This window comes from Filicampus tigris, chromosome 11, assembly GCF_054856515.1.
Source record: "Filicampus tigris isolate MCC_2025a chromosome 11, RoL_Ftig_1.0, whole genome shotgun sequence".
Classification (NCBI taxonomy): Eukaryota; Metazoa; Chordata; class Actinopteri; order Syngnathiformes; family Syngnathidae; genus Filicampus; species Filicampus tigris.
The window spans coordinates 3,409,018-3,530,000 of record NC_141227.1 but is presented as its reverse complement, the minus strand read 5'-3'; the positions used below and the strand labels follow the sequence as shown (position 1 = coordinate 3,530,000).

General features: G+C 39.6%; 3 protein-coding genes across 14 annotated transcripts; all 3 read left to right on the top strand.

Moving 5' to 3' along the window:
• The first annotated feature begins 643 nt into the window (after positions 1–643).
• vax1 (ventral anterior homeobox 1) lies at positions 644–19,175 on the top strand. Of its 11 annotated transcripts, none has more exons than XM_086046150.1 (6): positions 644–668; positions 971–1,048; positions 2,374–2,490; positions 9,192–9,451; positions 10,703–10,890; positions 17,174–19,175. In XM_086046150.1, exons 3-6 carry the CDS (start codon positions 2,387–2,389, stop codon positions 17,702–17,704), a joined length of 1,083 nt encoding a protein of 360 aa, XP_085902276.1. In that variant the 5' UTR covers positions 644–668; positions 971–1,048; positions 2,374–2,386; the 3' UTR covers positions 17,705–19,175. The 11 variants fall into 11 exon arrangements, with proteins under 11 accessions (XP_085902276.1, XP_085902281.1, XP_085902278.1 ...); XM_086046151.1 differs by having other exon boundaries at positions 651–668; positions 949–1,048; XM_086046154.1 differs by having other exon boundaries at positions 651–668; positions 949–1,048; positions 8,243–9,451.
• A 17,289-nt stretch (positions 19,176–36,464) lies between these two features.
• Positions 36,465–78,817, top strand: atp6v1ba (ATPase, H+ transporting, lysosomal, V1 subunit B, member a). The gene is made up of 14 exons (XM_086045455.1): positions 36,465–36,690; positions 57,090–57,145; positions 57,471–57,569; positions 58,429–58,522; positions 59,044–59,121; positions 59,610–59,749; positions 61,789–61,890; positions 65,166–65,263; positions 65,394–65,517; positions 72,042–72,192; positions 74,038–74,120; positions 74,213–74,317; positions 75,775–75,904; positions 77,834–78,817. The coding sequence occupies exons 1-14, from the start codon at positions 36,585–36,587 to the stop codon at positions 77,974–77,976; spliced, it is 1,509 nt and encodes a 502-aa protein (XP_085901581.1). The 5' UTR covers positions 36,465–36,584; the 3' UTR covers positions 77,977–78,817.
• A 748-nt stretch (positions 78,818–79,565) lies between these two features.
• On the top strand, positions 79,566–114,968 carry shtn1 (shootin 1). 2 transcript variants are annotated; one of them, XM_086045026.1, is made up of 15 exons: positions 79,566–79,705; positions 81,194–81,246; positions 82,284–82,344; positions 87,318–87,412; positions 95,209–95,314; positions 96,069–96,166; positions 100,814–100,895; positions 101,076–101,170; positions 101,281–101,427; positions 103,661–103,814; positions 105,703–105,823; positions 107,651–107,730; positions 110,395–110,495; positions 114,083–114,133; positions 114,739–114,968. In XM_086045026.1, exons 1-15 carry the CDS (start codon positions 79,567–79,569, stop codon positions 114,862–114,864), a joined length of 1,509 nt encoding a protein of 502 aa, XP_085901152.1. In that variant the 5' UTR covers position 79,566; the 3' UTR covers positions 114,865–114,968. The 2 variants fall into 2 exon arrangements, with proteins under 2 accessions (XP_085901152.1, XP_085901151.1); XM_086045025.1 differs by having other exon boundaries at positions 95,209–95,371.
• Positions 114,969–120,983: the final 6,015 nt, after the last annotated feature.

Genomic DNA, 120,983 nt, shown 5'->3' with positions numbered 1-120,983 from the left:
CAAATTAAGGTTAATAATTACTCATTTATTTTTTTGTTGTATGTTTCCTTTGTTGACTTGTTTTTTTTATTTATTAGTGTGTTATTTGTAATCACTGCCTTTTACACTTGTTCTTGACAAGATACAGTGATGGGCAATAGTCTAAGTCTAAGGCCATACCTGTTTTTGGAGGGACAAAACACTTCACTTTGCACAAAAGTTTCTAGAGTGGCGGTGCATGGGCCATAGAATAACCGACAAACCGATAAACAAGCCACCTATATAGGGTATTTATTGTCCTACATTAGCTACGAATATAGCTGATAACTAATAAATAATCGAAAACCAAAAAATTACACACCTATGTATGTACACTAGTTTACAAAAATATTTAGGTCCATGCAATTTATAATAAGTTGTTATAAGCTAGAAAGCAGTAGGTGATTTTTTTATTTTTTATTTTTTTATTAAAGGGACACTTGGGTGACCTGAACATTGGCACTTATATATTAGGTTTGTATGTAAAAATGACATTAGTACTAAAATGCCCACCTCAAAAGACTCTGTAGTGATTTAAGGTCTTTTTTTGTGATTAGGTTTACGACAAATTTCCATGCCCCAAAAAGGGGCGTGGCTTATGATATGTTTTTGGTCTCAGCGGTCTACGTCACGCGAGGAAGGCATGCGTGGTAATATTGCTCACTTTGTCAGTTATGTTGTCTAAAACGGTGACCGATCGCCACCGAAAATGTAGATGCACATTACTACTCTTGCCCACTTCAACCTGTGGAAGTATAAAAGTGTTCTGCACAATAGTTTGGATTTATTGACATAAAACGTGATCTCATCATGATCACCTCCACAAAATCAAAAATACCGTGGCGATTGCTCCTCCACTTTCACAAGCTGAATCGGACAAGAGCATGAATGCGCACACAAACGCCGACTGGTTATATTTCGGACATTTAGCGACGCTAAACTCGTGTCTCAGGAGGGAGACAGACGGCGGCTTGCAGCAGCAGCAGGCAGATTGGAGCTTTACGTCCCCTTCTTCCCTCCCCGGCTAAAGGTAGGATAATGGGACGGCTAATAGCAGCAACTAGCTTCAGGCCGTTAAAACAAAAGGTGTTAGCACAACAACATTAGCTCCTTACTGTCCGCCTAGCGTGTGGAGGTGAAAACGAGCCTGTGTCTTCATGTCGCCTCGCAAACAGTCGCGCGCGGTGTCCCTGCTTTTTGCTTGAAGCCGCCACCTCCTGATTGAGTGAAGCGGCGTGAGAGTGACAAAAGCCCTCATCAAACAGCGAAACAGCGAACGAAAAGTTCCAGCGAGGCTGACTACACAGCCGAGTGTGGCCGCATTGTAACGTGCCATTTTGGCTGTTACCTTCCAAATTGGACGGCGCGTTGTCCGTCGAAAAACTGAGGCCATTCCTTATCCAAATAAATGTGCACGTCTACTCATTCCCACTTCAGTCTCTGTAAATATCCTGACTGGTGTTTAATGCCTCGCGTCCTAACCGTGATCAGCAAAGAGGCAGTTTATTATTATTTTTTTTAATTTTAAGTAAAGAAGCAGTGTGCGCTCGTCCCAGCCTAAATCTACGTAGCTCTGCTGACTTCCACAATTCCTCATCCTCATATAAATCAGCCACGGAGAGGTTAATCCTTTTGATATATTGAAGTGGGCATTCGTAGAGATGTCCACATAAATGTTGGTGCCAATTGATCGCCGTTTACAAGCAATAAAAGTACAATGATTTCCAATGGAGGGTTTGGAATCGGTTCCTCGTGTGACTCCGGCCAAACAAGGATCGAACGGTAGGGGGCGCGGCCATTGTGCTCATTATCAAGGGGCGTTATTCACGGAGTCACTTATTTCCTAATTTCTCCTTTCAAAGTGAATGGATAGCCTAGAGTATGGCAACTCTTTTCATTTTCCTGATCAAAAAATATATAAAATGAACTTGTTAGTGAAAACATGGCCACCGTCCCTTTAATAAAGCACACCAGGCTGATGTGTTGGTTGATATGTGACCCTCATGAGTGGTAGGTTCCCACCATTTTTTTCTTAATAATACAAGAACTAAACAATTGCAAAGTACTTATTAATTTTCCAACAGCATACATTTTAAATGTACATCCATCACTAAGTGGCGGCTGATTAACAGAGGTTAATAGAGCATGCTGCGACAGTGCCACTACACATGGTCACCACACAATATTAATAATTCAATAATATACATACACATGTTTTGATGTATATGGTTATCTATTATTATTATTATCATCATATTGTTGGTTATTTTCCGTTATTTGATTTCATGATGTATTTCCGGACTGGGGCGCTCAAATCTTTATCTATTGGCTCTTGCTAAAATGTGACATTCACAGCAGCGCCTCTTCAATGCGATCGACAGGACCAAGGTGGGGCACTACACTACAGTGCCCTGAGCTGGCTGACGTCAAACCCGCCAGACGCGGATCGGTCTCTGTCTCCTCGACACGTAGGTACTGTCTGCCTTACCTCAGCAAAATTATACTGTTTGTAACACACAAATATGAAATATTTTTGCCTAATCAGAATACATATTAAAAGTGTCTGAAAACATTACATTGGAGACATAGAAAGACAGAAGCCATCCCTTGCCAATAACAAGCTTCCTCAAAAACTAAATGCGGGATCTGAGGTGAGTTATGTACAGTATTTTAGGGGTGTAACAGTCCACTTATTAGCGCGATCTTACGCACGGATGCTGACTGTTTGCATGCGGGAGATGAGAGTGGCGGCACAACAGTGAGAGCCAGAGCTCGAAGGTTCCCGCGTACACTGCGGTCTCCTGTTTGGGAACATTCTGGCTTTCCTGTTCCCCATCGCCGATGGGGAAAGGTGCATGGATAAGTCCGAAAGTTGCCGACATTGCTACATGAAATCGGCGGCTATGTTGCGGGCCAGCACGTCTAACATGCACAGCGTCATCCGACTGTGAATGTTTATTACACGAGGAAGCAAGCAGTCTTTTTAGTCCAAAACGTCAAACTTAAATAGCGAGATTTATCATATTGTAGCGTCTTCCAGGAATACACCGTCAGACGTAGTTTAATTATCACGTTTTTATCAATCCAACTTCAACTGCTCGCATCTCCACTGCTCCACTCGAATGCCGTACGATGCATTCATGAACCTCGGAAACATAACTTAGCAACACACAGATCCGAACCCAATTCGTTACAATATGCTGTTGAACATTCAAAGATAAATGCCTAAAAAGTGTATACAATTTCATCAAGACTTTTTAAAGTTACTGTATTTTTTTCATTACAAAAAGAGTTTTAATATAGTTAGCAATAATTGTTACTGTTATTGTATGTATTTTTTTTATCACAAAAAGTGTATACATGTATACATAATGACAACTTGTCTTTAATTTGAATAATTAGGTGTGTCATAGGCTATTGCTGCTGAGTGTTTAAAGATTTCAGTGTCTTAATAATTTACAAAAATAAGAGATCTTTATTGTTAGTGTATTTTTTATTCTGGTGTAATTTCTTCAAATATCACCCGAATCGTTCGCTTTTATTTATTTATTTCTAAAAAATGTACCATTTACTTGTCATCTTTTCAAAATAAACATTTTTTTTTTAAATCTGTTTTTTTTGTACCGAAAATACACCGAACCGAAGTTTCCAAGAAACCGTACCGAACCGAAATGTGATTTAGCGTACCGTTACACCCCTACAGTATTTATACAGCATCTACACAAATTCATCTTGTTTTTGTAAAATCATGCACATTATTAGATTCCCCCCCCAAAAAACATTTAAAAGAACACACTCGAGAACTAAAACTGTAAATAATTTTTATTAAACATGATGGATAAATTGTTTATTTTTTTCCTCTACATGATTCAGGCGAGGCTCTGCATACTGTTCACATACAGTACATATTTTATGTTTTGTTTTAAATTTCATTGTACATGTTACAAAGAGGACGGCCAACTGGTTAACACATCGGCCTCACAGTCCAGGGGTCCAGGGTTTGATCCCGGGCTGTGGTCTTCCTGTGTGGAGTTTGCATGTTCTCCCCGTGCCTGCGTGGGTTTTCTCCGGGTACTCCGGTTTCCTCCCTCATTCCAAAGCCGTGCATGGTAGGTTGATTGGACACTCTAAATTAGGGGTGGAGCCAGAACGTGGCTAATGGGTGGGCCTGGAAAAATCTGGATGGGCCTGAATATTTCTCTCACTGAGCACAATCTTCCTGTCCTGACACATCGTATATTCAAATAAAATGACAAAGTGAATAATATGAAGTTCAAATCTTCCTTAAAGAACCACAATTATGCCATTCTTATTCAATACAATAAAAAACAGAACAAAACACAAATTAAATAATAATGTTATGATAATTTACAAAAAATGCAAAAGTATATTTCTTTACATGAATCTCACTGGGTGGGCAGTCTGTCAATCTGGGTGGGCCAGTCGCCCATCCAGGCCCACCCATGGCTCCTCCCCTGCTCTAAATTGTCCCTAAGTGTGATTGTGAGTGTGAATGGTTGTTCGTTCATGTGTGCCCTGCGAATAGCTGGCAACCATTTCTAGGTGTACTCCACCTACTGCCCAAAGATTGCTAGGATGGGCTCCAGCACGCCCGCGACCCTCGTGAGGATAAGCGGATTGTAGATGGGTGTTACAATGTTACAATGTTACAATGACAAAGCTATTCTTTTCCACCCTAGCTTCTGACTTGGATTTGTACTTAATTTGTTGCACATAGGGGGCGAGGTATCCTCATTAACATCAAGCTGAGTAAGTGGTCGTAATCACAATGGTTTCTTTAATGAGCACAGTTTTACTGCAATCTTTTTTTTTTTTTGTGGAAAACTCATGCAAACACTGCTATATGGTCTTGATAATGAATAATGGAACTTGCACAGTGGCTCTAGCAAATGTTTCTGTTGGTTACAGTGACCTTTCTCCATTTAAACACAACTAACATTTTGCTGGGTTGACTACAACCTCTGGCTGGTTTCTTTGAATAGTGTTATTGTGCAAACATGTTTTACATGAGAAGCGAGTAAAAATGGGAGTTTGGTTTCTTTGCGTTTTTTTAATAACTTTGCATACGGACAGCAACATTTTTATAAGAATTCCCATTCACACGAGGGTGCAAAATCACTGTCATTTTCATACCGTGTCAGTACTGTGCGCGTGCACACAACTGCATGTACACTCTAAAGACTTTCACTCTAAAATAAGAGTAAAATACTGGCAGTAGAGACGCCATTGCATGTACTGCTATTTATTTTAACAGTATAGCGCTGTATTTTGAATTACAGTATATTACCATAGGATAATAGAGGGTGCTGTGGTACTTTTATCGCAGATCTACTCTTATTTATGTTAGCAGTAAACACCTGTATTTTGGATTACAGTACATGCACTGGCGGGGAGTTCAGTTGGACGGAGGGTGGTGGTCAATTTGAAATGCGCTTGACTTTTTCCTTAATCGGTGGCTCCGGTAGGACGCAACTATTTCTCCTTGAAAGGAGGCGGGGTCGGAATGCGAGTAAATTTCAAACACTTTTTACACACTCTGGAGACAATATAAGGAACATTTATAATAAAAAGTTTAATTTAGCATTGACTGATTTATTAACCAGAAACCCACTTGAAGCATACACAATGGATACATATTTTTCATGCACTTGCACATTCATACTCTGGTGACGGTAAACTATGTATAGCTACAGCCAGAGCTGGGCATCTTATAACCGTCACCGCGTTCCGTCCTCCATATTTTATCAACAACCCACGTGGTCCCAGTTGGTCAAAGTCAGCCAAAGGTTGTCGAGAACGGATTTTACGAGTACCACGTCAACGCGCAGGTGCTGCATTCCTGACACGCGGCCTAGAAAGTAAAAAATAAATATATAAATCAGTGCTGTGTACCTTGCGGTCTGACAGAGGCATGTGCCGCATATTGTTTTGAATTCACCGATCACCACGACGATGCCCAGCTTTGGTTACAGCTGCCCTGACGGAAGTGTGGCTGCCAGTGTGCGCCTACGCGCCACTCCACTCCCACCCCCCGAACCCCCGAAACCCCCCCCCCCCCTGACCACCACCAAACATTCACACCAGTATTAGTGGCACTGGTTGCAAGGCAGATGAAGTATCTTGGCAAAGCAATCAAAACATGACTCATGTACAGCAGGATTCTAACTGCAGCCTCTTTGGTTAGTGGACGCCCCACTCTACCTCCTAAGCCACGGCCACCCCATATTTTGTATTTAATTTGTAACATCCATAAGTCCTATTAACATGCAAGACAACGTATTTTACTCACGCAAACTCATACAGCAACATGCATGCACCACAATTGCACCTGTCTGTGCCAATTGAAAAAAAAAGTAGCAGGTACCTCTGACAGCCCATTTTGAGGTATTGATGGTGAAATAGAGCTATGTTGTAAAATTTGAGAAATATCTTGTGTTCCCATCTTTATGTCTAGTCTTGTATTGGCCAAAACCGCGCACCTGCAATTCCCGTGGTTAATTTCAATGCAAGGCAATGAATAAAGAAGTGGAATGTATTTTCTGTCAAGCGGTGGAGATAGGAATGTGTTGCCTCTCATCCCCGCTTAACAGAAAATACTGCTTTATACTGTTAAATTACAGTTTGTAATTCTTAACCAAGCATAAATGTTAATTTACCTGTGGCGAGAAAAATGTAATGGTATTTTGCAGTTTAAAAAAAAAAAAAGTAAATTTACAACAATCCACAGTTTTATGCTGTTAAATGAGTTATCTACATACTGTTCTTGTTAACTGTTACTATACATGCTATGGAGGAATATTTAGCAGTAATTTGAAATTATAAAAAAAAATAGTAGGATATGTTGGAAATTCACGGTAAATTTGAAGAAATTTGTTACATGCACAATCCCCGGAAAAAAGCTATGTCAAACTCATAATCTTGAGCAGCCCTCTGTTACCTAATCACATATGCGCACATTCTTTATTTTAGAAAATATGTGCTTTGCACTGTTTAGGTGTAAATGAGAATGATTTTGAGACCTGTTTTCAAAAGATGACTGCCCCAAGAGTTTTAACTTGGCTGTTTTAAATTTATACCTCACCAAACTTCCTCAGTTGGTTGAACTACATTATAACAGTAGTCATCTTGAGCACATTCTGTACCTACATTTTCAACAATGCTTCCCCCCCCCCCCCCCCCCGCAAAAAAAAAACCTGCTGTATTTCTAGGCTTAGTCTTTTAATTTCTTGATCTTGTAGGCTTGATGGACTGAATATTAGAATTAAGAAGAAAAGCATGCACGCTCTTCAAGTACAGTTTTGGAAATCTCTAGCAAAGGCCTTCAATGAGCAAAGTGTATATTCTCAAACTGTAATCATTACGTGTCGACTGGTGTATATTAGTAAATCCAATTTGACATTGTTGCCCTATGTGGTTAATTGCCATCGGAATATGTTCCCAAGCTGCCGAATGCTCTCCATAATGCTCTGCTGAGCGTGTGATTTTTTGTTTGTTTTTTTGTTAATGCAGAAGCTGAACAGGAGTCTTTGGCCCTCCTCAGTTATTGTGTGTCGCTGAGAGGCCAAGACGCTGTATCCTCCATCTATTTCCCAGGCTGAGCCTGTGCCCTGCAGCTTGAGAAGCCTCAGTTCCCCCTTAGTTGCGGCCTTTTCGCCTCCTTTTTACCTTTCTCAAACAATGGATCCTGCCCTACTCCAAGCAGAAGACCCCCAAACATTGAGTGAATAAAGTTAGTTCAACATGCAGCCCTTAAAGCCACCCTGAGACTGCTGGCGGGCAGGCACACTCACAGAATTGTCTGTTAATAGTCCAATTAGATAATTGCCATCTTTCACTCCTGTCCCTCTCTGTTTCTCATAAAGACATGAATGGCACTCAGGGAGGGGGGCAGCTTGAAGGGGGCTTCTGGCCAGCTAAGGTGACAAGAAGGACCAGAGAATGTTCCTTGCACTAGGCCACTGGATTGAATTGAATCTTTGTAGCCTAATCAATGGTCTTATTGGATTACTGACCACTGCTGTGTTCAGAGATATTGTTGCACTGACAATTAAAATAGCTAAGAGTTGGTGCTGGGGTGGGTGGTTAGTGGGCTGGAAGGCGAACGGTGCAGAGGGGTAGGGGCCATTCCAGGGGTATGCATGTGTGAGAAAGTGAGCACCAATGACAAGTTTTGTTCCCTTTTTTGCATCTTGCAAATGCGCAGGTTAAGATCATGAGAGCTGAAGTCGCTGTCTGGGGTTCGGGACCTTGCTGGGTCGTCCTGCATGGCTGGCTGAAAAAAAAAAATCCCGACCAAAAAAAACTGGACAACATGGGAAACTTTAACTAAAAGCGCTTAAGAGAAATCTTGCCGTCTTCACACATCCGAAGTAAGATGGATTTCATCCGAAAGCGTTTCTCTCTCTCTTCCTTTTCTCTGTCTCTCCTTTAGCGCTGGCTAATTCCAAGTGTCTCTTGCCCACAATAGCGGTAGACGTGAGCATTACAGGACAACGTTGAACGGCAGCAGAGCCGTAGAGAAATGGGATCAAAGTTCGCTGACATCGGACGGCAATCAGATGCGCAGCGAAAAGTCGAGGAGAGAATGCCTGCTGGGTTTTGACCGATGAAAGAATGAAACAACTTTTGCAGGGTCTGGAGGAGTCACATCCCTGTGAGCCACTATGTTCATGTGAGGGCTCAGGGAGGCTTGGTTGCAAGGCAAGACCAATCATTTCTCTTGATTCCCCGAGCTGTCAACAAACGGACGAGAACCATCAAGACTTGGTCGATTTCCCCTAACAATTTAGAGAATTCACGAGGTTACGCAAATGTGGAGGCAGCAAAATTACCGCAATCAGTTGAAACAGCGAGGGCTCATCCATGGCTCTGATTATGTGTAGCTCATCTATCAGCCTGATGTCTTTGTAACAAGGAAAGGGGGGCATTGAATTATCATCGAGTTTCACGGAGACGTCCAAGATCATTGGGCAAGGGAGTTGGTCAGTGATAACAGGGTTTCCTTGCTTGGGTGGCGGAAGTCTTTCACCATTAGATAGCTGCCGCTACCTACCTTGCTGAAAGGTGCTGTTTTGAAACTAAAGCCACACTGGTCGGATGATCTGTTGCGCTGTGCTCTCTTGAAATTCCTTTTTGTTTTAAACGGGACAAAGGAAGAAGGAAAAAGAGGCGGCCGAGCTTCAAGTCCACGTACTGAGAATGGAGGTCAGGTACAACCAAGAGACAGAAGGATTGGCGCTGAAGAATGGACTTAAGGAGGGCAAAGACGCAAAGGACTCACAGGGCAGTTTGTCCAAAAGCTTTCTAAAGGAGCAACACAGCTCTTTTTCCTCCTCTGGGACTGTGGAAAACTGCGAGAAAAACAGGGGCACCACCGCAGACCCGGACTACTGTCGGAGAATACTTGTGCGAGGTAAATCTTGTGCTCTTTCCTCAACGATGATCCAATGGAACTCGGAAATGTACAAACTATTGCTAGACAACAAATCCTGCCAGATTTGATTTTTTTTTAACAATGTACTTCTCTTTCTTTTTTGTTGAATTCAAATTTTTCTGTAATTACAATAAGGTAGCCTTATCAGGTGAAATACAATTTTTTTTTCTCCTATTGTAAATACTTTCTAATGGCACGGTAATGCAATCGTTGTAGTGAATTTTAACAGTTACTATAAAAGTAATAAGGACAAAGATTAAAGTTACAATTATTCAAAAACAAGAAACGGTTACTTAAATGGATGTATTCTTCATTGCAGTCACTACAATTTTGAGCAAAACTGCAACAATACCTTACTCTGTATCTTAACAATTGTTGCTTGAATCTTCAGAGGAGGATGGAACAATCAAACACAATTTGTTAATAATACAATTTTAAACATCTTTTTTGCCAAAGTAAGTAAATATGAAAGAATTGTTGTTTGTGTTGTTGCTGTTAAATTACAAAGTTTATATTCTTGTATTCTATTTTACATTTGTCAGGATAATATTATGTATTGATACAAATGATTATTATTACATGATTGTATTATTATATAAGTGAATGTGATTATATTAATATATTGTTTTGTTATCTAATTTTATTATAGATAACCAGTTCAGCCGAATTCAGTCAATTCACTTTCTGTGCTTGAAAATTAAATAATAATAATGAAAACAACATCATCTAAATTCAGCAAGAGAAAGGGACAACTTTGTTGTACATTTCAAAAATATTTATCAATTTAGAGTATTTACTAGGCAACATTACAAATAAAAATGAGGGGGTATTAAATGAAACCGAAGATTTGAATAATTTGCACACAGTGAAGTTGATTTATCAATCAATAATTTCATCAATCAATTTATTCAACACGGCATAACCTCTCAATTTATTTGAACAGTTTTTGGTCATTTGTTATCATCTTAGTTTGCCACTTAGCCATTCTATACAGTGCGATATTAGGTGCTTATTGATTATAAATGTCTTTGATTTTGAAGTAAATGAATTGACAAATTTTACTCAGGATAAGGGCAATTAACATTGACAATAGTAATGAATTTACCCAATGTAGCAACGATAGTGAAGATTTGATAATAATGCTACTACGGTATTACTCTGAGCTGTGCTTCTCTTGATGTCACACTATGCAGTGCACTGTGTGAGTCAGCTCCGTTGTCATTGTTGCAGATGCAAAAGGCTCCATCAGAGAGATTATCCTACCAAAGGGTTTGGATTTGGACCGGCCCAAAAGAACCCGCACCTCTTTCACTGCAGAGCAACTCTACAGGTTAGAGATGGAGTTTCAGAGGTGTCAGTATGTTGTGGGAAGGGAGCGAACTGAACTGGCCCGTCAGCTCAATCTGTCCGAAACTCAGGTAGGTGCCCATTTGAACTGTCTTTCTCCATTCTTCAACATGATTCATTAGCCTTGCATTCCTTTTTTAGTTATTTATTAAAATAATAGCCATGGAGTATGAATTGTTTTAATTATTGTTTCAAGTCAAATGAATTTAAATAAATGTGGGGGGTCTCCACTCGTGGGTTTTGATAGGAATAACTTCTTTTTTTTTTTTTTTTAACAATACAATGCTCAATTTAAAAAGCAAGATAAATTGTCATATATTTCTCGATAAATACATCCATTCATCCATTATCGATACCGCTTATCCTCACAAGTGAGGGGCTTTAATATGAGGAAAAAAATGAGATACAAGATTGAAGCTGCTTGACGTTTTTTTCCTGTTTGTGTTGAATGTACACATTCGATCACTTAGCTCAAAATAGATCAACACAGTAATAAATAAATAAAGAGAAAGGTGACATATTAATCCTTTAATAGGCACTATATTTATGTATTAAGCTTCATTAACACACTCATTGAAATGTTTGGAGATTCAGAATTTGCATACCAGAAAAACTCATACTTTGCCATACTTTTCAAAGATAAAGCAAGAGGTTTTAATCGTTGATTATATATAATAATGTTAAATACACTAAACTTTATTTTCATGATATTGCAGTACAATGTCTCATGTTATCTATGATTAGTGTTTTTTTATTGCTGTTGTTAAAATTAGAGGATTACTGCCTTTATAGTGAGAGTGTGGCCTTAATTTCAATTTAATTTACCTTGTCCAGTGAAGAACTACAAGGTCTACAGAGTATTTTCATACTTCTTTGGGTACAAGGTGTTTTATGTGATCTATTTTTCAAATTTGACATACTCTGGAAACAGTATTTCACGAAAAAACTTTGACTTAGCTTGTATTACTACTTACGTAAATATAAGTGTCCTTCAATTCTGACTCAAGGATTGTGCCTATGAGTGCAATGGCCCTCATGGATGAAGCACTTTTAAAAAGTACGCTTGGAGCAATTTTTTTTAAGAAGAATGTAATATTCCACTATGATTTTATTTTTCTCAAAAACAGTCTAGATGGAAAAAATAATTTTAGATTGCATGTCTTTGGTTCTATGTGTGCATAATGTTATACAATATAAATGTATAATTTCAAGATGGACTTCAAAAAACCTTTGTAATAAAAAATACATCGGAAAAAATGGTTAGGAACAAACATCCGCATACACAATGTGTGTGACGGTTAGACATTTGACCACTTAATGTGCATCATATAAAGATTACCTTAAGATTAATGTGCTTTGATTACGACTAGAGGCAGCAATGAAACATATCGTGCCGTCCTCACTTATATGTGCGAGGGGTCAGCTAGAGTTCACGCGCCATGGATGAACTGCATTTGCACTCTTGAATTTGACATCATATTTTAAAGCAGGTCAACCCGTAACACTGTAGGATTTGGACTTGAAGGAATCATGCCAGTCTGTTTCTGGCTTCGGCAACTTTCAGGCTAAAGTCTTGTTTGAGTTATCATCTTCATCCTTGTTGCTAATTAAATTGTGTAATGAATAAATTGCAGTTTTCAGCATGGCTGAAGGTGGTTGCATTTCTGCAGAGGTCTGCAGGTCAACCTTTTTGCGCAAAGTGAATTCAAGGCCAAAAACAAGATTTCTTTTAGAAGGAGAAAGCTCATGTTCTCAGCTTGTAGGAGGGATAAGACTGCAACTCTTTCTCAGTGTCAGTTCTCAGGAACTAAATCACATGATTAGATTAACATTCGGTCCATTGGGGTCACACGCTGCTACAATAATCAATCACTTTCATTCCCAGCTTCTTCTTGGTGTTTGCCCTCTATACCGGACAAAAACATCCTTTGCTCTATTGGTAGGGTCTTTAATTGATAAGAGAGTGTTGTTTACATCAAATGGTTCAAATAATTTGGTCATTGCAATGTGATGGTGATATATATTTGGCTTTTTTATGAGTAAGCAGTTACGAAAAGTGAAACATGAACTTTGTCAGAATCACAAATAAAGGACCGACTGAGTCATTAGAATTGTTTTTTTTTTTTCTCTGCAACCTTCTTGGATTCATTTGCATTGAATTTGTACTGTAGCTTGCAATTATTGTGCAAAAATGACTGGTGAGCCTTATACACCAACCCCCCCAATAAAAAGATTTATTACTGCAGTTAATTTATATTGAGATTTTGAAACATTAGGTATTCACAAATGAACATGATATGATACACAACAGTGAATGGGATTTAAGGCATAACAAATGGGAAATAATGCAATCTAATTTTTCTTCATTGACATACAATTTACATTACAAATGTACATATATTATAAGGACCTACCTTCCAGTTTCAGTTGACCAATGATTTTTGAGTTACTTTTACAAAATCATAAATTTCCATGATAATATTTCACATTTTCAATCACATTTCATTTATACAGCACTTTTCATACATAAAAATGCAACTCAAAGTGCTTTAAAACATTCAAAGCAAAACATAGATAATTAGAAAAAAAAAAAATTCTCGATATTACATTTATGTAAATTATTATATGATCTCAGTTTGCAATACGACTAACAAAAAATCAAGTGTCTACAATTCTGTATAAGTCAAAAGAAAATAAATGGCTTTAAAACAGTGCATCTACAAATTAAATATAAACTCACCTGCCCAACCAGACTTGTATGCATAAAAAAATGTAGTTTATTTCTCTAGAAGGTTTACACAATACCTAAAAATGTCAAAAAGCGACTCTCTCGGATCCCCCAAAAAATTAAATGGTGGCCAAGTGAGTTCCAGTGTGCGTACTTCTCGACACATTTGTAACAATATTGCATTCAACAAACTGGACCAGAGAACACTTTTACAGATTATCAGGCTATTCCTGACTAAATCCTCAAACAAATCGAATGCCAAATATCTAATCACAACCTGGAGAATTATCTTCAGGTGCAGTTATTTTAGATTTCAGTTTTGGTATTTGAATGTATTGACATATTGATTTACGTAAATATGAATGCGGGGCTAGTAGAGCTGTCTTGTCTGAGATTTCATTTATTAATGGACAAACCATTTTCAGGTATTTAGGAAATAACTATGACTATTATACAGTGTGTGTATATAGACCTTTCTTGCATGTTTTCTGTGCTGGCATACTGAACGTCCACTTGTATGTGCATTACACTACCTGATTAATGCGACCTTGAAATATAACTCCATTGAGTGTAACCCGGGATTTTGCTGATCACTGGCAAAAATGCTTTGCGTCGCATTGAGAAACAAATTAATTAGCAACGCTCTGGAAAACACCTTTCATGATCAACACAACACGCAAGTTAATTTGGTATTTAATCAGCATGGTGTGGAGCAACTGCAGTGAGTTGTGCATCACTCTGTTGTGTGTTTCAAAGGAGTAGGAATGACCCAAAGGTTAGTTAATAGCTGAATCAAAAATAATGAGCTCCAATGGCCCCTAATATATTCTACTCAATAAATATTTACTGTATCTCCCATAATACTCAACCCGAAATGGACGTTTCATTTTCCATCGCTTTACAGTTCACTCAAATTAATTTAATGTCATCCTCATTTCAATATGTTTCATAAATATTATTTTACTCTGCGTACATATCATCAGCAAATAAGTTGCTCACCAATAAAATCATGATGAAAAAGCACATCATGAAGTAACTGCCCATCAATGTCTCTCCTTGCTTGCTTGCATATGTGTGATCTATTTCTCTTTGTGGTGTGAAACCAAAACTCTAAATACTTAATAATTTCTATGTGGTGAAAACTAATACATTTTTTAAAAACAACACCACCACCTCCGGATGATGAGCCTTTCTTAAATTTGTGTCAGTTACTCAAAAGGTCATTTTCATTATGATTGTTTAGAATAATCTACAGTACAACAGTAATGCATTGTTTAAATTGTTTTTAAGTACTGTAGTTACTTTTTTTTTCAAGCATTATCATTTTCCTTTAGTCATTGCTTATCTGTGGAAAATGACCATGCTCTACTGGCGTTGTAGTGAGATGTGTGGAAACATATTTATCAACATAAAGGACCAAAACTTGAGTCTCTTAAAATAATGGCCTATGTCATATTTTGACAAAATCCTCATGCTGGCCACTGATGCTAAAATCAGCTTCATCCTCAGTTAAACAGATCATGTATTTCTACCCCTGAAATGAAATTATTAGTAAATATAACGCAATCAGAATTTGGTTCAGTTTTGTGTTTTCTGAAAAAATGACTTGGGCCATTATTTTAGGAGGGTGACATTATACATCTGGTGTGGTATCACGCCGTCCTTCACAACAATTCCAGAATATAATTGGCCTTTCACCAAAATCATCTGGTATTACTTCCGTGACCCTGAACCACTCTTTAAACTGTAAAAAGTGGATGGATATATGGAAGGATGGATGGATATTAGGCTTCCCTTGAAGGACTATGTACATGGACTAATGGGCTATGGCACCGGCCCACTAGAGAGTCCCATCCAGTCCGCAGTATGAATTTTTTAAGTTAGAAAAATGCATGAAAAATGAAAATTTGATTTGATTAGATTTTTTTTAAAATAAAATGTCATTCCTAAATTATCCACTAGGGGCACAGTGTGTTAGTCCGAGTAGAGGGGCGCACTGTTATCGGAGTTGAAGCGGGACCGAACAGCAGATAAAATCGGATAATAGCAGTGTGTCCTCTGCTAATTACGGCGTAGTATACTCTTATTAGCCTAAATGTCTTTGTCAAAAAAGAGAAAAGTGGATGCTGAGTGTAGAGTTTTCCAAGAATGGACCGCTTCCTACTTATTCACAGAGGTGAATGGGAAACCTGTGTGCTTGGTGTGTAATCAACAAGTGGCAAAAGAAATATAATATGCGATGCCACTAAGGGACTCATCATGGGGATAAATATGACAATAGGACAACTGAGAAGAGAAAAGATAAATGAATTGCTTGTGGGTCTGAGGAAACAACATTCCGTTTTCACCCGGAGCCAAGAGATTAGTGCAGCAGTAAAAGCCGGCTATCTGATTGCTAAAGAAATGGCATCAGCATCAAAGCCGTATTCCGATGCTGCGTGCGTTAAAATAATGCATGCTGAAAGATGCAGAACTTGTGTCCCGTGAAGCGACACGTTTTTACCAACATTAGTGAGATGAGGAATACTGCGGCAGATTCGGACAGTTTGGCCAGTTGACAAACAAAGTCAAGTCATTTCTGGCATTTTCTGTTGCAACTGACAACTGAGCAATGACACATTTGTAAAAATAGGGGAGCGCTGACATTACTGACATTGCTCAAGTGGCCATATTCATGGACATACTGACTGTGCATCATTCAGGAGTTCCTTGTGTTGTCAAAGAAAGGGAGGAGGAAGGAAAGAAAGAAGGGAGGAAATAAAATGAAGGAGAGGATGAAAAGCGGGAGGGAGGAAGGTGGGAGGTAGTAAATAAGGAAGAAAAGGAAAGAGGATGTAGGAATGAAAAGACAGAAAGGAGATAGAGAAGAAGGAAGAAACAGGCCAAAAAGATTGGGAGAATATGAGCCTGGAAGACAACAGGAGGACTCAAAATGTATTTATTTTGAGTGGGTTTTTTTCATATTTTTTTTTCATGTTGTATTTGTACAAACGCTGATCAAATGTAAATGATAATCACAAGCAAGTTGCACGTGTTTGTCTTTAGAAATGTGAGGTTATTTATGATATATTTTGTCAAAGGATATTTAAATAAATATGAATATTTTCTTTTATTGAGCCAAGGCACATATTTTAAATTTGAAAAATCTCATGGCACACCAGCCCAAAATTTTTTTTACAAAAAGTAAATACGTATGTCCATCATATACTTTTTATGATTTAATAGAAGATAATTTATTTATTGTGTCTGTAACTTTAAGTCACGAGATAGAGGAACAAAGATACATCATTTGTGATAAATACTGTACATTTCTTTTCAGCAAATTAAGTGAAATTTGATAACACCTAAAGAGTTCTCACGGCAGACTAATGTGCCCCGGCACACTGGTTGAAAATGACTGTTCTAATGTACTTGTACTTCTTTGCACGAAAACAAAGGGGGAAACATGGATTTATTGTTAATTACAGGTAATTATGCGATGATTTTACTGATCTGGCCCGCTCGACATCTAATTAGGAACTATGTGATTCCTGAACTCTAATGAGTTTGACACCGCTGGACTCTTTTGTGTTTTGCGTATTTGAAAAATCCCCCTTTTTTTTTCCTCCACGTGTCTTTGTCTACAGGTAAAAGTTTGGTTCCAGAACCGGCGCACAAAGCAGAAAAAAGACCAGGGGAAAGACTCAGAGCTGCGCTCAGTGGTTTCGGAGACCGCGGCAACCTGCAGTGTCCTCAGACTGCTGGAGCAAGGTCGGCTGCTCACACCCTCAGGCCTACCGGGCATCTTGCCCCACTGCGGTAGTAGCAATTTGGGCTCGGCCCTGCGGCCCCCCTCCATTAGCATGGGCAGCAATAGCGGCAGCATCGGAGGTAGCAGTGGAGCCGCTGGTGGCAGCCCAACTCTACCCGCTGTCACCAGCTCCGGGACGGTGCCAGGCCTGCAGAGCTCTGCGGCAGCTCACAGCTTATTTAGCTTCCCCATGCCCTCTTTACTTAGCGGTGTCGCTAGCCGCATGTCGTCGAACCCGCTGACCATGGCCAGTTCATTAGCCGGCAATCTGCAAGAACTCTCCGCCCGCTATCTGAGCTCTTCTGCTTTTGAGCCTTACTCGCGGACCAATGGCAAAGAATCCATGGACAAGAAGATTTTGGACTGATGCTGTTTTCATGTGGAAGTATGCTTGTTTGTTTCCTCTGGAATGTTTTGGTTGTTATCTGGCTTAACCTGTCTTTGTTTTAGTTGCCGTCTCATCTGTTTGTGTCATCATGTTCTGTGACTGTCTGGTAATCTAGATGCATATCAAAACCTCCACACACTCATCTCATATAGACAGATTTGGCTGTGGAAATGTGTGTGAAATGTTAATGAAGGGGTGATTTAGAGGGGCAATTCTTAAAGGATTATTTTAAAATCTTTCAGATCCAGAAAACGCTCAGGGGTAATCAGAAATGTTAACGATGGGGTGATTTAGAGAGGCAATTCTTAAAGGGATTACTTAAAAATTTTTCAGATTCAGAAATCACTCAATGGGAATCAAAAATGTTATTGCGGGGGTGATTTAGAGAGGCAATTCTTAAAGGGATTACTTTAAAATCTTTCAGATTCAGAAATCACTCAGCAGTGATCCAAAATGTAAACTGCTAATGAAGGGGTGATTTAGAGGGGCAATTCTAAAAGGGGTCATTTCAAAATCTTTCAGATTCAGAAAACGCTCAACAGTAATCAACTTCGACTGTTCATTCAACAAGGCAAAAAATCAAATTGTAGGACTGCACACGGTGCATAGGGTTGCACACGACAAAAGGAGGCCAGCATAAAAGACATTTCTTTACTGTGTAATATTATTCAATTGTATTGGGTAGGTCAAACAAGACACAACACGTGAGTAGTTGTAGAGAAAGAAGCCGTTTTGTGAAGCAATACTGTATGTCAGATGAAGCAAATCACAAAGTCACCTGGTCTTGTATATTCATTTGTGAGAAATCTGGCTTCAACAAAAACGTTCAAGAGATGTAGTTGTCATTCAGCAGAATCGCTCATTGTCTTCTCAATGGTTTATTGACGACTGGATTTTTTTTTTTTCTACATGTCTGTGCCGTTTTTGTCCTCAAGTTGCAGTACCTAACCTTTACTTTTGATCATTTTTCTTGTCTGTGATTTTGGTACCATTGTGCGTTTTGCTGTATAGTCCTTTAGAAAAGCTTTGCTTTTCACCATCAGTGTGCTGCTTGCTGTGATGATCACCAAATTGGGCAAAGGTTTATCAGCCTTGAAGAAATCCCTTTAGCTCCTTTGTGAAATCAGCGGCTATTAAGGCGTAGACACATTTGGAGAGAGGGTGAAATGATTGTGCTATCAAAGTACTGCAAATGAGAGATGTGTATGTGTCAAATTGTTATTTTATTGTAAATTATTCAATTTTGTAATTATTACATTATTAGTATATCTGGTAAATCAAGGATGAATGAATGGATTGAGTTACCAGTTAAAAGCTATTTGGTGCTGTATTGTGAGATTTGTCAAATGTGTGGTCCATATGTGTATATATATACTGTATATCATGTATACTGTTTGGCTACAAGCTTTGCCTTGTTTCTTTAATTCATCTTTCTATGAATCAAGTTAATTGATACATTCCGTACATATATATATATATATATATATATATATATATATATATATATATATATATATATATATATATATATATATATATATATATATGTATATATATATGAAAATATTGTAGTTCTTGTGACTAAGGTCCCTAAACATGGCATTCTTTCTGACAAACCTTACTGTGTGTTTAATCAATTGACCGAGTTGGGGAAACATGTCAGTTCTCTGTGAACTACCAGGATGCTTGCTGAGTCAACCAGCTACATTGTGACCACAGTGTCCAGCATGGAATCCATTAGCTCTCCTAAATTATACGAAAAGGTCAACGAGTATCAAGCATTCAAGCAAGTGATCAACATCATTTAATAGTGGGACATATTCTACACTCTATATTGCAACTTTTTAATACATTCATTTGCCACTCTAACATTCAGTAAAATACATACACATTTTCTTTGCAGGAACATACATTGATTTACAGTGAACTAAGCTTTAAATTTTATAGGCATTAAAATATGCCAATGAATCAGGTGAATTGGATTTGTATAATAGGCTATAGAAACATAGCTGAGGAGTCCTGGAAAAAAGATAGCACTTTTGTGAGGCGGAAACTATTAAGGCTCACACTTCTGGGTTTAGAAAAAAGAAACATTTTCTTTCTACAGCATCTGTCTTGGGAATCCCCCCTGGAGGAGAACGGGGGAATGGAGGTCGCATTTATGCTTCCTAACACCCCTCCAACGACACTCCAAAGCCGACCCCCCCGCCACCCCCCACTAACCCCCACCATCTATTCTCTTCCTTCACCCTAAGTCCAATTAGGATGAAGATATGTGTTTTTTTTCTAAGAGTGTGTGCATGTGCGCGTGTGTGTGTGTGTTTGGGGTGGGGGTCCTGCAGGCTGTCATAGGAGCGGACCACCAACACATTTTCTCTCGTCACATGGTCCTCAGAGTATTCAAGCTCAGGTCTGAGGAAAGAAAGGTCACATCCTGTCTTGGTTTTTGTGGCTGCTTTTTTTTTTTTTTTTTGCTTGGTCGCGCCCGGAGTTTCAGTGCTAACGACCTAACACATCTCTTGCAACAGCAATCCTGAGGTCATTGCACTGCAAAATATTTCAAGGAAGCTCCTTTTGTCTTTGTGTATAGGGAAACACATGCTGCATGGCTTTGTTGCCCGGCTTCTTCCAAAATAATGAATCGCGTTAAGTAATCAAACAAGGGGAAATGCTCAAGAGATTGTTCAACTTTTGGATCTGTAAAACAGAAAGCCAATATGAAGTATTGCTTTGATAACCTGAGCTTTGTGGGGTGGCCTCTAAAATTATAGGCAGAGATTGGAAAAGTACTGACATTCTGTACTTGAGTACAATTACTTGTATCAAAAATTACTTTGGTAAAAGTGAAAGTACTCATTCACTTTAGTTTAGTCAGACTCGTCGATGGACGGCCGTTTAAAATGAGAGGCGGACCGGCCTATAGACGATTACTATTTTTTCCCCCCCAGAAAAAAAGGCGAATGAGGGACGACGGAAGGGTACCCACTAGAAGTGAGAACAATAATCGTTTTCATGATGCATCGTCCACTTTATCAAAAAGATTCTGCATTGATTCAGAGGTATTAATAATTAATGTCTACAGTATGATTTTTTTTAAAAACTAAAAAGATGTGCGAGCAATTACGTGCGTTAGTACGTCAGATGTCTGTGTCGAGGCTTACGTGACAAGATGGCAAAACTAGCAAAACATCACACGATCGGCGCAATCCTCATTAAAAGCATCGGTTTGAAGACATTTAGGTTCTTTATGAAGTGTGAGACGAGGATACAAATATTTTGGGAACCCAATAAACATGACACTACCACCCAGAGTGCGGCGAAAGGCAGACCTGTCGGAGATGATAAACAACCGACCGACTTTGCCAGGTGCTCCAGCAACTCTTCCACCAAACTCCGAAAGAGCAAGAAATATTACAAAATCCATTACAGAGTACATTGCAGCAGATTTGCGCCCTTAATTGGTTGTGGAAGGAAGGGGCTTTCGTGGCATGATGCAGACAGTGACACTGTATCCACGATAGAATATTCCCACCACTTACAGTACAATTACACCAGAGCATGTAGATTATTTTATCACACAAAAACCTAGAATATGCACACCTCTGCACGCTTAGCAGTTAAAAGTATGTTATTTATTGTTACGAAATGTGCTGTTGGTTTATATTTTGAATAATAAAGCTGTTCTGTTTGATGACAATTTCTCAAGCTTTAATGTTATAACATCGTTAGTGTTACACCACTCACAGTAAAGGTGTGGAACGAGCTTGAACCTTTATTGCTCTTACCAGAGGAAATACACAGTACTTCTACCAGTCATCGCTTTTTTCTCCACCCAGGGAGATTCTTGCTCTCTGGTTCACTTGCCAACTTTCCTTTTTCCACACAATGTTTAACACTGCCCTCTACAGTACTGTAAAATATCACATGCTAACATAAACAACATGTGAAATAAAGGTCACCAATTAATTGCAATATCATCCATCCATCCATCGATAATCCATACTGCTTTATCCTCACGAGGGTTGTGGGGGTGTTGAAGCCTATCCCAGCTGTCTTGGGGCAGTAGGCGGGGTACACCCTGAACTGGTTGCCAGCCAATCGCAGGGCACATTGCGATATCATTTCAAAGAAAATATACTACATCACGTGCTACATTAGGTTAAATAAAAGCAGAAGTCATTGCTAAATTACACAGTAATGTCAATCAGTTTAAATATATATTTATAATTTTTTTGTTATAGGAGAAGTTACAGACATTTGTTACAACAAACGCTGCCATTGGCACTTTTTAAAATTTGTATTAACACAAGACAAAATGTGAAATATAAATCCTTGCTCTTCCTTGAGTTCTGCAATTGTTTTTAAAAAAGGTACCGGTGTTTTAGATGGACTATAAAATGTAAGCCATTGTAGTGATGCATCGGAATCGGAAATCAATCGAATCGTGGGCTTCGGAATCGGATCGAATCGTGAGATACCCATAGATTCGCATCCCTAGTACCCATGCTGCAGACGGATGATGAATAACTGACGCTCAATTTTTAGTAAAATGCCCAGCTCCGGGCACCATGGTCTGCCATGCAAATACAGCATTTTATGCTAAATTTATGTGGCATTTTACAAAAAATTTGCGGCCCATTTATTGCCTACCGCCTACAGATGGGGTATCCTTCCGCTGTCCGTCTATTCGCCTTTTTGTTTGGCCTGAAATAAAAGTAATTGCCTATGGGCCGGTCCACCTATGATTTTAAACGGGGTTCCGGTAGCGTTTTCGACTGCCCACTTCGACAAACTACCACTCATGCAAGCTAACAAAAGGGTAATGATTTAGCTTTACTTCGACATGTTTTCTCAGATTGGACGGGGAATTCTTGTAGGTGGCAAGCTCGTGGACTTTAGGTTTACACGGAAAAACACCAACAATTGTTCATCGACACACCATATCGTCGTCATCATCATTTTATTTCTTCCAATTAAGTTATCTTCTTATCTTCTTCTTAAAATTTCTACCTTCAAGTATACAGGTAGGTTTGGGTTTTTTTTTTACATTATTTTTCACGGGTCGGAAGTACAGTAATGCACCAAAATTTGTTTGTTAATCACCAAAAGAAAGTAGAAGAAGTTGTTGTTTGTTTATTTACACTGCCTCAGCTATGACAAGACAATGGCACAGTTAAAAGGAAATACATTCTGGACAGAAGCTAACATCCCAAAGGTAGGCTTTAAATCTTCAAATGAAAATTGTGACATCAATGTGTTTATCCATCCATCCATTATCGATACCGCTTATCCTCACAAGGGTCGCGGGGCGTGCTGGAGATTATATCAGCTGTCTTCGGGCAGTAGGCGGGGGACACCCTGAATCGGTTGCCAGCCAATCGCAGGGCACACAGAGACAAACATCCGCACTCGCAATCACACCTAGGGGCAATTTAGAGAGTCCAATCAACTTACCATGCATGTTTTTGGAATGTGGGAGGAAACCGGAGTACCCGGAGAAAACCCACGCAGGCACGGGGAGAACATGCAAACTCCACACAGGGAGGCCGGGATCGAACTCACACCCTTTGAACTGTGAGGCAGACGTGCTAACCAGTCGATCACCGTGCCACCTCTTAATATTCAATAAAATAAAAAACAAAACAAAACACAAATTGAAAAATAATTTAATAATTTACAAAAAATGTAAAGGTAGATATTTTTTCATGACTTTCACTGGGTGGGCAGTCTGTCAATCTGGGTGGGTCCGTGCACATCCATGGCTCCGCCCCTGGGACTGATTTGCTATTTCAGGATCAGGACGATTTGCTGTGAATAATGGAATTATTCATTCTTTACCAGCAAACCTGAAGGAGAATTTTCGACCATCAATTCATGACCTCAATTTGAAGCGCACTTGGGTTGTGCAGCATAGCAACAATCCAAAACACTATCAAGTAAATTTCTAAATGGCTTTATAGAATGCTTATGGGGTGGCCTAGTCAGAATCTGGACTTGTATCAGATTGAAATGCTGTGGCATGAATTTAACCCTTTCATGCACGAATTATGATAACCTATGTCAGGATTTTTAAGTTTTTTTTTCCCGAATATTTATACATATAGGTGAAAGAAACTTTTGAATATATGTCCACTGTAGTGACCAACTGACCACTGTCCCGGAAAGTGTTAAAAAAATTCTGGACAACCCTAAGCCTTGAGAAAACCCTCTAGTTTTACTAAATTAAAACAATTCTGCGTGGAAAAACTTGCCAAAATATCTTCACAGAGATGTGAAAGACTCATTGCCATTCATAGAAAATGCTGAACTTCAGTTGCGACTGATGGTAGCCCAACCAGTTATAAGGTTTAGGGGGCATTTATTGATTCACATATTGAGTAGGTTTGTTACCTCAATAAATAAAATCATGTAAAAACTACATTTTATATACTGTATACTTGTTTGATGAACTTAAACATTTAAATGGGAAAACTCTGCAAAAAATAAAAAAGAAATAAGAATTTGAGGTGGGAAAATACTTTTTCACAGCACTGTATATATATATATATATATATATATACATATATATATATATACATACATACATACATACGTAGAGTACATACATACACACCAGGGATGTATGTCCGACCATGTGTTTTTTAGTCGACTGGGACAAAAGGAATGTCTTTCTTAATTTTCTGAAATTTTAGAGGCCACAAAGTGACCAAATAATCCAAAGGTATTGTCAAATGGATCAGTAACATCTTAATTTTATATTACGCAATACGCAACATTTATTGTTGTTTATTTGTTGTTGTTTTTGTTGTTGCTTTGTGTGGGAGGGCGAGTGGACGCAGCAGTCAGTGGCAGAAAGTGCCACACACACGCACGCACATGCACAGAGCCTGCCTGTGCTCAGCGCTAGGGCCCTGCGCCCTGCAGCAGAACGCAAATTGTTCGGAGCAACAAGGACACACAAACGATGTGAAAACAATCAGGGTAAGCAACACAACACTGTGTGTTTATTTGTTTTTTCCTCGTATCTGCATGTCCTTCGCCAGCAAATGACGTAGTAAGTACGTCCTGGTCGCCGATTGGCTGTCGCTGATGACAACGAATGGATTGAGCCGGCCTGAAATAATGACAGAATAATGACTGATGAAATGACGTGAAATAAGATCTTGAAAGACTCCTGCACATTTTATCCAGGGCTGCACTGACTTTACTGGACTGAGCCATTGAGAAAGCCAAAGGACCCACAAAGGATCTATGAGAAAATATATCAAAATATTCATAAAATTATATAAATTTGATTTGAAGATGCCAATCATTCATGTTCAGAGCTTCAGATTGATAAAGAAGTGGGAAATAGTGGCTCAGTTGATACCATGTCACATACATGTAGACCAACACATGTCAATGACAACCGCTCGGACGATTGTTTGGGGTGCCAAAATAAATAAATAACTCAATCAGCTTCAGCTGAAATGCAGGTTTCTCTACAAAAAAAATGATGTGGCTGTGTTTCTAGCTGTTCTGTAAGGAGGTGGTTGAACAAAAATGGGTTACAAGGTCAAGTTGCCAATGCAAAGCCATGACTGCACACTCACAAAACAGCCCACTGTAATGACAAACAGCACAAAGACAAGCCTCAAAACTTGTAGACTAAAGTCATTTGGAGTCATAAGACCGGAACTGAGCTTTATGATCATAAATCTATGTTTGGAGAGGAATCAACAAGGCTTATGACAAAAAGTCCCTACTGTGAAAAATGGAGGTGGATAACTGATGATTTGGTTGTGTGTGAGCAACTAAGGCACTGGAATGTAGTCAACATGACAATGGTGCAAGGCTCAAGGCCAAGTTGACCCTTCAGTGGCTACAGCAGAAAAAAAGTGATTGTTCTGGAGTGGCCATCATAGTCACCTGACCTCAATAACATTGAGTCACTCTGGGTAAGTAACTAAGTAAGACAACCCATGCCATAGCACAGACGAGCTGTCGCCTGTGTTTTCGCCACGTGAGCCGTTTTTGTACAGCGAACGTGGTGTTTTACTAAATTTGATTGTTGGTGTTTCATAGCTCAGCTTCAGAAAACAGGTGAGCCGTGATTGGTCGTTATCTGAGCCCTGAAGGTCTGTGATGTCATTTTCAGTCGACAGAAGTGAGAAAATGGCCGCCCCCAGCAAAGGCTAAAAACTGGTGGATTTTGCTGCTTAACTCCTATTTCATATTAATCACATTGCCTTGTTTCAACTAGTGGGCCTACATAGAACATATTCTTGAAAAAAATATGTTTGGGTTGACTTCCCCTTTAAGCCCTGAAGATGTTTTCACTCATCAATTTAGTTGATAGAACAATGTACAGGCATTATTGTATTCAATCACAGTGCAACTAGTGCCTACTAGTGTTACAGTACTTTTCTCAGCTTGATTGTTGAACTATCCGGAACTTGATAAAATATTGTTGTTTTGTTACTGTTTCAGGCTGCCAAATCAGACCTGTATTCCAAGCCAGGTGGGGACCGGACCTTTAAAGAATACAAGAAAACATACTGCCTTTCTGATAGCACAAGAAGAAAGGTGCTGAATGTACTTGTGGCAGACATGGTGGAGAGTCATGGGTGTGTGAATCTGTACTATGAATGCATTGTTTTTAATACTTTCAATGAAAGGGTTATTCCTCCTTTTCACGACAATGTTATACAGTTAAAATCCTCAGATGTTTCAGATGTGGTGTCTCATTCACAGAAATGCTTCAAATAAAACAATAGCTGGGTTTACATGGAGCCATGTATTCCGATTAGAAAGGATCCGAATGACCAATCGGAATGAAAATGCGTCATGGAAACACCCCAACCGGAATAAAATGGCCCAATCCGAATGCAATTTCATTATGGTTCACAGGGGTGGTGTATTCCTTTTGCCAATCCGAACGAGCGACATGTAAACAGTTCAATCGGAATGGCCAGGCTGCGTCTGGTCTGCGCATGCTCTGTCTTGACGTAAATGCGTAGTGACGTCGTTGTAAACGCACTTTAGAATTGCAGCGACTTACCAGAGCCTGTATGCGGCACGAGAACTTGTTTTAAAGTACTGGTAACTTGTTTTTATCAAGATGCTGTTTGAATAAAAGTGTTAAAACAATTGCGACTACTGTGCTAAATAGATGAATGAACTCCATCTTGATAGATCACATGATGTTTATCGATCGCCGCGTGTCACACGGCTGTAACACGGCTGATCTGACTAACAGGGTGGAGCAAATAAACGGCCGATTGGAATAGATCACGTCACATGTAAACACGTGACCATAGAGATTCATTCCGGATGATTTATATATATATATATATATATATATATATATATATACATACATACACACACTGTATTTCAGTTGTACCACGAAAATAAAGGTTTTGTCTGTAAATGTCATTGGTTAATTTTGAGTATTTTTTCTATCATTACTTTTGGAAGTTTAAAGTTGTTCCATTGACCATAGCGGGTTTTTCTCTTGCAGAAACGGGACAAACCATTTTGTCCATGTGTCTATTTCTGTTGCACACGACATAATCGAGCAGATCACAAACATGCAGGCATCATGCAAGAACACAGTGATGAGGCAGGCAAACTCCCCTGAACTGAATGCCTTGGTCAAGGGCACTTTGACAGTAGTCAGTCTGCAGAATAGTAATATGTAGATGAGCTACTGCTCCATAGATATGACACAGAATGTTTTCAAACCAACACCAAAGGTAAACATTTTTGGAAGGGACTACTTTTCACCAAATTATAATCCCGATTTGGTAGGTGAAATCCATTTGTCGTGCCAAGGTATTTATTATTCATGTTTTAGTATTTCAAATCTGTTTTAGTTCAAGGTGGGATTTGTTTTCATGGAAATATCAGCAGTATCATACAAATGTATCTCTTTAATCTGAATCATTTTTGATTTATAGCATACAGATGAATTGAATTTGACTTATCAAGGAAGCTTGGAGTTAAATATGAGGCTGAGCAATTATATTCATTCGCAAACATATCAGTCATTGTAGAAGATAAACTGTTCATTGTTAAACTGTTTAAATAAATTGATCATACGATTCAAGCACTGCAATTTGTTAGTCCTTTGTTTGATATGCCTTGCCAGGTGTGTTCTGTGACCCGCAGGATCTTCTGTTGTTATTCATTAGTGGACCCGGGATATGACGTTTTCAAACATGTCAAAGACCATCTACTCAGTCAAGTGACCGTATATGTGTGGAATGGATCCTTGCAGCTGCCGGAGTGAAAGAGACCAATAATCAGATTGCAGGGTGTCATTCCTATGACAGTCCTTTTGTTCTCCCCTACCTAATTGTTTGGTATTGGTATTTAATGAAGCACGGATTCAGAAGTGTAAAGTGTTTGAGTTAGAGGGGTCTGAAGCAGTCTTTTGGAAAGTTTTGAAGATTACTCATTTTTGTTTAAATATGTCAGTTATAAAAAAATAACATCATAAATATTCAGCTAAACTATTTTTTTTTCAGTGGATTAAAGAATCTGTATCTAGCAAAAATAAACTTTTTGGAGCTTTTAGCCATGTTCAAATGCTAATTCCACACCAACATGTGACACGTGTTATTTGCCTGCCATGTACAAAGGTACTTCTTCTTACCTTCTACACTAAGTGGCAAGGCAAGAGAACAGAACAAGTTTGTTCTCATCTCTAACTTCCTTGTTTTCAAACAATCAGCATTTGATAGGGCCACACCCAAATCTTGAGTAATAATTAATGTTTTTGCTTTATTACCCAGCTGTTTTTTCCCAACTATACAGTATATATAAAATAATATACTGTAGCTTCACATCTTTACCTACACAGATGAATTGCTTCAGTATTAAATAAAAGATGTCGACGCAGCACTGCAAAGAAGGCTTTTATGCAACGATGGACTACAGTTTCGCCATGCAACCCAGTTAAGATGTACAATAGAAACAACTCTACTTCAGACGTGGAGTTCTGGCCCGTCACTTCTACTTGCCTAGATGACACCCAATTCTACCCACAAATTCTGCTGCCACGCAAGCTACAATCCAAAGTGATGAGACAGATGCATGACGGTGCCATGGGCAGACATTTTGGTGTAGAACGGACCATGGCCAGAATACAAACCCGATACTACTAGTACCACAGAAAAGGGGATGCTGCTTTCTGTTGCCAGACCTGTACCAGGTGTGCATCCAGGGCCCGCCCCCTCAAGAGACCTCGAGCTCCATGGGGAATTGTCCAGGTGAGGGTCCCAATAGAGTGCAATGCCTTGGACATTACGGGACCACTCAACGAGACTGAGTGTAAAAACAGCTATGTGCTTGTGAAACAAGATTATTTCACGAAATGAATGGAGGCATTTCCAATCCCTGATGAGAGAGCTGTGACTGTAACTGAGGTCGTTTGCATCCGAGTGGGTGTGGCGCAACGCCATACCTCACGCACTGCACAGTGATTAGGGCAGGGGCGGCGCTATGGGTGGGCCTGGGTGTGCACAGGCCCACCCAGATTGACACACTGCCCACCCAGTGACAATCATGAAATATATACTTTAAAATTTTTAGTAAATTATTATTAATCTCCTAAGGCCCAAGCTGTTTTTTATATGCATTTTTCTATTTCTTTTTGCTATTTGGGCTTATTGGAACCTAATTAAATGAAAAACTAAGCATCATCTTTATTGTATTGTATTATACCGTATTTTGTATACTGTATTTTGACTGTAGTATGTCATTCTCTTCTGGGACCACAAGATGGCAGTGTAAGTGCCCACATAGTATATGTCCAAAACACCCACAGTTCCACAGTACACACACTTGTGGACACAAGAGCTAGAAAGTGCTGTCCACATATGTGGACACTAAGCCTGAGGAGGTTAAATCATTTTTGAATTTGTGTTTCCTTGTGTGTGTGGGGGGGGGGGGGGGGGTGCGTGTGTGTGTGTGTGTGTGTGTGTGTGTGTGTTTTTATTTTATCGAATATTAAGAATGGCATAATTGTGGTTGTCTAAGGAAGATCTGAACTTCATATTATTCAGTTTGTCATTTTATTTAAATATACGATGTGTCGGGACAGGAGGATTGTGCTCAGTGAGAGAAATATTCAGGTCTAGCCTGATTTTTCCAGGCCCACCCATTAGCCACGTTCTGGCTGACGGTCTGGCTGACGGTCCCTTACACTGTCATGGCCTGACCAAGCACAGTGCCACTGGATTCACGCCAAACCTCATGATGTTTGGCCGAGAAGTGAGTGATCCGGCGGGGCTGCCTCCCGACCCGGACAAGCAACCGTTGGGCCCAGAGTATGTCCAACAGATGTGCGGAAGGCTGGTGCTGGCCCACTTAGTCACCAGAGAAGCTCTGGCTGAGTCAGGTACACGCACAAAGAGACAGTATGCCAATAAATGTTGCCACACGCAGTAAACATTGGAGATCCTGTGTTGCATCTCATGAAAGGTACTCGCCCTGTCAAGAACCAAATAAAAAGATCCAAGGTGAGGGTTTTTAACCATGATCAACTTAAACATCGTCGCAGCCGTGAGCCCCTGGACAACAGGTGTGTCCTGGACCAAGCTCAAAGGTGGACACCTACAGAGGTCCCACCACTAACTGTCAGGATGACCAAGCAAACAGTGATTTAGATTTACGTAGTTTGTTCTCAACCACGACTGACTGACCATGAGAATGGTGGCGGTGCGGTGGGTGAGTCACACCAACTGGGCTTGCCAGTTCAACGACTGGGACGTCCACGCAAGGCATCCGACCGTTATGGTGCCTGGCTCACTTAGGTGATGAAAGGGACAATTGAATGTTCTAGTCAGAAGGGCTTGTCTGAATTTCATACCTTTTTCTAGTCTTTCTTCGTTTCAGCTGAAGTTGTTTACAAAGCTGCAACTTTGTAACAGAGCGGCCAACATCATCGCTACATAGCCGGGTGTCGAACACGGACAGAGGGAGTGAGAAAGAGGGCAGCTCCGCTAAGAACCAGTCTGTGGCAGAAAAAAGGTTTGGTACCACTGGTGGATGACATTGACAGTTAAACTGCAATATCTCCCTTGGATGCTGTATTGGCCTTTGCACGTTATATGGGCAATTGAAAACTGCCTTGCACTCCCAATAGTGCGCCAGAGTGTGACACCCCACCTCCCAATATACCTGCTTTTTGCGAGTCTAAGGCTAGGTTCACACCGCAGGCAAATGCGATCCAGATGAGATTTTTTTTGCTCATATGCGACCTGGATCTGATTTTTTTCATGACTGTCTGAACGCCTTGATTCCGATTTTTTCAAATGATGACCTGGGCCACTTTCATATGTGGTCCTAGATCGGATACGTGTCTGATTTTTTGCAATGCGACCACAGTCTGAACCGCCAGGTCGCATACATCCAACATTGACATCATCTGCAGCCCAAAATGCGCTCCGAGCGGTCGGAGGGAAACTGCTGGCAGCTGGGGAGATTGAATCTGCAAAGTTGTTTTGGGCAACAGTATTGACTTTATATTTGACTTTGATTTAAGCCCACTTCAAATATGAAGCATAAAGCAAACATTTATGGTGATAGTAGTTATTCAGCCACGGTTCAGATCGAAGTTTTTACGCACGGTTATGACGTGACATAAATCGTTAGTGATGTCTCCATGAAATGCGATCGAAAAGCCTCGCCTCATAATTCCCCCCAAATACTGTATTTCTACCTTCGACCGAAACGCTTCACTGTAGAAATGCCCCGACACATTTACTTACGTAAACACTGCGTCGTGAGTGACGTCATCTCTTCTTCTGCGCATGTGGGTCACTTTGGAGACGCATGTCTTCACAACACGAGAGAGACCTAGGACGCATTTATAATGTAATAAGAATGCTTACACCAAAAAATCGTTTTGTTTTTTTTTCCCCCAAACATCTGAATTGAGCATTAAGACCTGCGGTGTGAAACCTAGCCCAAAATGTTGTCTACTTTTTGTAACTAAATTTGCAGATGCACTGGAGGGGCAAGCAGGAATGCCCAGTGAGGCGTATTTAACCAGGTCTTCCCCGAAACATAATGGGCTCTGCACCATTCCACAAACTTTTAGGACAATCCTAAAAGGACAATTTCTAAAACTGAAATGCATTGTCATTAAAACAATGACATTATTATTAACTTAAGCCAGTTCCTCTCTTCAGGTCACAATGATGAGGTTCGCTGTATTCCTGTCTCCACTTTGCTCGACCCAGCGTTCAGAGCCAATGTTCTCAGCCATAACCGAGGCCATGCTTCCTCCCGACTACGACAACAACCCCACACAACTCAACTAGCCGTCACCGATGTGGATGGGTGCGGAGACCTTGAGGTGTTTGTTGCAGGGTAAGACGGTGAAAATTAGTGGCGTACTTTGTGAAACGATTCCAGCCTCGATGCCTCTCTCACAGTGGTGCCAACATTGTTTAAACATTATAGATCTTTAGCCTCTAATGTGCAGTTTACAAAAACAACAACAACAACACCGTCATTCGGACTAAGGTACGTGTTGTGGGTTTGCTTGTGAACTGTCCACTTAAGCTACACAAACAAACATACTTATTTCCTTTTTAACAGCGAATGTTATCGTCGATCATTCCTTCTTTCCTTTTACCTCACTCAGTGGGTGCATGCACATGTGACCGAAGGAGAGAAAGCAAGACGATTCAAAACTTTATTTTAAAGTTGCTGCTATGAAAATGTACGGAGCATTGTTGAGTGTTATTGTATGACTGCTTCTAACTGTATTGCGCTTATTTGTCATAAGAGGGCTGTCGCTGACAGATGACGTCAACATTGGCTTAGAGGCGGGAGTGTTCGCGCCCGATATGTTCTCTCTGTACTTGGCTCTCGAGGAGAGCAGTTCGTGTGTTTTGAGTTGAATGTTTATTTCTTTATTGGGCAAAAGTGGTTAATAAAATAAAGACAAAGTTCTGTTTGTTTGTTTTTTTGTTTCTTCTTTGCTGATTTGAAAAATGATCCGATCTGTGATTCGATCCAAACCGTGTGTTTTTTTTTAATCCGTTGAACACTGAGCACGAACTGAACACAGAGTTGTTCTTTACTCAGTGTGGATGTGGGGTTTCCTCCTCTCTTGGATGCCTCCCTGGTGAGGTGTTCTGGGTATATCCCAGCAGCAAGAGGTTCCAAGAACGGCCAAGGACATGCTGGAGAGATCATGTCTCCCGTCTGGTCAGGGAACACCTTGGGAAGTGTGGGCATCCTTGCTAATGCTGCTGCACCCACTACGCAACACCGGATAAGCGGTACAAAAGGGACTGATGGATGGATGTGAGATTAGTTCAAAAGGAAATTAATTGCTCAGCAGCGCTAATTTAAGCCGTTTGTGTAAGAACAGCACTGAACTGCTGAAGTGCGAATGTAAAATATAGTTTACACATAAGCGGTGACCAAATCCCTTTGAACTCATCATAAAAGAGTGGAGACAACAGGTATTTATAAAAATGAGGGCAAAGCTTGTGTAGGCAGATGTCCTTCAGTTGCATTAATTTTCTATTTTTTGTATGCAACCTGAAACGTTTGAATGAGCTCTCAAGGGACTACCATCAGCCTCAACCTAGCAGTGCTTACCTCTTCAGTTTTCTAGTGCTTTTTTTCCCACCACCATCAAATCTATGCATGTCTGTATGCAATGTGTGACTGCAGATGTGCTAGTTGGGTAGGGGCCGTGGTTCAAATATCATTTTCAAACACACACTTACAAGCTATTGTACAGGCAGAGAATGTTAAATGTGCCTAAAATTACATGAAGTGACACATGCAGCATAAAAGAATTTAAAACAAAGTCATTAAAGAAAGGCCATCAGTACACAAGTTAAGATACTGTATGCCATAACATGATGCCGTATAACAAATTGTGGGAAAGCAAAGGAAATAAACTCAAGGGATATCATATATTATACAGCAATGTAAATGTAAATTGCAAAGTTGTAAAAATGTGATCTTATACAGTGTATACAGTATATTTACTCTTATTAAATGGTAGCACGGCAGTAGTTAGTATGTCTGCCTCACAGATGAGAGGTACCGGTTCAAATCCCAGCACGTTCTCTGGGAACTATTTTAGAGAAAGTTTTGGTATTTTCGCAGATGCATGTAGCTTGGCAGAGTTAAAAACGGGTGTTTTGCGCCGTTGTTGGTGTGAACACAGCCGGTTTGATTCACCGTCAATCAAAGCGGCTCCTCTCAATCCCTTTAAAATTTTCGTGCGAGAGGTGCAGTCCTTGACATGTCGGAAGAAGAAACTAGCTTGCTGGTGTCAATGCAGGAGGTCGAAGTGCACAAAATATTTTTAAAAGGAACTGCAAGTAGACCTCTATGGTCTGATGATGTAAAGTTGGCCAGGGAGATCATAGACCTGTGAAGTGGTTACTTGGAGACCGCCACAATCGTTCGTGTTTCTGTGTCCCTGTGCCTGTGTGGGTTTTCTGCATATATTGCAGTTTCTTCCCGCATTCCAAAACAAACATCTTCCCAGAGCTGGGTATTCGTCCAAGCTTTCGTCCAGGGGTCACCAACTCCGTTCCTCGAGGGCAAGTGTCCTGCATGTTTTCCATCTCTCCTTGCTGCAACACACCTGATTCAAATGACCAGGATCATTATCAGGCTTCTGAAGAGCATGCTGATGAGCTGATCATTTGAATCAGGTATGTTGCAGCAGGGAGAGATGAAAAACATGCAGGACAGGTGCCTCCGAGGATCACCGTTGGTGACAACTGCTTTAGTCAGTCTATGAGTTCCCGTCTATATTTCAGACACGCCCGCTCCTGACACACAGCCAAACAAATAAAAAATAAAACAGTTTTGTATACCTTTCAGTCCCATAGATGCAATGACGTGCCCCATTTTGTTTTTATTTCACCGATCACCACGCTGCACGTGTGTGTTTGTTGTTTTTATTTGATATTATGTGGCGGCGTGTCTGCTTGTGCGGCGCCTGCGTGTGACGTGAAATTATGTTCTTGACGTCGATTGGCTGTCGCCGACGAGGGATGGACTGGGACCACATGGGTCAGCTGGAAATACCGCCCAGACGTCATAGCCGGATAGATGATGCCCAGCTCTGCCTCTTACATCCATTGGTGTGAATAGCAGTTTGTTTTTATGTATGTTTTTTTTTTTTAAGCTTTCTTTCGAAGTACAAATAATTATACAAAAACAACAGCCAGGGGGAAACAAACTAAGCTAAGAAACCAAGAAAACTACACAACGAAAACATTAAAAAGAACACATAAACACAGAGTCTTCTGTCGATTGTTCAATAATAGGAATATATTGTTTGACTTCATTTCCAAACACATAAAAATTTGGTCCCTGATTAATATATCTACATTTATGTATATGAAAGTTTAGCCAACAGTATGGTAACATTAACAATGTAAAAAGTTTTTTTTATTCACAGATTGGTAGTCATTGTAGTCATATATTTTCAAAACAAACTACTGTAAGAAAATTGCATGGATAACATCTGTGGATTATTTTGAATGATACTTCTTTTATCTTGTTGTTAATCAAATATTCAGATGGCAGATTCCATATTTTTTCCAATTAAGATTATTGACAAGATTATTCCAATAAAAAACAACATATGGAACAGAGGCAACATCTTTCTGAAGTCTTCGTAAATTATAGTTGTTCCGTTTAGGATAAAAACAAATCCCTTCTATTTCAGTTTTTGTTGGATAGTGGGTAGTAAATTCAAGCTGTAACGAGCCAAATTTCTAAATAACATAATAACACAAGCAGAAATAGCATTTATATCAGAAATAAATTCAGAAACAGAAATCATTACCATCATCATCATTATCATCACCACATTTTGAAACAAACTCTTGTTGTGTCAAAAGCGATAAATTCAGCTGGGAATGACTCCAACTAATCCTTGAAAGCAAAGCACTATGTAAAATGGATTCCGTTTTTAAAATGTATTTATTTTGTGTATTGTTGAACTGTGTTTGCCGCTGTCTGTTTAAAAATAAAAACTTGCATAGTGTGAATAAAAAGGAGGCTCTTGAACCACTCGAAGCATTGAATTAAAGGAGTGTCAATATCAGAACTAGAAGTAAGGGCGACAAAGGGAGGGAGGCAAGATCGAGAGAGCCATTTTCTTTTTTTTAAATCAACTTTATGAGGCATTCACACAATTGGAAAAAAGATAATTACCTATTAAATAATCTTAAAGGGAAACAAAACTAAATTAATTCATTTGAACATTACAAAAGGAAGTCTGCATTACATCCTGCTTTGGTAAGACCACATGTTTTTAGAAAAAAATCCTGATCATCACTTGCTGCTTTATGACTACTGAAATCAACCAGCATTTGTATTTGACCGGATTTTTAGAGAGAGAGAGAAAGAGAGAGAGAGAGAGAAAGAGAGAGAGAGAGAGAGAGAGAGAGAGAGAGAGAGAGAGAGAGAGAGGTTACCATGTGATTGTAACACTGTACTAGTCATACTTTACCCCCAGTACTGTATACCAATTTCCCTGAGTTTCAGCTTGTAGTCCAGATGACAGCTAAAAGAAGTCAGTTCTTATGTTAAAAAGAGAGAGAAAAAAGATCATGATAGTTTGTTTAGAAATTGCCGAATTATGCATTTTATGATTAATTTAGGTTGTATAGTAATAAACACATGAAGAAACAAACCGCACACTAAATTCTCATTCAGAGACTCGGCGACGCGCATAAACAGTGACTGCTCACTCGTCACCGGCTTAGTCAGTCATATGACCAGCACTGCGCTGTCATCTGTGTTGTGCAGCACCAGTTAGCTAAGCTCACCGAAGAACGTTTCTTTTCTCAACTTGCCGTACATTTATTCACAAATGGCAACATTGGTGGCAAACAGGGCGATGGACAACGGCCTGTCAGCAGCAGCGAGGACGCACACTCAAGCTGTGACCAGAAATTACATTTCTCAACCAAGGCTAAGTACGTACACTGACTACTTCAAGATGCTACTTAGCTGCTATCGCAGGTATAAGCTAACGCTGATGCCACGCTACATTTGCAAATGTACTGAAGAAAGTAAAAATATGATCATCTCTCCATAAGTTGTTTCAATATTGACGTTAAAAGTACATAACAACGATCTCTATGTGTTGCAACTAAAGAGGACGTCCTTCTGCAATATCGTATGTGCAGTTTGAAATGATTAAATGAATTAAAAAATGACAGGTGTTAATTTGCCGGCAACAAAACGAAGGGCTAAATAATGAGTGACTGTTTTGGGTATATTTGCTTCGTGCCTATGTGTGTTTGTTTTTGACAACGTTCCGATTCGTGTCATTCATATCAAGTAGCATATTGGCTAAGCTACATTGCAAGCCATTCCTTAGAGTGGCTAACGAGGCTTATTTTGGCGAGATGTATTCGCCGTGGCTACTATTCAACGAATTGATGTTGTTCACTCAACTCACTGTGTTCACATTCGTTATTGTAGTTTTAATATTTAGTGTTAATGATTTCGGGACCAGTGCACTGTAGTCTTGGGCCTGCGAGTTAAGCTGTTAACCTGCGGTGTTGCGGTTAAGCCACCGTTGAGAAGATTTATTTAGATATTGCGATGGATGGTGTTACAATGCTGCTTGTGTTGTACCTTCCTTATCAAGATGTTACAACAGTCGCATCAGACACTCGGGATAACGTTGTTAGCATGGTGAAGACTGATGACGATGTTTGTCATGTGACAGGATCACGAGTGTTGCAGCGTTCAGAGCGCAAGGTCACGTGACTTACTGTTTCAATAATTTGAGGAAGCCGCTACAATGCGAATCTTATTAAAACGTATTCTACTCCTTAATGTCTAATATTTCGTGTGGATGGGATAAACAAAAGAAACCGCAAATGGACAAATATTGAGCCTAGGTGAACGTTGGTAAATAGGGCTTAACCTAAATGTGCTTTATGAAGTTAGGTGACTAGATGAGGTCAAATTCACATTCGGATTAATAATGCTTAAATCATGTATACAGTAGGAATCAGCACGTACCTACCACCATTTAAATGGCCTCTGATTAACCTCAAATACATTTCAGGGATTCTAATAGGCTTTTTTTTGCCATTGTTGCAGTCATATTATCATGTGCCATATGCTGCTGAGAGCATCCACAAGTATAAGGGGAATCTCGTCATTCAATGGTATCAGTCAGATGGGTACAGCAGCTAATAAAGTTAATTAAGAAATAAATATCTAGTAGATAATAACTATACATTGACCTATGTTCTGCATAAAACTGGAAAAATTGGTATTTCATGGCAAGTGACCATTAACCCATTAAAGCCTGTAGCCCTTGTGAGACACCTCTCTAAAGGCCCTGATACACCAAACTGACGTCGGAGGTCGTGAAGCGTCGCAGCGTCTGTAAGCGCCGTCTGATTGGTGTAGTGACCACCGCCGTAGTGTCTTAACCCGTCTCTAAGCGTCTGGGGGGCGTTTACGCAGGTTGAATCGGCGTTGCCAGTCGTGACATTTGGTCACTCTGATTGGCTGTTAGCTAGCAAATCAGCGCTCAGAGCACCAACGGGACGTGACAAATGCGGATAAACAGTGAGCCCGCCTTTGCTGCCTTAATCTTCTCACAAGTACAAGAGCGAGGGTAGACAATGTAAGTATTTCACAATACAGTGTCAAGAACGTGAGGGTTTACTTCGCGTGGGAGTTCATCGTGAACGAAGAATATAGCTGAATGCATTGTTTACATTGTTATAATCCGCCCCTGGCCAACAGCTTTCTGGTTGGATTTTTCTAACAATGAGAAATAGTGACTACTGCCGCAGATGGTATGGAAGGGTATTACATCTTATGCATGCGCAGAAGGTACATTAATGGTCAGCGTGGCTGTCTATTGTTGCGGTGTGTTTTTCCAGAGTGACGTGCCGACAGCCGGCCGGACGCCACGGGGGGCTAAGCGTCTGTCACTGTTGGCCAACGTCGTTTTGGTCTATCTAGGCCTTAAAAACTACGGTCGTCTTTGGAGTCACCCTTGAAAACCTGGCATTTTTGCCCCTACAATATAATCAATATCTCAGCCCCTATAGCAGATAAAAACATAATTCCAGAAGAATTTGAGTTTAGACATGTGGCTATCACACAGGCCCGAGTTTATTCACCTTTAGTGTTTTTTTCCGAAAATGCAAGTGAAGCACTATTTTTAATTAAAACAAAAATCGAGTGGTAATTACCATGCTGTATTCTCTTACAAAGACGTTAAAATCGACATTGTCTACGAACATATATCTTAACCACTAGGGATGGGACGAGATGTCGTGCTACGAGATCTCGCGGTATTAGAACGCCACGAGATTTCTCATCCCTGCACAGCACGAGATATATTTTCTTTTGACGGTGTTTTGGAGTCCGGGTGACTATAGCAGATGTCCTAAAAGGAGCTGTCACCGAATGGGAACTTCCGAGGCCAAATCACGGAGTTGCTGTTGTGACCGACAACGCTCGCAACATGGATGTGGCGATACGCGAGGCTGGCTTTGAGCCACACATTAAATGCTTATCATGCAGGCAATGAACGCAACGCTAGTGCAGCTGGTCCGAAGTTGGCCACGTATCATGTTTGTTTAGACGTGTCAAGCGTTAAGTTTCTTTTTTCATCGATGCTCAACAGCAGCAGCACTTTTGACGTCTAAATAAAGACAGCCCGAGCTGCCCACGCACAAACTAATTATGGACGTAATCACGCGCTAGAACAACTCTTTGGACAGGATGACTCACGATCTAGAGCAGCGGGGTGCCCTATCTGCAGCTCTGAGGAAACCAGAACTACGATGAATTGCAGAAATCTTGACACAGACGCAGTGACATTCCTCTTGTTGAAGATTGACTGAGAAACAAGTTGAACTCTACAATACAATACAATTTTATTTATATAGCGCATTTCATAACAGCTAGAGCTGTAACAAAGCACTTTAAAAACAATACAATAAACAAAAAAAACAAGAAGAGGCAGTGATACATCTATTAATAAATAATAGATAATAAAATATAAATCAAAATATAAATAAATAAAGCCAAAAAATTAACATAAAACACTAGATACAATTGAGTTACTGCCCCACGAGCACAGTTGGATTTTGTCAAAGTATTCAGTAAGAGGAAAGATCTCAGCTTTAGCTGTTATTGCAGCAATATTTGAGAGCATGTAACGAAGGTGACTCTTGTTTGCATTTGCACTTTAGAGCTAAATGATTAATTTTCTTGCAGTCTGTTCGATAAAAAACATTTTGAAAACTGAAAAAATTACATTAGGTAATTTTTTATATTCAAAATTTAGCAAAAATCTCGTCTCGTCTCGCTCTCCCGAACTCAATCTCGTGAGACATCTGGTCTCGTCCCATCCCTATTAACCACACATCACGTTTGGATGGTTTCGTGGCTTTAAAGTCCGTGAGTCTGTCATCTATCTCACTGCCGTGACTTACATCAGAGCTCCCGCCGTTACTCCTCGAAAAAATTCTGCATATCCTCTGACAACCCACAACATCGTCACATGTATAATCTGATGCATTTCATTGGCTAAGAGACAGAGGATTGGATTAAAAAAAAGAAAATGACGTAGACGCTCTCCCCGCTTTAAAGGGAGAAACACGCAACAGCGCTCCCGTCTTAAGTGGTAGAAACGCGGTCATGCACTCCTTTCCTTCATGGGTTAAATATTTTTTACGCAAAATAATTTTACAGGGCTTTTTCGAGAGAGAAACAGCAGCAAATATATATATATATATATATATATGTATATATATAAGTAAACGACACGCCCACTATTAAAATTAACTGTAGACGATTTTGATAAAGTTGTCGCGTTAGGAATCTCATCTTGGCAGTTCTACTGTCAAGTACTTTACCCAATGTGCGTATGCAGTTTGTTTACTGCAGATACATGAGAAAGCGGCTATGGTTAACATGGCATGGCATTGTGAATTGATTTTTTTATTTATTTTTTTACATTGATGCATATTTTAAGTATAGCGATATAAAATCGATTTTCGATAATTCGTTACATCCCTTGTCTTTACCTTACATCATAATGTTGAACATGTTATTTAAAAAGTATTTTAATCGAATAAATTCAAAATATGCACATTTTTGTGTCGACATTTGGGACATCCTGTGGGGTGGGTGATATGGGCTCAATTTAAGACAAAAAACAAAAACATAACGATAATTTGACGATATTCTAATTTATTGTAATTTGTGGACGGTCTTATCTCATTCTTTGCCATTGACATATTTATTTGTCTTTTCACAGTCCATCCATTCAGGAATTTATTTATATTTCTTTCAAATTTTGTCAAACGTTAGGGTAAAAGACGGTCTGAAAATGTCTGGCAGTGAATACGATAACACAGTCTGTAAGAGAAATACAGCGACTAATGTTGTTATTGCAATACCTTTGTTGTGACAACAAATTCAGCCACAATCTTTTGACAGACTGTTTCCGAAATTGTCCTACACATACTACACGTGATAAACAGTAGTCGCAAATCTAATTAATGATGCGGATTATGAGCATGTTAACTGAATGTTAAGTGATTATCAAACATTCGGTCAAGCTTTTCTTGCTCGCGTATTGTTACGGTGACGTCACATTGTTTACTTGCTTTGTCTGTGATTCAGTCATCAGTTTGTGTTTGCTCAACTCGGCCAGGGTTTTCTGAGTGTGTTGCGCAGCTTTACTCAGCTTTTCTTTAGCGTGCTTGTGGACTCGCAAAGTTTTCCTCGTAATCCATATAGTGCGTGGTGGAACAGATTTGATTTGCTCTTCACGTTTTGGCACATTTTCCGACCGACGTCAGTCTTGTCAACCCCAAATCTATTCCAGGCTAGGGATGTGGACTTGGGTCTTCCTATTAAATACTCGCTTAAATGAGAGACTCCAATTCTCCATTTCCTGTGGCCTCTTCTTGATTAAGGGCTATGTTAAATAAACTTGACCTGACTATTCTTTTTGCGACAGCATTCATACTTTTTAATGTAAATTTGCACATCGTGAAAGCAACGTTGACAATCATATTGATGACAATGTATATCACCCGCCCCTACCCTGTTGTATAGTGGGATAGAACGTCATTGTGTCACATTGTGGGATTCCTAATATTTGAAATTCGTCCTGTAACTAGATGAGGTAACCAAAATTTGAAATTTTCTAAAGGGGTACTTCACTGTTGCTGTGGTTAGTATGCTCATCCATTTGTTCCGTGGCTCTTGACAATGGTGTTGGAGGGGTGTCACGCAAACTGATTTGAATCATAAATATCGTTTTTGTTTTAAAAGATGTGGGTGCATCGCTACACAAACTAATGAATCAGTCTCGGTGTAGATTGAACTAGCTGATGGGCCGATTTTATTTAAAAAAAAAAAACAAAACAAATAAAAAATTCTAAATCAGTTTGATGTTCCCTAACATTGATTTCTCTTGTTGAACAGAACACCAAAAACATGTTTTTTTGTACATTGATGCAAGTGTCAGAGAGGCAAGTATGGACTAAAAGCCTCTTCGAGAACAAAAAGAAAATTACTTAATGGACCTTGGCCCATCTTACTGTCAGGGCAAGGGTATTTGGTGATGTAGCCCTTGTGCGTAGACCTAACCATCCTACTTCTGAAATGCTGTAATTCTGCTGGCAAGCCTTTTTTCCCTGAAGCATATTTATAAATTATTTGGCCTTGAGCTGAAGATGGGTAGATGATGTTAAAGGCTCCATTTACAGTTCTAAGACACCTGTTCCAATTTACTTCCCTGTATATATATATTTTATATATATATATATTTTTTTGGGTGGCGTGAGTCAATTTCAGATATATGGTATGAATGCTTTCTTTTTCGATTGTAGTGACAGCATTTGTAACAGTTATCAGTATCCAAGTATGGGTTAAAAACACACACACACACACACGTGATGTCAGCAGTCCAATGACACAACATTGATAGTGATCACAAAGATTTGACGTTTTGATAAACACTGTTGTAACGATAATTCAGTCTGAAACAGTCATACTGTTTTCAAGTGACCAAAATCTGATATCAGTGAACGGTATACCATTACAATTGCAAACATCCGACACGTACATATTCCCTTATTGCAGAAATGGAAGTATGCAGTAAGGGAATGTAAGTGTCAACACCGGACTGTGACAACACTAAAGTAAACAAATATAAATAAAGCCAATATATTAAACAACTAAAAGTAGGACTGGATTAACTTTCTTCCCCCAATATCGGCATATACAGTCCCCGCTAAAAGTATTGGCAAGGTCAATTTATTCATTCAAGACATTTAGCTTCAGCTTGAAAGATGAATATGACACAAAAGTTCAGAAATACAGCTTTTATTTCATGGCATTTACACCTAGATGTTTTAAACAACTCACGACAAAGCACCTTTTGTTTGAAGCCGCCCACTTTTCAAATGAGCAAAAGTATTGGAACAGATATTATTAAATGAAGTCTTAGTGAATAACATTTAATATTTGGTGGGATGAACCTTCCTTGCAATAACTGCATCAAAGCCTCTAAACTAGGGGTGCACCAATCCCAATTTTCTGCCTAATCACTCATCCCGATCTATAAACTCCATACTCGTTTGATGTTCCAATTTTGTCTTATCCTAAAACTTTTACAAATACCTGTGAAACAATACAAACGGTTGCATGTGAAGTAGTTCTCTCTAATAAAATTGAAAAACTGGCTTGAAATGAAAAGGCTGATGACTTTTTCATATCTCTGCAGAGGGTGATGAGATTGGTGGAGAAGATTGGTTTTATTTTAAGTGATTGGACGATCAGCGATTCCCCAAAATGAAGGAAATCTGTGCCGGTACAGATCCCGGCCGATCGATCAGTGCACCCCTGCCTGCGACCCATTGACTTCACCAGACTGTTGCATTATCAATTGAAATGCTTTTTACTGCAGCTTCTTGCAGTTCTTGTTTGTTTCTGGGATTTCTTCCCTCATTATCCTCTACAGGAGGTAAAATGTATGCTCTATTAGGTTCCGGTCCGGTGATTGACTTGGTCTCAGACTTTCCACTTTTTCCCCCTGACGAAGTCTTTTGTTGTGTTGGCATTCGGGGTGTGCAATATATATTTTGCGTGCAGGAGCCGGCTTTAGGACGACGTCATGAAAGGTGTGCGGCAGCGTCATAAAAGGGGTGCAGCAGCCACATGGGGAAAGTTGTTTTTTTGGGTTTTTTTTTTTTGGAGCTAAGCGTCCTACGTCTGTGTTAGAAAAATAGCCACCAAAATGCCATAAACCAGTGGTCTCCAAACTTTTTTCTGCCATGGACCGGTTCATACAAGTCTATACCCTTCGCAGCCCAGGTGGGGCGGTGTTCGCAATTCCGCAGTTTTTTTTTTTTTTTTTTTTTTTTCCATCAATATTGAATGACTTTTTAGCCTTAGCGAAGTGGTTAGCCACCAAGTATGACACTCTCAAGGCACTTACATTTGTTGACAAATGAGTTTTGAAGCCTGCATGGACTCACTTGTCGTCGTAAATCCATGTCAAGTAGGCCTTCCGGTATTGTGTGTGAAATGTACCTTTCTTTTTCTTCTTGGGTGCAGACTCTCAGATTCTCACTGGGCCTTTTCCCATTGCAAATAAACTTTCCTTCTTTTACTCATTTGTCAGCCTGTGCATTTAATATTAGCGTTACGCGATGGAGACAACATGACATGCGTTGAGTCATTCATAGGTGGATGTAATGGAGAGAATCCAGTCACTTTGTAAAATAAAACATTTTTCAGCCTCGGATAAAAAAATAAACCGGAAGTACTGTAGTTTTTTTTTTTTTTTTTTTCTTTCGACGTTCATCTGTGCAGACTGCCGCGGCCTGGTACAAAGTGGCCTGCGGTCCAGTACCGGTCCGCGGCCCGGTGGTTGGGGACCCCTGCCCTAAACAACCAAAGCCATCAAAACTCATATTTCATAAGAAATTACACCGCCATTGTGCCAAAGGTAATATGTAATCATATACTGAATATCTTAATTTGTGTGGACAGGGTCTGGGAGAATGTGTTAAGGTTTGTTTTTCACAAGCCAAATATAAAACATCTCTTCTGTCACGATTTCAACCCACTTGTTCATCAGTCATTTTCATTGAAAACTAAAAATACCAGAGATACAAGAACTTGTAGACCAAATACAATGTTTGAATTAATGGCAGTGCATTTGTTGTGTTGGACAGCCACAAGTAATACATGGATCAGCGTGCTATTATTAAGCAAATCATGTCAATGTTGAATGAAGAAAACGTTTTAACGTTTCCAAATTGACATGTGGGCATATATCAAACAGTTCAAAAGATCAACGTTAACATGCTTTTTGTGACATTTTTCTTGACTTATCGGAGCTCTCTGAGATGCAAAGGTTTCAACTCATTCTGAGAAAGAACAACAAAGTAAATGAAGACATTTTTCATCATACCACATCTTTTCTTTCTGGAGGCCTTTGTCTCTCTTGTGTCAAACAAGACAAAAGCTATTAGTCCATGAAATGGTGGCCTTTGTTTTAGTGGTGCATTCTGACATGAAGTGCAATGAAAAGACATAGCGCAAGGCACAGTACGGCTTTTGTGAAGATTTAATTAGTGGTAATAATGTCGTTGTGATTATTTAAAGCCTCATCTGTCACTACCAAAGTCATTTCTATAAAATCTGTAATTCTATAAAAGTTACCTAATTTGTATTCTAATTAGCCTAAAGCAACGCGCTTTTCAGTAACAAGGAAAAAGGCCTCTTTCGTAGGCATACATCTGTCTTATTTCTGTCAGCAAGAACAGGAAGCAATCCCCACAGTCTACTTGTTACTTGTCTACAGAAATCCCCTATTCCATTGCTCAACTTCCTTCCAGTTGTTTTTTAGTCACTTTTGACAGTGGTGATTATAAATGTTCTTGTTTCAACTGGGGGTTAGTACCGGTAGTTGCTTTTGTGAAAGCATTAAATTGTGTGTTTCCAGGATGATAATTGTAGTGAAACCTGAGTTTGTAGAATTCAGAGCCGAACCAAAATCTTTGTTAAAAATGATGCTCTAAATAAAGAAGGGATTGACGAATTATTGGCCGGGCTGATTGTCAACACGGATATTCGGCATTTTGATTCATATCGGCATCTGCCTTAAAAAAATGTTTTTAAAAATCTGACTGCCGACAAGGGATCAATTTAAAACTATGTTAACTTTAGGGAACAATGTTATTCAAATTTTCATTTAATTGTATAACATATGCCGCTGACCCGTGTGTTCATTTATTTAATTGTACTTGTAAATCATAAGATTGTAATCTTGAAATATATACTGTATCATCGCTGTCGGCCGAAAATCCCGGAAGTTCAACTATGGTCAAATTCATTTTTTTCCCGCAAATCAATTCGAATCGTACGTCCCTACTTCATCTGTAATTTTTATACAATTCTAGGCAATTATAAAGCGGTGAAAATAGCAAATACTCAAAGCACAATTTCACGACCGTACTTGACTGTTATGCGTTTGTGTTCCGGAGGTGTGTGCGACACAATGACGTGTTCTCTGTCTGTGGAATGCGGTAGCCGTGCGATGTAATGGCCAGCCCCATTTACTGTCGTGTAGTGTTTTGTTTTCACTTTTTTTGGGGTTATGGAGACCACTGGGTTTTGGTGGCTAAAAATTATCGCCCCCCCTGTTCATCCCTGTCCTTTTAAAGCGCTTCCGTCCTTGCATTCGTCGGTCCGCCTCTACCCAACCCAAAAGAATTTGAGACTTTAGAAATGTGGCTTTCACACAGGCCCGAGTATATTAATCTTTATTGTTTCAATCGAAATCGAAGATGTAAAAATAAAGTGTCAGTGCAAGAGAAGCACTATTTTTAATTTAAAAATCGAGTGGTGATTACCATCCTCTATTCTTTTCCAAAGACGTCGGTATTGTCATTGTCTACTAACATATACTGTATCTTAACCATATATCACGTTTGACTGGTTCCACTGGTTCAAAGTCCACAAGCGTGTCATCCATATCACTGCCGTTACTCATTTGAGAGCTCCCGCGACCGACGGCGTCCGCCATTATGACTCGAAAGAATTCCGGAACATCCTCCACAATCTCACGACACCGTCACGTGTATATTCTGATGCATTTAATTGGCTAAGAGACCGAGAATTGGATTTAAAAAAAAAAAAAAAAAAAGAAAAATGACATTTACGCTCTCCAGGCTTTAACAGGTAGAAAGGCGCAATAGCGCTCATAGCTCTAGTGATAGAAACGCACTTATGCGCTCCCGGCCTTAATAGGTTAAAGCAGAAGTCAACCCAAATATATATTTTTTCCAGAATATGTTCTATGCAGGTCCACTAGTTGAAATACGGCATTCTGATTAATATTGCGTTTGGGGGATATAAGTTAAGCAGCATAATGCACCCACTTTTAGCCATCTCAGTGAGCGGCCATTTTGTCACTTCTGTCGACTGAAGATGACATCGAAGTTGCTCAGGGCTTAGATAACGACCAATCAAGGCTCACCAGTTTTCTGAAGCTGAGCCATGATTGACAAAATGGCCGCCCCCTGAGCTAGCTAAAAACTGGTGGATTTCTCATATTCCACAAACGCACTATTAATCAGAATGCCGTGTTTAGACTAGTGGACCTGCATAGAACATATTCATATTTTGTGTTGACTTTCACTTTAATGAAGCCCCTGACCATGTATTTAATCATTTTTTTCAGCGGAAAGTTACTCTGTTTTTGGGTGCAAAAGAAGCGGACCACTGTCATCCATCACCCCTTAGCATTCAAGTCCGACTGTGGATATTACAGACCCAGAGCAGCCCGATTCAAATTCTCTATCACCTAACTCCGGTTCGTATGATCTGTGGTTACACATAGGTAATTCAGTTGAAAACTACAGCTGCAAGCAGTGATAAAGGGCCCTAATAGACCTGGCCACGTTAGGGTACTGGCATGATGGGATATTGGCACATTGGGATCTTGGTAAAATGAAATTAGATTTTTATTATTTTTTATAAATGGCACAATTTAAAATATGGATTTTTTTTCCCTTTTTTTTTTTTTTTGCCCGTTTTAGACCATTTTCTTGGCAAACACTGTGTTGCCACAGCAACAGCAGTTGATGAAATAAAACTCTTTTCTGTACCTTAGATCTTAACTCATTCAATACCAGCCATTTGCACTGATCACATCACTTATTTTCACTCAAGATCCACAAAATATTGTCCGATGATTGTTTCTACATCCTATCTACCAAATGAAAGAGTAAATTCTCCTCTGTCACCAGGAAAAAAAGGTTTGATTCTACCTTTTTTTTATTCTCTAGTAAGCAGTAGAATATAGGTAACGTTTAAGAAATTCATCCACTTTGCCCAAAATCTGGAGAAAAGTAGATTTTTGTATAAACAAACATATCAAGCAAAACAGTGACTTTGATGCTAATATTTTTGCTTTGATGACAACAGTGGTTTCATTCTACATAATCATTTATGAATGGCTTGTAAAAGATGGGAAAACATTTTGAAATTATTGATCGCTATCGATCGCAAATCTATTTAGTGAAATACAAGCACCTTAGTGACGCCAAATTACTGTTAGTGGCTGTTCACGTGTTGACCTTGTCAACCGCTTCATATTTCCAAGATTGTTGTTGTACTGTTTTCATTTATGACACACATACTTGCTTGCATGAAATCATTCGTGGACATAAAAACAATGTGGCAAATGAGCCAAAGGACGCAGACTGAACGTCACGATAATGTTTAATGCGTGGTGGGGGATAAGGTGTGGACAAGTGCTGGTTTTTGAGGCAATTAGCATTCCCACTTTCAGTGGGGCTGTGGGAATCCCTTGTAGTTGAGGCGAAGATGTGAATTTGTAGCTGCACATCACAGCAGCCACTGCTTTGTTGCACTCATTTATTGTTAGAACAGTGGCGCCCCATCTCCATCCCAGCTCCAACCTTGCCCCCCCAACCCAATTCCCCTTTTTAGCTGGAAATTTGAATTGTGTTGGAATGCTATGTGCCTCTTTTCTCTGGCACTTGAATGGCCTCTTCAGTATTTCACACCAAGGTGTCCTTCAGGGTGCAAGGTCAGGCTACCAAAACAGCCTCTAGTGGCAGATTAGGACCAATTAACATCTTTGTTCACAAAGGGCTTGGCAGTTGAACAGGCTGCAGGGTGACCCACACTGTGGTTGCATGCCATGCCAAGAGACCGCCGCACTTGAGCTGAAGTAGAAAAGAGGGGTGGAGAAAGTTTTCCAAACCTAATGGGAATTGTTGCTACTTCACGACTCATGAACATATAGTCGATTGATTGTTATGAGGTGACAGCAAACTACCTTCACTTTTTTACTGCAGTGGCACATAATGGCCTACAAAGAAGCGCCATGGTTATGTTTTTATTATATGGGAAAAGTGCACCTACATATTTAAAAGTTATGCACTCTTGCACACGGGCTTAGTGCCACCAGCCACACCGCGAGGAATCAAAAGAAATCAATCTTAAAAACACTTGAACAACCTCAGATTTTGTTTCTCCCCCCCACAAGGATAAGAAGCTATTTAAGATTTTTGGCAGACTACAACAAACTAGCTGTTTTACTGGTTTACCTAAACACTCATATTTCAATGAAGGAATCATTTGATAATCAAAACTAAAAATGATTTGTAAAAAAAAAAAAAGGCAGATAAAAGAAGATGCTTCACCAAAGCTGGTGTGAGGGAGGGGCGGACAGGGATCTATTTGTAATGTTGCTGAAACCAATGTCATACTCTACTGCAACCTTGGCTGTGCAATACTGTCACTGTGATGAACTGCAGATCACATGCACATGTTGGTTAAACAACACTTAATGATAGATTGAGCTTCTTGCCACAACACCTGCTAACAAGATCAAGGCTAGGACTGCCACACAAACAATTATTTTGCGGGTCGACTAATCACCAACAGTAGTCGCGATGGGTCGACTAATCGGATCCTATGTAAATCGCAGCATGTCGCACCAGAAGCAGCTGCTTCACATATAACCATCATTAGCTTACAGCTTGAATTCTTTAAGGTATGTGCACATTAATATTAGAGACAATTAGAATGATGATTCAACTTTAATCAAACTTTGCAGCTTGTGTCAGCATTTCTGACATAAATAAACATATAAATGTTGGAGCAACTTCAATTGAAGGCGATTGTGTGGCCTTACAATTTTTAGCTATAAATGTTTAGTGTATTTTTCCCCCCAACGTTGTATTTATTGAACTTTTCCACAAAATTTTCAACTTCTAACAACAAAGTTGTTCTCATAACAAAGAAAATGTCCAAGATATCTAAATAATTGACCGACATTCATATTTCTCTTGATTGGGCATATACACACAAGAGCTCAGCAAATGACAAACACCACCTGAATACAAAAGTACATGGAAACAAAACAAACAACCAAAATAATGAAATAATAATAAAACAAATACAACAAGTCTCTAACGTAGCAAGTTTCAGCCCAAATTCTGTCAACATTGTGTCAAATTCAAATGTACTACGCACGACACGCCAATGCAAATGAAATATCAACAGAATATTAGTTTAGTTAGTTTAGTTTAGTTTATCCAACTGCAAAGGACCACCGACATGTATGCCGCATCTATCTTATTCACTTTGATAAGATCCACACTTTCCAAATAATGTATAAATGGACCCCAAATAATTAATACATAATGACAGTTTCTTCTCCATAGGTAAAGTTTGAACAGTTTAATCCAATTGATGAGTTTAGGTTTACTCATCTCCTCCATGAAAGTATTATGACCCTTTTTTGCAAGCAAAAGACACAAATCCAGGGCAGTTATCATACTTCCAGGCAGAGCTGGGCATCGTCTGTCCGTCTACAATTTCTGGGCGGTATGTCCGGGACGACACCACGTGGTCCCAGTCCGAAAACATGCAGGCGCTGCACAAGCAGACACGCCGCCAAATAAAGATAAAATATCAAATAAAAACAACAGATACACACACACACAGCAGGGTGATCGGTGAAGTAAAAATAAAATGGAGCACATGTCAATGCATCTGTGGGACTAAAAGGTATAGAACACTGTTTTATTTCCCGTATTTTCCGGGCTATAAGCCGCACCGTTATATAAGCCGCACTCACTCTATTTTTTTTTTTTTAGAACATTTGCGGGAAAAACCTTAAACAAGCCGCACGTTTATATAAGCCGCACCTATCTATGTTGAAAACTTTTATATTTACTGCATTTACAGAACGATTATGAACTGTAAATGTACATGTGTACCTGAGCAGATTCTTTCCTAACAGTGCCTTTTAACACTGCAGCAACGTTGCTGATTTAAACAGAAGAGAACCAGGAGAAAACAAACAGTACTTATCTTCATTTCACTGCCGACTGCTGCTCCAGTTTGTCAGCTAATGTCCACCAGACTGCACCATTTATTGTTCTACTACATTCTACATGTGCACCTGTCTTGTTTTATGTTAATAAAGTCAGCCAATCTAACACACGACGTGCTAAATAGCATTTCACATCGAAGCAACAGAACAGACGTAACATCAGCCAATCGCATTCATGTGCACTTCAGGGGCCTCTAGGAAAACATAAAATGAAAGCATAACAGCACCTAATACAATGACCTAGTGCATGCCGCCCTCTCCTGTTGAACTCCTCCACCTGCAGTCACATCCAGTCAATGGGAAATGTATTGTACTGTCCTTCCGGTTAAAGCGCCCCGAGCGGTGGAAGAAAAATCCGCAGAATAGCCGCACCAGACCATAAGCCGCAGGGCAAGAAATCTAGGAAAAAAAGTCGCGGCTTATAGTCCGAAAAACACGGTATTTACTTTTTCTTTGGTTGACTGCATGTCAGGAGTGGGACACCTGTGTGTGTGACGTGGTACCGGTAAAGTCAGTTCCCGATGCTGTTTGGCTGACTCGGACTGGGCAGGTCTGAAATATAACCATGAACGCATAGACGTATGCCAACCTCTTCTTCCAGACATATCATTAGCCAATTATATTGAAGTAATTTAAGTCTAGTGTTGGCAGACTTTGTGCTTTAGTACATGCCTTTTCACAATCCTCTGAGGAAAAATCCTCCTTTAGATTTTCCCTGCAGACATTTAGTTTCTGTACAGAAGACCCTGCTTCTAACATACTATACAATCTGGATTAGGCTTGTCACGATACTAGAATTTCAACTTCGATACCGATATCCAGTTCAGTATCGATACTCGATACCATTTCGATACCACACCGAACAAATTAAAGCACAGGCTTCTTTTTTTTTTTTTTTTTTTAACTGTAAAACTTTTTTATCGCCAAAAACCTAAATTATCATTAATACAATAGTTTTTTTAAGAGGTAGTGCAAAAACATAGTACAACTTCAGTATTTAACTTCGACAACCCTCTGTAGCCAACGCCTGGAACCAATGACACATTTTAAGTTGTCTGAGCCTGGGGTAGTGCAAAACAAAAGAAGAAGTAGTGCAAAGAACAAAACACAAAAAAAACAATTATTCATCTGTAAATTGTCTGAACAAGTGGAAAGAAATAACCATAGTGTGCAACACCAATGGCACATCGTTTTCAAGTAGTTTTAGGTAATGAAAAAGAATAACACCCACCACTTACAGTAACATAAATTGACAACAAAACTCACAGATACAACACAGATAATAATAATAGTAAAAATAAAATTAAAAAAATTAAAATACTTTCAGTTATTGGCTATCCAGAACAGTAGCAGGTAGGGTTGGGCATCGTTTGAATTTAGACGATGTTTTGATTCGATTCTGGTTCCTAGCGATTCACAATTCCGATTCTTAACCAAAAAAAAAAATATATATTTTTGGACAAATCACATGAACTTCTCTGTTCTTCAATTTCATTAACTTTTTACTATTTGTGAACTTTACCATGGATTACTCAAAGGGCTGTTTTTGACCAGTATTTATTTTAATACATTTTTTTTGCATTATTATCTAGTATTATTTTTCACAAGAGCTTTATTTTTGAGAAGTTCAAGACAATACAATAATGCAGCCGTTACTGAAAACATGCTACTGAACACTTGGCTAACCTTGTCTTGCTTTAGAAAGAAAATATATATGACAAACACAACGCTGCATTTTATGGGCAAGCAAGGAAGTCTATATAATCTAAGCAGTCTGTGTAAACATATGATGCATATGTATGTACAGTGTTTCTGTGTATGCTGCAGCTGCGTATGCTATAAACTAAATATGTGCATTTGAGTTTTGAACTTGTTGGTTCAATGTTGCCATTAGACGTACTTAGCCGATTCTGACTTTGGGTCATGAGCCGCAACGCGTCATTCTGTGGCTCGGCGTCGGCCAAATGAGCCAGCCGGGCCGGCGATGGGCGACCGCTGCCACCGTGGCGGCTGCTGGGGAGATCCGTGGGAAGGGCCGGGCGCACGCTCGGAGAAGCCGACGCCGCAGCCTGCGCTTGCCAGCCGGTATGAAGTGAGCGGAGGGGCTGACCGAAAGGACCACGGCAGCTCGAGTGGGGGCGAGCCCGGGGCGCACACTTTTTTTTTTAATCGGTTGTACTTTGTAGCCCATGCGCACGGCTAACTAGGGAGTCGACGAGCAGTCTGCACTTGGCAGAGCAGGGAGGGAGGGGCGCACGGGGCAGCCTTCGGCAGTGTATGCGGGAGCAGTAGACCATTAGGAGCAGACGTTGGCAAAGCGCTGTTGGTATCGAAGTCAGTGGTTTGGTATCGGTAATATCGATACCACAGCAAGCTAGTATTGTATCTGTTCAAAATGTTTAGTACCGAAGTATTGATATTTTTGACAAGCCTAATCTTTATACAATTCCCTTCCCATAGCAATCCCTTTTCAATGCATTGAAAAGTGGACAACATGTGGACAACATGGAAATCAAAATACATCGATTTTGAGCTGATTTAATAAAAGTTTCTCACCTGAAGATACCATATTTAAATAAATGTTGTTTAGCACATTTTAAAATGAAACCAAAATCTATACACTAGACAGAGTTGAACTAATACTGTGAAACTGTAAATATGAAAACAAATACTTGGAAATAGATTTCACTCTTCTTGGACACCAAGCCTTTTTTTTTAATTTCTCAAATGTAGAAAGTAGTGAAATCAGATGAGTAACAATCCTTAAAAAACAAATTTGAAATGATTTCAGAAAATTTCAAATGAAATCTAAGTAATTAAACATTATACAAAAAATGAAGCATGAAAAGAAAATTGTATTTCATATATATTTGACAAGGTAAACTTTTTTCCGAAGTGAGAGGCTGGCAGCGATGAAACCGGAAGTGCGACGTCATCGGATGAACAACCAAAAATATGTTTGGGGTGATTTCCCCTTTAAAATATCAAATCAAATCAAATCAAATGTATTTATACAGCTATCAAAATAGTTTTAGCCGTTAGTATTACTCAAAAGATGGTTGGCCAGGTTTACTTCACACTTGGTCTTTCCAATTAGGAGGAAGGTATTTTGTTTTTAGCACAATAAATTTGTATTTTGTAACGAACTATGTTACCTTTTTGTTTTATTGTTATGTGTTGGGGGCTTTTGGAAATATATCACATTCTGTTAATTTGAGTGCTTCCATGTCCGAGTTCATAAACGCAACACTGCGGGTGGTTGCCAGACAGTGGCAGAAGCGCGACAACAGGCAGTTTTGAAAGAAAAACTGTGCCAAATAAATAAATAAATAAATAGACTAATCATCTATTAAATTGTCGACGATTGTGATCGTTGCCATGACTAGACGCTTAATCTTGGCAGCACTAATCAAGACCTCGACAAATCAAAACATTATTAAGCCTTATAATGTGACAACACTCAGCCCTTAAAGCATGTCCAAAGTCCGGCCTAGGGGCCAAATGCGGCCCGCAGTCAAATTTTATCCGGCCCGCAGTCTCTGTCATAAAATTAATATCAATCAATCAATCACATTTTATTTATATCGCACTTTTCATACATAAAAATGCAACTCAAAGTGCTTTAAAACATTCAAAGCAAAACATAGAATTACATCTGGACCGTCTGACAAGAATTTAAAATACACTCTAAATGCATTTTCACATTTACACACAACAGGGCGGCCGCACTCTGTCCAACTTAATAACCCTGTGTGACCCTTTCCAGGCAGTTTCTAAAATGCCGCCCAACATTGAATAAAAAAAGAAAGTTGACAGTGAGGGCCGACAATTTAAGGAAAGGTGGAAATTGTACTATTTTTTTTGCTGAAATACGCAACAACCGTGTCTGCCTTATTTGCAAGGAGACTGTTACATATTTGCATCCATCCATTATCCTAACCGCTTGTCCTCACGAGGGTCGCGGGTGTGCTGAAGCCTATCCCAGCTGTCATCGGGCAGTAGGCGTGGTACACCCTGAACTGGTTGCCAGCCATTCGCAGGGCACACAGAGACAAACAAACATACACGCTCACAATCACACCTTGGGGCAATTTAGAGAGTTCAATTTACCTAGCATGCATGTTTTTGGAATGTGGGAGGAAACCGGAGTACCCGGAGAAAACTCACGCAGGCATGGGGAGAACATGCGAACTCCACATAGGAAGGCTCTGAACTCTGAACTCTGAACTATGAGGCGGACATGCTAACCAGTCGACAACCGTGCCGCCCGGTTACTTATTTTCCTGTTTTTAAACCTAAAAGTTCAGTGAACATATATTTTCAACATGCCATGTTTCAAATTAACCCTGGCCTGTACTGATGAATATGATACATTCATATTCATATTTTTACATATTTCCCTGTTATTGAATTAAAAAGTGCAGAGAACATTTAATTGCCAGAATATTTTCTATGCAGGCTCACAATTTGAAACACGGCATTCTGTTGAATATTGTGTTTGTGGAATATGAATTAAGCAAGCAAAATCAACCCATTTTTAGCCATCTGTGGGGGCGGCCATTTTGTCACTTCTGTAGACTGAAAATGACATCTCAGGGCTCAGGTGACGACCATTTACAGCTCACCTCTTTACTGAACCTGAGCCATGATTGAGAGCTTATACATGTGGCTTTCACACAGGCCCGAGTTTATTATTATTTACTGTTTGAATCGAAGATGTAAAAATAAAGTGTCAGTGCAAAAGAAGCACTATTTTAAATTTTTTAAAAAATCTAGTGGTAGGAATTACCATCCTTTATTCTGTTACAAGGACATTGATATAGTCATTGTCTTAAACATATATCACGTTCGACTGGATCAACTGGTTCAAAGTCCACAAGGGTGTCATCGCTATCACTGCCATTACTTATTTCAGAGCTCCTGTGATCGACGGCCATTACAGCTCGAAAAAATTCTGGGACATCCGCCCCAGTCTCGCAACACAGCCATGTGTATATTCTGATGCATTAAATTGGTTAAGAGACAGAGAATTGGATTAAAAAAATGAAAAGACGAATCCGCTCTCCCGGCTTTAAAGGTAGAAAGACGCAACAGCGCTCCCGGCTCTAGTGGTAGAAACGCGGTAATGCGTTCCTGTCCTTAATGGGTAAATAAAAAAAACAACAACATAATTTGTCAGTCAGTTTTAATTTTGCTGCTTTTGCTGATTTTAGATTTTTGGCGAGGTACCATTTCGGTATCGAAGTATATGCTGTTATATTATCGAAGTCAAAATGTTGGTATCGTGACAATACTAATACAGGGTACAAAAATGTGTACTTTGGACACCAAAAATGGACTCCTACAGTACGCCTTTTTTTTCTGAGAGTGTACAGCTCTGATGCTACCTTCAAAGACAGAATGATCTTGTCAGTGGCATTTATACAAAACAGCGACACGGAGAAAAAAGCTGCAAATGCTCACCTACAGTCAGTCTAGGAGCGTTGATTCTGATCCGTAAAATGCAAAAATTGACAACAAAGCTGTAGTTGATCGATGGGGCATCATTTATTTTCCCCAATCGTATTCTTTTTCTGTTAGATCTTATTTATACTTGTGGTTGTATAATTTACCTGCAATTTTCTGCAACCTTCTTTACTGATGACCCATTATTTAGAGTAATTTAAGCTTGCCTTGTGTCAATGTAATTGTCCAAGCCCTTAGTGGGCAAGTGAATTGTATACATTTTTACGACATTTGCTTGCCTTTTGACATTTGGACCGAGAGCATGTAGTGCAGAAAGTATGAATCTTACAGCTAAAGGTCAGCTTGTGGTTATTCACCGCAATTATTGCAAGGAAGTACACTGTTTCTAAGCCGATTGGTAGCTTTCAACCACGAATGAACATTTGAATAGATCTATTTTGAAACTATCTTGTCTTTCAGCTTATTCTACAGTGTCAGGAGTGAATGGACCCTTAGTGATCCTGGATAATGTTAAGGTGAGGCAACTACTACTGTTCTGTATGTTTGTTTGTTTCGGATAAGATTTTAATTTATTTATTTATTTTTTTACTTCTCTTTTTCCTCTGCACTTTTTATGGCTCATTCTGCAGTATTGTGTTGAGACTCAGAATTTGTTACCACATGACAACAGTACTGATTCATTTACATTCTATGTTTAATTTGGTATAAAACTTGTTTCTAAAACTTTCAAATGTTTAGATATTGCAGCAGCATATTTAACAGCATATGTAATAATTCTGTGTGTTTATTTAATAGAAAGAATTCAATTTATTTGGTAACTATTTAATCCGTTTGAACTAGTTCCCCAGATATGCTGAAATTGTTCATCTGACCTTGCCTGATGGCACAAAAAGAAGTGGTCAAGTCCTGGAGGTGATTGGTAGCAAGGCAGTTGTTCAGGTGAGACGCAACCATCCGTAATAGCTGATTTGCCTGCCACACTTTGCAAGATTGTAATCTAGCAACATTTGAGAGCAGGTGTTTTGAGTTTTCTTTTGGCCCATGTTAGGCTTTTCTTTAACACGTTCAGTTCAGTTACCTTTACTATTAATCTGCATTATTGCCAAAATTTGGTTGCTATTTTGGGTATTTAATAATTTAACTTAATCTGTCTCATCCACGGTAGGTGGCCTTCTGCTTGTTTTCTCTTGTTCTAGCTTTGTCAGCGTCAGACCTCACAGTGGAGAGACAAGCAAAAATTATATATCAAATGCTATACAGTGCTTGTAAGGCTGAACAAAAGTCAACTTTAAAAGCATGTTTTTTTCTCATTTTGATCAAAATCGGACTTGTATTACATCAGAAACGTTCTACTAGAATTTGGGTTTGTTCGGCCAACTTTTAGCAATAGTTTATTTTTCCCAAAAATGCATTGGTTCACTATTTATTCTACTGGAGTGTCATGAGGTGGCACCATCAATGCAATTTCTTTCATTTGAAAACCAAATCACCACCTACCCAAAAAAACGGCATTTACTTCAATCAGAAAACCTTTTCTCCAAGGACATTTTTGACATAGCTTAGTTAATGAAAACTTTCCAAAAAGTTTTCACCACTGCCATATTGATTTTCTTTGAAACGTTTCTCTAACCTACTTCAGGAGATGTTAAAAAAATATATACTGTATATTATTGGACAGAGAGCAAGATGTGTGCAGAAATCAATAAACAACAACAAAAATATTTGGAAACTTCTGTTAGACACATTTATGTATACATCTCAAAGTATCTTAATGAAGTTTGATGTTGCGTCTGTTCAGGTGTTTGAGGGAACTTCAGGTATTGACGCCAAGAAGACAGCCTGCGAGTTTACTGGCGATATCCTGCGTACACCAGTTTCTGAGGATATGCTTGGTATGACGAACATGGTATAATGTGGTCACACTTCACCCTTCAGGTTGCCAATTCAATTAGTCTATTATTTTAAACTGTGATCGCTCCACCAATCAGACGGCGCAATCACACGCCACGACCTCCGACGTCGGTTTGGTCTATCTAGGCCTTTATTCTTTTGCATTATGCATTTCACATATCCTTGTAAAACTGATGCAAAATAACAGTCGAACTTTTAAGCCCTTTCGTTCTAATTATCCTTTATTCTTGAGTCTCAATAAATGTGATTATCTCATAATTATCACAAGGTAACATATTTGAATTACAGTAAAAAAAGAAAAGGAAGCCTACTTTTGTTTTTCAAGTATCAATCATGTCCATGAAGTTAGACTTTCTATGCTTATTACTCATAGACTCCTTAAAAGCCACTCTCAATTATTTAGCGACTAATATGAAAGTAAAATATGCCAATAAATGCATTAGCTAATATTACTAAGTCTCAATTTCCCATTTGGCTGAACGGCGAACCCCTTCTCTTTCAGGGCGGGTGTTCAATGGCTCAGGCAAACCTATCGACCGTGGACCTAGTGTTCTGGCTGAGGACTATTTGGACATTATGGGTACCTACTCTTTTTATCTGTTTTTAGTTGGTGTTGTTATTTTGTACCAACTCTCTCTTCAATCAATGGACAGTACCATGTCTAGCTCCACTCGACACAAGTACATTGTATTAAACATATTTTGGGAAGCTTGACATTACAAACACTGAGAAATTCACAAACTATATCAAACTGAACATTACAGCATGTTAATGGCATCACGTTTTTTTTTATTTTTTATAATTGTTCTTGAACCCGGAAGTACTTGTTCAACTTAGAAAAAGATGAGAAAGGAACACTGCGCATCACAATTTTTTTTCCTGTTTTGTTCAGTTTGCCCATGGCTGATATCCAGAGTCACATTCTAGTTGTAGGTAGTCTTATTCCTAAAACAACAAATCTGTTAATCCCTTAAGACTTTAGCACAGTACTGTATACTGTGTACCATGTGATCGACCATGCATCTGTGATGAACCAACTTAAAGAAAAGCTGTGTCTTTACTGTCCAGGTCAGCCTATCAATCCTCAGTGCCGCATCTACCCAGAGGAAATGATCCAGACTGGCATCTCTGCTATTGATGGCATGAACAGTATTGCCAGAGGACAGAAGATCCCCATTTTCTCCGCTGCTGGGTTGCCACACAATGAAGTGAGACCACATGAACACTTAAAGCAGTGCTTCTCACTTGTATTCTGTTACGCCATCCCCCCTCGGAAGAAGAAAATATTTCATTAACTTCTCCCCCATCCCCAGAGTGACTATAAATAGTATAATTTGTGTATATAATTGTTATAAGTACACTACAATTTTTAATTTTAAAACTCAACAGAATAGCTGCACCTTTATATAAGCCACATGGTTCAAAACCTAGGAAAAAAGTAGCGTAGAAGTAGAAGTAAATACGGTACTTCTTTTTCTTCTTTGTAAATGGGGTGTCATTTGTATAGCGCTTTTCTACCTTCAGTACGCAAAAGCGCTTCACACTGTACTACTTCAGCATCAACGGCAATTCAGTATCTTTGCTCAAGGATATGGTAACGATGACCGGGGATCGATCCCACAACCTCTGGGCTGGGAGACGACCATTCTACCAGTGATCCATGCCGCCCCGCTCTTAAAAAAACGTTTTTCTTCTTTTGCTTCATTTTCCTCTTTCTTCATCCTCGATTTCTTCTTCACTTCTAGTGAATGTTTCTTCTTCCACATTCTTTTGGCAGTTGGCAAATGCTTTTGATGCATTATTTCCAGAAGGTGGAAGAATGTACCAAAAGTATTTGCCAACCCCCAAAAGAAAGTCAACTCGATTAGGGAACAGGGATTTTGGGTGTCAGTCCAAGCTACAAGTCGCACCTGAGTGTCGCAGTCGCAGGACCAGGCAAACTATGAAAAAAAGTGACTTCTTGTCCGAAAAATACACTACTTATATTTGCATTCCAATGCATTTGTGAGATCAGTACTATTCTGTCAAATTTAAAAGTACAGAAAACTGAAGAATTGTAGGTTAAAACAAACAAGAAATTTGCAATAACGGTAACACAATAGCATCAGTTTCTTTAATTATTATTGTATTATAAGCACCAATGCAGCTGTCATCCCTAATCTCATTCACACTTCATAATTGTCTGATCAAAGGGGTCCTACTGTAGAATTGGTCAAACAAACACGGCTTGTGTAGCCCTTCTAATGATGACCCACTTGTCGTGCCATCTGGATGGTGTGAAAACCTGGCTGGTTATTTAATTAAGTACATGTCACATAGGTCATTCATGTGGGGGTTTGCTCTATGGACCAGGTGCCTACTCCCAGGGTGCATAGAGGGGTCGGGCCGGATCAACACACATCAAGTGAAAAGCATGAAATTCCTCTTCACTCGTGCAACACTCCCTCTACAAAGGAGTGGCAGGCTGCTTACTCTTGACTTTCTTCTCCAGTGGTCTCAAACGCCACACCTGCCTTACAAGACAAACGCACACAGGGTTCGTTCGTAAGGATGGAAAACTATGGAATTGGATTTCATACATTTCCAGCTCTGGAAAACTATGGAAAGTAGTTATAGCAGCTCTTTTTTTCTAAAACAAAACAAAACATTATTAATATATTTAAAAAAAACTAACTAAAGTTATCATGGATGAATGGACGTCGCAGAGGTGACAGTTCTCGGCTGCGCACCTCCACGTCGTCCATTAATATGATAGCCAATTGTACACCTCATCGGACATTAACTCTGACATTTACAATTATTTAGCGACATGATGGTATATTGAGAATCAGAATGATGCACATCTATTTACTTAAATGTCACAAATTATTACCTTTTTTTTGTAGAAATTCCTGCCTGGAAATGTGTGAAATCCAGCAAGTAAATCTATTCTTTTATTTTACATTGCTCTATCGTATTTTGGTTTTACATTCCCCAACCCACATAATTATTATTAGATTTTGTGTAATGTGATAAAAAAAAAAAACTCATCTTATTGTTCAACTGGTAAAAGAGGAAATGGAAAGTGTCATATTCTCCCCAAATGTATTAGTGAACATCCGGTCACCATCTATTATTCAGGTAATCTATACACAATGTCAGAGAATTGTGACTCATCTTTGTACACTAGTTGTACATTTTTTATTTTTTTAGAAATAATTGTTTTATTATTTGTTTGCTATAAACACAATATTTACTCTCTCTTAAGATTGCAGCCCAGATCTGTCGACAAGCCGGCTTGGTGCAGAAGTCCAAGGATGTGATGGACTACAGCTCCGAAAACTTTGCCATTGTATTTGCAGCCATGGGGGTAAGCAGGAAAATGAACGCATCCAGCCAACATGTTTTCTATCGTGCACATCTGTGGTGCTAATCCACCTCTTAACCCTGAAATGACAGCCAACCTCCTTTCTCCCACCCTGCTTTCAGTCTTTTATTCATTAGGTGATTTAACCTTTAAGTCGGTCTTGTTACTTCTGCGCCTCTGAGCATATCCTCCTTCCATGTAGAGGTTACTAATTCAAGAGACCCTTAACACTGTCATCCTGGCAGTATCAAATTCTCTCCCCTTCAGCTGCCCCTCCTGCCTGCCTTTTGTGACAGGTTGACCTTTACCAAACTCCCAATTTGCTTCACTTGTTGAATACTTCCAACCCCCACTTGACTAAGTCACATCCTACTGGGATTATGTCACCACAAGAGTTTGCAAATAACATCACAAGTTGAAGAGGTTACAGTTACACTTCTTTTAGGGTGGGGAATCCAAAGAGATGCTACATTGACTGCAGAACTTCTTATTTAATCTCATTCTGAAAAGATTTCCATGTTGCCTAAAATGTGATATGTCACATTTTTTCTTACCTAACGCATTTGATGGACGAATTATGGTTTAAAACAAAATACTGTCTAGTCATAATCCACCTAAAAATGTCATTGTCAAATGTGCCGCATACTGTTAACTTCTTATGTTATCTCTTTATAATCTGATTATGTGTTTATATTGGTATTCTGGAGTGAATCCAGTTTTATGAGACATTAGGTCACATTATCTGAGTGTTTACTGTTACTTTCTAAAATATAACTACAACTAACTACAAATAATAAAACAACATTTTCTCAATTTTGGTGTAAATTTTGCATTGCTGTCAGTTGATGCTTTTCAAACGGGAATGAGGGATTTCATTTTTCATCAGTTTAAATCGGTGGTGTCCAAACTGTGGCTCGGAGGCTTGCCTGTTTTCTAAAGCTCTGACTGGTTGTTACCTGAGCCCTAAGCAACTGTGATGCCATCTTCAGTTGGCAACAAGTGGCAAAATGACCGCCCCCTGAGATGGACAAAAAAGGGTGGATTTTGCTCATATTCCACAAACAAAATGTTAATCAGAATGCTGTGTTTGCCATGTTTAAACTAGTGGGGCTTTTTCTTGTAAAGAACATTTTTAGGTTAACCCACTATAAGGATCGGAGTGCATAACCGTCTTTCTACCCTTAAAGCCTGGAGAGCGTATACATCATTTTTAGTTTTTATCAAATTTTTGTTCTCTTAACCAATGAAACGCATCAGAATATATACGTGACGGTCTTTCGAGTCATAATGGCGGACGCCATAGATCGCGGAAGCTTTAAAATGAGTAACAGCGCTGATATAGACGATGCACTTGTGGACTTTGAACCAGTAGAACCAGTCGAACGCGATATATAGTTAAGATATATGTTTGTAGACAATGGCAATATCGACGTCTTTGTAACAAAATAGAGGATGGTAATTACCACTCGATTTTTAAAATTAAAAATAGTGCTTCTCTTACAATGACACTTTATTTTTACATCTTTGATTGAAACAGTAAAGATGAATAAACTCGGGCCTGTGTGCAAGGCACTTGTCTAAGGTCTCATAATCTTTTGGAATTATGTTTGTTTCTGCTACAGGGGCTGAGATATTATTTTGTAGGTGTTGAATTTCTGGGAAAACTTCAGGTTTTCAAAGGTAATTCCAAAGACGACCTTAGGTTTTGGCTAGCTGTTTAGCCAGGCCCTTTAGACCTTAAGGGGTAAACAGTTTGATTCTATGCACTCGTGTATTTAAAAAAAAAAAAAAAAATTCCGATTGAGATAATTTTTGTCTACACCCTATCACTAGCTTCAGGCAGAATCCTTGTACCTCCAAAATCAGCACTTTTCATGAGACCCCAAAAATGTTTGTTTGTTCAACTATTAACATTGCATCATCAAAGAGAGTCCCTAAATGTATTTTTGATGCTGATTTAAAAACAAAACAATGTCTTTACTGTATTCGTAGCACATCAAGTTTTTGAGATTTTCATTTTTTGTTTTTAAATTTGACCTATAAAACCTTGCACAAAACAGATTTTACAATTCATTGTAATTTAGAGTTAGGACCTTTCAGAAAAAAAAAATCACCTATTGTGGAACCTAACTCTTAATACATAAATAAAATGAAATATGTTACTTTTTAAATTATTATTATTATTATTACTATTATCGGGAGGTCGACTGGTTAGCACATCCGACTCACAGTGCAGAGGTCGTGGGATTCGATTCCGGCTCCGGCCTTGGGTTTTCTCCGGGTACTCTGGTTTCCTCCCACATTCCAAAAACATGCATGGTAGTTTCATTGAACTCTCTAAATTGCCCCTAGGTGTGATTGTGTGTGTGTATGTTTGTTTGTCTGTGTGTGCCCTGCTACCGGCTGGTATGGATAATGGATGGGTGGATATATTATTATTGAGGGCAGATTTGGAAACAGGTGCAAAAAATCATTTAGAAAAGTTACCTTTTAATGTAGTTAAGTTTCTTTGATTAAAAAGAATTTATATATTGTAAAAAATGTGTTGGTCAGTGTAATTTGTAAAAAAATAACACCCACAAATCCATACTATTGGTCTGTGTGGGCAGACCAATAGTATAGATTTGTGAAAAAATATGAAATTGACCAAATTGTGAAATTCCGGCCGAACACCAGCAATATAAACAAAAACAATAGCCAGAGCATTTCATATACCGGTACATGTACATATATTTACAACAACAACAAAAAAAAAAATTTGAAATTAGAATTTAGGGAAAATAGTGACTATAAAATATTTAAGTACACTACTATTGTTCAGTTTATGTGAAGAAGAGATTTGATGGGATGAAAAGTGAAGAAATATTTTGGTATAGATTTTCTGCAAAAATGAAAAGAACGAATCCATTTAGCCCAAAAAAAAGTGAACACATTACCGGTACTTGCTTTAGCGCGTCTGAAAGGTATCGCTGGCTTCGGCCTCCTATGTCACAATTTGATAGATTTAATATTTTTTCACAAATCTATTATTGGTCAGTCTACACGATAAGGTGTTATTTTTTTAATGTATTTTATTTTTTCATAAATTATTGACCAATCTAAAATATTGAAAATGGCTTGGTCCCTTTGATGATGCTATGCTAATGATCAAACTAACATGATGCTTTTGGGGTCTCCTGAAAAGTGATGATATTGGAGTACAATGATTTCACCCAACGCCAGAGATTCAGTCAGTTATGGTGTGTCACTGGCATAATGATTATACATCTCTTCTCCAGGTCAACATGGAAACTGCTCGTTTCTTCAAGTCTGATTTTGAGGAAAATGGCTCAATGGACAATGTTTGCCTTTTCTTGAACCTGGCCAACGATCCCACGTAAGATTCAGTCAGATTTGGATTTTATTTGCCATCTTCACATTACATCTGTATTATATTAGTGGTTCCTATAATGAAATGCAGTACTGGCTCTTTAAGTTTCTGTTTTCTCCTTCCTGTTACCGATTAGCATTGAACGTATCATCACTCCTCGCCTGGCATTGACTACGGCAGAATATCTGGCCTACCAGTGTGAGAAACACGTCCTGGTTATCCTCACCGATATGAGTTCCTATGCTGAGGCTCTCAGAGAGGTAAACACATCTACACCAGCTGGCTGATAACTTATCATTTATACTGGCAACAAGTTCAGGATGTACACTGCCTACTGCCCGAAGATAGCTGGAATAGTCTCCAGCATGCCTGTTGTGAGCGGTTCAGAAATCGGATTGATGGATATTGCTGAATTTGGCATCTCAATTCATTCTTTAATATAGAGCCATTAAAGACACTGTAAAGCAACCTGCCAAATGTGGATGAAAATAATCCCTAAGTATATAAAATGAGGCATGAAAATCATGAAAAATCAAGCCTTTGTCTCCGTTCATAAACGCTCAGGGCGTGTCCGCTGAATATGTTGAAATCATGCCCCCGCTCAACCGTTAACTGTCAATCAAATGCCACTACTGTAGGTAGCCTTGTATACTTGGACTATAAAAACTAAGTTAGCTTCATGATGTGAAATCACTTCAGGAGGCTCACCTTCAAATTTGAGCAGCTGTAGACTAGAATCCGAAAATAAGCGCACAAGCCAATCTACATTCATTGGGCGGGGGGACATAATCTGACTGCCGACCTTTTGCCCAACTACGTCACTGGGCAGACTAATGCTGCGGTCAGACTGAACGAGAGTTCAGCACTTCTGGCAGTGAGATTCCATATATAGTCCATGCAGTTCGCGTGGGAATGCATACCGGGATGCACGGATGAAGTGACATGTTTGCTTATTCGACCATATCGCTGGGTTTGCAAATGTAAACTCAAAGCAGCATTGTGTTGCCGACGACCAATCGGCGTCAAGAATGTATTTACTATGTCACATGCAGCACAAGAACACACTTGGAATAAAAACCAAGTAGGACAATATCATTTCGGTCTCTGGGCACCAAGAGGTATACTACACAGTTAGCTTCCAATATCGACTGTAACCGAGCCAAAAATGAGCCGGCCACCTGATTGACTAGCATTGTTTAAACTTTTTTGTTTTCTGTCCGAGGAGAAGGAAAAACGTCCTCTTTCCTGCTTGAAGCAACCCCCATATAGTTCCCTCGCAAACAAACCCATGTCAGACACGCAGGGCGATGCAATATTTTGTGTTTCGATCTGAATCTCAGGTCAACACGACACACACAATGGGCGTAAATTCACCACATACACATGACAACGCCGTGCTGCAAGTTCAGAGCGAATAGGGCTTTAGGAGCCGCCTGTCTGCCAGTGAATGAGTTAATGGTATCTGCATCTTTATTTTTGACTATTTTTTTTTGTCACCAGGCTGTTAAAGAAGCATCTCCACTATGTAACGCCACTGCACTTTATGCACTTTCCTATAACTACATTCTGTCGTTCACTTTCTGTGTATTTGTGGTAGGATGCTAAAATTTCAAACTCTATCGATACCCAGCAATGCCAGCATACTTCTCGATATTTGATACCGTTTGGATACCGCGGGGATAAAAAACGTACAAAGACTTTTTAAAAAGGCATGAAAAATATTTTTATTAACATGAAAAGACTGGCTGGTTGGCCCTCCTTCCACTGATGCACTGGCTATATTTAGCAGCAGTAAAACATAGAACTGCAAGTGGGGTCAATGTGAGTGCTCTCCTGCAGGGCTGCCACAAACCAAATCATTTTACTAGTCGACTAATCGCCAACAGTAGTCGCGATTAGTCGACTTATGGGATCACATGTTAATCGCAGCATAATTGCACCAGCAAGCAGGTGCTCTTATGTGACCATCGGTAGTTTACAGCTTGAATTCTTTAAGGTATGTACAAATGATTAATACAGACGATTAAGATGATAGTCCATTCAACTTGTATTAAACTTTGCAGCTTGTACCAGCATTCCTGACATGTTTTTAAACGGAGTAAAGACAGGGAGCTCCTTTACGTGTATACCATGTCTCCATCGGAAAATGTTTAATCGGGTTGTCATGCAAAATATCATTTTATTGTAAGAGTTGTACTGAGTCGACCGGTCATTTATTTGAACGAAGTTACGGCTGGCCGGTCAGCACGCATGCTCCGTCGGGTTAGCTGCTTCTTCTTCGTTGGTTTAAATGCTTCTTATTTGTCGGTTTAGCGGCTTCTTCTTCGTTGGTTTAACTTCTACGTGTTTGGAGGCAGATGCGCGCCGCCTACATCACGCACCATGCTGCAATCAAGTTTGTTTTCTAAATTTGTTTTCTCAAACGTTTTATTGAAGACATTTTCTATTTATCGTGCACGTGTCAATCGCGATACATATTGATATTGAATTATCGGTCCAGCCCTAGGAGGAACACACACACACACACACACACATATATATATATATATTTTTTTTAAGCACTGTAAATTAAAAGACCTAGTTATGTAGTTATGTCTTACTCTTTTATGGTTAAGTGTTGCCCTTCAGTGTTTGTGGCAAAATTGCCATGTTACTTTGAGTGCTGAGATGTCCGAGTTCATAAACGCAATACTGTGCGTAGTCGCAAGTGATTGTGTGGTAGCACGTTGCCTTGGTGTTCGATGTGAACCGCGGGTATCAAAAAAGTGTGTTTTGGTTTTAATAATAAACGTGAGTTTGCTGACTAATCCACAGTAGACGCTACAATATGTCCATCAGACGCACCCGTTGTCTGTGTGTGCTATCTGCAGCTGGCTGGCAGACACGACTGTGCTTATGTCAGAAATGAAAGCGGGGACCAGCCACAACGTGCTTCCTTTTTCGCTACTCGTTTGTCACCGCCGTACTGCTATGAAAGGGAGGTTTACATAAACTATTAAAATGAATTGTTAATGGATACTGGAGGGATGGATGGATGATTTTGATCGTCGTCATGATTAGTCGGCTAATAATGGCAGCTCTACTCTCCTGACTGCCGGAGGCTGTCTGCCGAATAGGCTGCTCTGCTTGCAGTGTGCGCGGTGGATGCTGCGGGCACGCGCACTGGAGTAACAATACCATAACATATTAATATCGGATTTGGATACGGCGTGTAGGTATCAATACTTTTGACAACATTAGTGAGTGTTCTTTCGGTAACTTGAGATAATTTTTTTCCGCACAGCAATTAATTTGGTTGCAAATATGTAATGTAGAATTAGATAATCAATCCCAGTTCTATATTTGTCTCCTCTGAGCTTCTTCTTACAATAATCCTTTATACCAACAAGCAGCACAGTACACATTTATTTTTTTACCACGTTGCTTGCGGTCACACTTTTTGCAGCCTTTTGTTTGGCACAATAACGTTGAGCAACCTGACGGAGCCATTGCCACCCACCTTTTAGTATGCCTCCATCTCTGCACTTCTTTGTTTTTGATGTTTTACCGTAGTGGGAAACGTGGGTTACTAGTTAAAATGTTACTTTAATCATTGTGTACAGATGTAAAGGCTTAATCACGGTCACATGTTAAATGAGTAAATGCAGTATTATTCAAATAAGCTCAAGCATATCCGTGACCCTGATGAGGATAAGCGGTGTAAACAATGGATGAATGGATCCATCCATCCATTATCGATACCGCTTATCCTCACAAGGGTCGCGGGCGTGCTGGCGCCTATCCCAGCTGTCTTTGGGCAGTAGGAGGGGGACACTCCGAATTGGTTGCCAGCCAATCGCCGGGCATATAAGAGGCAAACAAACATCCACACTCACAATCACACCCAGGGGCAATTTAGAGTGTCCAATCAACTTACCATGCGTGTTTTTGGAATGTGGGAGGAAATCTGAGTTCCCGGAGAAAACCCACGCAGGCATGGGGAGAACATGCAAACTCCACACAGGGAGGCCGAAGCCGGGATGGAACCAACGACCTCTGAACTGTGAGGCGGACGCGCTAACCAGTCGACCACCGCGCCACCCTGAATGCATACAAATACTGTGAATGGAAGATATTGTTTTGAATTCAGAAAAAAACGTAAACATAAGTGTTATTCGTAGAAAATCATTTGCCGTTAACGAGTGACTGAAGTCAAGCAAAATGTTCTTGAATTAAAGCTAAGACTTACTATTGCAGAGTCAAGCGATGCCAATTTTTTAAAGTGGCACATAACGGGAGGGGGCGCGGGGAACGTATGCCATTCTGTTTGAAGACCTCGGAAAAAAATGACCAAATAAAAAATAGACTTTTTTTTGTTGTTGTTGTTCCAAAGTCAAGTGAATTCAGAGCAAAGGGAAAACTAGTAAATTCAAGCCATTTATCCTTGGAGTCACAGGTTGATGTTGGGGATGAGGGCTAAATACATGTCAATTGAAGATTCAACCTTTACATGCCTGAATAGGAATATGCTATGTTATTTCCCTCAAGGCTCTTTGTATGTGCTGAACTACACACCAAGCAATTCGACTCTTAGCTGCGTACACACGACACAGGTCAAGGTTGAGGTAATCACAAATGCACCGTTAAAACCTGGAATTGTGCTGCCAGTGTATTGACAAGCAAACTGCACAACATAAAAGGATTATGACTGGGATACAAAAGGGTGAGTAGCAGGGATCTGACTTCCCAGAACAAGCAAAGGAAAGAAAAGAGAAGGGTTAACAGGGGAAGCGGTAAGTAGCAGTAGTTTTCCTTGTAAAGCTCGGCGGTTGATGAGGTCAGATGTTTCCAACTAAAAAGAGAGACTTTACTTATTTATTTATTTATACTCTCTGGGTTTTTGTTTTATTTGGTGTCAGACATCGACTGTGTCCCCACCTCTATATTAAGTCTCAACTTAATTAAGTCAACGCAAACATTTTATTTTCAAGAATATGTTCTATGCAAGCCCACTAGTTGAAACGGGCATTCTGATAAATATTGCGTTTGCGGAATAAGTGTTAATCCACTCGTTTTTAGCCATCTCTGGGGGCGGCCATTTTGTCTTCTGTCGACTGACAATGACATCACAACTGCACACAACGACCAATCACGGCTCAGATTCAGAAAACAGGTCAGCCGTGATTGGTCGCTGTGAGCAGTTGTGATGTCATTTTCAGTTGACAGAAGACAAAATGGCCTCCCCCAGAGATGGCTAAAAATGAGTGCATTTTGCTGCTTAATTTATATTCCACAAACGCAAAATTAATCAGAACGCCATGTTTCAACTAGTGGGCCTGCCGGGAACATATTCTTGAGAAAAATAAGTTTAGGTTTAGGACTTCCACTTTAAGATGAACATTTTAAAAAGAATGAAAATATAGAACACTTCAAATTTATATCTAATTTCCATTAGTGGATGTGTCATTCCACCCAGCTGTTAATGCATACTTGTCAATTAAGTCAACAAAGAAGGGGAGGGCAACGCGATACTGCGTTTTAAGCTACTGTATGTTAGCAGTCAACAAGAAACAAACAACTTGGGGTACTTTTTCTAGCAATTCTGTTGTTGTAAAGGACTGATGATTCTGTTGACAAATCAACAAGAAAGAAATGTGTCCAACACCATACAAAACTGTGCCCACATAACTAGTGCAAGTCAGCGTATATTAGTAATGGTTTGTCATTTGAATGGTTCTCTGCCAAGGCAAGGCAGTTCTATTCATATAGCACCTTTCACACACAAGGCAACTCAATGTGCGCCACACAAGCAAAGACACAACACCTACAAGCATTTACAAAGACAGCAGTTAACAACATTCAAAAGCAAAGCAGAGAAAACAAGACTAGTTCACAAAAATGAATCGAATGTATGTTGACAAATTTTTAACACATTAACAGCAAACTTTGAAAACATTTAAAACTAAGAAGTAAAACTGGCTTTCTAAAATATATAAAAGGGAAAAAAATGATTTTAAATTGTTTAGAGGACTTTAATCAAATGTTTGAGGGGGGGGGGGGAAGTTTTTAAACTGCATTTGACAGCATTTACACTCGGGGCTGATTTTTGTGCAGCATAACAGCTAAATGCAGCGTCACCGTGTCTACTTTGGTCACCGGGTTCCACTACTTGACCCAAGGTGGCAGACTACAGGGTTTATATTCAATCAGCATTTATTTAATATAGTCAGGACCCAGACCATTCAGTGATTTATAGAGCAGTAGCAGAATATTAAAATGGGAGCCAGTGTAAAGCCGTTAGGACAGGAGTAATATTTTCTGATCTCTTTGTTGTGGTTAGAACCTGAGCTGCAGCTTTTTGAATGAACCGCAGCTGTTTGATGCTCTTTTAAGATAGTCCAGTAAGAAAACCGCTAATGTAATCAAGTCTACTACTCTGGTCATTTTCATGCTCATTTTAACCATTATAATTTCAGCTACGTGTTTATTGCGTTTGCATCTGCTGATGAAATGTATTTGTGTATGCAAGTGATTGTGCTTTTATGGAGTAGCCAAGCATGGAGAAATGTAGCACTTCCTAACATCTGGCAGCTGTTATAAAATGCGCTGTATAAATACATTTGTATTGTATTGTATTGTAACTCATCCTGGAGCCTTGCTGGCTCTATAGACATCTTGAGAATTTCTTATTACATTTCATTTTGTTTTTCTGTCCTTGTGACTACAATCCAGTGGTCTGAGATTGAAAATTGTTTTCATGTGGCCCTCACACTTACCTCCTACCCGTCTATCATCCACCCTTTAGGTGTCTGCTGCCAGAGAAGAGGTGCCTGGACGTCGAGGCTTCCCTGGTTACATGTACACTGACTTGGCCACCATCTATGAACGTGCTGGACGAGTAGAGGGCAGGAATGGCTCCATCACCCAGATCCCCATTCTCACAATGCCTAATGACGGTAAGACTTAAACAGAAGCGTATGTATATTCTTTATTGACAAAATTACTGGGACACTGCTTCCTGTTCTTTGATGAAAACAGAGCTGCCAAACTACAGAACTTAACTTCCATAACAATGTGTCTTTATTTCCTTCTTTTTTTTTTACATTTTGTCAAGAACATTACCATGTGCCGGTTATTGCAGTGTATTATGTACAGTAATAGGATAAAAAATAATATACTGTTCAAATGCACAACACAATCATTCCTTTGTCATAATTGTTAATAAATTATGGCTTCAGTATTTGTCATTTTAATGTATTTATTGCAACAACCTTGTAATGGTGCACAAAGATACAGCCCGACTCAAAGTAGATGACCATCATCAAAAATATCTGTATACATGGATGAATTGGCTTTTTACCAATTCCATTTTCAAATGTAGTAAATGAAGCAAGTCTGTTAAATCACATTAATTAGATCTCAAAAGTCAAAACCTAAAGTGTACTCTATTTTACAAATAACATTGTTCATAGATTGGATTAAATAGTTTAAGCATGGACACATTTTAAGTGCAGAGTAATTATTGTACTAAAAACGTTTAAAAATGTTTATTTTTTATAACGATGTAGTGTTAATTTCATCGCATTCATTTACAGAGGTGGGCAAATCCGTCCGATCGACAGACCGGTCAGTCTGTCCTTCATTGACGGACGCCCGTTTTGCTTACATTGGATGACTGGAAACTATTAAAAAAAAATTTAAAAAGACTAAGCACAGACGGAAGCAAGCCGACACATTACGATGTACATAGTGCGCTCCATTTGCCATTTTAATCAAATCGGTTCAGATAATGAATGGATGGATTTTTCGTCTGTTGAACATTTTGATTTTCCTGGATTGAGGGATTGGCGGACCTTTGACGTTTACTGACGGAAGCGTGATTAAAGTAACATGACGGACAGACAATTACGATTGTTGAATGATGTATCACGGACCGGCAAAATTTTGTAAAAAGCCTTTATATTTGTGAAAGGTGGACTAACCAGTGTCTTGGTGGCCTGGCATGGTGCCCTACTGGTGATAATGTTGGATGCTGATTTTCTATTAAACATCCGGAACAATCAGCATCACGGTTGGAAAAAGTTGGAATTATTCTTTTCCCTAGCAAAATACGGACAATCCATAACATTTGGCAGTTCTGTGAAAATGTAATACTACATGGTGGTGTCCCCCTTTTATAGCTATTATAGGTTTCACTCTTCTGGGACTAATTTGTACAAGGTTCTGGTGGGGTGTGTCTGTGGACATCTTTGTCCATTCATTTTTCATACAAGGATCTTGACGGTCACAATAATTTCCTCTATAAAGAATATGTCATGTGGGTTACTCATTTTTGGAATTGAACCAATGGTCTATCATCAAGCAAAAAATTGTAAGCATCAGAAATGGGCTTACAAAAGACATTTTTGATGCCTGAAGTTACCATAGCAACCGCGGTATGTAGTGCACACTCATACCCCATTACAGCATTGCAGGTGGGTGAGTGTGTTAACCTTTACTTGAACACCGCTGGTTTCCTAGTGATTCTCTGCGCTTGATTTAGAGTGAAGGTGTTAGAAATGGGTACTCGAAAGGTGAAGTATGCATTTTTATGTTCTATATTTGGCTTTGTTGAAATGCTTGCTCTGAACTGATTTTATCACTGATTTTTAAGTCTTCGTTTCACTATGAACATGAAATTGTACAAATAAAAATAGCTAGTTTGATCATATATTCCATCGTTGAAACAAATAAGACGTTGGGGTTTTTTTTTTCTTTTTTTTTTTTTTTCTGACATTCCACATTTTTCCTTCCTCTCAAAGACATCACCCATCCAATTCCTGATCTGACGGGATACATTACTGAAGGTCAGGTTTATGTCGACAGGCAGCTGCACAACCGACAGGTAGGTTGGCCAGATGCCCTTAAAAAAATATCTGATGTCGGTCAATTTAAAGTTTTTCTTTAATTCATATTCCAAATATGTTTGTCTTGCAGATTTACCCACCCATCAATGTTTTACCCTCTTTGTCCCGTTTGATGAAGTCAGCCATTGGCGAGGGTATGACCAGGAAGGACCATGCTGATGTCTCAAACCAGCTGGTAAAATGTTCTATTGTAGTCTCTTTTACAGTATTATACAGTTTACAGTAAGACTAAGGTTCACTTCAGGGAAAAGCAGCAACTTGAGGAAAATAGAGTTGTTTTCTGTATTGTGCGTTTTCTTACACACTTCAGCCTTGAAAAACAACTCTTGCTCTATTTTATTACAACAATGTAATTGCATTGCTATTTCTTGGTTCTTTCTAGTCCCTATAAACAGTTTTAAAGAGTGTGCTAAAGCTTTGATTGAAAACATCAGAAGGAACTGACAGCAAATTTTATTTGCGACTAGTTAATAAGTAAGAAAACTTGAAATTGAATACATTGAATTCAAAGTTTAAAATGCAAATGTTTTGTGTATTTACAGTAGGGGCTATTTTAGCCCAAACATCCAGGACAGTTTGTTAATTTAAATTCTATTGATGTAACAACAACTGACTGAATAAAAGTGAACAATTGAAAGAGAAATACATTTCTGATACATTTGCCAATGCAATGCATGGCATTTATGATCTCATTCGCCAGCACCATGTTAGCGCCATTACCATGCACACAGGCGATGACTTTATTTTCTAGTGCCCACGTACCAATCACACTCCGCAGGAGAGCAGCCAAGTTTTCAGCTGCGTGCCTTTCCTCCAAGGCGCATGACGCACACAGCTGCGGAGATGTCCTTCGTCCACATACGTTATACACGTCATAGTCATGTAAGATTCGGTGGCTATGGACGCCCATCCGTCTGTAGTTAAGGCATTGGCCACATAGCTGACCCGCTCAAACGCTCGTAGTATCTCGATCCTCTTTCATTTGGTTATGGCTACTCTCGAAAACATTTTTTTTTTTTTAGAATTTTTCGTTTGCCCTCAACAAAAGAAAGCGGCAGCATATCGCGTCATTTTACAAATGAGTTGGGTAATCTTTGCTGTGCGGTGAGCATCGCAGCGCCAGGCTGGAACAAACGCTCTCATGCTCGTCTGACTGGCCCCGCCGCCATCGACCTGCTGGTTCACATCGAGATTTACTTTAGATGTGGTTTCTCATCGTTCGGGGAGAGTGGTTGTAAGCGAGTTCATGCTTACAAAGCCTACAGACGACCTTGTTGTCATCTGCTGCATCAAAATACTTGATGTACTTTTCTTCCCCAAACTTAGTGTCCCCGCCCCCTACTATGTGTGCGTGTAGGCGGGGGGGAGGGGAGCAATTCTCTCTCTTGGTGCTCAGCTTGTTTACAGAGGCCAAGGCAGAGGCTTGAGGAACAATTTGCACTAATGCAGCATTTAAGCGACTAGTAAAATACTAAACGTTGAATAAATCTTAGACGGTTAAACGACTAGTCGCGCACATCCCGACTGACAGCATTCTGGTGTTTTTTGTGGTTTGTTTGTTTTTCATTGCAACATTCTGACCTTTTTTTTAAACGCCATTAATTTTCTTTTAATATACTCTGCCATTTTTAGTATGCCTGCTATGCTATTGGCAAGGATGTTCAGGCCATGAAGGCTGTTGTGGGAGAAGAAGCCCTCACTTCTGATGATCTGCTCTACCTTGAATTCCTACAGAAATTTGAAAAGAACTTCATTGCCCAGGGTGAGTGGATTCGAAACAAATGAAATCCCCACTTAATTTGTTGTATTCATGCGTTAACAACAGTGGTGTTGCTAGCTATAAATGTTGAGATACCATGTCATTTTTTCCTGACATGTTTTTAAAATCGGTAAAGTCTGCAAAAAACGTGTTCTTTAAATGTCACTGTTAATTACCTTCAGTTATGAAGCCTGACAATATCCAGTCTGGAAAACGTACATCTCATTATTGCTCCAAATATTTCTCCACATCGACGTACATTTCTATACCATGCATATAATAAGCAAATAATTTCTGCATTTCTGCAAAATTGAACTGGGAGAAATGTCTGAAATAGGTCTCGCGCTATAAGTATTTCATATCAGTCGCTATTGATAATTATTGAATTTTATTTTACCTAATCAAAATAAGTTCAAGTGTGTCAGTAAACCAGTCAGCTCTCCTAGAAACTGAAGACCACCGACAAGGCCTCCATCTGCAATATTGTGTCCAATTTTGGGTAAAGAAAAACTACAGTAAAAAACACATATCCAGAGAAAAAATAGAATTCCAAATATCTCGTAGAAAAAAATATTTTCAAACAATGTACACTAATGAAGTGTACATTGTAATGTAATGTTTACATCCATACTCCCAATAATGTAAAGATGTTACCCCAAAGCAGTAGCGTTGATTCCATTACGTTAATCTTCATTCACGGTTGACACCATCCAAGTGATAAAAAAAAAAAAAGAAAAGAAAAAAAAAACATGAAATATTGCTCCGTTGGAGCGGATTAAATTCAACTGACCCATCGTCTCAGGTTAAATTGAACTTGTCAGGGGGCTTGTCTTTAGTCATTTGAGTTGGCACATTCTAATCTAAAGTTAAGCCACACTTGCTATCACCGCACGTACTCCACACACACGAAGTGCGTGCAATGCGCGCGTACATGTCTTCACTGGTTCGGCAGCTTCTTCGGGTTAGCACACGAGCACCCGGTGCACTAGGCTCATGGAAAACGTTTCTTGTGCACTTGCGCTCCAAATGTACTTTTACATGCTTGTAATTGTAGCACAAATCTAACACCATACTGTAGCCTCTGCATGTACCCCACAGAATGCCTTGAGATCGGGGTCTTCTTGTGTACTCTTCAACACTGACATAATGAAGTAAAGACACATGCAATCTCATAGGCAGGCAAAAGCAAAAACATCCTCTCTATTTCACCGTTTTTTAAACATTTGTGCTTTTACTGTATTTAATAGTGATTTTCGATACCACTTTTTTTTTTCAGACCGATACCAGTACAATACTCAATCTTGAGTTGTAACCAAAAACTGTCTAGATCACAGCCCTAATTTATTTTGCATTTATTTTATACAAGTTCAGTACATTCTCGTGTTTGAGGTTGAATTTATGGAACCCAAATATTTGGAATAAATGGCTCATATTTTCTCATACCTAACCGTTGCTGTTATTTGTATTAATAGCGTAAATTGATCTGCTCTCTTCGAACAATACATACTAAAAAAAAAAAAGTAAACCATGTATCATTCCTGCTGATATCGTATTGGACGATGCCGCAATATCGGTATTGTGTTGGAAGTGAAAAAAGCTCATATCGGGACACCCCGGTCCCGAATTTAGCGATTTCCCGTTAGTTGTTGTTCCAGATCACCCGTTTGGTGTTTTACGGATCTGGCGCCAGACGTAGAGAGGCTCGGCAGCGGCGTTTGAGTGGTTAGCATTTACCTTAGCCTAGCCATACCCCATCGCTGCAGAACCCTCTATTCTTTCCGTTGCCTTGGCCACCTACGGCGCCTGCCCGACACCAATCCATGCAGGTCTTGCAGCTGTCTCGTCCGGGATGTTGAAAGTGCGGCAAAAGGAATGTTTTGATGAACTAAGGCTGTACAGTTTGAATGTATAGCATTTTGCTGTGTCCCTCAGGCCCATACGACAACAGGACGGTGTATGAAACTTTGGACATCGGCTGGCAGCTGCTCCGAATCTTCCCCAAGGAGATGTTGAAGAGGATTCCTCAGAGCACTTTGGCCGAGTTTTATCCCAGGGAGTCTGCTCCTCGCCACTGAGGCGCCAAAAGAAATTTTGTGGTTCTTTGTCATCTCATCTTCTTACAACATCCTCCTCCCTCTATGATGACAGCAGTCTTCCGCCCTCTTACCTTGTGGCATGGAGATGAATGTTGTTGAGCACACCTGATCTCAAAGCTTACTTCCTTTCCCCAAGGTCATCTCCCATGATATCCACGTACCTAAAATACTCTTCTCTTGCACCACAAGATCACAGTAGTAAATTTATGTCGGTGTACTGTAGTATTTCTCTGTCCAAAGTATGTGGTGTATGAAAAGTATCTGTGGTTGTATTGTTCTTTATTGCAAAGAAATGTGATCATATCTGTAACCTTGCTGGATTCTCCTTAAAAAAAAAAAATATATATATATATATATATATATATATATATATATATATATATATATATATATATATACATATATACATATATATACATATATACATATATATACATATATACATGTACACACACACACACTATTTTTTTGACCCAATGTCACAAAGCATTTCACAGTGAAGAATGTTCGGTTCCATGTATGTTGTATAAACTGAATGGTATCCTTGCGCTCAGATTCATCAATCACATGAACACTCAAAGCCGTCAGTGTGAACCATGTTCATGTAAGGCAGGTGGCGATCATGCTGTACGTAATTTTTCGGCCCTCATACTAACTATATCATGGATGTTTACATTATTAGTGCTTTGTTGTTTAGTTTGTGTTGTAAAAGTATAGGATTATATTGAACATTCCCATTAGTCAGCAAAAACAAATTTGTTGTGTAATCATAATTGTTTCTTGAGTTTTGTGAACAGAAATAAACTAACTTAAATTATGAGTACTATTTATTACCGACCTTTGCTATGGAACCTCTTCAGCACATTCATGTCGGCCATCTTTCACATTCGCGCTTCATTCTGTGACATCTGTTGTTTTTTATTTATAGGTTTTTTTCTTTTTCTCTCAGGAAAAATATTTAACTCAATACATCCAATTGTCTGTTAAAGAACCAATTTAAATGCATACATGCATTCAGGGCAAACATGTCACATAGACAAAAAACAATTGGGTGTTTGTTTTAGCAAGTATATATCAGTATTAGTTTGAATTAAAGCTACGAAAAGCACAAGAAATGACCTTGGGGGACTAAGTAAAGAGGGGCATCTCAAATTACAATAGACAACACCTCTCATTACAAGTAATTTCAATAGATTAAACTCAGACAATGAAACTGATTATCTACAGTTCTTTTTAACATGAACATACGTTTGACTCATTCACCGCCTGCCCTCCCAGTTAACATGCATTGTTGACAAGTACAGTACTGTATCACTGTCCATGGCAGTGAATTAAGGCAAATTCCTACTTAATTTCTGTCTAAAAAATCATTTTCATGTAATATATCTCAAGGTGGTGGATTAGTTTTTTATTTATTTACTCTGTGCAGCTAATCGTATGAATTAATATTTCTTCACATTTATTGAGATGTGCACGTAAATGAATATAACATTTTCTTTCAAATAAATAACTGCGTTACGTTGATATAGCCTACTGTAGTTGTGTCGCGCGAGCGTGCGTGACGTTAATATGAAGCGCTGCGTTCGTGCGTGGACTAGAAAGTGTACAGGTGTGTCACTACGTTCACTTCCTGCTCTAAATAAAAAAAGACGTATGGCTTCCGAAGAGTCTGAAAAAAAGAAATTAATTGCTGAATTGGCAAACAAAGGTAGGCCTGTTGTGAGACGACCAGCTCGTTACGTGTAAAGTAGTTTGTTCTTAAAAGAAGAAATTTGATTTATTTCATACGTAGCACCTACTGGACTCATTGCTGCAAGGTGTATTGTTAAATTACATCCTAGTTTAGTTTATTATACAGTACAAGCTACTTTATCCTATACACTTGTGTGCATACATCGTTATATGATATGCATTCGTTTTACATGCCAAAAAGGAGAACCGGCTTGAGGGGTTTTTCTGCAACATACTGTACTTTGGAATGAGAGTCCAGCTTGTGACATTCAGCATACAGGATATGTTAGGCCTTTGAAAATAATTTACAAGCCTGTAGCTCAGCGAGAAGACTTTTTTTTTTTAAATAAATGACAATGTGGTTACATACAATTCTATTAAACACCAGTAGTAGAAGCGGATCTTGGCTTACGACATACGGTCTCGAGGTTACGAACGACACGCAATGATTCACTTAAAGTATGTTATTGTTATTTTGATTAGTGGCGTAGGAGTGTTTTATTTATCTATTTTAAAAATATGTACCTTACTTTGACTCTGATTAGCAAAGATTAGTAGCGTGTCAATTGTGATTTACATACTGTACGAATTCGGGTTACGTCCCCTTGCTTAGTAACGGAGCTACTCATAACCCGAGGAATCAAAATCACTACGGCACTGTAAGACAATTTATGCCTCTTCCGTCCTGATGTAGAAAGCCTTATGTTTGCCTTTTTTTGCCCCCCAATGCTAATAATAATGATACTACACAGACCACCCTACACTAAAGATTTAAGTGGAAGTAAACTCAAACATTTTTTTCAAGAATATATTCTATGCAGCGCAGCACGGCGGGCGACTAGCTAGAATGTCTGCCTCACAGTTTAAAGGTCGTGAGTTCGATTCCGGCCCCTTCATGTGTGGAGTTTGCATGTTCTCCCTGTGCCTGCATGGGTTTTCTCCAAGTACTCCGGTTTCCTCCCACTTTCCAAAAACATGCATGGTAGGTTAATTGGTCACCTTAAATTGCCCCTTGGTGTGATTGTGAGTGTGGTTGTTTGTTTGTCTCTGTGTGCCCGGCGATTGGCTGGCAATCAATTCAGGGTGTTCCCTGTAATAATTTTTAATAAGGCTGGAAAGGTACCCATGGGGTGGACAGAGGACAGACCGGCAAAAAAGGGCCAGTTCCAAATTGTTATAAAGGAGATTTCAGTCCAATGCCAGATTTGTTCCATGCAATTCAGCAAGTGTAAAACATTGACATCGTCATGTATTTATATTATGGGGAAATGGATTTCTTAAGGTTTTTTTTTCCAGCCGCTGCACTCAGGTGACACAAGAGGAATTAGTCAGTGTGTGAGAAGTTATCACATGCTTGAGAAGTTCCCATGTGTTCAATATAATAATAGGAAAGTGAGGAAGCTTTGACTGTTTTGTGTGGATTTTGTTTTGATGATGGATGACTGGCATCCTTTGCTTCCCACAGCTTTTCAGGAATATGAAGGCCTGCAAAGAAGACATGAAGCAGCAACTAAGGAGGTAAATATCTGTTCCAGTATTCCACAATATATGCCAATACCAGCTCCTTTTTACACAGTCGTAGCTAGAGAAGCGGATCATCTTATTAGTTGACATTTTCTTTGCCTGTGGATATTCTCATTCATCCAGGTTGCTTCATTCTCGGGGCCTTGAATCAATGTTTCTTTGAGATACCCTATAAAGAGATGTTGTTATACGTTAGGACATTTAAACAAAATGCAATGTCTGTTTGTTCAAATGTATTGACATAATGTGCTGAGTTTGTGTACAACCATAAAAGGAAAAGACTTTCTTTTAAAACAATTCTGCCATGAACAGGAAATAAGAGCAAAACTATTGTTAAGGTTCATCTTTTCAGGGTAAATGCAGCACATTGCAGTAAATAAGACACATTTTGCTCATAGATTCATTGTGATTTGTTGACTGCTTTGATCATTCTCTCTGTAGTATGGTAATGACAATGCTTTGGTCTGAGATTTTAATTTAAATATAGTGTATTCCAAAGTCCCTGTCACTGGAATACTGCTGTCACCTCTTTGTTGTCTGTACAGATAAGTTATGTTCACCAAACTGGGAATCATGCTCATGTACAAATATTTAAATATATAAGCGGCTACACTCTCATAACCCATGAATCAAATTAGGCAAGAAAACATTCTAGAATGATAGTGAAAATGTAAAAGAAACAGAAGAGAAAACTCTATGATGAAGTATAACACAGCGTTAAGTATCAGTATTCGTAATAATCATCATACTTATTATCAGAGCTGGGCACTTGACCCTTTTTTGCCGCGACCCTCCACCCTTGACCTGTGTACCCTTCCGGACGCGAACCCCCGCCCTTATTTATAAAAATTATAAATGGGCATCCGGCCGGGCCGGAGGTTCCAACCGGTCCGGACCAGGGTCGGACTGCCCAGCTCTGCTTATTATTTATATATAGACACAAGAGTTAAAAAACAAATTGCATGTACTAAACAAAAAAGCTAGCTCAAAGAAACAAAAATGCATTAAAACGGTGTGTCTGCCTCCCCTAGTGTAAGATACTGGAAGAGGAACGAGATGAGGCAATTAAGAGGCTCAATGAGTTTCAACAAGGTAAGTTGTTTTCAATATATATCCGCAGCTTCTTTTATAAAAGTAAATTCACTTTGCCTGATTGAGAAAATATATCAGGGCTAGGAAATTAATTGAAATTTAATTGTGATTTCCATTTTGTCTTCTCATAATCATATAAAAACATTAGAATTGAAGAAAAACAATGCATGTCGCCCTGTGAGTATTCAAATTATTGCATTGTGAAAGCACCCAGAATGCCGCTGTGCTGTTTGCAGCAAGCGCGTGACAGGTTATTCTGCCTTCCCTGAGCGTGCTTTAAGATACTGGCGTCCACACTGTTTTTTTACACGGTACTCGACCTACTCCGTTTCGACTTTATCAGATGACACGAGTCTCATCCGCCCTTTTGTCTGCAGCCCCATAGTGTGTGTGTAAATAAGAAAGCTAGATCTTCTAGCTAAGCTGCTCCAGCAAAGAGGAAAACGATTATGATGGAAATTTAGAGATTTCGGGGTATTAAAACATTAATTCTGATTTAGGCAGAAATTTGGGTCGCCAGCGTAGGAGATATATATATAAAAAACGAACCGAACCAAAATGTGATTTAGCGTACCGTTACACCCCTAATATATTTTCGGTACAAAAAACAGATTTTTTTTTTTTTTAATATGTTTATTTTGAAAAGATGACAAGTAAATGGACCATGTTTTAGAGAAAATACATAAAAGGGAACCATTCGGGTGATATTCTAAGAAATTACACCAGAATAAAACATACATAAACAATAAAGATCTCTTAATTTTGCAAATTATTAAGACACTGAAATCTTTAAAGGGACGGTGCGGCCATGTTTTCACTAACAAGTTCATTTTATATATCTTTTGATCAGGAAAATGAAAAGAGTTGTCATTTTCTATTTTATCCATTCATTTTGGAGAAATTAGGAAATAAGTGACTCCATGAATAACACCTCTTTTTAATGAGGACATTGGCCGCGGCCCCTACCGTTCTATCCCTGTTCAGCTGGAGTCACGGGAGTAACCGATTTAATTTGCTTATAATGTCCAAAAACGGCGATCAATTGGCGCCAAAATTTATGTGGACATCTCTACTAATGCCCACTTCAACATATCAAAAGGATTAATCTCGCCCTGTCTGATTTATATAAAAATGAGGAAAAGTGGAAGTGAGCAGAGCTACATAGACTGGGACCAGCGCACACTGCTTCTTTGCTTAAAAAAAATAAAAAATAAAAAAAACACAGTTTCTTTGCTGATCATGGTTAGGACGAGCGAGGCATTAAACACCAGTCAGGATATTTACAGAAACTAAAGTGGAAATGAGTAGACATGCACATTTATTTGGATGAGGAATGGCCCCATTTTCCCGGATGTGGAATGGCCCCATTTTCCCGACCGACAACACGCCGTCCAATTTGGAACGTAAACAGCCGAAAAGGTATGTTCCAATGCGGCCACACTCGGTTGTGGAGTCAGCCTCGCTGGAACTTTTTGTTCGCTGAACATTGACGCTTGTTCGATGAGAGCTTACCACGAGAGCGGCCAGAAAGCGGTCATTTGACTACTTATGCTTTACATTTGACAATGTCACTCCACCATATCGCCTGCTATTTTGGCAAGGAATGGCCAATTTACAAATTAAAGTCATCTACTTGTAGCCAGCAGAGTTGTTTGTCAAATATCACCCAGATTTGTCGTTCAATAGTTGTTGCAAAAAAGGTTGTAAAAACCCCTGGGCGTTCTGGTGTCAACTCACTCTCTGGCGGCTCTCTGTCTGACAACGCACGCGACTACTTGGGAGGCAACCTCGCGACTTGAAGATCGATGCAGGCTGGACGCAGAGTAAGGAGGCTAATGTTGTTTTGCTAACACCTTTTGTTTTAACGACCTGAAGCTAGTTGTTGCTATTAGCCGTCCTATTATCCTTCCTTTAGCTGGGGTGGGAAGAGGGGGGCGTAAAGCTCCAATCTGCCTGCTGCAAGCCGCCGTCTCTCTCCTGAGAGCTGACACGAGTTTAGTGTCGCTAAATGTCCGAAATATAACCAGTTGGGGCTTGTGTGTGCATTCATGCTCTTGTCCGCTTCAGCTTGTGAAAGTGGAGGAGCAATCGCCACGGTATTTTTGATTTTGTGGAGGTGATCATGAGAGATAACGTTTTATGTCAACAAATCCAAACTATTGTGCAGAACACTTTTATACTTTCACAGGTTGAAGTGGACAAGAGTTGTAATGTGCATTTGCATTTTAGTGGCGATCGGTCACCGTTTTAGACAACAGAACCACCGTTTTTGACAACAGAACTGACAAAGCGAGCAATATTACCACGCTTGGCTCCCTCCCGTGGCGTGACAGCTGAGACCAAAAACATAACATAAGCCACGCCCCAAAAAGGGGCGGGAAAATTTGTCGGAAACCTAATCACAAAAAAAGCCCTTAAATCACTAAGGGTCTTTTGAGGTGCGCATTTTAGTACAAATGTCATTTTTAAATGCAAACCTATTATATAAGTGCCAATGTTAAGCTCACCCAAGTGTCGCTTTAAACACTCAGCATGTGTGTAACACATCTAAGTATTCATTACAGTACATTTACTGTATACATTTTTTGTGATGAAAAAAATACATACAATCACATTTACAATTATTGCTACCTATATTAAAACTTGTTTTATAATGAATAAAAAACACAGTAACTTTAAAGTCTTTATAAAATTATTTACACTTTTTAGGCATTTTTTAGGCATACCGAGACGTATTAATACATACATACGTATACCGTTACACCCCTAATATATATATATATATATATTAATATATATATATATATATATAGGCGGCACGGTGGTCGACTGGTTAGCACGTCCGCCTCACAGCTCAGAGGTTGTGGGTTCGATCCCGGCTCCGGCCTGCCTGTGTGGAGTTTGCATGTTCTCCCCGTGCCTGCGTGGGTTTCCTCCGGGTACTCCGATTTCCTCCCACATTCCAAAAAAAACATGCATGGTAAGTTGATTGGACTGTCTAAATTGCCCCTAGGTGTGATTGTGAGTGCGGATGTTTGTCTCTGTGTGCCCTGCGATTGGCTGGCAACTAATTCAGGGTGTCCCCCTGCCTACTGCCCAAAGACAGCTGGGATAGGCTCCAGCACGCCCGCGACCCTTGTGAGGATAAGCGGTATGGATAATGAATGAATGAACACCCCTAATATATATATATATATATATATATATATATATATATGTAGTGGGCGGTGTTTCATAATTAGGTGCGGCAGCAATATTGCTGACAGAAGTGAAGTGATGGAAAGAATCGTAGCCCTGCGAATAGACATAATGACAGCTTGCTGGATGGGCCTTTATTCCTTCCATATACCATGTCACTTCCACATGCAGTGCGCAGTGCATTAACACTTCAACTAGAAAGTCAGATTTCCTGTGAGTGTACACAGGGCAAAATTGATTGCTTCCAAGACCAAAATAATTGGAGACAACACCACTCATACTTCTTATTAATCTGTGTCTGACAACAAATGTGTAAATATTGGTGTTAAACAAGTCCGACAATGACAAACTGCCTAAAGGCTACAACATCTCATGAAATTTAAAATAAACAGTGTTATGGTTTCACAATCACAGCTACTGTAGACCACCCCTAACGAATTGCCCTCCCACTTAACTAATCAAACATTATGGATGAGCACAGGAGAAATTAAGCCTTAGTTCCGTGACTGCAGGCAATTCCTTCCCCCCAGTGACACCTAATTAAGACCTTGATGAACACCGGGATGAGGCGATACCCATGTACTCCTTTTGCACCCTTCACATCAGCCGTTCAATAGCACTTAGCTGCCAGTTTTCATTCTCTGTCCCGTTTTCGTCGCTATCTTCCTGTCACTGTAATGCCCAGACCACTCTAATAAATCATCCAATGGAAGCCTTGAACTTAATGACTTGTTAATTATGATTACTGGTAGCCATGGTAAACAAACAGCAGTGGAGAAGTGGTGAAAGTCAACGGGGCCCCTGACATATCAAATATGGCAGTCTTAATTGGGAGTTTTTGCATCCCCTTTATCATCATCATCACGCCGTGTGTTTTCTTCTCTCTTTTTGTGGCTGTCTTTATTCATCCTCCTCTCAGGAAAGACAGTGATTACCCCTATGCCGATGGGCTGCATAATGGTATCAGCGCCGCCAACAGAACAGTGAATTAAATTGTATCTGCAGCCACTGTGAAGCCTTGATGACGGGGGCAGATGCCTTTGTGGTGTTATCATTATAACACAATGGTCATGTTGTCATCAACCTTGCCATCACCAATTGAAAAGGCATGATTGTGTGTTAGGGGGGCTTTTTGTCCCGTCCTCCAGCTACCCCTCACCGAGCCTGCCACCCCACCTCCAGCCGTTTTGTTGTGAATAGGAGCAATTTTCTAAGAGCTATGAAATCACGTAATAGCCCCTAATATGCAGCTGCTTGGCACAGTGAGGCAGCCTCTATTAATGTGGAAGTCAAACATAATGTGTTTGGGCTGGAGAATTGCTGAATACATGAGCACGGGCGAGGTTTATTCAAATGAAAAATGTCTGTAACTGTCATCGTCACAAACAGAAACTATTTGCTCCTTTTTTTCTTTTTTCTTTTTTTTTTTTTTTTTTTACATCTCAGCCTCTATTTCAAATTCTGTCTTCTGTAAAGTGGTCTCAAAGCTTCATGCAGAATCGTTTGGGGAAAATGAGTGGAGGGTCAAAACATTTTAAATAAGTTGCTGCGCTCTTTCCGTTCCTTTCAACTGTAATGGATTTCAAAAGCATTCATATTAAGAGTCACATTTTGAAATGAGCCTTACTTTAATTATTGTTTTTCCAAAATATGTTGATGCCTTTATTTAAACCAATGCACGCAAAGACATAACACATCATGGAAGAATACGAGCCTTGATTGTCATTCATTGTTTGTGGTTGATGAATGTGTTTGTCTTTCCTTCCCTCCCTTAGTTTCTACGATGGTCATTGAAGAGGTCAATGCCATTCAGGAGAAACTGGAGATTGAGAGGACGTGCAGAGAAAGCGCTGAAGTCCTGGCCTCCAAGGTGCCCTTCTACACAGTATTTGCTCCCAATCACTATAACACCTGCTTTTTTTTCATGTTATGCATAGTTCTTGAGAATGTCTAACAAATGTGACAAATAACAAAAGTGGCCAAAAAGGGAATAGGTATGAACATTTGTAAAGTAAATACTGCACCAAATCCAGGGTAACCGTCCCATCAGAGTAATTTGATGACTTTGACAAAACCAAAAGCACTTTGTGCCCAAACAGTTCTTCTGTCTTCGTGTCTACTGTGTCTAAAATTGCATTCGATTCTTTTGATTCCGAGCACAATTTTGGAGTCCTTGCTGAACTGTGAGTTGTTATTTGAGAGTGATGGAGTCTGTATGTAGTGTTTTGCAGCTTTTTATGGCTGAACATATCACTGTAATCATTTCTCATTCAATTCCTGGACAAAAGCACCAGTCCACCAGATTCAACCAAATTTTGGCTACTTGTAGGCTTTGGAAAAATTGATAGTGAATATTGACCGTTAAGCCTTTCTTTCTTCTTGCTTTCCTGAATCTACCCCAGTGTTTTGGATTGTTTTATTTTCATCCTATTTATGAGTTTTGTGATGGTCCAACTCTAACCAGATCTTTATGATGGCTTAGACTGTAGATACTCAAACTAAGTATTCCTACGGTGCATGTTATAGTCACAACATTGCAACAATTTGCATAATCTGTACAGGATAATGATCAATTTTGATTCACACAATCAGAGCTGTATTAACTGAACAATATGTGAATTACTATGGTTATATTTTGCAGTAAGCATAGTTCAGCAATTTCACATACACACACGCACACATGCATGCACACACGGGCACGCACTTTAGATGTAGCCGCCATTCCTTCACAAAACTACAGTTAAAAATGTTGCTCTTTTTCATCTTAGCTTTCTTTTTGCCGGCTTGCCACTGCTGCCTGCGATGCCACAAGAAGCTAAATGTCTTTTGCACATATGAGTCACTTTGGGACCATAGTACATTCACACCGGAGTCAGCAGTTGCATTTGAAAAATAATTTGAACAACCACATGAAAAGCCCTCTTTGACCTGCAGTATAAACATAGCCTCAGAAGAGAGACGGCAAATATTGCAGAAGAGCATTATTATTATGAGGGCTAAAGTTTACCAATTAAACAGATACATTATATTAATTATGGGGAAAAAAAAAATCACAATTTGTATTCAATGGCTCACAGACCCTTAAAGTGGAAGTCAACCCAAACATATTTTTTTTCAAGAATATGTTCCCAGAAACTCGACCTTCTGATTAATTTTACATTTGTGGAATATCAGTTACGCAGAAAAATACACTCGTTTTTAGCCATCTCTGCATGGGGCGACCATTTTGTCTTCTGTCGACTGAAAATGAAATCACGACTGCTCACAACAACCAATCACGGCTCAGCTTCAGAAAACAGGTCAGCCGTGATTGGTCGTTGTGAGCAGTTGTGATGGAATTTTCAGGTGTGGCTGAGACGTTGAGGGGGTCTGGTTTGGTGGCCTCAGCATCTCTGCTTTTTGCAGATTATGTGGTACAGTTGGCTTCTTCAAGCCGTGATCTCCAACTCTTACTGGAGAGGTCACAGCTGAGTGTGAAGTGGCTGGAATGAAACTCGGCACCTCCAAATCTGAGACCATGGTCCTCAGTCGGAAAAGAGTGGAGTGCCCTCTCCAGGTCGGGGATGAAATTCTGAAATTCATTTTCTGCGTCATTGTAGCCATTTGCCAAAATCAAAAAAGTTCATTTTATTTCTCAATAATGTACACTCAGCACCCCATCTTGACAGAAAAAAAATGCAGAAAACTTTGCAGATTTATTAAAAAAGAAAAACTGAAATATCATATGATGAGTATTCGCACCCTGACGCATTTTATTGAGTAGACGCACCCTTATGAGCTAGTACATGAGTCTTCAGAAGGATGCAACAGGTTTTTCAGATCTGGATTTGGGGATTCTCTGCCATTCTTCCTTGCAGATCCTCTCCAGTTCTGTCAGGTTGGATGGTGAACGTTGGTGTACAGCCATTTTCGGGTTTAGGCCAGGGCTCTGGCTGGACCAGTCAAGACCGGTCACAAGAGTTGTTCTGAAGCCACTCCTTTGTTATTTTAGCTTTGTGCTTGAGGTCATTGCCCTGTTCAAAGGTGAACCTTCGGCCGAGTCTGAGGTCCTGAGCACTCTGGAAGAGGTTTTCCTCCAGAATATCTCTGTACTTGGCCGCATTCATCTTTCCTTCAATTGCAACCAGTCGTCCTGTCCCTGCAGCTGAAGTGATCTTTGGGTCCTTTTTTACCTCACTCACCAAGGCTCTTTTCCCACGATTGCTCAGCTTGGCTGGACGGCCAAATCAAGGAAGAATTGTGGTCTTCCCAAACTTCTTCCATTTGAGGATTATGGAGGCCACTGTGCTCTTAGGAACCTTGACTGCTGCAGAAATTCTTTTGTAACCTAGGCTAGATCTGTGCCTTGCCACAATTCTGTCTATGATTACCTTGGGCAGTTCCTTCAACATCATAATTCTCATTTGCTCTGACATGTACTGTGAGCTGTAAAGTCTTATATAGACAGGTGTGTGCCTTTCCTATTCAAGTCCAATCAGTTTAATTAAACACAGCTGGACTCCAATAAAAGAGCAGAACATCTCAAGGAAGATCAGAAGAAATGGACAGAATAGAATAAAAACTTACACATTAGGGTTGTTCATTCATAACAACAATAATAATAATAATAATAATGTCATGTCATGTCATCTTCCTAACCGCTTATCCAATATAGGGTCGCGGGGAGTTGCTGGAGCCTATCCCAGCCGTCAATGGGCGAAGGCAGACTACACCCCGAACTGGTCGCCAGCCAGTCGCAGGGCACACATAGACACTGTCACTGAGCGGGAATCGATCCCACGCTGCCCGCACACAACTCAGGCAACCTACACTATCAGCGGACATTAATAATAATAATAATAATAATCATAATAATAATAAAAAGATTAAACACAGGAAAACACCCCTTCTTGTATGACTAGAATGAGGTTGCAGATAAAGTCAGGTAGCACTTGCTAACTAGTAACTTTTAACTTCATTTTGAGAGTTACGGCGAAGCAGAGAACAGCTCATGCTCCACCATTCACAACGGAGTCAGCAGTTGCATTTGAAAAATAATTTGAACAATCACAACCTCTCAACCTCTGGATGGAACATTGTAACGGGGCTCCAGCACGTTTAATAAACATTTGAAGCCTGCCTCCTTGACTAAAGCATATGGGCACATAGATGTTGCTATGTATATGCCGATTGCTAGTAATTACGAATATTGTATCGTTGGATTTGTCTGCTTTCACTTCTCCAGGCTGCTTAAAAGTAGCGGGGATAAGTTGTTGGTGTTGAGCGGGTTTCTTTTTTCTACCCGCCGGTAACTGTATCGGGGTGATGTTAGCATGTTTGAAGTGTTACCTGCAACATACCGAATGGAGGTCCAACAACGGCAACACACAGTTCTTGTTCGCTACACCGCTCACAGCCTGCACTCCATCGCCGCCGTACAGAAGCCGAAATGTTCCCGGCTGATTATACTATATACACAACGCACTAGTGCAGACGGCTCCTCTGGCTCCACGCTTTCTCCCGCACTCGCCATTTTTCTTCTACATTTGTTTTGATCTATTTCTTCTTAAAACAACAAATGTGGCAGACGCTTGGTCTCAGGCAAGAATGTGGTTCTTCTCCTGCTCCAACACACCTGATTCAAATGATCAGCTCATCAGCAAGCTTTGCACAAACCTCTTAACGATCCCTCATTTGAATCAGGTGTGTTGCACCAATATTTGAGATTTTATGGACATTTTAACGTCTTCTTTTTCATAGGCACTCACTGTAACGTCGCAAAACACCAATGTCCATAAATTCGTTTTGGAGTTTTAATATTTTCAGAGATTTATGTGGGCATGAGTAGAGATGTGCAGATGAATTTTGTTACCGATTGATATCAGTTTTCTGACAGTCCCGTTTGCACCACCTCGGTCAAGATCCCAAGCTTGCGTTCTGAAAATGTCATCTTGCTATTCCTACCTGCTATTGTTCTGCCACGGTTTTCTTGGCGCAAAGTTAGCATTAATACTTCGCCATGTGTGCGAACTGCATTCCGCTGACAAATATTGTGGCCATATTTGCGCTGGTGGTGTATCATTAGCACAATATATACTTTTGTTAAGGCTGAGCAAAGTGCCTGTGCAAATAAAGCTTTTTTGTTGAACACTAGATCAGCTCTGCCACTATGACCAGCCTCATGCTATACTGTACATCCAAACATTTGCTCTGTGTGTGTAAACAGCTCATGTGCGCACTATAGTGAATAATGAGTTCAGTTTCTCAAAGCAGGTTCAATAAACTCGTGAGGCTAATCCTGAAAACTTAATCCATTCCGAGATAGGTAACTCTGAGTTTCCGTTTCCAGAACAGCTGATTTTAATCAGTTTACTCAACTCGGAGTATCTTCACCTGGAGTTAAGCACGTGCACCACAACTATGAAAAGACAGCATGATAGCTGCTGCATTTTAACATCTTGCACAGGTACTACGATCGAAAATTAGCCTTATAGCTAAAACTGGCACATTTACAGAAATGTTGATTAATGTGTACTGTCCCTGTTTAAAAATAAACAATAAATAAAAAAATAAAAATAAAATGAATGGAGCCCCGATTCGCCAAGTCACCGTGGCAATGAAGGAGGGACGTGGGAGAACATTGTTGCTCGGGTCAATATATGCAGAAGTTTCAAGTCCTTTGTAAGCACAATAATATAACAGATGAAAACTGCTTGCTTCCACCTATTATTTCATTTAGGTGCACTCTAGCGGGGGAGAAGCACACTAAACAGCTGATGAAGTATAAAAACATTGTTCAAACAGTTAAAACCTCAGCATAATCTCATGGGGGTACACTGAAAAAAATGATGGTTGAATTTACTCAATGGTTTCACAAAATAAAATAATCTGGAGCCAGATAAATTTTTTAAGTAGATGTATGGTATACTTCAAAACATTATTTGGATTCAAATGATTATATTTCGTGCAACCAGGTTGAATATATAAAATGGAGTAAATTCAACATTTACTCACTTGAATTTACTGACTTTTATTTGGTCAAGCGGTTGCACAAAGTAAAATCATCTGGATCCAGATACATTTATTTAATCGAGATGATTATATTTCGTGCAACCACTTGAAGAAGTAAAACTGTGTAAATTCAACAGAAACCTTTTTCAGGCATACTGTGCCTAATGGACTTCTCATAGACTGACTCAGATTTTTTTTGAATGACAGACGGCAAAAATAGGCTCCGCCAAAACTCACTTGCGAACGGAATGAATGAGAAAATGAAACGGAGGGTGTGGCTCTGGAAGAGGGCGGAGACAGAGAGAAACTCAAGGTTTATTGAGTTAAACCTGGTCCCAACCAGGTTAGGTTCAGAGAGTGTTACTGCGGTAACTGACCGAGCTCTTAAATTACCTCTCTCTCTGAAACCGTTGAGTTACCCCGCTTTCTCTGGTTTGAGTAACTGTACCTCCCTTTTTGAAATGGAAAAGATTCCCTCATTTCAGGTTTAGCAGACTCTGAGTTTTCACTATACCTGCTTTGTGAAACGGACCTCAGGAGCATCTTAGAAATTTGTGGACAACATCTAAAAAGGAATTTAATTTGGCAGTAAAAGTGTGTTCACAGGAGGTAACCATATGAAAAAAGCCTGTAATTGTGTGTATATATATATATATATATATATATATATATATATATATATATGGCATATATGGCGTACATAATTTGAATAATACCTACATTTTATGTATTTTGTATTACAGTATAACAGATCTTTTTCATATGCATTTTTTTTATAAAACGCGTGGGAAATTAGAGGGGGGATATATATAGGATTGCAACTGGCTGCTTTTGCCTGCCCATTGCAGTCTGAAGGGGGATTCCCATCATTTTTAAAGTGCTTAGTAAATAAATTTGAGTTCAGTTGAAAATATGTGTAAATGTATTACCGGTATTTAAATGACTCCCCAAATACAAAGAGAGGTATTTCCAGATTCAGATACACAAATTAAAGACCATTTTGATAGCCTTTTTTTGTGTTCAGTTCATGGTGTTCTACATGCCAAAGCTGAAATGCCTCAAATTTGATTTATTAAGCACCCAAAATTGAATTAAAAAGTAACTGGACTCAAGGCTCTTGGCATTTCGGCGGCAGTCAAATGCTGATGCGATACTTGCTGTTTTTGTGTTAAGTTTTGATAAAAAAGACCAAATGAAAATTGTGATAAAGCCTCGCTATGTCTTGGTATATAATTCCCAATGTTGATTTTCACATCTGTTTAAGAGCATTATAAATGCTATTCCATGTTTTATATTGTTTCAAAGAAAAAAATTCTTCAAGCTTGTCTCACAAGTGTGCGATTAAATGCTCATTTATGGCCGTTCTTTCCCATCTTCTCTTTTGTTCCTCTACAATTTACTTTTCTTTCCTTTGATAAAGTCATTGTAAATTGCATTCATCTATATGCTGCATGTGTGTTTTTCTGAGTAATGGGCTTCTTATTTTGTTTTGTGGCTGTCCCGATGATGGAACTTGTTGAATATGGCAGTGTAATATGCCTGCCTCATGTTGAATGGATCAATCAGAAAATACATTTAAGAAATGTTCTGAAATGTGTAATGCAAATGCGAATAACTTCAATCATTATGCATAAAAAGAGATTCTGCATCTTTCTTCATCTGTGTGGTCCTCTAATGGTTTATGTTTTTCCACACCTGATCATTGCTTTTGCATGTGTCCTGCCATTATGACTGATTGCAGAGCAAAAGAAAATAAGAAACAGCTCATCTGCCCTGTCAGTTGTGCAGCCACCTTTTTTTTTTGTTGCTCCATTTTCCTGATTGTAATACAAACTCACTGCCACTTCACACATTTAAAAATTTGAATATGAATTCCGTTATGTGTAAGTGACATTGTCTTATGTTGTATTAAATGAAAACAGTGGTAATAGTAATTACACTGAAAACACAAATTACTGTGTATGACATTTTCCACAAAAGGCTTTTTATTTATTTATGGAATAATTATTCTATTCTTGTATTGTTTCTCAAAGCCAAAGACCAGCAATTAGTTCATCAAGTCATGATATTGCATAATTAATTACAGATACCCACAGTCCACAATGTTCAAGGTCAAGGACGCGGATGACATTGTTATTGCCGAAGCAGTTTAAAAGAAAATTAATTATTCAGTTTGTACTGCCTTCTGTGAGTGTAACCACATATTTTTGTGCTTGAAAAGGCAACATTATACAGTATCTAATGCAGTAAAATACCTCCACATATTTCTTAATCATGTTTTGTTCATGGAATATGAACTACCGCACCAAGGTCTTTTTACTATTTGAATAATTTTCCGGCATTTTGGTTGGCTGCAAGTGGAAATGCATTTTTTTTTTTGTTTGTTTTTACTTTATGACAACCACCTGTTGATTACCAGTTCAACATCACATTAGTATTTTTACATAATGAACCCTCTCACATAATACATATCAAATACACATAATACATCACAAATACACACGCACGCGCGCACACAAAATGGAATGATGACATTCTTTTTGGTTTAGGGTTAGTATTATTGAATTTAATTAGTATTAAATACTTTCCATCTTAATTTGCCTCCGTGAAACCACGTACTTTCATGTATGACAGCTTTGATCTTTCTTTTATCCGCACCTCATCCTTATCCTGTAGTTGAACCATCAGAACCACTCTCTGCAACGGAAGAGCATGATGTTGCTGTCTCAACTTGGCCCAGGAACCACCAGCGAGATAAACCTTGAGGATGAAGATGAAGAAGGTGACGGGCTCAATGCCGCCGACTGTTTGTCAGCCACGTGCCAGACCAAAATCGCAGGTGCAAAATTTCTCTACACCATTTTTCTCTGAGGTTAAACTACTGACCAAATGCTTTTTTTTTTCTTGGTGTGTAATTCATTGTGATATGATGTAATGTAATACGTCTATATTTTCATGCGTCCTATTGTCTTTAAAAAATGAATGTACAGTATGCATCAGTACACTATTAGTGTCTCAAATTGTCTGGATCAGTGTTTTTCAAACTTTTTTGGGTCAAGGCACATTTATTTCATTGAAAAAATCCCGTGGCACCCCAGCAGCTGAAATTGTGAAAAAACAAAAACTTATTTCAACAATATAAGTGTTACATTGTATATATAAGTATTTTTTAACATTGAAGAATGACGTTATATTATAACATCTTGAATAGGAATTAAATAAACTAAAAAATAATTAAATAAATGAAAAAATGAAAAAAAAGTATTTTATAATGTTTCATCTTGATACTTAGTGTGAAACATGGGCCTGTTTGGATAAACATGCGTCACTAATTCGTTTGTCTCTCTCTACCTCCTGCTGCTGCTGCCACCTGCTGATATGGAAAAGTACTACAATGTAGTAAAGACATGATTACGCTGCCGGGCGCTAGACCGCGCAGGCACACAAGTTAGATAATTTCCCGCGGCACACCACACAGTTTGAAAAACACTGGTCTAGATTATGTGTCATTTTAAGCAGATTGTTTATTTTTTCAGAGCTGCAAAGTAAATTGCAGTTGACACTGAGGGAGAAAGACCACGTATGTGATAACCTTGCAATGCTGAAAGAACAACTTGAGGAAACCAGGCAAGAAGTGAGTGCTATTATAGTAGGCCCCTGCATTTTCGTGGTCTGGCATTTGCAAATGAACCTACTTGCAGAATTTCAGGGTGGGACCTACCTGCGTTATTGGCAGAAAAACTCACCTAATCTCAATTTTCTCAAACCAGCTACAGGATTTTTTGCGTCAATCTTGCCGAGTGGGCCAAAGGGTTGTGTTGATTGAGATAGTTTACACGCAATGCGCCACAGTGCGAGCATCAAAATCCAAATACCGTACACATAATACCATCAGGAATTACTGGAGCAAAAGTTGATTTGGGGAAGATATCGCCCACACGTTCACCACATGGCACATACACACGAGATTCATTACAAGATTCTTTTCATCTAGTGTGCTTCATGTCAAGCTGTTTATTGTGCTGTGTTTTTTAACAGTAAAGCAATGTTTGAAGAATTTTTGGAAGGATTTGAAATGCAGCAATTGCTTAGCAGTGCCATCGTGCAACATTATGCACCGACGTCACCACGGTATTTAATGTTTATACAGTACTAGTGATAGACCAGTTATCGGCATGCCGATCATCGGTGTCGATATTTAGCATTTTGGCACTTAACGTCATCTGTCTTTTTTTAAGTCCAGCAGGCGATAAGCCATCAATTAAGAAATGGGTTATTCTGAGATCTCCAAAGTTTTCTGCGGGCACCTCACACTGCTAACCTGCTGGCCATTAGCTGCAGTAAGGATGGACTTTTCTGTTTTTGATCTTAGAATAAAGATACTTAATAATGAGTGATAAGTGAATAATTAAAATGCCAATTATATTGAAATTTTGTAAAACTTTATTTACTGTGCAATGTTTAAGGGAGCTGTTTATTTGTTGACGTTTTCAGATAACTTTTCACATGCTGCTTAGCATGCAAGCTCCCTGCTGTAACAATAGGATGGTTAGTTTGTGGGTATGTTATGTGTTCCCAGGGGGACTGTTGAATTGTAGCACAAGGCTCAAGGCGGGCGGAAGTACTGTATATGAGAGACTGCTTTTTCATGTGTGTGTGTGTGGGGGCAGGGGGGGCACAGTGGGGTACAGGAGATATAATGTCGGTGATATGTAACTACTTCAACATAGAAACTCCAGCTAGAGCGAATGTTGCAAGAGGCGGAACCAAAGTGGCCAGGTTCAATACGTTAAACCTGATGCAACATTTGAGAACGAAACATGTGAACGAGCACCAAGAGTTTGCGGCGGCGGCAGCAAGCATTAACAAGGGGAATTGGCCGCAACAACAAACCCTGCTCAATTTACATTGAATGCAGCGCCTTGTATCTTATTCATTTACGACACTGGTGTGTGGTGACTGTTCAGTATTAGCCGTCGCTATTGGCCCAGAGCGGACACTCTTAACCAATGGCGGGGCTGCTTTTTCATGTTGGATGAAAAAAAAAACAGTGGGGTACATGAGATATAATGTCGGCGATATGGAACTACTTCAACATAGAAACTCCAGCGAGTACAACAGCTAAGTGCAAAATTTGCGGTGCGAAAGTTGCAAGAGGTAGAACGAAAGTGGCCAGGTTCAATACGTCAAACCTGATAAAACATTTGAGGACGAAACATGTGAACAAGCACCAAGAGCTTGCGGCGACGGCGGCGGCAGCGAGCATGAACAAGGGGAATGGACCGCAACAACAAACCCTGCTCAATTTGGGATTTTGGAGTTGAACTTGTTGGATTTTTCTACTGCTTGTTTTTGGTTTTGAAAGTGGATTTGGGAGCGGAAGTTGTTGCGATGGGTCACTAATACTCAAAACAAACTTTTATAATAATGTCCTATAGCTTTTGTAATCAATCCGACACAATCCCTCTCAAAGATACCTCGTGTATATTATTTCTTATTTTCTCCTGTTTCACAAAGTTTTTTAAATCTGACCAAGCCATGATAGCAATGGTTTTACATCCAAGTGAGTATGCAGTTCTTTAGAATTACAAGAAAAAAATGCTCATATATATGTTTTGTTTTTTTTTTCTTGTTTTTTTAAAGTCTGGTATCGGTACAGTATCGGCGTTGGCCGATACCGCACAGCTGGTTATTGGAATCGGTATCGGGGCCAAAAAATGGCATCGGAACAACACTAGCTCTAACCATCCATTCTGTCAAGTTATTAGACAGAACAGAATGAAACACCTGCCCATTTTGTTCGAATTTTAAAACAAAGATGTCTATTTTCTAAGATTGAAAAAAAAACAACAACATTAAGATGTTGCAAATCCAAAAAGCAGGTCAATAAACATGTCCTTAAAGCCATTTAAACAAAGTCAAGTGTTGGGAGTTTGTATGACACACATGATGTTTTTTATTTGACCGCTAACGAATATTGCTCCAATATTGGCTTCAAATATTGGGTATCGGCCTACTTGACGATCAATAATCCGTATCGGCATTGGCCCTGAAAAAAACATATCGGTCTATCACCAGTTTATACGGCAATCAAACTGATTGGTCTGATCCATCGCAATCAATTGATCGATAAATTAATCATTCAAAGCACTATCCCCAAGGGCAGTTCAAAGGCGTGATGCGCAGCATCATTAATAAAGAAAGGCCAAAACATCAACAAAATAAAATCGGACACAAAACTGGTATGTTATCTATGTTCAACGTTTGATCTTAAATGTAACTGGATATGTCAGAGACATTATTACAATCTGGCTTCAATTCACCACCTCACCAACTGCGACGTAAAATTCACTTGTCCCCCAAATATGTGTACGCATGGGTCCGAGTTTATGTACAAATGCGCACTTTGTACCGTCAAGTTTAATTTGATGGGTCACAAATCAGAGCGTCTGAATATACTGACTATGTGACGGACCGGTCTGCCTATCCGCCTATGACGAATGCCCATTTTGTAGGCAATAAACCATAGACAGGAACCTTAAAAAACGTAGTCGGACTAAGCATATCCGGAAGCCCATTTTTTCTACGCAATCGTCTATTTTCACACGTTTCATCTCCTGTCAGCGACGACAGGGTCCTGGAAAGTGCTAAAAGGAGACGCATTTAGTCCGGCTGCATGAGGCTGAGTCTTTTGTTGCAAATATCGCCCAGCGATTCAAGTTTTAATTGTTATCCTAAAATTGGCTTACCTAACTAGACTCATGCGATACATTTTAGCCAAAGGTAAAATCCTAGTGGATGAATGCACTTTTAAACCCTTGTTGTTGTGTGAAGCAAAAGTTAGTGTCAATACTTCTGCTCTTGCTGCTGAAGCTTCTTCTTCCTTCTTGGCGGTGGCTTCTTCTTCTTCTTCGTTGTCGTCTTCTCTTTTTTTAAGACGACAAAGTTTTATCATTTGTCAAAGTTGATAGTCGGAATCGCTAACGGAAGCCCGTTTAAAATGATAGTCGGACCGGCCTATAGGCGATTACAATTTTTATTGTCCACTGACAGCCACGCTTCCTAGATCGAGTATAAAGAAAGTCAAAGTGAATCATGACATTTAAACCAACATGGAAAACAGAGAGCTGTCAATTGTCGAAAAAGATTTAATTGTGAAGATGAGAGGGAAACCAATCAATCAAATAATCAATGAGTCATTGCGTACATATCGTCCACAGCCGAGGACCGGACTGACCATTTGGCATACAGGGTAGATACCTGGTGGGATGTCTTTTGGGGCCTATGCGATGCTATTGAATTATTATTTTCCTCCATTTTACCCTGAGAGGCCAGGCCAGAATGTAGAAAAAAATACATTGCGAAGAAAATCAAATTAGTACTCTCAAAACATCTATATCTTCTCATCTTATCAATACCGCTTATCCTCACAAGGGTCGCGGGGCGTGCTGAAGCCTATCCCAGCAGTCTTAGGGCAGTAGGCGGGGGACACCCTGAATTGGTTGCCAGCCAATCGCAGGGCACACAGAGACAAACATCCGCACTCACGATCACACCCAGGGGCAATTTAGAGAGTCCAATCAACTTACCATGCATGTTTTTGGAATGTGGGAGGAAACCGGAGTACCCGGAGGAAACCCACGCAGGCACGGGGAGAACATGCAAACTCCACACAGGGAGGCCGGAGCCGGGATGGAACCCACGACCTCTGAACTGTGAGGCGGACATGATAACCTGTCGACTACCGTGCTGCCCTCTCAAAACATCTTGACAAAATAATACATACACCCCTGTGATGACACTCAGTGGGCAAAATGCACTTGAAACATTTCTCCTGCCAATAAAAAAAAGGTTGCCACTGAACTCATCGGTAGATCTTTCGGTAAGATGATAACCCAAAACGGACCGCCAAAAACAACAAAGGATTTCTTCAGGGGCAAGGCAAGACGTTTGGAAAGTCAATATCCAGACTCTTTTCAAGCTATTTTAAGTATCTCTACCAATACTTTAACTCAGCAACTCAGTTTTGTTATAATCGATGCTGTCTTTGAAGTTGTGTATCCAATCCAGATGTAAATACCGAGAAATAAAAGCCGAAATGTTCATCATTGTCTCATATCCATATGTCTCATATTATTATTCTTATTTTTTGCATTCACATTCTGAGTCCACACTCGTCTTCCGTCTCTTGAATTTGACTGACGGACTGGCTCACTCCCCTTGACCCTTCATTGTTTGCTGTAAATCCCACCTCTGTTACATTCTTTTTTTCTATTTGCAGCTGCTGGAACAAAAACGTACCAACACAGTTTTAACGGCAGAGACGGTGCAGCAAAAGAAGCTACTGAGAAAATATAACAGAGGTTAGACTGGGAGGGTAGGGATTCAATGAAATAAAGGCACGCTTGAAAAAGTGTATTCTATGTTGAATAAGAATATGGCTCACAATATTAGTATTATTAGGTGTTGTTTGATTACTCATATACAGACCATCTTATTAGTTATGTTAAAAAAAAAAAAAAAAAGGTGGGAATTCTGTCCAGTGTCTAAGCTTGCTGTGGAGGAATTTGAAGCCTTACAGGACACCTTGAACCTGGAGCGGGACTTGAGGGAGGGGGCAGAGGACTTTGCCAGGGCAGTGAGTTCTATGACAATTTCTCTATTATCATTGCAAGATATTCATCATGTGCATATGCCCCTCGCTACTATTTTGTCTTTCTACCTTTCCAATGGTGGTGGTTGCTTTAGATGGTTGTTGAGCAAAAGGTGCTCAAGAGACAGAGCCGGATCCTGATGCAGAGCACCACGCCCAGCCATGCTCTACAGGAGGCACTAAACCAGGTTACGTCACTGACAAAGGATTTGGAAACGTTGAAGCAGAAGCACCAGAGTGAGGTAGAGCTGACATTAAACTCGGGATATGAAAAGGCAAGAGTGGGGAAACCAGAATCTTGACATAGTTTTAACTCCTAAGCAATACGATTGACACAATCATCCATTATTTCATATTAACTACTTGACTGTCAGTCACAAGTGTGAATGAAACCAAAACCCTCTTTCTTTTCTTGTCCACGTCACATGCACGGCCGACCACATCATTTGCAAGGGGACATCGAGTTTAAGAGTTGCCATTGTCATGCAGAGAGACCAGCGAGTCCATTTCTTTTCCCGCAATGTCAAGCACGGCGTACTTGGGCATACTGCGCTTGGACAGTCCCGATTATGATGCAAATGAGGGATGTCACTAGGATTGGCCAGGAAAAGACTACTTCCATCCCACAACGGAAATTAGGAGCCAATATTCGTTCCAAGCGCAAGTCTAGCTCAAAGACAGTCTAACTGAGCGCATGGGTGGGGTTTTCTTTCTTTTGGTATTTTTCGGACTTTGCACTGGTAGAATTGGGCGTAAGGGGCGTTTGCGGTCTTGTGCGCCATTGTGGGATGGAAATAGTCTTTTCCTGGCCAGTCCTAGTGGCATCCCTCATTTGCACCAAAATCAGGGATGTCGGAGGCACAGTACGCACGGGTTTACTGTGCTTGTCAATGTGGAAACAGAAATTGAATCGCTGGGTCCGTGCATGACATTGGCAGGGAACCTGCAAAATCTCCCCTCACAGATGATGTAGTTGGCATGTGCATGTGACATGGGCAAGTTGAGACCACCTTGTATCCCCGATCGTGCGTCTGCGTATGAGCCCTGCCACTCCCGCTTCCCCCGCATTAGTGACGGGTGACGTGGATGCTGTTAAAATATTTTTACTATGATAATGATTATAATCCGTCTAATGAATTGATTCCTACAATGACTCAGAGGGATTGCCCCATGTTGGTATCATATTTATGAATGAAATCATATGACGTCCACCACACACATCCGCAGAACGCCAAATTTGTCTGCCTGTCTCTCGATCAAATACACCAAAATAGCACGCTAGGAGGTAGATCTGCTTTTTGCCCAGTCTAAACTGGTATACTTTTTGTAAACAAATTGGCAGATGTGCCGGGGGACGAGGCAGATATGAAGTATGAAGTATTTCATTTTGTATCTATAGATATAGGTACAACTACTGAATTGATAGTGTATCGTTTTTTGTTCTGTTTTAAAATGCACAAAAATGTTAAGGCCACAATATCGACTTCAATTTAAGTGACACCATCATTTATAAACATGCCGGGAATGCTAGCACAAGCTGCAAAGTTTAATAAAAGTTGAAAGTCCCATCATCATCATTTTTAGTTTGCAAATACTACCAGAATTCAGGCTGTAAGCTAATGTTGGTATATAAAAGCAGCTGCCTGCTGGCGCGATATGCTGTGATTTACATGTCATCCGATTAGGCGACTAATCACGATTACGATCGGTGACGAGTCGTTATTCATGCGACATGCATAGAACTTGTCAGATAATGCAGAAAATGAAACATGTGAAATGAAATGTGGGCGTGTGCATACATTTGTGTGCTTGCGGGGGTTACTAACCTCTGCCCTCGTAAATGAACCTCCTCCCACCCCTTCGGCACCCCAGGTAAAACTGCCTAAAGCCGCCACTGGTACTCGGTTGACATTCTATCGTGTGTCCTTCCATTGTCGGCTAGAATAACACGCAAACAGGCATGAGTGAAAACATAACCTCAGAGTTAACAAAACATTTTCCACCTAAAGGAAAAGCATTTAAGAACATGGCCAGTAATGAACGGCAGGGGCTTGGCCTTGAATCAGCTCCCGCCGCCACTGTCTCAAATGTAAAACAATTAAAGCTGAGTGGGATCACTGATCTCTGTTGGTACCATCCAGAATGTGAACATACTCCTCATCGCATGAACAATTGGAACTTGCAAAAGGGGTTGTAGAGCAGGCAACTGAATGTCAGCTGGCATCTACCCAGGACTACTTACCACCAATTACCACTGCAGGATCTGCCACAAGAAATATTTGAAACATTTCATTTCAGCCATTTTTTCCCAATTGAACTGAACTGGAGTGGTGTTTGCTTGAAATGTGTGGACGGCGCCAAACAACATAATCATACTCTCATATCCTTATCAAGTTGTTTGTGGCGTGAAAGATCAATACAATAGGACAGATCCAGCACCAACAAAAATGTGTGTGTGTGTGTGTGTGTGTACAGATAAAGAAACTGGAAGACAAATTGAGTAGCTGTGAGGCGCAAAAGGAGCTGACAGCCTTGAGGTGTGAACTAGAGCTTGTCGAGGAGGAGAAGAGGCAGTGCAGTGATGAGTGCTCCAAGGCCCAAGCGGAGGTCAAGGATCTGAGGGTCACGCGTAAGAACATATTGACAACCATGAAAACAGGCTGCACTGTGGCAACGTCACCGTACCATATAATGCTTCAGTAACATTAACACATCCCATCGGTGTAAAAGTATGCCAAAAAATACAACAACCTCATTTTAACCACATATTTAATTTGACCTTTTAACATACTGTATATGCCATTAACTGGAGGGCTAGTCGAATTAGCAAGCTTAATGAGTCTAGCTACGTACCTCTTGTCAATTTTTATTGTTCTGTTATGTGCTGTATGTTGGACATCAGCAAGAGTTACAGCAACCATCTGCACATTGTCTACTGATGGTTGCAGATCTTCCGGGTTCAGAGGACCCCATAGCTGTCTCAGGTGCCGTAATTAACTTCAAACTCTTATGGAATTTGCCATTTATAAATCACTGTAGTGTTTGCATACACCAAAATTCTAAATGATTGTAACAAAATAAAAAATATATATCTGGTTAGGGAGCATCAATGTTACTAACTTACAAACCTAACATTGGCCAACAAGATCACTGCTATGGGTTCCATATCTACCCAGCACTACAATCTCGGCCAGGCACACATTATGTAGATTGTGAGCTACCAGTAAATCACGAAGGAAGTGTAAGTAGCTCTCTGGAATTAACTAACGCTACTTTCAATTTAATTCACTAAAACTAAAAGTAGAGTCGTGCCCATCACATCATCCGTTGGGAAATTAGGGCAGCCAGTCATGCATATCTCTCTATCTCTCTATCTCTCTATCTCTATCTATCTATCTATCTATCTATCTATCTATCTATCTATCTATCTATCCACCCATCTACCCATCCACCCATCCACCTACCTATCTACAGTATTTATCTATCTATCTGCCTATAAATAGTTATATATACTGTAGGTATGCAAGGTACACCAATATATAGTACATGTAAAGAATTGTAGGTACATTTTAAAATAAATAAATACATAAAGTGGGTAGGTCATTTGGACTTGGACATTTTATAAGTAGCTCACATGCTGAAAAAGTGTGGGCACCCCTACTAGGTTTTTTGGGTTGCCTTCTTTATCGGCCACCAGGTTAACTTTTCTGCAATTTATATTTATTAGCGTTCCATCTTTAACATTAAAGCAGCACAGTGTCATAGTGTCAGTTTTGATTATGGTGGCGCCATGTGGACAAAAGCGGTAGTGTTTTGACAAAAGTCAACCACATTTCCCATGAGCGTCAGCGTGTAGCGTCGTGATCCTGAGCTCTCGCTGGCCTGCAAGTTGGACTGAATTACATTTCTATCTCCAGTGGCTGAATAGCGATGAGGTAATGAATCAAATTTTGTTTAAAAAATACTTTTGTTTTTTTGTTTGTTTTGGGACTTCTGCTATGACACCAGTTATAGCGCATAGATGTTCGAATCGACTTCCGTCCTTATAGCGAAAGGGGGAAGTGAGTATGCCGTAAAGCAACTCAGGATATTTGTATTTTTTTGTGTGCCAGGGTTGCTCCCATCCTCCTCAAAGTTGGTTATAGCCAGTAAATACGATACAGACCCACCCAGGGCATGACAAAAGTCCCATTCGACTACTTATAAGTCAATGTTTCAGGTATTCAAGAGTTGTGAAAAAAATGTATTAAGGTCGAATTCTTGCCCAGTGCTGCTTTAATTAATTACGAGTAATTAATTGATTTGCATTACAATATTTCCTCGTGTCTCTTATTTTAAACTAAAACATCCTGCTTCTGTTTGCAATTTCTGGTTTTGAACAGGGGTGCAGATATCATCATAATGTTGATTACAAATACTTAATGGTTTTAACAACAGTAACAAAAGGGAACGGGCGTTTTGCAAAGGTCAACTAGCAATGACAAGTCATTAAATAATTTTGTCATTGGATTGACCAGTTGAAGAACTTCAAAAGAAACTGCAAACAGCTACCAATCCACCACATCTTCCATGTCAACCACCACCACCACCGCCACCACCACCAGCTCTTCCAACCTCAGCATCCTTCAACCCACTCAGGTAACCGCTGGTAGCAGATTTGAATTATGTTTGTAAACCAAAAATACAGCTTTTCCGTCTGATCTCAACAGACTGATTTGATATGATTTGCATGTTTTTTCTGATATAAAGGGTGGTAAAAAGTCTGCAAATCCATGTTCACAAGGCCAGGTTTTTTGGTTATAAAAAAAAAAGAGACCAAAATAAATAATTTCAAACCTTTTCCCACCATTAATGTGGCCTACAACATGTACACATCAATATCTAAAAAAAAACTTTTTTTTTAGATACATTTATAGATATATAATTTTCCTGATTGGGAAAAAAAAAAGCATAAATTGAGCTTGTTAGTGAAAAATGGATGATCACTTTAAGTGCAAGAACCCATGTTGTGCATTTTTTCAAAAAGTATTGGGCAGTTTCAACCCAAACTTTTTTTTTTCAAGAATATGTTGCCAGCAGGCCCACTAGTTGATACACAGCATTCTGATTAATATTGCGTTTGTGGAATATGAGTTAAGCAGAAAAATCCACCCCTTTTTAGCTTTGTTTATTCAACCTGCAAGCCATTTTCAACACTTTGCATTGGTTAAAGTGGAAGTCAACACTAAGAATATTACAAGGGCCACATATAAACGTGTACATTATACACACACACACACACACACACACACACTTTGTTTGCACACATTTGAAATATTTCTGTCACTGTTCTGCGTTTTTGTTTTTGTAGTGAATAAAAATACTGTCTACTACAGAAAGAATGTTAATAATTTTAATTTAAACATTTTAATTTTCATCTCATGAGGATTTATTGTTATAATTTAAAAAAATACATTACATATGAACAGTATATTCTTATATATCGGTCTTATGTCTTTTAGCTTTCCATTCCAACAACAATTTACAGAAAAATATGGCACATTTTGGAGATAGTTCGAATTGCAATTAATCAAGATTAATTCGTTTGTATAAGCGTATAACTAATGTTCAAACCAACTGAGGAGCCACTCCGAGTGTGTGTGCGGGTGTCCGGGGTATACGGTATGTTGAATAGACGGAAGGAAGCCTTATCTTACAAACAAAACACATCCAAGCCTGGCTACATTTTGCAAAACTACAAATCAAATCTCCTAAAAGCATGTGGAGAGATGTGTTATGGTCTGATGAAACCAAGGTTGAATATTTTGGCCATGATTCCAAAAGATATGTTTGGCACAAACACAACACTGGCTCATCAAAAGAAGAACACAAAACCGCATGGTGGTGACAGCATAATGCTTTTTCATCAGTTTGAAGCGGGGCCATAATCCTCCAGATACCAGTCAGTGTTAGCACAAAACCTTCTGGCTTCGTGTATAAAAAGGGAAACAATGTCAGGAAAAGCCTACTAGAACATCTCAAAGTTGTTTTGCGTGAATTAGAGGCAGTTTATATACTGACTCCCATTTAAAATGAGTTTGAATCTACATAATTGGTTAATTCTAAACTGCCACATACTTACCTAGTCATACGAGGGTATGCACTCTTGCCAACCAGTGCCAACCACATTGTCTCTGTTGTTTATTTTTTGCTTCCCCTCTCAAAATGATGTAATTTCCTCTTCATTTCAGTTGTACAGTCCATAAGTCACATGGTGGAAACGTTTTGAAAAGATGTATCTTTGCTTAGTTTTTTGTTGTTGTTTTTTTTGTATCAAAAAACCTGGCATTTGAAGTGGGGTGTCAACAGTGGACTTTTTACACTGTTGTTAGATATTCAAATGAAGTGAAAACAAAAATGAGTATCTGTGGCAGCTTTTGAATTCAGATTCATAAAACCCGATATCGATCTGTGTTCACTCCATAGCTCCCTGCTGTCATTGATCAGAAAGAGACAAAACAGCCATGACATTCCACTTGTGGTCCACAATTCTGACAAGAGAGCAGGTAAAAAATTGCAAATGGTTTATTGATTACTCCAAGTCTTTTCTATTGTTTCAGAGCAAAAGCCCACAAGACAGATTTTTAGCAAGACAAGCAAAATAATAAAACGTTTCGCCACTAAAACTATTTGTTCTATTCAAGAATGCAAGTAAAGTAAACATAGTGTTACACCCCATACCCAAACATTTTTACATTGATTTATATTCAAGTCAACCAGCCATCGAACTGTTACAACACAGATGGGGCGCGTGGGGTGTATAACATAACCTACCTCCACCATACAGTGCTGTCCGTTCTTCCCTCCATAATTTGGTCGCTTACAAATTATAAACGGGACACAGCCACTTCTGTAGCTCCGGTGCGTCCAAGACCATTGTTACAACTGAATGGAATACAGACGAGGGTGATTTCACCCATATGATTGTCGTTGACTGCCAGAGGTTTCACTCCGCTGCATCTTAAACAGGAAGTCAACCCCAAAAGTTTCTTTAAAAGAATATGTTCCAAGCAGCCCCAGTAGTCGAAACACGCCATTCAGATTAATATTGTTTGTGGAACATGAGTCAAGAGGTAAAATCCACCTGTTTTTGTACGTCTCAGGGGGCGGCCATTTTGCCACTTTCTATCGACTGAAAATGACATCACAGTTGCTCGGGGCTCAGGTCACAAACAATCAGGCCTCAGTTTCAGAAAACAGGTGTATGAATTGCTAAAGTGAGGGTACAAATTAGTAAATTGAGGGAACTGATTATCAATGATTATTATCAGTGTTGGGCGTAACGCGTTACTAAAGTAACGCAGTACAGTAATACATTACATTTAGGCAGTAACGACGTAGTGTAATTTGTTACTCCGATTTTTTTTGTAACATTATTACAGTTACTGAGACTGGTAATGCGTTACAAATTTCAGGACCATAATATACATATTGACATCATTTAGCAAGTGGGGCAGTTCTTAACATCACTTCATTGTAAGCTATTACGTCCGGCATTATTCAATTAAAAAGTTCTTGTCGCACTTGGAGCTTCACGCATCAACGTAAGTGCGCGAATCATCTCTCTCTGCCAAGCAATTCAATTGTCTGTACACCGTTGACAGCAATTAAAAGGGCTGAGAGGTTATTGTTTGTGACAATAATCACTGTCACGGTTTCATAAAATAAAATGCAAATCATAGACACAAAATACAAGCAGGAACAAACCTAAGTAAAATGAAGCGAATAAACTGCAAAAAAATGAGTCAATGTGCTTTTTAGATATGATTTAATGAACTTAGTGCCATCAATTGCCATATGTAAAACGTAGTGATTATGATTGTCTGTTCACAATCAAAATGCAAATCATATACCGGTGACAAATGACGTCACGCTACGGCACCATCAATCGGACAAACTACAATAGACGCCATTAATAGAGTCTGATGCGCTCGTTTCTTATTTACCTTTTTTTTTTTTCAAATCACTTCGAAACTTTACCTCCATGTAGTAAAAGAAAATTAGAACTAACTGAAATTTCAATTATTATAGATAGAAAAAATAATAATGAAAAAGGAAAAAACATTTAGTCAGTCAGTTTTGACTTCAATACATATTTTTGCTTTTATTACACATGCCCTGTCTGTGTTTCTATCTATCTATCTATCTATCTATCTTGTTAGACCAATTACCGATTATATGTTATGCATCACTATTATTTGTGTGTAAATGGCAATTGGACTGTCACTTGTATAGCGCTTTTCTACCTTTGGTATTCAAAGCGCTTCACACTGTACCTCATCAACCTCCTGATGATGCAGCATCGGGAGCAACTGGGGGTTCAGTATCTTGCTCAAGGATACTTCAACATGTGTCACAATGGCCGGGGATTGAACCCACAACCTGCCGGTTGGGAAAGGACCACTCTACCCCTGAGCCATGCCGCCCCCAGTGTGTAAATTAATTTGAGAATAATGATAATTTCATTTGTGGTTTACAGTCAGTGATTATTTATTTACTGGGCAAAATATCAGTTCCAATATTTATATTTAAAAAAGAAATCTTATTGATACAAATATTGATCAAAGGTAGTGATGTCCCACCACACCATAGAGTCGAAACATTTAATATTATAGACCACACTATATAGTTAAATATGCTCATAAGTTAACTTTACCAGCTAGAGTATGGCAGCAAATTTAGCATTTTCCTTTTAAGGTCTTGAAATTATTATTAAAGAAATTAATCCCTGATTTTTGAAAAAGTAACTAAAAAGTAACTTAAACTTGAGTAACGCATTACTCTACAAATAGAGTAATATTGTAAAGAAACATATTACTTTCACTTGCAAGTAACTAGTAATATGTAATATATTACATTTTGGAAGTAACTTGCCCAACACTGATTATTATTGTTCTCATAACTTGGCACAGTGGGGCTCCGCCATCAAGCAATATCAGTCTAATAAAACTCAATACTCTAATGAAACTCAAACCCGAGATTCCTTCAACATCATTAAAAACAATTGGTCTTATGAGCTATTAGAATACATAATTGGCATTTCAAGTGTTTGCTAATTATGCATGTACAATCAAAATCAGTCACTTTGTTTCTTGACACTGTTCCTTCAGTGTGTGTGTGTGTGTGTGTGTGTGTGTGTGTGTGTGTGTGTGTGTATGTGTGTTTTGCAGAAGTGGATATCAGGCAGCAAGCCGTCGAGGAAATGATGAACAGGATCAAGAAAGGGGTTCAGCTTCGGCCTGTCAGTCAGAGACCTACTAACAGGAGACAGGTTCTTTTTCTAAGTTTTTCTATTATGATTAAATAATTTCTCAATAATAAACTCGTTGCCATTTTTACATGTTTTACTGTCCACGGCCCAAAGCCCAGGTCCTCGCACAGCTATATACTCGTGTATAATGCATGTCTGTTTCCAGAGGTGGTCATTTTACTCAATTTTGCTGGTTCGTCATTCGTCAGCGGCCAGGGTACACATCCGTCATTCGTCAGTCCATCATTTTTCGTGATGAACCGAATTTTAATGTAATGTCAAAGGTCCGACAGTCTATCCCCCCACCACCCTAAAAAAAAACATTGGCAAAACAGGCGTTAGTGGTTAGTGATGATTACACTGATGGATGAAAACCCACCTCTGTCATTCATCGATCCATCATTTTTTAAAAAGTGTGCGGTCATTCGTCAATCATCAGCAAAACGGGCATCCATCAATGATGGACTGATACTGTTAAGGTTCCGTTGGAACCAGCAAAAGGGTGAATCCCACAAATGTAGACAACGAAAAAGTCGACAAACAAAAATGTATTAACAAAAGGTTACTCCCGTCCAAAGTTCAACACAAATCGCTGGCAGCACACCAGGAAAAACGGAATAACAAAAAACGCTTGCAAAAACAAGACAAGGAAGAAATTAACACAAAATTACTTTCCGCAAGGGATCAGGAAAACTCCAATTGAAAAGAAACAACAACGCACGCCGTACAAGAAAACTAAACCAAAACACTCGAAAAATCACGCGAACCAGAGAATCAAAATGTATCTTAGTCAAGAGTCACACTTGGAGCAATGAAAGCGAGCAAGGGAGAGAATCATCTGACAACTGGTCTTTGGCGCCGCTGTCTTTTAAAGTCCTTGATTGGTGATGCGAAGCAGGTGCGGTGCCGGATGACACGCCCCCAACTCAGCTGACAGACTGCTAAACCATGCCAATGATCAATACCAATGTCGGTATCGATATTATCTTCATTTGGGTCGATCCACCCACCACGACTGGACAGCTGTAGCCTTAGTGTTGGTGTGGGGACACTATTTTCGATTCCCTAAGTCACGCCCCAAACACAAATGGTGTCACTCTTCTGAGATGCAAAATGATAATCGTGAAGATGCACTGAAGAGAAGCTTCTGCATCTTCCAACAACAATTGTTTGGATGGAGTCATCATCTATAATATTCTATTCAGTCGTAATAATGGTTTGTGTGCACCTGAAGGCCGAAAGTGGCATTTTTTTTGTTTGTTATTTATTATAGGCTAAATAATTACATTTCTTTGGAAGAGAGGAAAAGGTGACATTGTATGTGGGGGATTAGTGGTGTTGTAAGTTCCTTCCCTTCTTCTGTTTAGAGCTGGTTTCTCAACCTTAATGTCGATGGCCTCTCTCACTCCTCTTTCAAACCATTTGTCTTGAATATGGACACTATTTTGTCCTCAAGAGTGCAGGTACACAACCTCGTCATTAGACCTCCCGCTTGAACCTACGCGTTGTCCACGTAGCTGTACCGATGACTAGGGGGTGTTTCTTCAAAGGAGTTCAACTCCTTTCCATGTCCTCCATGTATAGTGTGATTTCTGAAGGCAATTGATGGCACTGGATTGCAGAAGTGGGCATTGAGTCTGACCGATAGACCGGTCCGTCTCTCCGTCTATGACGGGCGGCCTGTTTTGCAGACAATAAACAGGAAACCTAAAAAAAAAATGACAGACTAAGCATAGACGAAGTGGATTTTGCCCGTCTATTATTCCACTATAACCGGGCCAAGTCCGAATGGACCTCACGGTCAATTATTGACGGAGGCTCGTTTCGCTGACGGAAAGGGAAACACACACCCCAGTCTCGCGAGTGTTTGCTCGCACGGGTGACCACACACCGCGAGCGTCTTCGAGCGGACGACGCGGCTCCTCCGACAGGGGAAAAAAAAAAAAAACCTCACTCATCGCCAGTCAATCTGGTGGTTGTGTTGGCTGCTAAATGACATCTTGGTTGAACAGTTGCAAATTGAAAACATACAATTTTGTCTCCGTCCCGGCCAGTAAAGGAAGCTGGCTGTGCTGCGTGCCTCTCAGTCCCAAAGACTGCAATGTCATCGTATTGTATTGTTGTGTACGTTTGGTTTTTTTTATTTTATTTGGCTGTGTAAATGTATATACTTTTTGTGTGGAAAGTTGTCCACTCTGTTTCATGAATTATATTTTCACTTCGTCACTTCGGTCCACACTGTTTCACAATAAATTCAAATTGTCTGCTAGTGTGGTGTTTGTTGATGCAATTCCCCGATGGCATTACGGCTCAAGGGGTGTGTTGGTGGACAGTGTGATTTGGTGTGACGAATGTCTGTTTTGGTTCCGGTTTCCTGTTGTCTCTAGCAAGAGATGTTCAGTAAAGTTTTCTGCGGTATACCTTCTGCGTCTCCTTTCCCCTTGTAAAGAAAAAATGAAAGCCGGCCCGTTTGTTCCAGAGAGAAAGTTTCCTCAGCGTTAGATGACCGCCGGTGTGGCAGATATGCACGACACCAATAGGCGCAATAACCGACTTGGGATTTGATTCTACCCTTGGCCGCATTGCAGAGCGGTATCCTGCTTAAAGTCAACCATTTTAAACTTATAGACGTTTTGCCGTTTTAAGTCGGAAATGAAATGTGAGGCTTTGTAAAGTTCTTTGAGCAGAATGACGTAGATACACTAATAATAACTGCATGATGACGTGTTTTTGGCGGGGGGGGGGGGGGGGGGGTAGACGGACAGGCAGACCGGAGACATACATAACGGAAGCGTGATTAAAATAATAGACGGATTGAAAAATAGATGGTTTAAAGTGAAAGTCAATCCAAACATTTTTTTTTCAAGAATATGTTGTATGCAAGCCCACTAGTTGAAACAAGGCATTCTGCTAAATATTGCGTTTGTGGAATAAGAGTCCTGCGATTGGCTGGCAACCAGTTCAGGGTGTTCAGCATGCCCGCGACCCTTGTGAGGGGAGGTGGTATAGATAATGGATGGATGGATGGATGGAATAAGATTTAATCCACCCATTTTTAGCCATCCGTGGGGGCGGCCATTTTGTCACTTCTGTCGACTGAAAATGCCATCAAAACTGCTCAGGGCTCAGGTAACGACCAATCACGGCCGAGCTTCAGAAAACAGGTCGGCCATAAATTTAAATTTTAAAATATTAAAATGCTATCATCAAAATACACACAAGTTTAATGATTGTAAGGTCACACAATATGAAAAAAGTCCCGAGGGTATGGTTACTTTTTCAAGGCACTGCAATTGACTGTTCTTGTATTGGTCTTCGGGTGTGGATGTGATATAGAGGCAAGGTATCTTTGGATGTATTCCTTCACTCCAATAATTGGGACCTGCAACAGTATATGAAGTAATTGCCCTGAAAATGGGAAAGGGCCTATTGACTTTCTCTGTTATTATTGATGTCTGCTTGTAAAACGCCTCCATCCTCTATTACTGTATGCTTTGTCATATTGTTGTAATTGGAGGTGCATTTAAGACTGAATACGTCGCATGAGAAATAATAAGTATAATTTTTTATGTTTTGCTTCTCTTTTCTTATCATTTTCCTTTTACCAGATGGCGAGGAAGCCCGCTAATTCTGCCTTTCAGGAACTTAAAGCAATCATGGTAATGGAGTTTGTCAAATGAGTCCTACACTGTGGAGTTTGTTTGTGTTGGCCCAGACAACTTCACACTGTCATATTTCAATGTTTAAGTACACAATAGCTGTGTCCAAATTCGAAGGACCCTTCAAAAGCTCCTCCTCATGTAGCCTCCATGGACCGCATAATCCGTGGTGAATTTGGACAGGCCAAGCTACTCTCACTTGACTGTCTTGTGTACTGCCACAAGATGGCGGCAATGTGCTCTACTGGACATTAAAGTGTTGCGAAGTGCAGCTAGTGCGGCATAAAAGAAGAGCGGAACAATGTAAGCTACAAAAGTGTCCGACAGAATCAATATTTCCATTGAAACGAAGGCCTGATTTGAAGGCTGGATTTGAAGGCCACATAAATTTGGACAACGACGTGCAGTCAAAGCGCGCCGGAAGTAATGTCATGTGATGATCAGATTTGGCCTTTGGAAAGCGCTGCCTATGAATTTGGACACAGCAAATATGTCAGCAAATTTGTTTTAATGTAGAAAAAAACGGCACCACATAATCACATATTAGCTGCGCAGCGTTTACAAATTCCTATTGAAGTGTCTGTACTTTTGTTTCAACCTTTCAGGGGAATTTTGACAGAACAGTTTCCCAACCGAAAATTGCACCTTCAACATCATCATCCCCAGATGACGAACTGCGGAAAATTTTGCTGAGACGCCGCGATGTACTGGAGGCAACAAACATCTCTTAGGACGTCAATATATTTACATGGCACCCTACATTTATTTTTGATCATTTGTCTGCTTTTGAGAAGTTTTCCTGACTAGAAATAAATGGCTAGAAAGACTACCATAATTTTGATTGAGCGCACTTGAATGTAAGCCGCACCCACTAACTTTTAAAGTGATTTTGTACATGTACTGTATAGACAGCACTGGACTATTAACTACGTATGGCCACATTGAAACATGGGATATTTACACAGAAAGATTTGTTTTAATTAACACACATGCAAAACAATATAAATCATGGGCGCCATTTCTTCGAATAGAAAATATCAGCAAGTAATTGACGTAAAAACGTTTATCATTTCCTATAGATGCCACATGATGACAAAGCACTACCGTTTTACTGGACAGGGATTCAGCCTGACTAAATGAACTCCTCCTCTTACTTCAACATAGTTAGTTGGCACCAAGATCCCACAATGTGGCGCCAAAAGAACATTCATTCATTCATTCATTATCCATACCGCTTATCCTCACAAGGGTCGCGGGCGTGCTGGAGCCTATCCCAGCTGTCTTTGGGCAGTAGGCGGGGGACACCCTGAATTGGTTGCCAGCCAATTGCAGGGCACACAGAGACAGACATCCGCACTCACAATCACACCTAGGGGCAATTTAGACAGTCCAATCAACTTACCATGCATGTTTTTGGAATGTGGGAGGAAACCGGAGTACCCGGAGGAAACCCACGCAGTCACGGGGAGAACATGCAAACTCCACACAGGGAGGCCGGAGCCGGGATCGAACCCACGACCTCTGAACTGTGAGGCGGACGTGCTAACCAGTCGACCTCCGTGCCGCCGCCAAAAGAACACTTTTATTTTAAACAGGACTTTGGCTGACAGTCAAAAGTTCTTATGTTGACAAATAGGAGCTTTCCATTCAACTCCTCGCCGACGAGTGAGGAAGCTTTCATATTGTCTTTATCTGTGCTTCCCCCCCTATAACGCATATCCTCATTAGGGTCATGGTGCTCTTGAGCTTATTCCAGCTGATTTTGGACAACAGGCACCAGGTCAACCTAGCCTATTTATGGCTGCAAAACTAAAACAACCACTAGATTCCGGCTAGGTTCACACCGCAGGTCTTAATGCTCAATTCTGATTTTTTGAAAAAATACGATTTTTTGGTGTAAGCGTTCATATTACATTATAAATGCGACCTCGGTCTTGTCTGCTGTATGAACACATGCGTCGTCAAAGTGGCCCGCATGCGCAGAAGAAAAGACGACGTCACACCCGACGTTGTGTTTGCGGAAGTAAATGTGGTCCAGTGTGTTGGGGCATTTATACAGTCAAGCGATTAGGCAGCAGGTAGAAATAAAAAAGATTATTTGGGGGAAATGATGAGGCGAGGCTATAATATCTCATTTCATCGAGACATCACTAACGATGACGTCACGAGCTAACCGTCTGAGCCGTGGCTGAATTACTACGATCGCCATAAATGTTCACTTTATGTTTCATGTTTCAAGTGGGATTAAATTAAAGTAAAACATCAAGTTAATAGTGTTACTCAAAACAACTTTGCAGATTCGATCCCCCTGCTGCCAGCACTTTCCTTCCGCCTGCGCGGAGCGCATCTTGGGCTCCTGATGACAATGTCAATGTCGGATATATGCGACCTGGCTGTTCAGACCGCGAACGCATTGGAAAAGATCGGATACGTATCCGAACTAGGACCACATACGAAAGCGACCCAGGTCGCATTTGAAAAAATGGGAATTGAGCCGTTCAGACTGTCGTAAAAAAAAAATCTGACATAGGTCGCAAATGGACAAAAAAATCCGATCTGTGTCGCATTTGCCTGCGGTGTGAACCTAGCCTGACCGCCTCCAATCTTTACTCATTCGGTGTTCCCCCCCAGGTGTGATTTGTCTACACGTACAGTCAGTTTTTGAAATGTTTTTCACTCCAGTCAGCAGTGTGCGCTGGTGGAACACTTCCTGCAGACGTCATTCATCTCAGATGTGGGATAGAATTGGGGTATTGGATCAACACTTGACCAGACTCAAATGTAAGATGGAGAATATCCTAATCAAAGTCCTTCGTCACTAAAATCATATTGATAGCGGATGAGAGAGGCCTGTGAAGCAAACAAAAGCTGTTAAAAGTTACTTCAATGAAACCTGTAACATAAAAGCCAACAGTTCAGCACAGTCATCCACCGCATGGCTGCTAGTGATCAACTGACATTGCAATCTTTCTGCTTGTTTTGTGATTTACTTCTAATGTAACATCTGGTGTCCTGGACTAGAGAATCTGTATTTTCATTCATTTTCAGTTCCCGTCTGTATAATTTCCAAGATTCGGAATACTTTGATCCAACCAATTAAGGCTGTTTTCTTTTAACTGAATTGAAGCCTAACAATGGCTGTGCAAATTATCATGCAACGCTTGCTATTGTGTTGTTTTCTCTCAACACCTGCCCAGATTTCCCAGATACCTCCTCGTGTGAAGCGCCTGAAACACGAGAAGTGTGAACTGCATGCCCTGTCCGTCACTTATGGGACACTTTTGGTTATTACGGTTTTAAGGTGCAATTTCCAGCTTGCCGTCCCCTTAATACAGTGTGGAGGAAATGCCATTGTTGTTTTAAGTCCCCACCTTTGCAAAGCAGATTCACCCTCAGAAGGCTTCAAAGAATCCACTTTACCCCTCCCAATGAAACAAAAACTGCAGAAGTAGTCTCACTCAGACTTCATTTAACAGGAGATTTAGTCCTAACGATAGTCTTTATTGAAACAGGAAGTAATCTATCGACATAAAAAACAAACAAACCAAACAGCTTATTCAGAGAATGTGTGAATTATGTTCAACAGAAGCAACGGTGTTGTGTGACACACTTGAAGACAACCAAAACGAAGACCATGCGTGTATCGATTTACTTCCTTTTCATCCACTGAGAGAAACTGCTGTCTCCGTCGTCCATCTCGCAGCTCAATTTAAACCCAGTTTGACTCGTGATTTGATCCCATGTGCATGAAGTAACATTTGTTTGCTACAAAGATTGGACATAATGACACATAGCATTTTGCATCACCATCAGCAAAACCATCATCCGCCATTGCAGCTCAATTTTGGGTCAGGCTTTTCAGAAAATAATGACAGTGCCACCTCCGAGATCCATTTAAGGGCACCGGTTGACCTCTAATTTGGTTGGAATTCAAAACATTTTCTCACAAGAAATGCAGTAATGGTACTAGAAAGTATTTGTTCCGGGATCAACCTGTTACAATGATCAAATGCAATTTTCTGGACTGCAGTTATGTAAATAACAGAGGTGGGCATCGTCAGTGAGCTTTTGTTAGTATTGCAGGACGGCCCGGTCTCTCCGAGTTGTCAGCGACAGCCAAACAGCGTCGAGAACGGACTTACTGGTACCACATCACACGCAGGTGCGGCACATTTGACACGTACAGCCAAATAAATAAAAAACACAAGTGTTGTATACCTTTCAGTCCCAAAGACTGCAATGGCATTGTCCCATATTGTTTTTATTTCACTAATCACTACGCTGTGTGCGTGTGTGTGTGTGTCTGTTCTTATTTTAATTTCTTTATTTGGCTGCGTGTCTGCTTGTGTAGTGTCTGCATGTAACGTGTAAATTACGTTCTCAATGCCGATTGGGTGTCGCTGACGAGGGACGGACTGGGCTCACGTGGGCCAACCTGAAATAATGACGGCAGCTCACCCTGCCCTGACAATACTCACCTCTGGTAAATAGGGGTGGGCGATACTGTGAATTTTGGTATCGATCCGATACCAAGTAAATACAGGGTAGTATCGGCCGATACCGATGCGATACTTTTTGCTTGGAAATCCCCCTTGTGTTAGTATATGTTTGTTTGTTTATATATATATATATATATATATATATATATATATATATATATATATATATATATATAATGTTTTCTTTTTTATTAAATATCTACAATGCAAACTTTAACATTATAAAAAAATAAAATACTTCTACTACAACAACTGTTTCGAAACAAAAGTCAAAGAGTCAAACCAAAAAAAGCAGCAATGTAACGAAAATACAAATATAACAATGTCACCATGACAACTAAAATACATCCCATTGCAAAATGTTTTGAAGATAAAGTCAGTAGTGCAAATAGTGTAAACAATACAATGTAAAAACCTTTAACAGTAGAAAAAAATACAATACAACTACGACAACTGTTTCAGAACAAATGTCAAGAGAGTCAAACCAAAAAAAGCAGCAATGTAACGAAAATACAAATATAACAATGCCAACATGACAACTATAATACCTTCCATTGCACAATATTTTGAAAATAAGGTCAGAAAGTGCAAATAGTGTAAACAATGCAATGTAACAACCTTTAACACTATAGAAAATAAAATACTTCTACTACAACAACTGTTGTTGATTTTTTGGGGCTGAAAAGCCTCTGCCAGAGTAAATTGTCTCTGTGTCTGCGGTAGAATCAGCGCACTTCAAAATTCAAAATCCGCTTTTTTCTTTTTTTTTTTTTAATTGCACTGTTTTAACTAGTTATAACCTGTAATATTGACAAATATTCACCAGATTTTAAAACTTCCATAGTTCCTGAAAAAAGGGACAAAAAATGGCAAAACGAGGCATTTTCTGACACATTTATTGAGAAAAAAAGACAAAAACAACCAGACAGATTGCTATAATTGTAATGAGCCCCAACTTTGTATATATACAGTGCGCTGATTCTACCCCTAGGTGTCAGTAATGCCTAAGGAATGGAGTTCAATTGGCGTCATGGTTTGAAAAAAAAAACAACCCGTAAATCGAGATGTACTGACTACTGCGCTTCGTTTGGATACGTTGCTAAAGGTACACTGTCCTTTCCTAAGTTTGAAAGGAGGCGCCTTTCCTTCCCCCCGTGACCCGATGGCATGTACCACAAAGGTTAATAAAAGGTGTTATAAGAGTTAAGAGCCGCTGAAGAGATCTCTGTACCTGCAATCGATTGATCATCCTTAAAGTTCCCGTATGTCTGTCACTGAGCTTTGAATTTTTACTCATCGAACTGAATGTGAGCTTTTGCGACATTGAATTTTCGGTGAGATGCACTTTTGTTTGAGGAATTAAAAATGCATCTTACTTAGTCTTAAATTCAGTTTCAAGTTTATTGGGATACAGTTCTTAACCAAAAAAAAAATCAAATTCCGATCGAGCAATTCAGATTCAAAGTAAACAATAGATATATACAATTTATGTAATTCAATAATTCAGTTTTTCAATTCAATAATTCAGTTTTTCAATTCAATAATTCAGTTTTCATTTCAATAATTCAGTTTTCAATTCAAATATTCAAGTTAAGCAATTCAGATTCAGTTTCTAGCGGCAGAAATATCAGCCCATAGGCTAAAAGTGTGCCTGAGTCACTCACTCAGACAGAGACTCAGAGAGTAGCAGGAGGTGCTGGGCGAGAGAGCGAGGGGGTGGGGGAGAAGCGGCGCTTTGAGCGAAGTATCGATCCCTGGACAATAGTATCGATTCGATCCAAGGTATCGGTATGGTATCGATAATATCGATATTTGGATCGACCCACCCACCCCTACTGGTAAATAACATTCTTAACTGTCATAGAAGTGTTGAAATAAGTTAACCACTGTTTAATAACAAGTATAAAATAAAACGACTCACTCTCGCGAGCACACTGTGCAGTGTGTAAGTGAGTAACAAGCTGTTTTGTATGTAACATGGTACAAGAGATGGAATAGTGAATTAGTTGTTGACAGAAGACTAATATGATCCAACATTTGTGTGCCCCATTAGAAGACCTCAGGCAAACTGCTGATGGCTTTTTTTTTCTAGGCCAGGCAAGACAAGGCAGCTTTATTATATACCACGTTTCATAAACAAGGCAACTCAAGTCAATGTGCTTCACACAAGCAAAGACAACACCTACAAACACAACAGTGCATGACATTAGAAGCAAAGCAGAGAAAACAAAAGTAGTTCAGCAAAATTACTCAAAGAACATATATTGACAACCAGAGCTGGGCATTCCGTCCCAGGGATGGAACGAACAGATAGACGCCCATTTTGTGGACGGACGGACGGAGGACAAGAA

Excerpts from the sequence above, each read along its gene's own strand:
- vax1 (XM_086046150.1), top strand. The coding sequence starts at position 2,387 with ATGCGATCGACAGGACCAAGGTGGGGCACTACACTACAGTGCCCTGAG. Across the intron at positions 9,452-10,702 it reads TCGGAGAATACTTGTGCGAG|ATGCAAAAGGCTCCATCAGA; the intron begins GTAAATCTTGTG and ends TCATTGTTGCAG. Across the intron at positions 10,891-17,173 it reads TCAATCTGTCCGAAACTCAG|GTAAAAGTTTGGTTCCAGAA; the intron begins GTAGGTGCCCAT and ends CTTTGTCTACAG.
- atp6v1ba (XM_086045455.1), top strand. The coding sequence starts at position 36,585 with ATGGCAACATTGGTGGCAAACAGGGCGATGGACAACGGCCTGTCAGCA. Across the intron at positions 59,122-59,609 it reads GGACTATTTGGACATTATGG|GTCAGCCTATCAATCCTCAG; the intron begins GTACCTACTCTT and ends TTTACTGTCCAG. Across the intron at positions 74,121-74,212 it reads GGCAGCTGCACAACCGACAG|ATTTACCCACCCATCAATGT; the intron begins GTAGGTTGGCCA and ends TTTGTCTTGCAG.
- shtn1 (XM_086045025.1), top strand. The coding sequence starts at position 79,567 with ATGAAGCGCTGCGTTCGTGCGTGGACTAGAAAGTGTACAGGTGTGTCA. Across the intron at positions 103,815-105,702 it reads CAAGGATCTGAGGGTCACGC|TTGAAGAACTTCAAAAGAAA; the intron begins GTAAGAACATAT and ends TGGATTGACCAG. Across the intron at positions 114,134-114,738 it reads AGGAACTTAAAGCAATCATG|GGGAATTTTGACAGAACAGT; the intron begins GTAATGGAGTTT and ends TCAACCTTTCAG.